Source organism: Arachis stenosperma, chromosome 8, assembly GCF_014773155.1.
Source record: "Arachis stenosperma cultivar V10309 chromosome 8, arast.V10309.gnm1.PFL2, whole genome shotgun sequence".
Taxonomy (NCBI): Eukaryota; Viridiplantae; Streptophyta; class Magnoliopsida; order Fabales; family Fabaceae; genus Arachis; species Arachis stenosperma.
The window spans coordinates 25,157,612-25,285,670 of NC_080384.1; the positions used below are offsets into that span (position 1 = coordinate 25,157,612).

Sequence of the window (128,059 nt, forward strand, 5' to 3'; positions counted from 1 at the left end):
ATTTAATATGTTCCAAATCCGAATCGTACGTACTAGTCAAATTGGCAATCACTGTTGCCTGTTGGTCCAAGTTGACAAAATATTCATGCCACGTCAGCATAGGTGTTTGATCTATGACCATTTGTACTATTAATTAGACCCAAAAATGAGTAATTGTTCATTGAACCTTATTAAAGGATAATTAATTTAATAATATGTATATCATTTTGGGATTTATTTCCTATAGATATTTCTACTTTATAGAACCTGGCTGCTGCAACTTGCTTGATATATGAATATATGAATATGATAGATATATTACTATATTAGATAGATACCCTTCCATTTTTGCGGCAGAAAATGGCTGCTATTTGCAATTCATGGAATGAACTAATAATTCGATTTCCACGTGCATAAATAACCCATACCATATAATATAGTATTAATATTACCATATAACAGATTGATTTAATTAGATTGACGATGTTATAGTTTTACTAAATTTTTAATTAAATTTTTAATTGTTTTTAATTAAATTCTTATATCATATCAAATTTTATAATTAAATTCTTATCGTAACAAAAATATTAAAATTAATAGAATATTTTATTAAATTATATAAAATATTTAATCAAATATTAGGTATATTCATTCTATTTAACAGAATATTCTGTTAATTTTAATATTTTTGTTACGATAAGAATTTAATTACAATATTTGATATGGTATATGAATTTAATTAAAAATTCAAAAAAATTATAAAGACCGATAAAATAATTAAACCTAACCGATTTCACACCTACTACTAGATTATATGCTTATTATCACAAAAAAAAGGGGTGAAAAATCATTATATATTTGTGCAATTCTATTTAGGTAATGCATAGAAATTAACTTATATATATAATATGAATTCAACTAGAAAATCAACTATTTTTCAACTAATATCAATAAACTTTTTTTAAATTATTCTTTTACTCTAAATTCTAATTCCTTCTGCCTTTTCCAGGTGTCAAAGGGTGTGTGTGCTCCTTTACAAACTTTGTGACAACCCATTTACCGGAACTAACTTTCCTCACCAAAATCATTGCCCTGCAACCGACCCTTGTCTCTGCCCTTTGCCTTACAATTTTTTCACGCTTATCGGGCATTCTGTAACCCTCTTTGTTGCAAACAAGAGCACGTCCAATTGCAGAACCATCACGCCTTGACCGTGAGAGCTTACTTACACGTATGACAAATCCAACACGCGTGGCATATGCATTATAAAATGCATGCGCTGTTGCTTCCGAATCAAACTCCTGACCCACGTATGGCTCATCAGCTGACACAACCGATACAGCAGGAATTGCTGAGGGGATTGTGTCCCCTCCAGAAGAATCTTGTGTTATATTACCATCTTGATCTTGTTTGTAAGCTGGATCAAAGGAACAGCTAGCAATTTTATCTTCATCAGCAAAGCTACTGCTAACTTCTCCTATGGTAGCATGTGCTATTGTCTCACCATTAATGGAGCCATCAAGCCCGAGCTCCACTGCAGCACAAACAAATAAATTGTAGTTCATCAAAACAGCCATTAATAAAGCTTTGTACCAGAAAACAGTATTGTCCTCAAAACAATGTAGTTCATGCAAAGGGGTTCTAACATATTCTCAGCTCAGGCCACAATCAAGCAAAGCCCAATATCACTAAACACAAGTTAGGCCATTGCGTTAATAATAATTAAATAGTAATTAAAAAATAATCATTACTCGTTCAGCAAAAAATATCACTAACCAGTAACCACAAGTTCAAACGGAATCCAAAACTCTCAGCTTAAGTCAAACGACTCATTAATTGCGTAAAACTCAAATGAGAAAAGTATATCGATCACAAATTCATAGATGTACATACTGCAATTCAACACAAAAAAGAAACAAGGATCCAGGTTTCATGCTACTCACTCTTCCTTTCACTGTCATTGTGATAAACGGTTGGATTTCATCAACGGCCGTTTGCTTAATTGCTCTGCTTGCCTTCTTCCACGTGGCATCACTCTTTTGTTGTTTGTCTCTTCAATCACAATAACTTCTCGAAAAGTCTAGTAATTTTTGTGTTTTCTGGCCAGCACTTAGGGTTTGTTTGGGTGAGCTTCTAAGAAAAGATCTTTTTTCGAGTTATCTTTTTTTAAAAGATCTTATAGAGAAGTAAAAGTAATTTTATGTTTGGATATCTCATGTAAAAGGTCTTTTTATCTATCAATTATGTTTGGGTATAACAATATAAAAGTACTTTTTGTTTATTTATTACATAAAAAACATCTTTTTTTTAAGAAAAAAAGATCTTTTAAAAAAAGATGTAAATTACAGCTTCTCAAAAAAGATCTTTTTTTTTTATTTTACTAGTGCTTTTACTTTTACTACTAGAAATTTGCCAAACACGTTAAAAAATAAAAAAAATCTTTTTTCATTGAAAAAAGATCTTTTTTAACAAAATAATGGCGCCAAAACATGCACTTAACCATCAAAATAAAAGTGAGTTTCACCATTAGATGTAATCTCATACCATTAAAAACACTATTGATGGCTAATTGATGGTTACAAAACACCAAAATTGCTGCCCCTTATCATTCCTCATAAGTTCTTCCCACTCTTATATATGTTGTCCCTTCTAAATTCTAATATCTCATAGGAAAAATTTTGTTAACTATTATTACTTGATTTAGTGTAACATTTTTTTAAATACATTGTTTTTAAATATAGGCTTATACAATATAAATAATAAAAATATTATATACACAGTAAAAATTAATTATCAAATTAGTTACTTCTATACGTATTATTAAAAATAATATATGATAAACTTGTTTATGTATATCCTTAGGAAGTTATTAAAAATACTATAGCACTTTCGGCTGGTGTAAGTTGAAATTATATTAAAGAATGAATAGGAGAGAGTATATATGATAATATGTGTTACGGCCTGGCCCAAGGTCCGCACGGGTCGACCCGACCCAAGTTCTACCCGACCCGGACACGCGCCCTCCAACCGACCCGGACACGCGTCCTGTACGGTCGGCACGCGGCTGCAGGACAATGTCCTTGGGGATATGGGCCTGTCCTCTCAAGGGGCCCACTACTGACATGTATATAAGGGGAAGATTGGCTCTTCCCCCGAGGTACGTCATATCCTTTCACCTCGTTATTCTGCCCGCCTGCACACCGCTGACTTGCGCGTCGGAGTGTCTTTGCAGGTGGCACCCCCCCCATCTTCTCTCCAGGACAAGTGCTCGTCTGCTCAACTTACCCGCGACCAGTGCGACCCAGACCAAGGCGTCCTCGCCCACTCACTTGTACACCCGACCTGTCCGGAACCCGACCACCGAACATTGGCACCGTCTGTGGGGACCTGCCTAAATGGAAGTCGCACTAGGCCCCGGCGACCGAGCTCGAGCCGCCGGAGCGGAGGGGGCAGCCTCCGTCGCCTCGCAGAGGGGGGCGCGGAGATCTCCCCAACAACACACGAGAACACGACCATTCGGGGGAACGGGCGGCGACAGCGCCATAATAATGCAGGAGCTACGCCACAGAGTCCAAAACCTAGAACGACAGCTGGCTGACCGGGAACGGGACGGACAGTTTACCGACCTAAGCTATACCCCGTCTCCCGGGAGCGAGGAGGAGGACTCTCACAGAAGCCGCCCGCGGCGTACATCCGCATCCCGGACGGAAGCGGAGAGCACGCGGGAGGAATCACCCGTAAGAAGAAGACGAAATGACACGATCATCTATTCCCGCGGCAGAACAACCCGCCGAGCGGCAAGAGGTCGCGAAGACGGGGAAGGGAGACCTGACAGAACAAGACAACCTGTGATAATGGGCGTCACCCCGTTCCACCGATCCATCCTCGAAGTCCGGTTGCCGAAACACTTCGACAAACCAACGGACATGAGGTATGACGGAACTCAGGACCCTCTGGAACACCTCACGGCCTTTGAGGCCAGGATGAACCTAGAGGGAGTAGGGGACGAAGTAAGATGCCGCGCCTTCCCGGTTACCCTAGCAGGACCAGCGATCAGGTGGTTTAACGGCCTCCCTCAAAGTTCCATCTACAACTTCTCAGACATCAGCCGTGCATTCCTTGCCCAATTTACAACGCGGATAGCAAAGGCCAAGCACCCCATCAACCTTTTAGGCGTAACCCAGAGACAAGGAGAGCCGACCAGGAGGTACTTAGATCGGTTCAACGACGAATGCTTGGAAATCGACGGCTTAACCGACTCGGTGGCCAGTCTCTGCCTGACAAACGGCCTCCTCAATGAGAACTTCCGAAAACACCTTACCACGAAACCGGTTTGGACAATGCATGAAATCCAGACGGTGGCCAAGGAGTACATAAACGACGAGGAAGTCAGCTGAGTCGTGGCTGCCAATAAGCGGCAGTCCGGCTACAGCCAAGCTCGTCAGTCCGGTGGGGACGGTGAAAGAACAAAAGATAAGGCCAGGGAGGAGGCATCAAACAAAGCACCTAGGCCGTTTTCTCGAGTCGGAAAGTTCACTAACTACACCCCACTCACTCTCCCCATCGTGGAAGTTTATCAGCAAATAGCTGAGAAGGGAATCCTTCCGAAGCCCCGACCACTTAAGGACCGTACGGGAGGAAACAAGAACCTTTACTGTGATTACCACAAGGGTTATGGCCATCAAACACAGGACTGTTTTGACCTGAAGGATGCACTGGAACAAGCGATAAGGGAGGGAAAGTTAGCAGCGTTCTCCCATCTCATCAGGGAGCCGAGAAGACGTTATCGTGATCAAGACGAGGAAGGCAAGACCCGTTCGGCCAAACGGCGACAAGACCCCGAGGACAGAGACCACGGCCTCACCGTGATAAACGTGGTAACGGCAAAAAACGCTGCACCAAAATCCCGGTCGGCACACAAGAAAGACGCTAAGGTTCTGGCGATCTCATCCCCGCCGGTGCAAAGCTCTAAAAAACCTCCATCCATTTCTTTCGGCCCGGAAGACCAGTGGTTCAGCGACGCCCCGGAAAACCCCCCCATGGTCATAACGGCCAGAGTGGGAACCGGCCTCGTCAAACGGATCCTTGTCGACACAGGAGCTGATTCAAATATCATGTTCCGCAACGTGTTCGACGCACTAGGGCTAAAGGATGCCGACCTGACGACTCACCAGCATGGGGTTATCAGGTTAGGCGACCACTTCATCAAACCGGACGGAGTCATATCCCTACCAATCTCGGTAGGGCAAATCCAAGGCCGAAGATCGGCGATGGCCGAATTCGTAATCCTCCGAGATTCCACAGCCTACAATATCATCTTGGGGAGAAAGACAATCAACGATTTTGAAGCCATAATCAACACCAAGCTGCTAGTTATGAAGTTCGTTACCGACGACGGATCCATAGGCACCATAAGGGGAGACCTCGAGACGGCGGTCGCTTGTGACAACGCCAGCCTTTCCCTTCGAAAGAAGTCCAAGGAAGCATCCGGCGTGTTCCTAGCCGACCTTGATGCCAGGGTAGAGGACAAACCGAGGCCAGAACCAGAAGGGGACCTGGAGAAGTTTAGAATCGGTGACGAAGAGGAAAAGTTCACATTCGTCAACAAGAACCTCCCACATGAGCTGAAGGAACCTTTGATCGAAATGATAAGGGCCAACAGGGACTTGTTCGCCTGGACACCAGCCGACATGCCGGGCATAGATCCAAAAATCATCTCACATCATCTAGCCGTCAAGGCGGAAGTACGCCCAGTGGCTCAACGGAGGAGAAAGATGTCGGCGGAAAGAGCGGAGGAGGTAGCCAAGCAAACGGCCAGCCTCCTAGAAGCAGGCTTCATACGGGAAGTGGACTACTCGACATGGCTCTCGAATGTGGTATTGGTGAGAAAACACAACGGCAGGTGGAGAATGTGCGTGGACTACTCCGATCTTAATAAGGCATGCCCCAAAGATTGCTTCCCCCTCCCCAACATAGATGCACTCGTCGACGCCGCGGCGGGATATCGGTATCTAAGTTTCATGGACGCCTACTCCGGTTACAATCAGATACCGATGCACCGTCCCGACGAGGACAAGACGGCGTTCATAACGCCAGGAGGAACTTTCTGTTATAAGGTAATGCCATTCGGCTTGAAAAATGCGGGAGCAACATATCAAAGGCTGATGAACAGGATATTCCACGACCTCATAGGAAAAACAGTTGAAGTGTACGTGGATGACATCCTGGCAAAAACAACACGACCTGACGACCTCTTGAATGACCTGGCAAGTGTATTCGCGTCCCTCCGTCAACACGGTATGAGGCTGAATCCCCTCAAGTGCGCTTTCGCCATGGAAGCCGGCAAGTTCCTGGGATTTATGATAACTCAGAGAGGGGTAGAAGCTAACCCGGAGAAATGTCAGGCAATACTCCAGATGAAGAGCCCGGGTTGCATCAAGGACGTCCAGAGGTTGGCAGGACGGTTGACCTCATTATCCCGGTTTCTCGGAGCTTCGGCGATAAAGGCCCTGCCATTCTTTAACCTCATGAAGAAAGGGATGGCGTTTGAGTGGACGCCCGCATGTGAAGAGGCCTTTCGGCACTTCAAGGAAATCCTGGCGGCACCTCCCGTTCTCGGGAAGCCAAAGGACGGGGAACCACTATACCTGTACCTCGCTGTAACAAGCGAAGCCCTGGCCGCAGTTCTGGTACGGGAGGACGGGAAAGCTTAACAGCAGTCTACTTCATAAGCAGGGCCCTACAAGGGGCAGAATTAAGGTATAGCAAGTTGGAAAAGCTAGCCTTGGCACTCCTAACTTCCTCAAGAAGGTTGAAACAGTACTTCCAGAGTCACCAAGTTGTCGTCAGAACGGACCAAGGGATCCGGCAAATTCTCCAAAAACCCGATCTGGCGGGAAGAATGATGACTTGGTCCATCGAGCTCTCCCAATATGACATACGGTACGAGCCCCGGCAGGCCATCAAGGCGCAGGCTATGGCGGATTTCCTAGTCGAAGTGACGGGAGACCCAAGCGAAGAGGTGGGTACACGGTGGAAGCTCCATGTGGACGGAGCCTCCAACCAGACCTTTGGAGGTGCCGGGATCATCCTGGAAAGCCCGATTGGGGTTGTATACGAACAGTCGGTCAGATTCGAGTTTCCCATCTCGAACAACCAGGCAGAATACGAAGCCCTCATAGGAGGCTTAACCCTAGCGGCGGAAGTCGGTGCAAGAAGACTGGAAATATGCAGCGATTCCCAAGTCGTCACTTCCCAGGTAAACGGTAGCTACCAAGCCAAAGACCCCTTGCTACAGAAGTACTTGGAAAAGGTGAAAAGCTTGAGCCAAAAGTTCGAAGAGGTCACGGTCCACCACGTACCTAGAGAAAGGAACACACGGGCGGACCTCCTATCAAAGCTGGCCAGCACAAAGCCAGGGGAAGGGAACCGGTCTCTCATCCAAGGCATGGCAAGAGAACCGGCAATCACGTTGCACGTGACAACCCTAGGTCTTTCCTGGCTAGACCTCATCACCAACTTCCTAGAACACGGCAAACTCCCTAGTAATGAAAAGGACGCGGCGAAATTAAGGAGGGAAGCGGCAAAATACGCCGTCATCCAAGGACAGCTGTTCAGAAAAGGGCTCAACCAACCCCTGCTGAAGTGCCTACACCCCGACCAGACGGACTACGTCCTCAGGGAAGTCTATGAAGGCTGCTGTGGACACCACATCGGAGGCAAGGCCCTAGCGAGGAAATTAATTCGAGCCGGGTACTATTGGCCATCGATGATGGCGGACTCCAAAGAATTTGTCAAAAAATGCATAAAGTGCCAACAGAACGCCAACTTTGCCAGGGCGCCAGCCTCCGAGTTAAGCTTACTAACAACCTCCCGGCCATTCTCTCAGTGGGGAATCGACCTCTTAGGCCCCTTCCCTATCGGCCCTGGGCAAGTCAAATACCTCATAGTCGCAATTGACTACTACACCAAATGGATAGAAGCCGAACCACTAGCTAGCATATCCTCGTCCAATTGCAGGAAGTTCATGTGGAGGCAGGTGATAACACGATTCGGGATACCAGAAGTCGTCATCTCGGACAACGGCACGCAATTTACTGACAAAAAGTTCACGGAATTCCTCAATGGCCTGGGTATAAGGCAAATGTTCTCTTCGGTAGAGCACCCTCAGACGAACGGACAAGTGGAGTCCGCCAACAAGGTTATCCTCTCAGGGCTAAAAAAGAGGTTGGACAACAAAAAGGGTGCTTGGGCCGACGAGCTAGCATCGGTCCTCTGGTCTTACCGAACAACCGAGCAATCCTCCACCAAGGAAACTCCTTTCCGACTAACGTACGGGGTGGATGCGGTAATACCCGTAGAGATCGGTGAACCGAGTCCGCGGTTGCTCTTGAAAGGAGTAGAGGAAACCGTAGAAAAGGACCTGATAGATGAAGCCCGGGAAATGGCCCATTTGACAGAAACGGCGCTAAAACAAAGAATGGCTCTGCGCTACAACACCAAAGTGCTCAAGAGGGAATTCGAGCCAAACGACCTCGTCCTGAGACGGAATGATATCGGCCTGCCGACCCCCGGAGAGGGCAAGCTAGCGGCAAACTGGGAAGGCCCCTACAGAGTCAAAAAGGTGATGGGGAAAGGAGCCTTTAAGTTAGAAAAGCTTGATGGCAAGGACGTCCCGAGGACATGGAACGCGGACAACCTTAGAAGATTCTACTCCTAGAGGACGGAACGACACGCCGACTAATCTAGCTAAGTAGTTAATTTGTCGTTTGAACTTTATAATAGCTTTCAAGTCCTTTATGTGGTTACCGAATAAGATATACTTGTGCAAATTCTCCACCCTATTTTATCTCCACTTTTCAGATAAACCATCTTGTCATGACTAACGACGACGTGCGACCCGGGACTGATCACCCCGGGAGACCATCAACTACCGCTGTAACAAATAACTACACGAAAGGCCACGGGCCACCGGTATAAACGACTACAAACCAAAAACGGTTAAAAGGAACAATAACACGATCCGACGAATAAACGACAACTATAAACCAAAACGGTTAGAAACGATAACGCGATCAGACGAGTAAGGAAAGGTTTATCGCGATAACACGAGCAAGCGACCAAAAAAGGTCATTGTTCACGAGCCAAAATAAAAACGGCAAAGATCAAATTGTTCACAAGCCAAAACGGCTAAAATCAAGATTATTTACAAGCCAAAACAAGACGGCTAAACAAGAACTTTAAAACGAAGGATTCATTTCTTGGGAACATCGACAACTTGGCCATCCTTAATAATTTTGCGAACGCCGATTGCCGATGTGTCGAACTCGGGAGCAATGACTTTGACCTGAGCCTTAAGAGCCTCTTCGGTCGCCAGAATCGCACCCTTTCCCTGCTTAACGACGTCTTTATACTTCGCCTTCCATGTTGCCAGCTCGGCTTCCGCGGCCTGCTTCTCTTTCTCGACCTCGGCCACACGCTTCTGCGCCGCGCCGACCTGCTTCTCCAAAGCCATTTCACGCTCGACCAAACGTTCAACCGTCGCGTCCGACTCTTTCTGTTTTTTCTCAGCAGTTGTGGCCTTCTGTTCGGCGGCAGTAGCTTTCTGCTCGGCAGCGGTGGCTTTCTTCTCGGCGGCGTCCAGTTTTTCCGAAGATTGAGTCAATTGCTCCCGAAGGGTCTCAACTTCACTTTTTAGCTCGTTATTAGCCTTCCCGGCAGAATCCAACCTCCTGCGGAGGGACTCCATCCCGGACAGTTCGAACTCGGCCTTCCGAGCTATGACTGCACCGCGCAGGAGAGTGCGATACATCCACCTCGCCTGCCCGGCAAGGGATGACTCGTGGAAATACTCCTCGGTACCGGGGATCAGCTGGGAGTCTATGAAGTGCCCGGCGTCAAAATTCCTTTCCATGACGGTGAGGACGCCCTCAGGGCTAGACGACGCCGTAGAGGCCTTCTTTCTTTTCTTCGGGTTGGGGACCTCTTCCACCTCAACATCCGCTTTAGGCACGGAACCCCCAGTTCCAATCACCTCGCGGATAGGAGAGGCATGGACGGCCTTGCCACTGTCAACCACCGTACCTTGAGCCGAGGTGCCGATCTCGTCAGTCGCGGCCCTTTGCTCGGGAGCATCCTTGTCCTCCAGAGTAGCATCAGGCCCCTCGGGGACGGGTTGCTCGTCACCCTCCTCGTCGTCACCATCGCCTAAAAAGGTCTGAAACAAGTCGGGAAGACCCGTCACCGACGCAGACATATCCACTGCAGGAAAACAAAGAAGGTCGGTTAATCGCCACATAATATCAACAGAAGGAAAAAAGGTAAAGGGTAAAGTAAAAAACTTCTCACAAATATAATTACGACCGGACTCCCGGTCACCCATGAGAAGGTGGGGATTTACTTGGTTCTTCCCAAAAACTGCCATCAACACCTCGGCAATCTGCTTATCCACCTTCGACATACTCCTATAAGTTACCTTAATAAAAGTATTGGACCCTGCCCCGAAACTCCAATAAGTCGGGATGAGCCGTACCCCTTCCAAAGACAACCAAAAGGGATGACGACCTTTGACAGGGCGGACCTTAAAATATTTGTCCTTAAACCCATGGTAAGAATCTTCGAACAAACCGAAAATCTTCCGACCCTGGGCAGACCGGAAGGACATGAACCCTTTTTTGTGTTTTTCCTCCTTGGAAGGGTTTGTGAGGGTGAAGAAGATGAGGTAAACATCCACGGACACCGGCAGTTCGAGATATTCACAGACCATCTCGAAACAGCGGATCGAGGCCCAACTGTTCGGATGCAACTGCGACGGTGACACGGAAATTCGATTCAAAAGCGCCATTTGAAAGGCTGAAAACGGAATACGAACTCCGACTTGAGTGAACATGGCTTTGTAGAACCAAATCCAGTCGGCGACATGGCGGGGCTGGAAGTTGATTTCGTACAATCGCTCGTGAGGAGCCGGGACGAAAACATCGTAATTGGCCTCCTCGTCAGTCCCTCCACACAAGTATCCGGCTTGTCGGAACTCGGTGAGCTCCTCCTCGCCCATTTGGTTGGGCGAATCCTTCACATCGGAAACGACCCAAGCATAGGGATCGTACGCCGCGGGGTTAACGGATGTCCGGGAAACCGTGCGAACCATACCTACATGGGGGACCATCCAGTCAGTCTAAGAGATCGGTTGCTCAGGCCGAATACAGACACTACCCCCCACGACTCCCCGACTAAGGCCAATCAAGACTAAAAATGGCGAAAAGAACAAGAAAAAACCTACCCTGGAATGGTACTTTCCCCCCTAACACATCTACTCGCAACTAAAAGGCTACGCAGTAACATCAAAAAGCCAAACAGCAAACATGCAAGAATAATGCATAAAAGAGAGTGGGATTCGAAAGTTACCTGAACTAATGGAAGAACGACGGAGTAGTTGTTAAAGAAAGATGCGAAGGAAAAATCACACAGCAGCACCGCAAAGAGGTGTTGAGATTTGGGGGCAACAAGAGAGCAGAGAAGAGGAAGGCACAAAAGAAAGAGAAAAGTGCTCAAACTGCCCCGTTTAAAAACTACCCCAGGAAGCGCGAAACGACTGGGGGCAAAATGGTCTTTTCAAACAGGGTTTTCCACCCCATTATGAGCATTCAATGCTCGGCACAAGGAACGAAGCGATGAAACGGTTGCTTACGCAACCCAGGGGACACGCGCGTTGGGGACATATCCCTCCCACGAGCGGCCGACCAGACGAGATACGAGACGACACGCCACTGGTAGCTCCCACGACTACCATTGGCGCGTGGGGGCACTGTTACGGCCTGGCCCAAGGTCCGCACGGGTCGACCCGACCCAAGTTCTACCCGACCCGGACACGCGCCCTCCAACCGACCCGGACACGCGTCCTGTACGGTCGGCACGCGGCTGCAGGACAATGTCCTTGGGGATATGGGCCTGTCCTCTCAAGGGGCCCACTACTGACATGTATATAAGGGGAAGATTGGCTTTTCCCCCGAGGTACGTCATATCCTTTCACCTCGTTATTCTGCCCGCCTGCACACCGCTGACTTGCGCGTCGGAGTGTCTTTGCAGGTGGCACCTCCCCCATCTTCTCTCCAGGACAAGTGCTCATCTGCTCAACTTACCCGCGACCAGTGCGACCCAGACCAAGGCGTCCTCGCCCACTCACTTGTACACCCGACCTGTCCGGAACCCGACCACCGAACAATATGATTCGTGAAGATCATAATCTAGCTAATTTCCAATAACCGAGTCAATTTTAATGAGTCAATTTTAAGGAGTCAAATTTCACTATGAAAAAACTTCCATACGTCATCTACTTTTATTTCCTTGTTCATTGACATTTTTTCGGTCCAATTATTACAATAAGTTAGTAAGTTACCACAAGTCCTTTGAACTGGTATTTTCTTTTAAACATTCAACTTAAGAAATTGTCTTTTGTTCACTTAATGTTTGAAGCCTTCTCGATTAACTATGAATAATTGAATATATACTTAATTAAAAACTGTCATTTTGTCTCATTTAAAAAAGAACATTGCATAGACTATACCGCAGAGTAATTACTAATTAAGGAGTTGTTGGTGGAGGTAAATTATTCGTGATATTAATTTGACAAGAGAATGGTTGTTTAAGATGTAAGACTAGGTTTATTTATAAGTACAGAATATTGAGACACTATATTTAATAGATAACATATAAATAAAGATATTGTGTCAAGAGATACTGAATTAATATATTTTGTATTTATCTTGACAAGAAATACATAGAGAGTTAAAAACATTAAAAAAAAACACAACTTATTTTTTATTTTTTTATTATTCTTGTAATTTTTCATAATTATATTTTTTTATTATTATATTTTTTTTCTAAATTTTTTGAATAAAAACAAATTAAAATAAAATGGACTTTTATAATTTGTTTTAATTTATCACTAAACAAAATACAAAAATACTAATTTTTATATTTTTATATCTTATCCTGTTCTTAGAACCAAACACAATCTAAAAGACAATAATGAACATTTGTAAGTTGTAATAAAGGTAACTAAATTATAAAAAATATATAATAACAAAAAAAATATAAAATAATTTAAATTTATCTTATTTAATATTTATTAATTATTACTAAAATTAATAAATATTAAATAAAATAAATTTAAATAATTTTTGTTGTCTCTCTAACCGTTAAATTATAATAAGAGACGCGTCCAGGGAAGATAACATTATATTGATATGTCATAGTGAGTTGCCAGTTCTGTATGTGTAACTGTATATGTGTATCCCATGATGGTTAATAGTTAATACACGTGCATGCAGAATCTTTTATTGTGTTTAACAGTATTATTATCATTATCAGTGTATAGAAAGACATTATTATAAAGAAAATGCATAATGTATTTTAGTTGCATGCATAATGAGATTGAAAATATATGTATAATGTGCCAACTATGAAGGGAACTATCAACTATCAAATATATAACTATGAAAAGTGCTCATTTGTTAAGAGTTATTGTGGCAGCTTTGAGTTACAGTGAAAATGAAAAAGTGGGACAAAGTCACATGCATGCTCCTTTGTTTATGATTGTTGACTTTTCTATCTGAAGAAATCTTTGGTCCTTGTAATAATTTTGTCTTGAAAAAGGAAAAGATTAGCAGGCACACGCCTTAACCACTCGGCCAAAGCGACATCTTGATAGTGTTGATTACAATTTAATTATTGGATAAATTAAAAAAAAAAGAAGAAGAAAAGTTGGGCTCATAAGGTCCAAATATTGTTTATGGATTTGTCCTTAAGGCCCACAGGCTCTGAAACAAAATTCTTTAATTCTATCTTTTGGGTTTTGACATAATTCTATTGTATTGAAATTGAAGGTTCATGAACCAATTTGGATTGGTGGAGTGATCAGCTTACTCATTCGCTTAAGCAAGCGTGGATAACATGGAAGTAAATTGCTTACCTTCCATTTACATTACACCTGCCACATTGGTTGATTTTTTTTATTTTTAACAAGTGTAATTACCCGTGCCATGCACGTGATAAGATTGAAATTATAATTTTAAATTATTTTTTTAAAATTAATTTAAATTATAATAATTTGATTAATCAAAGAGTAATATGTTATGTATTGTTTATTTTTTTAATCTAGTGTTAATTGGATTAACTCTAAAATAGTTATTAATCGGTTTTAATAAATTACTTTCTTCAATAAATCAGACATATATACTGAATGTGATCATAAATAATATATATGGTAATAATCAAATCCACTACCAAATATATTATCTATTATCACACTATAAAATAAATTAAATATAAAGGCTATTAGCACTTATAAATCTATAAAATTGCACTGTCTTTGATTCGTGCAAAGATTTTTACTTATCAAATAAACTTAAAATATGAACAAAAAATATTTGTAAAATGGACCAAACATCACTTGAAAGAATCATAGAAAATAATTAACTTACCTTATCAACCATGAGAATCATGTGTAATTTCCAAAAATTATAATAATTTTTTTATTTATGTATACGTATATATTAATTTTGTTAAATAATTATATATATATAATTATACAGATATACATAAATAAAAAATATATATAAATTATATTTTATTAAAATCCATATTACTGGTTATTAAAAATATTTAAATCATATATATTAATTATTTTTTTTATTATAATTTTATATATATGATTATTTTTTATTCAACAATCATGCAATAATGTTGTTTGTGGACTGAAACCAAATGGGTCTCATACTGTGACCTGTAATGGAACAAACTCAGCCATAATTCATGAAACACCTGCAATAATGTTGTTTGTTTTCATGATATGAATGCAACTCTTAACTTGAGTATTGACATTTTTTTTTCTATTTATGGATAGTTGTGGTTCAGAATTTTAGTAGGGATATCATTTTCTTTTCATGCAACTATAGTTGGGATCATTTTCACCTAAACTTCCCCTATTTTCAGAACTAGCAGTTCTGTCTCATTTAATGCTTACCTTTAACTCCTCCTTCTCCTTTTTTATTTCCCCTCTCTCTCTCTCTCTCTCTCTTTCTGTTCTAGCTTGCACTGTAACAACACCACTACCTTGCTGACACCTTCAACAATTCATATTTCTCTCTCTTAATTCTTTCTTTTTGAAAATTTTCAAACAGTTCACACTTTAAAGCTCTATATCATCATCAAATCAATGACTTTGTTGCTCCTTATCGAAGCCTTGAAGGCCAATATCTAGTTAAGAACTAGTGTTGTTCAAATAAGTATTCCTAATGATGAGAAATGAGGCATTTGCCATGTTATGAGTTATTACAACAATAAAAGAATGATGTAAAGAGATGGAGATCCGAAACACGTGCCATGAGCCGTCTTTCATGGTCATGGAGGGCGTGAGGTGTTCAGTTTCAAGTATACGTATGTTGACAAATGTGTAAATACTAAATATTTACAATTATTATCATTACAAAGAAAGTCTCAGCATTCTGTCTATGGCCAATAACAGAGGCCCCTCCTTCTTCCCCACTCTTCTCTTCCATCTACTAACCATTTCAGCTTCATTTGTGCAAATAAGTTCCCTTGGTTTTGGAATCAACTATGGCCAGATAGCCAACAATCTTCCATCTCCATCAAGAGTTGCTTCTTATCAAATCAATGAACGTGACTAGGATCAAGCTCTATGATGCTGATCCGAATGTGCTACTCGCATTCTCCAATTCCAATGTCCAATTTGTTGTAGGCCTTGGAAACGAGTACCTTGCCAATATGACAAACCCTTCCAAGGCTCAATCATGGATTCAGCAGCACCTTCAACCTTACCTTTCACAAACCAAGATCACCTACATCACCGTTGGAAATGAAGTCTTCAACACCAATGATACCCAGTTAATCATGAATCTCCTGCCAGCAATGGAGAGTGTTCATGGCGCCCATGTTAATCTTGGATTAGACCAACAAGTTACTGTCACAACAGCACATTCTTTCAACATATTAAGCAATTCATACCCTCCTTCGTCTGGTTCGTTTAGCCAAGATCTGCTTCAATATATCCAACCTCTTCTTGCTTTTCACTCTCAATTCAATTCACCTTTTCTCATCAATGCATACCCTTTTTTTGCATACAAAGGACAACCCAAGTGAGGTTTCTTTGAGCTATGTACTATTCGAGCCCAATCCCGGTTCCATCGATCCCAACACCAATCTCAACTATGACAACATGTTGTATGCTCAAATTGATGCTGTGGATGCTGCCATCAAGATGCTGGGCCATACAGATATTGAGGTCCGGATTTCAGAGACAGGTTGGCCTTCTAAGGGTGATACTAATGAAATTGGAGCTACACCAGAGAATGCAGCAACTTATAATGGTAATCTGCTGAAAAGGATAGAGCAGAAGCAAGGAACTCCTGCAAATCCATCAGTTCCAATTGATATTTATGTGTTTGCTTTGTTCAATGAAAATTTGAAGCCTGGACCCGCATCAGAGAGGAACTATGGCCTTTACTATCCTGATGGCACCCCAGTTTATAACATTGGATTACAGGGTTTTCTCCCTGAGATGGTTATTGCATCCAGTTCCAATGTAAGTAGATACTACTCCAAATCTTTGATCTTAAGCTTCTCACTTAATTTGTTAATTTAGATTTCCTTTGTTATACCTACATACCTACCTGTCAAAATTCTCACATACACTTTGTTTTGTGCATCTATATCTGATAATTCCATTGCTCTTAATTTGCAGGGTTCTGCTGTAAATTTTCTTGCCTGTATAATTACATGCTTTATCTCGGCTTGGAAGCTTTTGAGACTGTGACATTCAGAAGGGAAGGGTCAATGTAAACAGGATTCCCGAATTCATATACATGATTCTTTTTTTGAGACAAAAAGTTATTCAAAAGTAATGCTGTTTTGAGTAAGGGTTGAGTTTCAAAGAGAACAACAAAGACAAAATATAATTCCAAAAGTTGAGTTTCACTTGTGATGTATAGTGCATATTTTGTTCAGTTAGATCGTATGTATATAACAGATACAAAGAAAAGCCTTAATACTTGAATGATTCTCTAACGATTCACCTTATTTCCAAGGCTGTTTTGGTGCCGGCGAGTGAGCTTTTTTCTTCTTGGGACGTGGTGAAACTGGGGGGTGGTGGTGGTGGTGGACATTTCATTTTTTTGGAACCGGAGGCGGCTCGCGCATTTTTTGCGGCCGCTGCTGCTTCCTCTTCGGCTTTTCTTGCGGCCGCTGCTGCTGCTTCCTCTTCGGCATTTCTTGCGGCCGCTGCTGGATTACCATATTGCTAGGGATCTTAATCGGTGCGCTTCTCATGCTCTTGTTTCCGCGGTTAAGGTCACGGTTGGAGCCAATTTTACCCACTTGGTCGGTGCCCGGCGGTTCACCCGTGAATGAAGCATCGGCCGCGAGAAATTGGCTCCAAGAGGGTAAAATTGGCTCCAACCGCGACCTTAACCGCGGAAACAAGAGCATGAGAAGCGCACGGATTAAGATCCCTAATAAAGCTGGTAATTCGTCACTAAACAATGGAACTGTAAAAACGATGTTAAAGAAGCGGAGAGGAATAAAAATTCCTCCCCTCATCTTCTTCTAAATGATATCTAGAGAACAGAGAGAGAAGAAAGAATCAGAGTATTGAGAGTATTGAGAGAGAAGTGATAGAGTAAAACAAGATATTGAAAATGAACAAAAGGGCCAGTTAATTAATCACGTTTTTGTAACTGATAAGTTTGTTAGGAGGTTAGATAAATCAAATCTGCTGAGTTGGCACAAGTATCTAGCCGTTAAGTCTGCTATTTTTCAGAAAATCCCCTCTTCAGAAAATCAACTATTTTTCAACTAGAAAATCAACTATTTTTCAACTAATATCAATCAACTTTTTTTAAATTATTCTTTTACTCTAAATTATAATTCCTAAATATTAAATTTAAATAATAAATTCTAAATTCTAAATCCTAACCCTAAATTCTAAAGTTTAAAAAAAATGAGGATTTAAAAAAATATCTACCCACATATTAATTCCACTAGCTAGTTTGTTTCCTTGACCAGAAAGTCAAGCCCTTTGTCATCATTTGACTTTAAGAGGTGCAAAAATGAAGAAAATTTATGGTTTTGTTTGTGAATTATACCAGATGCACCACCTTAAAAAAAGTAGGACCTTACACACATAGGATTTTTTAAATTAAATGACATTTTTTTTACTTCTTTGTAGTTGTTATGTATCCGATCAGAAGTGGTTTAGGTTGAAAATTTGGACACTGAGAAATGAGAACATAACCCTCTGACTAGAGTGTTTGACACGGTTTTGTATGTTATTTTATTATCACTAATATTATTTCATTGACACTTTGTTTTTGGAGTCTTATTTTTTCAGTAAAGTTACTATACAAGTTTTGAAACCTTACCTATCACTTTAGGTAGCAATTTTTTTCTTCTTCTTAATCACCAATTAAAGTTTAAAGCAGTAAAATTCAATTTTGCTGACAAGGGGTTGACTATAAATTAAAAAAGTTGTGCCAAAACTATGCAAAATCTAATCTTGATTAATATTTAATTAACCAACTAACCCATCAAGGTCTTTTAGTTGATAAGAAATGACGATTTAGAGCATCAGAAAAATCTTAAAAGTGTTCTAGTTGAGGTTGGATTTGGATTCTTGTACTTTTTATTAAACAATTTGGCACTTGAATAGTAGTCTTGATGAGTTTCCAGGTGTTTTCATATGTTATATATACATATATATATACACTTTTTAAGCATCCTATTGAGTTTTGAAAGATCAGAGTGTGAAAGGTTTCTATAACACTATTACTTATTGGTTTTGGAGAATATTGAGAAGGGAAAAAAGCTACATGGGTGTTTTCACATCACATGCAAACTCTGCAGACTAAAAGAGGGTTTTTGAGTGTCTTATGGTTCATTTAAGCCACAAGCCAAGTTTTTTCTCCAAAGAGAAAACTTTAGGCAGAGATTCTTGCAGGTTTTTGGGAACAGTTTAATAATTTTCCAGTAACTTTCGGTTTTCTCTCTCTCAGTTTCTTTCTGAGGTAAGTTACTTTCATGCACTAAACAACAGTCACAAATGTTCTTTCCTTGTAACCAACTTATTCTATGTAAAAAGGAAAGCCTTCAAATGTTTTTTTTGTCTTTTTCCTAAGCCCTTACTCCTTCTACCTAATGGTTCTAACATGATTGTATAGACATATCAAATTCTCTAATGGATATGAAAACATTGATTGGCAGATTAATCTTAAAAGAGATGGTTGTAGCCAATGCAATCAAAGGCCTAGTTTCTGTTTTAGTGATTATGGTGTTGATTTTACCACAAATTGCTGCTCAAGTTCTTCCACCAGCTGATTCTCCATCAGGTAATATATGGTTTCTTTCAGATTTTCTTCTATACCTTTGTGTTTGTTCACATTGAAAGCTGTATTACTTGAAGGACTAATAATAATTAATGTTGCATATTCTCCATGTCTTTCAAAATTGGCTAAAAATGAGGAACATTATGTCTATATTTGTTGCAGATAATGCACCAGAACAGATTTGGCAGCTTGATAATACTGTTAGAGTGGATCCTTTTGATCATTTCGGAAAGTACAAAGGAGGATTTGACATCACCAACAAGCACTATTGGAGTGTATAAATCTTTCTCAACTCTCAGAAGTGTGGAAGTGATTGTTTAGAGGAGCTCGTGAAGTTCACTCTCTCTAACTCTCAGAATTACCATATTGCCCTTTCTACTGAATTCTGCTCCACCCTTCTCAAAGATGATCCCACACAACCATCTTCTTCACTCGGTACAACTATTTATATTACTCTCCATTGAAAAAAAAAAAGAAGTTTCCATTTTTGTCCTCCTGCTTACACTACATGCTTGTGTTTGTGTGCAGATTTGTTGGAAGGAGTGCCACTGTATCCATTGTACAAGCGTCTAGCATTAGTTCTCTTGAAATGCATGGATTCTCAAACGTTTTTCTGGACAGGATCATGCAATTCATCGGTGACCAATGAAATTGATATTGCTTCCGTGCAGAAGAAGCATTCCGAGTGGCACAAATTGATTTTGGATAAGATATCTGAGATACTAATGTAAAATGAACTTAAACATTTGATGCCTCTATTTGCTTCTTTCTATTTGTCTTTTGATTGAAGCTAGTTGCAACAGATCTTAAATAGTGTATGAACTTTTGTTTCAACAGATTTTGAAGAGTCTCTCTTTTGAAATCCATGTTCAAGAACCATTTTTCTCACAGCTCAAAGGTAGAAAGTTCTATCACTCTGTAATCACTGCTAAAGCATTTGTTTTTCGCTCAAGCCATGTTGATAGGTAGAAAAATTCTCTATTGCTTAGAATGAATTGCTTTGAAGTAATGCGGTAGAGTCCTATTTCTTTTATGAAGTCTTAGGAATTATGATGTAGTTATTGACTGCAGATGGCCTGAAAACAGTTGAAGGGAGGTGCGCCGGCGGCAAATACAGCAGGTTTCAATGTTTTACAATTTTAAAGATATGTGATATGCCAATGAGGTTCTATGCAGATTTATATTCCAATAAGTCTTAGAAACTTAGGTGTTATGCTTGCTTCCAATGTAACAAAAAAGTTGTCTTACCAGTTACCATGGATGCATAGTATCTTGTTACTTGATTCGTGGATTGTATTTTCTCTTAATAGTTGGCTATTGGATTACTATGAGCTACATGTTGCCCATTTCACTTCTATTCATATTTGGTTTTCCCTTTCCAGGATTGGACTAGGAAACCTGATTCTGGTAAACAAATCTGTCGTGTTTGAAGTTCAGGTAATGACTAGTTTTGTTATTAGTGGGGGATCTTTCTGTAATGCGGTTGCTCTGCTTCTTAACATAATCAATATGTAGGGAATACGTTGGTATCCTACCTTTGCTGACATGTTGGAGACAGAAAACCTCGGGAAAGTTCTTCCAGGTGTTGACAGTGTCGAAAAAGGTAGTGGAGATATTGTATTAGTATCTATAGCAGGATGACTAATTGATTCAAAATGAAGAATCAAAATGAACTAAGCTAGTTTGAGTTGCTAATTTCTTGCCTCAGTTACATTGATTTCTAAGTCATTTCCAGATTTTATACTGATAACCCCAGAATAAAGCTTGCATAGCATTGCAGGAGTAGAAATCTACCGGAGGTTTTACACAGAAGAGAAGGAAAAGTCAAATGGTGTTCTTGCAATTGGTGTTTCAAAACATACCCTTCAACCATACATTCCTTTGGCCAATTTATTCTCTGTGAGTTCACTCTCCTGTAAAACCACTGCAACTGATCTGCAATCTTAGAATCATCATCTAAGAACCCTCTACAATTATGTTCCTGTGCATGTTCTGCCTTTTATTTGATAATAATGTACTGCAATGAAAGTGGAGTTAGACCTTAAGAATTAAGAACTATGTTATTTCCTATTGGAATTAAAATCACATATATATTTTTTGCTTTACCCCATATTCTCCCTCTTAAGCATCCTGCATTTTCTTTCCTTGAAGTTATCATATGCAGTCATAAATGTTTGCTTGGTAAATGGCTATTTACTTACATAAGTGCCCTGACCCTTGTGCTGTTTTGGTCTTATATAGGAATTAAGTTATGAAGGTGTTCAAGGCCTTCTAGGGTTGATGCATACAGCAGGGACAATTCCAGATGCGCTTCCACCACCAAGATCAACTCTATTAGCATCTTTTAGTTTGCTATGCAATCCAGATGTAAGAAAGTGACTTTATTCATACTTTTTTTATTCGAGGTTTCATTTAGTATACAACTCATATTATGGTGTACCACGCAAACCTCTTTGGTGTATTTGCAAACACTTGTGTGAGGAAAACAAGTGGAAATGTCCTTTTTTCCCTTAAAATTAAGCATGCAAAGAATGAGATTCTTTGGCTTTATATATGTTGGTGGGTCCCCAACTAAGTGGGGCCCACATCTCATTAAAAAAAAAAAAAAAGAAAAACAAATAAATAAAGAAAGAAAGGCTTTAAGCCACGGTGAGAGAGAAGAGTTTTCATTCAGTTTTGAATGAAAGGAAATTCGGCGTCGAAGAGGGGGACGGATTCGGTGTGCCAAGATTCTTTGGCACACCAGTGCACATGATGTTTATGTTTGGCTGATCGGTGCGCCATTTGAGGGTGGCCGTCGGATCTCTCTGTTTTTTCAATCCAATGGTAGAGATTACTCTTTCTCTCTCCTCTTATGATTGGTTAGTGGTGTAGGTGTGTCAGAGGGGTTAGTGTGCAAATTTCACTTTGTAGCTGGTTTTTTTTGTTACAATTAAAAATTAGTTGGGTTTATGTGGAATTATTTTATCATGTTTTAAGAGCTAAATTAATGACTGTTAGTGATTCTGTTTAACGCCAAATCGGACATGATAGAGGAGGGCTGAGAGGGAAGGAAAAGCGCCGTGGACGTCGTTTGACGCATACAAGATAAGCTGCGCTGGATACGTATCCGTCACTGACCCATCAATGGAGTAACGGAGTTGCAGGAAGCTTTCTCCCGCGGAGTCACACTGCAAAGCTGCCTGCTTTCCGAAATGCCGCCTCTGTCGCCACTCGTTGATTCGGAGGATGAAGATCTGCATAGCGTCCTTGCCGGAGCTGGATACGGTGTCCGTCCGATAACAAGGAGTGATGTTTCGGCTAGATGCATGGCTTTGCCGGAGACGCCCAACAAGGAACGATCGAAGCGGCGTGGGGATGGTGGGCGACAGGATGACGAAGGAGAAACCCATCGTGTTACGGGTCGGGCGGGTTAGGTTAGAACACAGTTGGTTGAACTTGGGTCAGTCGTGATGGGCCTATGGATTTTTTTTCCCTGAGATGCACCTTTTTTCTGAAACCAATGCTGGGCTGAAGTGTTGGGCTAAGAGGGTGCATCATACTTTAGTGGTGAGGGCGTCGGTGAAACTTGCAGAAGGGAGGACTCGTCTGCGGAGGATGAGGTAAGACTTTGCCAACAAATTTGTTTAGTCGTCTTTTTCAATTTTGTGTATTGCTGTTCATCGATTCCGAGTTAATGGCTAACTGAAAGTATCGTCGTAGCTGGCATGGGACGATGCATCGGACGTTGCCTTGGACGATGGTTATGATTCACAGGGCACAATTTGGTAACCATTCATTATTTTTAGTGCGCTCACAGCTTAATCCAGTGGGAACGTGGGTCTTCAAACTAGGCAAAGGTTTGGTGATGCAGCAGGTGTTTTAGCTTCTTAGAAGATCATGCGTGATGTTCTATGTTTGGACAAAGAATAGGTAGCTATAGTAAACTGTTTTGGAGTGTTATACTTCCAATTTGACCATATCCAGGCCGCTATATGACTTTATTTTGTAACGCCTTATATTTAAACATGGAAATTATTTTAGAGCATCCATGGTGCTGTATGGATTGAAATTGCAAATTAGTGTAGAGAGCATCCATGCTGCTGTGTGAATTGGAATTGTAAAGTAATTTAAGGAACACTGATATTTTGAAAAGTTCTTAGTTACACCGGTCATAAGATTATATCATGTACAAAAAGAGTGAAGTCTAGCAGTTGCAACACATCGACAATCAGAACACAAATAGTTGTTGCCAAATCAGAAAAGGCAATCCAAAATAACATGGTCAGCTAGGTCATCAACCCAGTTGGATTCATTCAAAATCAAGAAATTTGACCAACAGCTCCACTTTTGGGTGGGTACTGGAGATCTCAAAGACGGCCAGCTTGGGGACACTTATGTTACACTTGCGCAAGAAACCCACCCACCCTTTGCTAATGGCCCCACAATTGCGCCTTCTCTTGCCCCCGTATTTGTTGTAGACGGCCCGGACGGAGATCTCCCCCGATCTGAGAGTCACCATGACACAATCGTTGACGTCGTCTCCAAAGTGCGGCACATTTGGCTGGGCAAACCAAAATGGAGCAAGGAGATGTAGTTAATGAGATGCGTAACATGTGCATGCAGTCAAACAGAATGAAACGACAACTACTGACGATGGCATGATGAACAATTAGCATGCAGAGGAACAACACTTTATGTAGAAGGGCACACATGCCTACAAAGTAAGGACCATCGAAAGATCAACACTTTATGTAGACCAGGTATTGGCCGCCACATTACTTTTAATAGAGGGCACAGCAGGGGAACAAAACAGATAATGCGGTTCCCCAAAGTTAAACAACGTAACACGTGTATATACAGTGGAGAGGGAAAGCCATTACCAGGAAGTGGGTGCCCAAGAGCCTTTTCGTGATGTGCATGATGAAGAAGGGGTGCTCGGACCGAAATGTCTGCTCCACCTCAGCTGCAGCTGCGGTCCTGGGGACATTGATGCACCCCCTTCGACGCCGGGGCGCTTCAGTATCGTGTGTACGGATCCGTCGAACCTTCCGGGGTGTGACGTCGACGACTTCATCACCGGACGTAGCATACGTCCTCTCGAAACCCGGTGACTGAAAGATGCGAACGCTGAAGTCGTCTCTGCCCTTGTGCTTGAAGAGCAGAATGTTAGATGGTTGGAGCTTGTATTCACGATAGAACCTTTGCCATCCCGTGCCGAGAGCGATCTCTTTCCACCCGTTGGGTCTGCATTCAATCTTGTAGGTATGGTTTGACCCATCGGCGACCGTGACGTAGAGATGGTTGCTACCTTTCGGCAGGAGCCGATTCGGAAACGGTAGACGCTGCATATAAGGGCACATGAGGAGTCGGCGTCAGAGATAGAACACAATGCGGATAGGAGAGTCAGAAATAATGGAAAGAACAGAAGAGCAAGCTTTAACCTACCATCGGTCGCGACGGATCTCCTGCCGCTTTGATAACCCTAAGGACGTCACCTTTCGCGTGTTCTCGTACCATTTTCTCGTTCAGGCACGAACAGAGAAGAAGGGGATATTCTTAGTTAGGAGAACACCAAGAGAGTGGACAGCGTGTGAATCGAGCGGATATGAAGGCTGAATCCTATCTAATTAAATAATTTAGTCAAAGTTCCACCCCCTTAGCACTGTGCGCCATCACCCTTCCATGAAGTCTTCCTGTAGAAGCCAAAAAGTTTCGTACCTGAAGAGGATAGGAGCTTCGAGTGGGGTCGGTTATTAGGGGTTGGGTTTCTGGCGAGTTCGGGTTTTCGTTTTTGGGTCGACTCTATTTCTCTGGCCCAAATACCAGATAAAAAAAATGTTATTTTTCAGGATGACCAAAGACGAAACCCACAAAAAAAAATTTAAAAACCGTAAATATAGAAAATAATAAGTGTAATTATGAACAACTTACCTGCTTCCAAGGACTACATCAATCCGTGCATCCATCAACGGGCAAAGGCTGACAACACGAACGGATTTTTCGCTGACTCACTGAAGTGGAATGATTGATAAGATTTGGTTAAGGCTATAATTTAAATTTTGAATACATTCGGTGGTGATAGCTTTTGTTAGAAATCCGTTTATTGCCCTTGGTAATTGCACCCACATTAATTTCCAATTAATGACCAGTCTAATCAGGTTTAAGGGTTATTTATTAAAAAGATAAAAAAATTTTAAAAGGCGGGAGGTGTTTCGCCAGATTAACGCGCGTACGTTTACGTTTTTCACAACCCCCAAAAAAAAAAGCGCGTACTTTTCAAAGAAGGGAATCACACTGAGGTACGTACTTGTATAAACCAGTCCCTTCGTAATCTTTGTTGATCCAAGCATCTTAGTTGGAATCATGAGTTGTAAATAGTTGCCGAAATGTTCTGGAATCATGCGTGGTAAACGTTAAATGATAACGGCTCGAGACAATTCCGTAATTTTGTCTAAATCGCTCAAACGACTTGTTTCACTTGGGTGAATTACAGGCATAGGGGCTGAGTTATTGGTAACAACAAACAATTCACGATAAGCAGAGAACGAACCGATGAAAGTAGATATAATAATCGCTACAAAGGTTTAATTAGCTTTTCATAAGGTCAACAGGACGACGAAACAAACAAACCAGATAGATCATTCAAGGCTTTGGTCAACGACAAAAAACGAAAACAACATAAAGATGTCACCCATGTGAACTAGTTGAAATACCTCCGTCACTGTCTTCACCCTGCTCCGGTGGAACGCCTGCCTGGCGGGACAAAGATTTCTCTTTGGCTGTCAAAACATCCACGACACTGTTTGCCAGGAGTCGCCAATTTGAGCTTTCCGCCATCATTTCGGTTGCTTTGTCATACAGTCGTTGACCGGCCACGTCATAGTGTCGCAAGGTCCTGCGAAGCAACTTTTCATCCCGTCGCCGTGCCTTCTTCTCTTCCTCCAGTTGATCCTCCATTTGCTTCAATTTGACCATTAAGTCAACGTTCTTGGCATGGAGCTGGAAGAGTTCCTCTGCCGCCTTTTCACTCCTAGCCTCCCATAACCCCTCCTTCCTGAGAAGTTCGGCCTCTAGGAGGTCAAAATCCGCGGACTGTTCATTTGTACGGAAGATGTTGATCAGATTAGACATCGGTTCTTCCGAGAGGTCGACGGGACTAAGTGTGGGGTCGGTGACGGTCTCCTTCGACATTTTCTCAGAAGTACACAGTGGAGAGAGCAGTGGACGGTGGCAGAAATAAGGAAGAGGATAAGGATAGACGCAGAGGTGATAGAAGGAGTTACGGCAGAGAAGAACTGGGAAAGAAGCATTGGGAGGTAGGGTTTGTCGTTAAGGGGCACGTATACATATACCGTGTAAATTGGGAAGCTTCGTCGAATAAAGAAGTAATTGATGTACTTGGTTTATTTTTGGGAAAATAAACGATTTATATTTACTTAAAATCGTAATTTACGATGTCTAATAACCTTTTTTAATTTTTCTGACTTACTTAAAAATCGTTATTCAGGATTTTTTCAATTTTTTTTTAATATTGTATTATTAGAGGTGAAATCCTTTATCCTGTGTGTTAAACACAACTATGGCCATTTACAAAACGTCAGTGACGTTTTGTGTTTCTTCGATTAAGATAATATATTTTTACAAAACGTCAGTGACGTTTTGTGTATTAATAATTAAAATAATATTTTTTATTATAAAACGTCAAGAACGTTTCGTTTTTTTATAATTAAAAAATTATTGTCGTTTTGTGCTACCACTACAACTATGTAAAACATTAAAATAATAAAATATTTTTGTATTTCACATTAAAATTATTCATATATAAATTTTTTAGCCCGATTTCTTCTTATCCCATGACACAGTATTACAGCAAAATGTTATAATATTAATGAAAAACACCAGTAAGCAGTAACAATCGAATATAAAAAAAGTTTGCCCTTTTTTTGGATATTGGAAAAAAAAGTTGGTGTAATCCTTGAATCGATACAGAACAGCCCAAAAATCGTTAACTCAATGGCGATTCGCCGAAGGGCGTGTTTTGCGTATTTATGGGAAATTATTTCAATTTAAATATACTCAAAATATTACTAACAATACAGGAGATGAGAAGATGTTGATAGTTAACCGCATCTGGATTAAACGGAATTATAATGACTACAAGCACAGAATATTAATCTACCGAAAACAAGGGCGACCTAAGAAACAAACTAAATAGAAAGTTCAGGGCTTCAGGGTTCGACAGAAACCAACACAACATAGATATGTCACACATGTGCACCAGGTCAAATTCCTCCGTCCCTGTGTTCACTCTGCTCCGGTTGAACGGGTAATGGAGGGGACAAAGATTTGTCCTCGACCTCCAAAACATCGACGACCCTTTGTGCCAGGTCATGCCACTTTGAGCTTTCGGCCATCATTTCGTTTGCTCTGTCATACATTCGGCGAACGGTCGCATCACACTGTCTCTGCTCCATGCGCAGAAACTTTTCCTCAAGACGCCTTGCCTTCTCGTCTTGAGCCAGTTGATCCTCCATGTTGTTCAACTTTACCATTAACTTCAAGTTCTCGGACCTGACACGGAAGAGTTGCTGTGATATTGTCTCGACGCTAGCCTCCCAAATTTCCTCCCTCCTGAGAAGTTCGGCTTGAACGAAGTCACATACGCTGGACTTTTCATCTGTACGGACGACGTCGATCATTCTGGACATGGGCCGTTCCTTGAGTTTGACGGGACTGGCGCCGTTGTCGTTGACGGTTCCCTTCGACATTCTCTCGGTAGTGCACAATGGAGAGAGCAGTGGAGGGTCGCAGAATTAAGGATGTGGAGAAGGATAGACGGAGAGGTGAGAGAAGGAGAAACGGCAGAGAAGAACTGGGAAAGAAGCACTGAGAGGGATAGGGTTTGTCATTAAGGTGCACGTATACCTATATAGCGTAGGGCTTATAGTGTATACTGAGAAGCTGCTTCGAATACTTTTTTTTTAATTAGAAAATGTGTTATTAATTGATGTAAGTCGTTTGTTTTTTGAAAAAATAAGATATTTATATTTAACGAAAATCAAGGGATAACAAATTTAATGTAGTTTTAAATTTAAATTTAAAGTTATTTTTCAGCGTTCAGGTTCTAAACCGACGTTTAAGATGTCTTCGATTCCCGTGCCAACCCTAAAAACGAAGCATCGGTTACAGACTTACAGCTGGCGTAAATGAAGGCGTGCGTGGCACGGTTCCTGACTTATCTGGTGAGCCGTTTTGCAGTTTATAAGTTCAGTACCCAGTTTTCCTTCCCCTCATCTTGTGATCCATACTAACGACGGTCCTCCTGTAAACTTCCCCTTCCACCACCTACTCATTAAATTTAGGTCAAACAGGATGAGATCTAGTGCAACCACCGAGAAAGGCAGAATAGGAGAGAAGGCCGGATATGGGAGAAGGAAAGGGAAAGGGAAAGGGAAAGGGAAAGGGGTCCCACCGCGCGTCTGTCCGCAGACCCTTCTCCCTCGCGAGATATGGGAGAGAATTGCATTAAGGGTTGCGTCGTCGTCCATCCAGGATCTGTTTAACATGCAGGCGACCTGCAAGGTATTTCTGGACATCTGCCGCTCATCTGCGGTGTTGAAGGTGGCCTCGATGGCCGAGATACCCGTCGTGTTCGGTTTCGACTTGGAGGACCGTCCTGAGGATGGGTTCCTTAGTGTCAGCGCGCGCGCAGGAAATCCGGGCGCTATATTCCGTATAGGGATGAGAGAATTCTGCTGGATGGGCCGACTTGTTGGTGGGGTCGACACTCTGCTTGAGGCCGCCGATGCGGGTGATGTCCCAGCCCGCTACATTTGTGCGATGCTGCTGCTGACGCCAGGTGTTGGGGACGCGACGGACGCTGGTAGGGGGGTTGAAATGTTTGAGAACGTGCTGGCTGCTGGAAAAATCGAAATGTGCAGAGAAATCTTCGGGCAGTTGTTCGCAAATCCGCTGTTTGGGGTGCACCCGTCGGATCCAGGGAAGCCCGTCGTCTGTCGGTCAACCGTCTGCCCGACCCGAGGAACCATGGGTGCCACCAACGATTCCTCTACTGTGTCCTGCGTCCACTGCCTTGCCGAGTTGGAGGTGTTGCATTTCTTTAGTCTATTTACTTTCAGATGAAGTTTCGCTGTAACCGAAGCTGAACGTATTTCATTGTTAATGAGTCGGGTGTTTAGGGTTGGGTGGCCTTGTAAATCCCCGCTGTCGTGGACCGTATAAGTGACATATTCGAAACGATGCATATCACAGTTTTCAAACATTTAAACGGTCACACGCATAACCTACGATAGAAGCACTATTTCATTACTTCATTCGCTAATAGGGCAAGCCGAATAAATTAAAAAAGAAAAATTAAAAAAAAAACGGGCCGTCAAAATTTCAATATTAGCGTTGCGGCTAAACAGTGCAACAGTAATTCCTAAACATACATTGCCGGGGAGGGGAGGCGTCGGTCTATGGTGTCTCCATCCCGTTGTTGCATTGACCCGTAAGACCTTGGACTAAAACGTCGGGCATCTGCCGTATGATTTAATTACGATAAATGCTTCTATAATCAATATAATTATTATAATATATGAATGCATCGGTAAACGAAAACATCTAGAAAAACGTATGCGGTACTGAACCACGGGCAACCCCCCTCCCCGTACCCCCCGAACGGCAGTATATTATATTAAAAGCAAAATGCCACAAGGGCATCTACAAATTCGTCCATCCTCCTTTTGTAATCTCCAATAATCCGTCCTCGAAGTCCCTCCAAATGGCCGGAAGTTCCCAAGAGGACAAAACAAAACTGGAGGCATCCATTCAGCACGAGCGTCTGCCCAATTTTCTTCCTGTCGAATTATGGTCGAGTATTGCCAGGATGGTTGCATCGAATTCGATTGAGGATCTGTTCAACATGCAGGCGAGTTGCAGGTTATTTGCATCTGCATGCAATTCCGACGCCGTGTACAGGCACGCGTTGGTGTCGGTGTTGCCTATCGCTTGCTTCCTCGAATACTCCGGTACGCCTGCAATGACATTTCTGCGTCGATGCGCCATAGCACGGAATCCGGCCGCTATGCTCCGCGTTGGGATGTCTCATTTATTCTGGTGTGGCCACCGCAGAGGTGGTATGCGGACCCTGACCGAGGCAGCAGAGCTGGGCGATGTGGAGGCCTGCTACATCGCTGCGATGCTGCTTCTGTCGCTCGGCGACAAAACAGATGATGAGGTCAGCCGTGGATTCGAACTTTTTTCCGTCGTTCGTGACTCCGGCGAAGTCGACAGGTGCAGGGAGGTCTTCACGCAGGTGTTCGCCGGTCCGTGGTCCGATATACCCCCGGCGACCCAGAAGATCCCGTGTCATGCCGTTCCGGTAGTTGCCGTACTCGTGGGACCATTGGTGACGACAGCGATCTGTCCACTGTGGCGTGTGTGCAATGCCTGGCCGAATACGAGGTGCGGAAGTTCTTGGGACTTACTGCGTTTAAGTAGTTTTGTAAACCCCAGCGATGGATATGCCGATCATGCTAATTGCTATGCGTGCTGATGGTGTATTTTACCTTATTCTTGTAATCGCATAATATAACAGGGCTAGTAAATGTATACAACAATGATTAATCTTGATTAATAGTCGAATATAATGATTAATCTTTATCTGATATCTCTTCACTCGTTACTTCGGGTTGGGGACAATGTTAGTGTAAAGTTCTAAAATTTATAGACTTAATAACTATAGTATTGTTTAACTTCGATTGTTTTAAATAACATATATTTTATTAATTATGTAAATACACTAAATTGTTGTTTAGGGTTTTTAAAAGACGTATTTCGTATGATTTAAAAAAAAGGACACAGAGAAAAGTATGCATAATTGTGTTATCCGTGTTTAAGTTCCATTGCAGAATATCGAAAGGGCGACAGAACAAACATAGGAAATAATGGGATCACACTGGCCTCGGCGGAAAACTTGACATCCAGACATGTTGCATGTGCAACCCATCAACTACCTCCGGCGCCGTCTTCATTCTGCCCGGCCGGAGGACGACTAGGACGACGACGGAGCAAGAACCTTTGCCTTTCCTCCACAACGTCCAGCCGGCGTTCCAGCTCAGACCACGGAAGAGACTCAACCTGTTGTCGTTCATGGCGCTGGGCAATTTCAGCTTGTAATTCCTTCTCAGTGAGAACCAACTGTTGAAGGAGCGCGTCATTTTTTCGCTTCTCTGTGCTCAATTCTTTTTCAAGCCGTCGCTTTTCCTGCACCTCTTTCTCCAGTTCATCCTTCCTTGCCTCGAAGACGAACTTGGAGGCCATCAGCTCGACCTTTGCCTGCCTCAGTTCTGCGTTGGTGGTTACAAGTGTCGCCTTTAAGTTCTCCTCCCTCCTAACCAGTGCCGCCGCAACGAGATCACAATCTGCGGACCTATCATCTACGCGGATGATGTCGATAAGTGCGTCGATGGAGAGTTCCACGAGGTCCTCTGGACTAATGGCGTGTTCTGTGATTGATTGCTCCGACATTTTGTCGGGATAAGACGACGACGACATTGTGGCAGTTATGGAGAAGGGTAGACTGAGAGTTGAGAGAAGGAGTTCCGGCAAAGAAGACGTGAATAAGGGTTAGTCGTTACTAGGGTTTGGGGTTGTGAATAACGGGCACGTATACACATATATAGTATAAAGTTGCTTGGATGGGTTTTTAACGCAAATCACGTGTCAGTAGTGGGGTTTATTCACGAAAATAGGAGATTAATTTAAGCTATTTCGGTTGAAAAAAAAAAGTTAAAGATAACATTAAACATTTCTTCAATTAGCAATTAAGGAACGCAATTAAGCTTGTCATGAATATAACACAAGAATCGAATAGTCAACATTTAATTTGTGCCTCGATAAAACCCTATCAGTTGAATTGGAAAGCACATTAGTATTTCGTTCGTCCCATATTAATTAATTACCTTATCCTTTCCAGAACCATCCGTAGAGAATTGGAAAAGCACATTAGTATTTCTGTCGCGCGGACCCCACGCTCAGGAGTTAACGTGTACTTCAAGCCGAATGAGGTTCATAAGCAGGTGTGCAGGGATGCCAGGGTCAGGTGTAGGGGTGTGGTGTACAGAGATATGAAGAAAAGAGCTTTCTTTTGTCAAATCAACCATAGAAAAATTATTATTGCAATTTACCGAAAAAAAAATGACCATATTATTCGATAACTTAATCAGATGTGATCACTGACGATTTTTATTCGGTTTAATATTCCATAATGTACAGCATACGACATGTATTTAATATGGGTGTAATTACCTAAATTAATTGTACTAAATATCCGGTATTAACCATAATTTTGTGCAACGAAACGAGTTACGCGCTAAGCGGTAAAAATTAACTAATGTCGGTGTATATTCTACTGTTGGGCAGCGAAACGATTTACGTGTTATACCCTTATTGTCCTTTTTATTTTTCTTTGACCGGCCGGATAGTATCGGTCGCCGTGTTGAAGCAGGCATTAAAGATCCTATGCTCCGACAGGGGTCGACGGAGTGTTTCCGGTTTGCCCGCCTGTGTAGATGGCTTCATCCGATGATTGAAAGAAAGAAAGAAAAATAACTCAAACGATGCTGAATTTATATATTATATATAATTAAGAAAACCCAGTTTTACTCGGGGGTTACAGAACATGCGAAGAACAGCTAACGAAATAAAGACTCGGACGGTAGATGCCGTGGTTCATATAGCCCCGACATCGTCTCCATTCTGGCCGGTGGGATCCTGATAGTCAGAGCCGTCTGCCGTTGCCGCAGGATGACCATACAGTTGGCGGGCCAATAAACCTACCTTGATCTCCACAACCTCAAGCCTGCCTTCCATTTCACGCCACGGTGCCATCTGTTGCTGTTCCCGTCGACGAAGATCGGCATTTTCCGCCTTCAAAGCGTTTGCTTTGTCTTCGAGTTCGCGAACGGTGGTTTGGTGGTGTTCCAACTCCGTCCGCAACTTCTTCTCCAACCGGCGGCCTTGTTCCAGTTGATGCTTCCTGATACTAGCCCTGACTTTGGCAGTGATTGCCTCGATCCTGGCCGTCCTTGCTTCGTCCTGTGTCCTACGAAGACTATCACTCAGAAACCTCATCCTCTGTTGGAGGGTGTTGATTAGGTCTGCGGTCGGTTGTTCCTGGAGGTCGCCCGGACTAATGGCGTGGTCGTCGAGGGATTCGTGCGACATTTTGCGGGATGAAGATCGGGAGGTTTGGTAGACGACAACGGCCCTTGAAGCTATGACTTTTCTCCCGGATGTGGTTATGGATAAATATAAGGAATGGTTATGAATTGTGACGGACGTGTGGATTGATATACATTAATGAAAAACAAAATTGATGTTAACAATAGATAAATTAATACATTTTGTTGTGGTTAATTAATGTGCGTATGGTATTCCATGAGAAAACGAAGATATTAATGCACCTGGTGGTTTTATCGATAAACGAAGAAAAAGCCTGTCACAACTTCTGCTGCATCGATAACGCGCAATCCGATATCATTGCAAATCTTTGCAATGTGACGTTAGAGTAGACATGAAGGGCTGAAGGTCTATGGACTGCTATTAAAAACGTCGCAGGCAGGAGTTGCGTTGATCTCGAAAAAAATAACTTCGTTACTTGGCTATGCAACCAAGTGTAACCGAATGAGAGGTCAGTGAGTGGAAACAATTGTATTTTCAATAACTTAACTTTTTAATACTACGCAGAAAACACAAAAAAAAATGGCAAAACGAGGCAAACAGTACGAAAACGGCAGAACAAGTCAAATAGTTGGAAAAATTATTACATAATAGTGATAATAGATATATTACATTGGATGACCAAAAAAAATATTGAGAACCCATTCCTATCCAATCAGTCAAAGAGGTGGGCAAACAGGATCAATTCATAATCAGCCCTACAATGCACGCACGGAATATGAGCAGCACCTCCGTCACCGTCGTTTACGTCCCAGCCTCTTCCATAGCGTTGATGGCGGTAAATGGCACCCATGTTCCCACGGCTTGGACATGCATGCGAAGAACAGAGTTGATTCTCTTCGTTTAGCATCGGCACGCGACGCAGGTGTCTCCACGTCCCCTGTACAACGCCGCGGAACACCAATTTGCAGTTTGTCAGGGCACCGGCCGCCTCAAGCCCACGAAATGTTTGTAAGCCGTTGTTCTTAGAATCGGTGTCGTCGCGTAGCATCAGCATCATCGCCACTACGTACTGGGCTGCGGCATGGCCATGGGCTGCGACAACGTGCATGGTTTCCATTCCCGCAAAAGGACACCCGCCTAGGAAAAGGTCAGACACCGCAGACCGAAACAGAACTTCCACGTGGCCACTCTGCCTGCATCGCGCTAAGAAGTTTCTTCCCGGATGGTGGATGGGACTCACACTCCACCATCGCTGGTCCCAAATTGGAATGTTGGCGCATCTGTAAACGGAATCCTCATCCCCTGCATTACGTGCATCGGTGCACGACATCCTGAGACTGCACAAGTCCCTGACGGACTGTGCTGCGGTCCTTCCAGCAATTAAGGTCCATACATCGTGGGGAAGGTTGGCCGGGCCTGTCGGACGATACATCTCCTCCCCTTGTATTGAGTGCCCTCACACGATAGATAACCTGTCGTTTATGTGTAAATAGTGGATAACTGAAAGGCTCCAATCAGGTATCACAATGGCTGTTGTTTACAGTGTATATATAGTCACCCGGTGCCGTTTGCGATGGTATCCCATCGGCCATCGGTTGTGTACCGTACATCTACACCTAATCAGCTACAATCACGTCGTTTCGGGAGCATGCCGATTGAGTTTCCCGTCGGCTCACGAAGGGGTTCCTTAGCCAACACGTTCCTTAATTTTCTCTTATTGTTTTCTTATATCAGAATTTAATATTATTATTTAAGTCTAATATTTTAATAATATTAAATAACATTATTCAGACATTGTTCCAAATTCATGTTGTTTAATTTTAATTATAGTATATTTATATGTAATAAGTATCCGTTTACCTAAATAACATTTACATGATAATAAAGAAGATAACCGTTAATATTATACGTCCACACTAAGCCGAAACATAAAATGTCAATAATAAACCTAATCTGCATAACAATCCTAAACCCTAGCTATGTCAACAAACCGTTCCACCTCGTAGTCGGCGCGACAACCAATGCACCCAATATGGTTGGCGCCTCCGACACCGTGGATGGAGCCCCGCTCTGCAGCCCTTCGGCGGTACTCATAGAGAAGACCCATGTGGCCTCGGGTCATGCATCTGCTCGAGTAACATACTGTATGTTCCTCTCCCTTATCCGGCATTTGGACTTCATCTGGCCAAGAAATTGTGAGGACTGCGAAGCAACTCGAGTAACATGCCGGGAGTAAGTTACATGCTTCGAGCGTACGAAATAGTTCCAGACCTTCTTTTTGTGCGTCTATGTCGTCCCTTCGGAGGAGCAACTCCATTGAAAGTGCGTACTTGGCTGCGTCCAGCCCATCTCTTGCAGCCTTTTGCAGCATTTCCCATCCGACAGGGTGGTTACGTCTTATGTAGAGCTCCCGCAGTGCCTCCCGAAACAGAAGTTCCGGGTGACCAACCTCAATGCACCTCTCGAAAAAACTTCGTCCAATAGGGTCCCGTATCCACACCCAATTCAGTTCATGCGGAGGTGGTATGGCAACCATCCTGAGGACGTTATCGTCGTGGCCTACATCGCGCGCAACGCAACACGTCATACGGAACCTGCACAGGTCCTCAATCGATGTCGTCGCCACTTTAATGGCTATGGCTACCCAAACGTCGCGGGGCAGTTCAGATGCGTTACAGTACCGCTCCATTGACACTCTCCTTGGACTGGGGCCTACTAGTGTATATACTTCACAGGATGTAATCCACTGACCAGTGGTTTTGGCAGCAGGAATGGTAGTATATTTATGGATAAGGGTCGCCCTTTGGAATCCGATTCGCTCGGATAGTGGACTTAACCGACGCATCATTTCGTTGGCGAAAATCCACATAAGTTTTCGAAAAAAATAAGAAGGAAAATGGATTCTACGAACTTGCATTGTAAATAGAAATAACATTGTTAATTGATGGCATTAATTGGATTCCTCTTTACGCGCTCGTGCGTATTTAGTAGCCGGCTAGGAGCGTTAAAATTAAAACTAAGTAAAATATACGCTAACTAATCATCATCGCATTCATATGTATACATATAGTTAAAGAAAATCATTCCTTGAAGTTTCAATAGGTGTTCATGCACGACAGACGAAACATGAAACGAACGGCCGTAAACACAAAAGTTCTTAATTTGCGACTAACATAACCTTGAATCGCCACACCTGGTCGCAGCGTTCCCTAATACAAGACTAAAGAAGAAGGCAACGTAATACTACCTCTACCATGGGGGCATAAGCGTCACAGCTGGTTGATCCATGTAGACAATGCAGTACCAGCCGGTACACTTAACTGCTCTTCTTTGTTTTCATCCTCCATAACTCTGCCTTGCCCAATACACGGTCCCGGAGTTTGTTGAATGGTGTGCTGGTCAGGTTCACCGCAGTTGTTGCCCTGATCTCGTTCTCTCGTAACTGCAAAATGGTTACCGATTGGTTTTATTGTGATCCTATAATTTAATATCCATAAGCAGCCATTTTTATTTGAGCGTACTTACAATCCCGTCCATGATCGGGTTGAATTTGTCCCCCATGTTGAGCCACCCTATGACCCATATCCCTGAGTTCATGCTGAATGTTGATCCGACGAATAGGCAGTAACCGTCAGTACGTATTATCGAAAACATGTGAAAATCGTCACTGTGATACATGAATGTTTTATTGGCTGTTAACCTACCTCTGCCCACAATTAGGTATCCCTATGGGGCTCCTTATCGGGAAATCTCCGAAGTTGCTTGGTATGGGCATAAATTGCTTCTCGTAAACAGCTTGTGTCACGTTGTACAACACCCTTGCCTGCACGGACCGCGGAATATAAATGAGAAGGCTTTTATGCACGCCGTGTTGCATGCTATGCCAGTATGGCAAATTAAAAGTAAATACTACAATCAAAGTTGTAGTTAACCGTTTTCCGAATCCGGTCTTCCCGGTGAGGCGTCTCGAACTGGTTCGGCGATGAATCTAGGTTGTAAATTGCCTTGTCTTTCAGAGACACGAGCATCAAAAACCAGTGGCCCAGCGCGTCCTGCATGGGGACATAAATCTGCACAGGATAAACACGTATAGTTAATTCACTGAAGACACTTGTTCCTGGTTTAGTTTACGATGAACCAAAATTTGTCCTTTAACAGACAAGTTCAAGGAATCTGGATGGCCGCATCCAGATCTCCATGTAACGGTTGAGCATCAATTCTGTCGTCTCCCCGTGCAATATATCATCCTGCACAGACAACGCTGGCGAGTTAAATAAGTTATGTGCTATACGTGTACGAACGCCAGATCAGGACAAACTTACCGAGACAGACGGTGGTAAGCACCAGTACGCGGGCGACGTGTCAAGTATCTCAGCACCGGTCATAGTCATGGCAACCAGATGGATGATCTGGCAACGAAGAATAGCCAAAGATATAAAATAAACAAAAAACCCCGACGATTTCTCGCAACACCATATATGTGTTTTTCCTACTCAAAACAAGCATAAACAGGTGCCATACCTTGTCTTCAACGTCATTTCCCGGTAGTAAGCTGTGTAAATCAACCCTGTCCGCGGTCTTGACTCCAATACGGACAAGTTCCTCGCTATAGTCAGAGAAAAGTGTTAACGATTTAACATAACCGCGATAAGCACGTTTAAAGGTAACATAACTCGAGTTTTACCATGGATCAAGGTTCCCGTCGAAGACGTACGAGAATAAGGCCGACTGTCGGTTGTTAAAGTCCATTGCAGGTGTGATCTTGAACCTCGTCTACGACACATGTTTGTCAAACGTTAGTAGGTTAGCGCAGATTTCGATAAACAAACTTACCGATTAGTTACCTTCTTGGTCGTTGAATGGCCAGACTTTTCCCTGCTGGAACCAGATCGCATAGAACTGTCATTTCCATCACCGGAACGTCGCCGTTTGGCGTTCCTTGTTGCCGATGGTGGTGTGCGAAACAGCTTTCTCATGATGCTGTCCGTTCCTGAAAGGGGTGGAGTATTGTTCTCAGGCGGATCTGGGACAGTAGGCGTTCCACTAGCGATGCCAGATGCAACTTTCATGGACTGCGGGGTTGACTGTTCATCCGTCTCCCCGTCGGAATCCAACAACACGATGGTTTTCTCGGAGATTGCCGCAGCTGCGTTGTCGGTCTCCTTCTCGAGATCCCTCTGTCGTAGAATAACCAAAACCGGTTTAGTATCAGGGACATCTACATGACACGTTACATACATGGGCTATGAGTGAAACCTAACCAGAACCTTTTCCACGAAGCCCCTCATCAAGTCTTTGACGATGAGACCGATCTTCGGAAACGACCACTCATCTTCCGACTGGATCTGGTTACCTTTGACCGCATTAACATCATCCGGCTGGGGAGCCTCGGCTAGGTTTTCCAAGTCAGCTTTGGGTCCACCGGGGACCTACGGATAAAAAAAAAATAAAACAATATCAAATCAGTTATCTGTTTAAAGAATGTGTGAAGTACACCTGATCAGAAGATTTACCTCAGACGCTTGCCGGGGCTGCGACTGCTCAAGTGTATCTGCGTTGTGGACCTCGTCGCATACGTCCCTGCATGTACTCCGTACGTGGCTGTTAATGCGAATATTCGTCTACCATGCATATGCAACGTCGTGCGTTTTGTTCTATTCTAAAAGTCATAAATGAAACATGTCTAACCTGCTGTGTGTGTCACCGTCGGAGCGTGCTTCACCGTCGCCCATTGTGTTTGTTCTTTTGGTTTTTTTTTTTTCGGGGTTTCGAATATTGATCGTTTAGCACGGTAGGTGGGTTTATTTTAAATGCGAAGGAACTTGCAAATGCCTACGGCTTTATCCTCCGTTTACGGAATGAGATGCGCCTATGTTAACGGTACTCGGGTGTTGTGGATGGAGTCACGGCTATCTGTTGTAATAGTCAAACTCGCGACAAATCTTTCACTCCAATGGTACGTTGTTATTTGGGCTCGTTTTATGGTGTGTTCCGTATCCAAAAGTGAAAGTTCTGAGTGACACTATACTATAAAACTTCCTTATGCAATCACTCATGCTGTGACCTCTGCGGTCAAATCAATCCAAAATTATCGACTTGCCTCCAATCAGGCGCTAAGTCACACCATGCCATCCCCACACCCCTCGCCATCATTATTTTAATTCACTATTTCGTAGAGGCATGGGACTGCGCGCTGTATAAGCGATGGGCGTAATGCTGAATTTCCTACAAAAGTAAACCGTCAAAAGGCATTCGTTGGGAGATGGGACAAAGCCAAAATGGCTAATACATTCGCTTCCTTCCGGTTCCCTTCCCAGCGATCGTATTAACCTTTTGTCCAAAGTTGTACCATTGTTGTTTAAAGCATAAATATCTACATAAAGCGTATTGTCCCATACCCCGGATTGACATATACACCTGCTCCTCTGCAGCTACCCATGCTCTAGGTCAGCGCGTCATAAAAAGTTTCGCCTCGGGGGCATGACGACGAAATGAGTGGCGGAGGTTGCTTTCCACTATCGTGCGCGGATTAGTTGCATCTAGTTCTCTCCCGGTTATGACCACCATTGCCAACCAATCTGGTTACGTTTTTTTTTATGCATGATGCACAGGGTTTACGTTTAGGTGGACTTTCCAGCGAAGTCGTGGAAAAACGACCGTTGGATAAAATTTCATATTGAAGATTCGATGAATACGTGTCATTTTTAGTAGACCAAAAAATTAAAGTAGGTGTAACAAAAACCCCTAAACCCTAAACCCTAAACCCTAAACCCTAAACCCTAAACCCAAAACCCAAAACCCTGCACCCTGAACCCTGAACCCTAAACCCTAAACCCTAAACCCTAAACCCTAAACCCTAAACCTTAAACCCTAAATCCTGAACCCTAAACCCTAAACCCTAAACCCTAAACCCTAAACCCTAAACCCTGAATCCTAAACCGTAAACCCTAAACCCTAAACACTAAACCCTAAACCCTAAACCATAAACACTAAAACCTAAACCCTCAACCATGAACCATAAATCCTAAACCCTGAATCCTGAACCCTAAACACTAATCCCCAAACCCTAAGCCCTAAACCCTAAACCATAAACCCATTAACCCTAAACCCCAAACCTAAACACTACACCCTCAATACTAAACCCTAAACCCTAAACCATGAATCCTAAACCCTAAACCCTAAACCCTAAACCCTAAACCCTAAACCCTAAACCATAAACACTAAAACCTAAACCCTCAACCATGAACCATAAATCCTAAACCCTGAATCCTGAACCCTAAACCCTAATCCCCAAACCCTAAGCCCTAAACCCTAAACCATAAACCCATTAACCCTAAACCCCAAACCTAAACACTACACCCTCAATACTAAACCCTAAACCCTAAACCCTAAACCCATAAACCATAAACCCTAAACCCTAAACCCTAAACCCTAAACCCATAAACCATAAACCCTAAATCCTAAACCATAAACCATGAACCCTAAACCCTAAACCCCAAACCCTAAACCCATTAACCCTAAACCCCAAACCTAAACACTACACCCTCAATACTAAACCCTAAACCATAAACCCTAAACCCTAAACCCATAAACCCTAAACCCTAAACCATAAACCATAAACCATGAACCCTAAACCATAAACCCCAAACCCTAAACCCATTAACCCTAAACCCCAAACCTAAACACTACACCCTCAATACTAAACCCTAAACCCTAAACCCTAAACCCTAAACCCTAACCCAACTAAAGTCTAAACCGTAAACCCTAAACCATAAACCCTAAAACCTAAACAATACACCGTAAACCCTAAACCCTAAATAATAAACCCTAATCCATAAATCCTAAACCCCATAACCTAAACCCTCAGCCCTGAACCCTGAACCCTAAACCCTGATCCCTGCACCATGCACCTTAAACCCTAAATCCTGAACAATAAACCATAAACCATAAACACTAAAACCTAAACCCTCAACCATGAACCATAAATCCTAAACCCTGAATCCTGAACCCTAAACCCTAATCCCCAAACCCTAAACCCTAAACCCTAAACCATAAACCATATACCCTAAACCCTAAACCATAAACCCTAAACCCTAAACCCTAAACCCTAAACCTATTAACCCTAAACCCTAAACCCTAAACCATAAACCATATACCCGAAACCCTAAACCATAAACCCTAAACCCTAAACCCTAAACCCAAACCCAACCCTAAACCCTAAACCCTAAACCCTAAACCCATTAACCCTAAACCCTAAACCCAAAACCATAAACCCTAAACCCATTAACCCTAAACCCTAAACCATAAACCATATACCCGAAACCCTAAACCATAAACCCTAAACCATAAACCATAAACCCTGAACCCTAAACCCTAATCCCCAAACCCTACACCCTGAACCCTAAACCCTAAACCCTAAACCCTAAACCCTAAACCATATACCCTAAACCCTAAACCATAAACCCTAAACCCTAAACCCTAAACCCTAAACCCATTAACCCTAAACCCTAAACCCTAAACCATAAACCATATACCCGAAACCCTAAACCATAAACCCTAAACCCTAAACCCTAAACCCTAAACCCATTAACCCTAAACCCTAAACCCTAAACCCTAAACCCTAAACCCATTAACCCTAAACCCTAAACCCAAAACCATAAACCCTAAACCCATTAACCCTAAACCCTAAACCCTAAACCCTAAACCCTAAACCATAAACCATATACCCAAAACCCTAAACCATAAACCATAAACCCTGAACCCTAAACCCTAATCCCCAAACCCTACACCCTGAACCCTAAATACTAAACCCTAATCCATAAATCCTAAACCCGTAACACTAAACCCTCAGCCCTGAACCCTGAACCCTAAACCATAGTCAATTATTTAGATTTGTTAATTAAAGACAGTAAATTTAAACTGAAAAAATTTTAAAAAAATATATTTAATGAGAAGACCTTAATCCTGTATAAAATTTGTAAATTATATATAAATATGCTTGTTGTATATAAATTTAAGTTTGTCGTTATTGTCAAATTATTATTTAGAGTCAATATTTCTTTAAAAAATAAATTAAGATAAATACAATACAAACATAATCTAATCCAAAAGTATAACCGCTTCTAATGTACATTAACAAGCCCACGTTTCTGAAATAATAACTCACACATTAGACTTTAATTACATACTTTAATTACACCCTCCTAATCTTTGCATTAAAAGCTGCAAGAAGTGTCGCTTCGATTGAAGACATGGAACTATAACAACAAAACCAACAAAATTCCTGCACGTGTAGAAAAAATTGATGTTCTTCACCGTTGCATTGCCCTGTCTTCACTATTTCGTTCATTGGATAAGCCTTTTACAGTATCCACATCATACAGCCCCAGCCATCAAATCCCAAATCATCCTCTTATAATGCAGCAAACCAAGGTCACCCAAAGGAGCGACTGTAATGGGATAACACAGTCTGTAGGACGACGAAGAGCAAACATATGGTTGACAGTCGGGCATCATCTGGAGCCGGTGCGGGAACCTTGTTGGAATCGGGCGGATCACTGATATAGAGCTGGTTCGGGCCGGTCCGCTGACCCTTAACCGGGGACAAAAAATTTAAAAAAGCTTTCGTCGGTATTGTGGCAACACTCTTCCGTTTCGTCTTCTTTGAATTAAGAATAAATCGAATTTATTGTCGCCTAATATCGGGATATTTCTTGAAAAAGGATGTTTAATATTGCATATTATTTGACGGGAATTGACGTCTGTTGATTGTGATGTGAGTGACTGCTCCAATGGCCCGCGGAACAAGATAGGCAGATTAACCACGTTGCCCAATGCTATGCGCTCAACAACTATATAATACAGCAAATGTGGAAACTGTATGATATACGCTTCCATCTACTCGATTGCCACTGTAGTCGTTAGTCTAAAACACGGTATTGAAAGGAAAAAAAATTAATAGAAAAAGAAAAGCAACTTGGGTATGGAAAATCAATTTCCGGATTCGTTGGCTGCTATGGGGGAGCAGATCCTTCCAGACGATCTTTTGATGGAGATTTTCACTCGCACTGACCCGAAGACGGCGGCGAGATGCAGAACCGCAAGCACAACCTGGCGTGTCCGACTGTCTTCCGAGAGATTTAGGATGGACAACACGCTGACAACATTGGAAAATACCGTAATGTGTTGCTCCAGATTGGTGACCCGGAGAGGTACGGTTCAACCCAGGCTTTTGCTTGTCGACTGTGAAGGCGGAGAAAGAGTAGCGCCAATGCCAGAGCAACTGGGTCCAGGCGGATGGTGGAATGTTATCGGCTCCGATTGCGGTGTGATCTGCGTCCAGTATAGCACGAATGGTCCTGATTTGAGGCTACTGTTATGGAACCCGCTGCTGCGAACCGCTCGTCAGCTAGAGGATCCGGCCGACAAACTTCTAAAACAAGCAGTATCGGATACGCCTTTGGATACCGGGCGGGAACTGACAATTACTGCGTCGTCCATATGTCAAAGAGGCACGTCCTAGACAGGTTTTTGCACTGCAATGTTTTCAATTCGGCAGAAGGAAGCTGGAAGCACGCGTACATCAACGATCAACGACTCACTCACCTCGACGAGGGCTCAGCTTTCACCTTGGTAAGGCCGTGTGGGTAAACTGGGGAGGACGTTTGACGATTGCAACGCATGTGTGTTGTGTTGGATGCAGACACATTTATTCTGAGCAAGATAAGGATAAACCGTAAACTTAATTCAGCACGTGCAGGCACTGCGTGTGCTCGACGGCATCCCACACTGGTCGGGTATGAACGATCGCCGCACGAGGACTATCGACCATATGGTGCAAGATTGACTTGGAATCCATGTGCCTCGTCCCGTTCATCAGGCGAAGAGTTGCCGGTCAGTACGGCGTTCCATGGAATCCTGTGACGATCATGGGTGATCGTATGATAACAGTGCGCGAAAAACAACCACAGGCGGGCAAGAGATGCTAACGGTGGTTTTCTGGGAGATTTCGTTGGTTCAGATTAATTTACTTAACCGACACAGAGTCACCGCATTCAATGGTGAGTGGCCGAGTGACATGAACCTTCAGCGCGTTATAACTGTGGGAGTGGGTTGTCTAGTTCCCTAATAGAGCGACCGAGATTGTGATTCGATCAGTTGTATCGTTGTTTGTATTCCGGGCATGCTTAAAATATGTTTTTCAAATGGATTGATGTGTATCGTGTTTTATTATACTCGGTAGAATGAATATGCGAAATGAAATTTATCTTATTGGATTGAGAACATATAGTACGGGTGCAATCAATCCACACAGGAATTAGATTTGATGAAATCCATTAAACTAGTCATGTTTTCCACTCGTGAATACCGAATAAAAAATAAATTACAAATAAAAAACCTCATCAAGCGATCTTCACCGGTAAAAAAAAACAACAAAATGATCGCGGATATCAGCACGGTGATCAGAACACCTAGCCTCCTCGTAGTCGCGACACTCGCAAGCATGTTGTCTTCCAAGGCCGTAGATGCAGAAATCGCGGCCTCCAGATCTGCCCTTGTTTCAGACAAACTCTGTTGCAAAGAACGCAGCTCGTCCAGGAGTTCCTGCCTTGTCTTCTTCAACTCCGTGTTCTCGCTTCTAATGCCCTCGTTCGTTTCTAGCAACCTGCGAATGACGTCGGAGTAACGGGGCGGGGGCTCTGGATGTACCACTGAAAGAATGAGCATTTCCTGCTGGTTCCGTACCCAGAACATCCATAATCTTCTGCCCGGATAGTCACATTTCCAAGCGGTTCTGATTGGCGACCTCACCACAGTGACATCGAGGCGTCGGTGCGTCGACGGAGGACGAGCTTATGGAAGAGGATCCCTGCATTATGTGTTCAGTAGTCCACGAGGGGAGTAAAACACTGGCTTTTGAAATAGCCGTGCCCAAGGAGGTTTCATATTCACCTCTCTGCTAATGCCGTCATGTGTTCGCATCCCAACGGCCTTCTTCTTGACTGACACATGTGACGCCAACTTGGCACGTAACGGTCGATTATAGGCCCCACCCGCGGGCCGGACGCATGTTACACCATGTAGTTGTTAGCCGACGATCCAAACCGTCAACGTTAAATATGTGACCCGTTTCTGCGTGTTATAATCTTTCCCATGAAAAATTTCGAAGATACTAATTCATATGTAATTATCTTACTGTCAAATAATCTCTTGTTATTCCTTGTTGTTAAGGGATATTGATTAATTAGTTGTTTATATGTTTCTGTATTTAAGGGGCAATTACGTTTTTGATATGACGTGATTGACATACCCATCACGATTCACAACTGCGCGTCTGAGCGCTACATTGTAGCAAAACTAAAGAAGTGTATAGGAAAACTGACCTCATGCCCCCTCATGCTACGGCAGGTCACCTTTTACTATCTTAGGAAGCACATTGCAAGGCCTTGAATATTGGACGGCCCCGTGGTTGCCTAACCGGTGCAATTCTAAACGCATGTGATGCATCTGCCTGGATGGACCTGACCGTCTACAGACTCCAAGAAAGGTGTTTGCAGACCCAACTTATGACGGCCAACAGCTAGCCTAGTCAAATATCTTCACAAATCAAACCAACTCAAAACAACCATATCCACGCACGACCAACACGGACCAACTCATCGGACGCCGACGACCGATACTGCAACCAACAATGGCAGAGAATGGGACCGCGCATCCAACAACGTCAACCGCGAGACGTCCCAGGTACGGTTGCGGTGCATCAGTCGTTTTTTGTTTATGTATTTTTATTTCTGGTAGTTATGATTACTCTACTACCGATTCTTCTGAGTTAGTACTATACCCGAACGAACTAACAAGCACCCAATGCTAGGGAGCAGAAAACACCGGGCCCCAACGACACCACTCCAAACGACGCGTTGCTGGAAATAATGAGAGAGGTGCTCCAGAACACAAAGGTTGGTAACTTGTCTCATATCTGCTCTAACTGAATCGGTTAATCCAACCATCTGACAGATCTGTTACGATTTCTATTGAAGAGCGCGCAACGCCGAATGGACAGGGTCGAAGCGGAATTGGTGACGATTCGGTTGTTGGTGGGCGGTCTCAGAGAGCCTGTGACCCAGGGGCTACAGGAACATGCGGATCAAGTCAACGCAACGTCCGATGGAAACCGGATCGAGAAGCAGAGACAACCTATTCCGAAAGGGTACACATGCACAACCGATGTCACGCACCCCATTACCAACCGTAGACAGTTGATGCATCCAGGAACGACGAAGAAGAGACATCATCAATCGTCGATAATAAGCGGCGGCGGAGACGTCGAAATGTCTGTTTACGATGAAGAAGACGATCCGAACGGGCCATGTACCCAAAGATGTGCAGGTCAAATACGCTCGTCAACGAACAAAACTCGAAGGGTGGCTTGGCTACAAACTTCTTCAATCGATTCAAGGAAAAGGTATACGGGGTAACCGAGGGACTGTATCCGCCGAACGCACGAACAATGCAGCCAACCCGACAGGACGCAATGGATGCAGCCAACGCAAACAGAAAATGCAGTTTTCCCTTTAACACAATGACGTCATCCGACGAGAGCTCATCGAAGCCTGAAAGCAGCACGGACGGACATCCGACACCTACAAGCATATTCCGCGACGACCCCCCTCAAACTGACCAAGAATGGAACAACACCCACCAACATGGCCCATCTCTCAGCACGCGATGGACATCTGTAGCTACGTCTACGACCATGATTTGACCCAACGTGGGTATTGTATCCGAATATCAACGCTGAATATGCCGTGCGGCGTCATTTGTGCCGGAAGGCAGTTAAAATTGCCCTCACAGTGTAACATTCCATTTATTGACCGAGGGAGATCGTTGTACGCATCGGGTCGCAACATGCAACTCGTTCTGACATGGGATGCCTGTTAGACGGTCGGCAACCAACCAGAAGGCACGTAGCAATCGATCGGACCTTTTCGAATAAATGGATTCCGCTGACCCGGGTTGATTACTTCCATGTGAAGTCTGAAATTTTTTTTTTGTCGGATTTCAATTGCAGATAATGGAGATGATCACGATAATGGTTGCATCGGAGGGAGAGACCGATGGAGATCACCGTGGATCCGTGTGGTGCTTGCACCCGAATTTTGCGGTAGGACCAAAACAAACTTCCCTACTTCATTTTAATGCATAACTATGATTTAACCGTATCTGTTATAACACGAACCTTGTACCGTTGACATATGCCGGTCACTTGTTTCAACCTCTGAAAACTCCCTGAGTAACCAGTCCGATGTAATGGATGGCGTCCACCCTGAAATTTTGGCACAGCGATACGGGAAAGAACACATGCACCCGACTGAAGACCTGCGCATCGTAAGCTACCGACCAATAAGATTCTTGTACGCATGTTCTGGTCATGGTCAGACTGAATTTTGAGTGTCTTCTGGTTTTTGGCTTTTTCTATCGATCGCAGGTCTATATGCCAGTACTAGAAGAAGACTATGAGAAGCACTGGTTCTTGGCCGTGGTTGACCTGTCGGACAAGCAAGTCTATCAATTTGACACGAATGCGACTAAAGAATCAAAGGCAAGAAGGAGACGTGTCATACAATGCATGGTACGCGACGAACATAAGTAAGATCATCGTCCTATCCAAACACGCTAATCTTTTTTGGTTTTGAATATGTGCCAGCTTACTGCCCTGGATGGAATTGTTGCAACTGACGGGTATAAAAACTTACGCTCTAAGGCCGCTCCCGAGTTTGCCAGTATGGAAATCATGTCCGCACCGGAAGTGCCAAAACGCAGCAGTACAGACGCTGGCATTTGGGTCATGCAGTGGATGGCAATGGGACGCAGGTTCACGTACGCGGTGTTGCCAATTGTAAGTTAACGCATGCAACAGGTAAAATGCATGCAATTGCAATAAGTGTCTCTAATAAACGCGGTATTGACCATTGTAGCTGGACGAAGAGAAGATCAGGATAAAAATGGCAATTGCGCTGCTAACGGGAAGATGCAACGAGGAAAGTGGTGCATTGCTGCTAAGTCGGCCGCGAAGAAGGGAAAGCGCGAGTAACATCTGAAGATGCGGAATTCAACGTCTTTTTTTTTTGGGTTAACTCATGCACTACAGTTTTTTTCGTGGACTGATTGATCATGGGCCATAATTTATTACGGTTATGGGCCCTACTTTTACTCTATACTTATCTTGGGCCCCTTTACGTTATTCGATGTTGGGCGGTGGACGATTACGGAATCTGGGTTTTGACTCGACTCGGTTTTTCCGGACCATCACCAACACGGAAGAAAATGTTAACTTCCAGCACGTGCAAACAATTTAAAAAGGTTTTTTTCAAGGAAAAAAAATTAAAAACGGGTAAATGTACAAAAAGTAAAAATAACGTCATATCTGCGTCGTTCGAAAATCAATCTCCATCCATCAACAGTCGTGGCTGACACTACGAACTCATTACTCAGACCCACGCAATGGAATAATGATAACTAGATTAGGCCTAAATTTAAATCCTGTGCTCATGCGGTGGTAATCGAATTTTTTTTAAACCCGGTAGTTGCCATTGGTAAGTGCAACTATATTAATGCCACATTAATGTCCACTCTAATCAGGTTTAAGTGTTACTTATAAAAAGGATAACTTGAACGGCGGGAGTGTTGTTCGCCTGTTTAACGCGCGTAGGTTCGTACGTTACCCAAAAAATAAAAATCACATACTTTTGGAAGAAGGAAGCCATTGTTGGATACTCAACAGCTTCCGGCAGTAAAGAACCCAAAACCGTCAAAGAAATCGCACACGAGGTATCACCATGCCGCAGCTCGCTGATTTTCGCTTCTTCAGATTCATAAACCAACATGGAGAATCAAATTGTAAGTTTTAACTTTTATGTTTCTCACATAACCCCAAGGCCAGCATGCAAGCCCACATCATTATCGATTTTGCTCCTGCAGAGATTGCGGTGCCTTCTCCACGTTGTACGGGATAACATGAGGAACCCCGTCGAGGTAATCACCACAAACGCAGTCGTGGAGCATCTCGTGGGATGTGGACGAGGAGCATCCGCATCAAATCGTATTCCCGGCTGGCGAGCCTTTTACGAACACTACCACCTGCGAATCGGTGACTCAATGATGCTATCGTATCACCAACCCAAGTTTTTTCTATGCGGCCATCCACGACACTACATACTTCGAGATCAACTACGGAAGGTAACAATATCATTCTAGCGGGTAATTGGTATGCAATCGGCTAACTCGTTTGTTTTATGCTGTTTTCCACCAGAAACTTGAGAAAACGGAAGTCTTCCGGCAATACCCGCACATGGCAACTATACAGTCCAGTTTCTTCACGATAATCCCGGTGAACGCCCCTGATACACTGGTATGGAACCCAATTTCAATTCCTTTAACTCCTGCAATCATCAATCCATCCATCTGTGGCACATTGTAACCCTTTTGTTTTTCCACCATCCACTACAGAGGATGGGTCCGTGTCCGGGCATCTCCTAAGGGATGAGTGGCTTGTGCTGTTCCGTTATCACGCCGTTCAGAACACAATGTACGTCATGTTCTTCAACGGTCAAACAATGGAAATCAACTACTTCGCCCATGCCGGCCCCGGGACGGACTCCACTTGTATAACCGAACCGTCGGCCCCCAGGTCAAGGCACATAGTCGATGGGTTCAGATCGACCAATCCGTTCTTTGTAAGTCCAATCGTGCACCGCGTGGCAAACCGTTTTCTCGTAAGTGTGCCGACAATTGTTTTTAAGGGCAACTATTTCATATCCTATTGTTCTAGTCAACTATTTTATTGATCTAACCAAACAGATGTCTTCACTTCCAGCCGAATGTCCCCCCTCTGCCGGGAGTATGCGAGGATAGCCCAATTACGATTACCAACGACAGGGGCGCGTGGACCGTTCGGTACACGCACTATGTCGGGAGGACGAACGGATGCTTTGGAATTGGCTGGTCTGCCTTAGCAACTGCATGCCAACTAAGACACGGCCATGTTTGTGTCTTCGAACGGCTTGCGCCGCAAGAATACCGGCTGCATATATATTGACAACTCCGGTCCCCTAAACCCGAAGCCACCGTCCCCAACCCCATCCGAGTCACTCGGTCAAGTACGGTGGTGCAACCTGCATGTCCAGACATCTGTATCTTGAATCTATATATTATTAGGGCCCAGGAATACAATTCTACCTTCCCGTCATTAGCTTATTTTTTGGATGATAAACATTGTAATCGTTTCTGTCGTTAACGTGCACGTTGCATTGCAAATGGACTGATGTGCCAATATTAGAAATGTATGTCAATTTGTGCCTTTGAACTTTGAATGTTAATTTAAGCTGTGAACCTTGAATGTAATCCGATTCACTTCACCTGCATTTTGTATCTTTGCATTTTTAATTTTGAATATTCACACTGAGGTGTTAATAACCCCAAAATGCTAATCAGTGGTGGTTGTTTATTGAGTCGAAGTTGTTGCCGTGCTTCATTTAGTGCATTTTACTCCTCACTTCAGGTGGTTTAAGCGTGTGTTTTAAATTACATCAACAAGCAACGATCCCTTACAAAGAACTTCAAGGTCGCGATTGAACCACATGCATTTTCCAACGAGATTTTTTTATGAGACTGAACCACATGCATTTTCCAACGAGATTTTTTATGATACGTGCATCTGAATATCCACTGAACGTTACTACCAACTACATACAAAATATCTACTTACCATACATACAAAATATCCACTGAACATAGAATGGCTGTAAAAATGCCCATAACGACCGAATAATAATACATCAGGTTTGACAGTCGATTTGCAGCTACTCGCATGACACCACTTAAACCCTACACATCCTGAATCCCGGTTAAAAACGGTGATATCTATAGAACACTTACATACCAACGACAGCCAACATACCAACAACTTGTTTTTACGTGGACGACATGAAGACGGTTCTGTACCTATTTGACATGCAGACACCGAACGGTGTGCGGCTACAACCTACCGGAGAACGTCAAAGGGTTCGACCAACCTGCCGTTGCAAAACACAGTGGTGACGACTGTAGGCCCCCTTTGCTCAATCGGCGAGAGACATGACTGGCCCGGACGTCCTGGGCCCAGCGAAGTCGCTGTTAGCAAACCCGGCCTGCGTGTCACTATCGGAGAATTGGAACGAAGGAATCTCCGCGGTCGCATACAGATCGCCGGATAGGTTATCATAGACCTAACACCAATGTAAAAAACAAACGATTAGATCCATTTAACAGACCAGAAAACTTAACTACATCGTCTATAGAGCGACCAACCCACCATGTCAGTGTCCATCGAATCCATGTCCTCTGCAACTGAGCTGGATGGTTCCATTGTGCGACGCTCCGGACACGTCGTCCTGTTGTGTCCCACCTCCCGGCACAAACGACATCGCTGGGTCTTCTTTCCACCGTGACCACCGTTACCCTTTGTACTGCGCCTGGGTGGATTTCGCTCCGGGGGTCTCCCGCCCTCAGTAGGTGGCCCCTCGTGTTGAAAACTGCTGTTCCCTGCATCTTCGTCCTCGAAGTGCTTCAGCATCAGCACAGCTATGTCTCTTGCAAACTGGAACTTCTCGGTGCTGTGACATGCAATATTGCACACTTTCCGGTACCAATCCATCAGGCACCAGTGTTGCGTCAGTTGTACAGAATCCCAAATCACGCCCATCGACTCCACCGCCACAAGTTTTGCATCCTTGGTCCATCTCGGTAATATCAGAGACCTCGGGATTTCATGAACATTGTTAAGAACAAGCACCGCAATTATATGTTCGCAGGGGACCCCGAAACATTCCATTCTCATGCACGTGCATCGGACCTCCCTCGTATCAGACGTTGCAACAACACGCCACTCCTTCCCCGGAGTGTCGTATCGAGAGACGGTGTGAATAAAATAGGAACCGTTGTCTTCAGAATCAACCACCCTCATTGCACAGGCTCTGTCAAGAATGGGAACAAACAAATAGAATATCGCACGAGTGTAGTTGTCGGCCGCACTCCGCTCCAGCTGTTTCAGGTTGGTGGTCATAACAGGGTCACCCTTTGCGCACTCGAAATCAGCCTCCACCTCCTTTGCGCGGACGAACATCAAGCATCGATGGAAATGACGTAAAAACTCAGTGTAGCTGTATCGAGACTTAACATACCGTGATATCACAGCGTGCAAGCCCTCGCACCTTGATGTTGTTCGAAATCCGGCAAAGAACTTTCCCCGTATGTGTGCTGTGGCCCAGCTGTGCCTTCTCTCGTACATGTCCTGTACCCATCTTTTATCGGCCACTCCAAATTTCTCAACCATCTCAAACCACTTTCTCTGAAATGTTCGGACCTCGTAGTCGCCGAGCATGCAATCCCTAAACATCCTGGTGAATTTGGGCTTTCCAATGTTGCTCGTGGCGTTTCGGAGTAGATGCCAAGCGCAGAGCCGATGGTGAGCCTCCGGAAAAACTTGCTCGATCGCAGACTTCATTTGCCTGTCACCGTCGGTTATTATGGACACGGGAGCTTCCCTTTCATTGAAGTTTGCAACTGCTGAAGCAGCCAGACATATGTCTCTTCTTTCTCGTCTGCCACCAATGCAGCGGCAAAGACAACGGTTTGGTTGTGGTGATTCACACCGGAGAATACTACGAGAGGTGAAAGGTAAACGTTTTTCTTGTAAGTTGCATCAAACGCAACCACGTCTCCAAACACCTGGTAATCAATTTGGCTGGTGCCGTCACACCAAAACAAGTGTTGCAGCACGCCCTCACCGTCAACGACTTCCTTGTAGTACAGTGCGGGATCATTTGCCTTGCACTCTCGGAGATACCTCAAGCACGATTCCGCATCTACGCCACCCTCCCTTCGTTGCTTCGCATTTACATTGTGCATGTCCCTTGTTGTGTACGGGACATTATGATACCCGCCGGCCAGGCTCGCCATAAAACCGTGGATTCGGGAGACGCCAATGCCCCCTTTGCGCATGTCGTTCATCTGCTGGATGTCCGCTTCGCTCATCCTCCGATGGCCCGGGAGCATGGAAGAAAATCGCAACTCAAGAACGTGGTGGTTATGCGCGTCTGAAAAGAACGCAACGTGCCAACGTCCTGATTCATCGTCCATGCGGAGTAACATCCTTGCAGGGCATCCACACCGTGTCTCGGCCTTCGGCCTCTTTTGCCGGTTAGGCATCGAGTAGAACTTCGGGGATCGGAACCCTTGTCGGTGGCACACGAACTCCTGTCGTATCCTTACTTCGCCGCGTTTTTCGCTCCTGGAACGTCTCGCGCCGAATCCATGGTGCTTTGCATATTTCTGATAGAACTCAAATGCAATGTCAACATCTGCGAAATTAAACCGGAGAACATCCTCCGCGCTCAAGTTCAAAAAATCAATCCAACCTATGGACTCGCCGGAATCAACGGAGTAAAACTCGTCTTCCGCATAATTCTCAGACATTCCTCCGGCGCCGTCCAAACCGTGTTCCAATTCGACCGCATCCCCATTGTCGACATCGGCCTCTGCATGACGGTCGTGTTCTGTATCGTCTTCCTGAAAGTCGTTCTCGTCCGACTCCATCCCTTCAGAGCGTTCGCCCTCAACCGGATGGTCGTTTTCTGTTTCATCTTCCTGTAAATCGTACTCGTACGATTCCAACCCCGCAAAGCCTTCGCCCTCAACCAATCCAACTCCATGGTCTGCTTCGCCCCCAGTGGTATCTTCATCACCGGCAACCCTGTGCCAAATAGCAACAACGCGGTAATTTAGCGAAACACGCAAAATTGGGGATTGTACTTCAAAGACAATTTCAGACCTATGACGGACAAAAAGGGGGATATTTGTAAATCAAGTGAAGGGTGATAATACAACGGGTACCTTCTTTCCATTGATGGAGACGGCGAAGCCATCTACTGCCGAAGACAACCCACAATGCAGATCAGGTACCGTCGTCGTCAGAGGTGGTGAGGCTGATTCTGTGGGGGGGGGGAGAAGAAGTTAGATGAGTTGGGATCTTTCAGTCGTTCTGGGTGGTGGAGATAGGAAGGGACGGTGCGATTGCGACAGATGGGAAAGGGGATGAAGAGGCGACAAAGCGAACGGAGAGGAAGAGGCGACGGAGGGGAAGGGGAGGAAGAGGGTGCGATTGCGACGGAGGAGAAGGGGAGTGGAAGGGAAGGAAGAGGACCACAGTAATAGTTGATTAATTCTAACAATTAAGTTAACTGTATTTATTTTAAAAAATAACAATGTAACCCCTCTATTTTGTGCGAAATTGTCGAAAAGACCCAACAAAAACATGCATTTTTATTCCTGCCTTCCATAGCTTATCGGTGCGCCAAACAATAAAATTGCGTTTCAGTGCGCTAATGTGAGCCGCGTACCGAATCCGTCCCCGTCGAAGAGAAGAGAAATTGGGGGAAAAGGGCAAGCTAATCTTGATCACATTGACTTGGTAAACTTGCTCCATTTCTTATGAAATTTTAGTATGTTATTCCTGGTGTAGAGATGAACATTAGGATATAACTTATTTGTTGTACTGCCTTCTCTTTTGCTTGATTTGAGATACCCACTTTTGTGGAGGGTTTATGTTGATTCCATCAGTTTTGATGATGTATTTTGTTGATTGTTGAGATGCCCTAGTGTTACTAGGAAGACTGTTTGTGTACCCATTATTCTAATAGTGGAAGATTTTTCTGGACTAGGTCCCGTGGGTTTTTTGTCCCTCTTTTGGGGGTTTTCCCACGTTAAAATTCTGGTGTCTGATTATTTAATTTCTGCCATTATATTTGCTGTTTGGAGTATCTTTGGTGTTGCCCCTTTTAATTGCACAAGTTGTGGCAAAATTATTTTTGGTGCTTCCGCTGTTAGACAGGTTCTTGGTTTAAACCTGTGTTGAGTTTTCCCAACAAAGTGGTATCCGAGCTTTGGTTGTTTATCTCTGTGCTGATTAAATGGAGGAAAATACTCATGGACCGAATATGGTCAAATTGAATTCCCAAAATTATTCAATTTGGAAGACCCTCATGGAAGATATGCTGTATAGCAAGGACTTGTATGATCCTGTGGAAGGGGATAAATCCAAAGGTACTAAATCCGATGCTGAATGGAAGAAGTTGAATCGGAAGGCAGTTGCTTTGATGAGGCAATGGCTTGATCTTAGTGTGTATCCACATGTTGACACCGAAACGAATGCTGAGAAGATGTGGAACAAATTGAAGGAGTTATATGAGAGAAAGAATGTGCAAAACAAAGCATTCTTGATTAGGAAGCTTGTCAATATGAAGTATGTTGAAGGTAAATCAATGCCGGAGCACTTGAGCATTTTTCAAGAGACAGTGAACCAACTGACAAATAATGAAATCACTTTGAATGATGAGTTGCAAGCCTTGTTGTTGTTGAGCTCTTTGCCTGATAGTTGGGAAGTTCTGGTTGTGACACTAACTAACTCAGCTCCAAAAGGAAAGTTGACGTTAGCAATGGTTAAAGAGAGTATGTTGAATGAAGAAGCCAGAAGAAGAGAGCGAGGTTTGACTAATGCCTCCTCACAATCAGAAGCACTTGTTTCAGAGTCACGGGGGAGAAGTCAAAGTAGAAAACCTCACAGTTCTGACAGGTCAGAGAGTCGAAGCAAGTCAAGAGGAAAGTACAAGCCAAGAAAGGAGTTCATTTGTCACCATTGTGGCAAGCCGGGGCATATCAAGAGGTATTGTAGGTTCTTGAAAAGAGAACAATCAAGGGGAAGAAACGAAGACAAAGGTAAAGATAGTGATAAAGAAACTGCTGCTATTATTTATGAAGATGTTCTTATCACATATGATGAAAATTATGTGAATCTTGTCTGTGATGATTCCACTTGGATTATGGACTCTGGTGCCTCATGTCATGTCACTCCGAAGCGTGAATTTTTCACTTCCTATACTGCTGGAAATTTTGGCAAGATCAAATTGGGAGATAAAGGAGTGTGTGATATCATTGGTATGGGTGATATGTGGCTTGAAACTAATATGGGATGCAAGTTGCAGTTGAAGAATGTTAGGCATGCGCCAGATATGCGGTTCAATCTCATTTCAGTGAAGGCATTGGATCAAGAGGGGTATTGCACTTCCTTTGGAAGTGCAAAATGTAAGATTACCAAAGGGGCTCTCATTGTTGCTAGAGAAGACAATAGTCTCACTACTCTCTACCGGTTGCAAGCAAAGTTGTGCAAAGAAGATGTGAATGTAGCTGATGATTCCTCTTCTGATTTGTGGCATATACGTCTTGGTCACTTGAGCGAGAAAGGACTAAGTGTCTTGGCCAAGAAGCACTCACTTCCAGTGAAAGGTACAACTTTAAATACTTGCACTCATTGTTTTGTTGGAAAGCATGCTAGAGTATCATTTCATAATTCTGGACCTCATAGGAGATCACATGTTCTAGATTTAGTTCACACTGATGTTTGCACTATGGATGCTAAGACACTAGGTGGTGCATCATATTTTGTTACTTTTATTGATGATTATTCTCGAAAAGTGTGGGCTTTTGTTTTGAAATCTAAAGACCAGGTGCTCGGTATCTTCAAACACTTTCATGCAAGTGTTGAAAGAGAAACAGGAAGGAAATTGAAATGTGTTCGAGCAGATAATGGTGGTGAATACAGGGGTCCGTTTGAAGAGTATTGTAAAGGACATGGAATCAAGCTTGAGAAGACGGTTCCTAAGACTCCTCAACATAATGGAGTTGCAGAGAGAATGAATCGCACTATCAATGATAGAGTCAGGTGTATGCTCTCTCATGCAAAGTTGCCTAAATCCTTTTGGGGTGAAGCGATGAGGACTGCAGTAGATTTGATCAACCTTTCTCCTTCTGTTCCACTTAATGGTGATGTTCCAGAGAAAGTTTGGAGAGGAAAAGATGTCTCCTATAGTCACTTGAGAGTGTTTGGCTGCAGAGCTTTTGTTCACATTCCAAGAGATGAAAGGTCTAAACTTGATGGGAAGTCAAAGCAGTGTATCTTCATGGGTTATGGTCACGAAGACTTTGGTTACAGATTATGGGATCCGGTGAGCAAGAAGATAATTAGAAGCCGAGATGTGATTTTTCTTGAAGACCAAACTATTGAAGATCTTGAGAAGACAGATAAGCCAACAGTAACTGTTAGACGTTCTGTTGATGATGAACCTGGTCCTTCCACTAGACCTCCTATTGATGGGGGAGATGTACAAGTTGATAATGATGGTGATAATTTGCATGATGAACCTGCACCTCAACCTGAGGTGCCAGATGTTGAAGTTCCACCTGAACCACCAGTTGAGCCTGAATTGAGAAGATCTACTAGAGAGCGTCATCCTTCTCAAAAATACTCTCCTCATGAGTATGTGATGAACACTGAGACTGGGGAGCCAGAGAGCTACCAGGAAGCTATGTCTGATGAGCATAAGGAAGATTGGTTGAAGGCCATGCAAGAAGAAATGAAATCCTTGCATGAGAATCATACTTTTGAATTGGTGAAGTTGCCGAAGGGTAAGAGCATTCAAGAATAAATGGGTGTTCAAATTGAAAGCGGATGAAAGTGTCTCACGGCCAAGGTACAAAGCTCGATTGGTTGTGAAAGGCTTTGAGCAAAAGAAAGGTATTGATTTTGAGGAGATTTTCTCTCCAGTTGTGAAGATGTCCTCTATTCGAGTTGTGCTTGGATTGGTGGCTAGCTTGAATTTAGAGGTTGAGCAGCTTGATGTGAAGACTGCATTCCTTCACGGTGACATAGATAAAGAAATTTATATGGAGCAACCAGAGGGTTTCGAGGTTAAAGGAAAGGAGCACCTTGTATGCAAGTTGAAGAAGAGCTTATATGGGTTGAAGCAAGCACCAAGGCAGTGGTACACAAAGTTTGATTCCTTCATGGAAGCTCATGGGTACAGTAAGACTTCTTCTGATCATTGTGTATATGTTAAGAAATTCTCTGATGGTGATTTTATAATTCTCTTGCTTTATGTTGATGACATGTTGATTGTTGGTCATGACACTAAGAAGATTGAAAGTCTTAAGAAAGATTTGAACAGATCCTTTGCTATGAAGGATTTGGGTCCTGCAAAGAAAATCCTTGGCATGAGTATCACTCGTGACAGGAAGAATGGGAAACTGTGGTTGTCACAACAGAAGTACATTGAGAAGGTTTTAGAGAGGTTTAGCATGAGTAATTCCAAACCTGTTAGTACTCCACTTGCTAGTCATTTCAAGCTGAGTTCGCAGCAATGTCCTACAAGTGAGAAAGATAAAGCAGAAATGAAGAAGATTCCATATGCATCTGCAGTTGGTAGTTTGATGTATGCTATGGTTTGCACCAGGCCAGATATTGCTCATGCAGTTGGAGTTGTTAGTCGGTTTCTCTCTAATCCTGGCAAGGAACACTGGCAAGCAGTGAAGTGGATTCTCAGATACCTTAATGGTACTTCCAGAGTTTGTTTATGCTTTGGGAGTGGCCAACCTGTGTTGGATGGTTACACAGATGCGGATATGGCTGGGGATCTTGATTCAAGGAAGTCTACTTCTGGTTATATGATGAATTTTGCAGGGGGAGCTGTGTCGTGGCAATCTCGACTTCAGAAATGTGTTGCTTTGTCTACTACAGAGGCAGAATACATTGCTGTTGTTGAAGCTTCTAAGGAACTCTTGTGGATGAAGAAATTTCTACAAGAGTTAGGCATCAATCAAGAGAAGTTTGTGTTATTTTGTGACAGTCAGAGTGCTATCCATCTCAGCAAGAATCCAAAGTTTCATTCTAGATCGAAGCATATAGAGGTGAGGTATCATTGGATACGTCAAGCGCTTGAGATGAAGTCATATGCACTTGAGAAGATCCATACTGATGATAATAGTTCAGATATGATGACTAAGAGTTTACCTGCAGTGAAGCTTGATTCCTGCAAAGAGAAGGCGGGCTTGGTGGAGCAGCCTATCCCCACTTGAGTTGGTGAGGGGGAGATTTGTTGGTGGGTCCCCAACTAAGTGGGGCCCACATCTCATTAAAAAAAAAAAGAAAAACAAATAAATAAAGAAAGAAAGGCTTTAAGCCACGGTGAGAGAGAAGAGTTTTCATTCAGTTTTGAATGAAAGGAAATTCGGCGTCGAAGAGAAGAGAAATTGGGGGAAAAGGGCAAGCTAATCTTGATCACATTGACTTGGTAAACTTGCTCCATTTCTTATGAAATTTTAGTATGTTATTCCTGGTGTAGAGATGAACATTAGGATATAACTTATTTGTTGTATTGCCTTCTCTTTTGCTTGATTTGAGATACCCACTTTTGTGGAGGGTTTATGTTGATTCCATCAGTTTTGATGATGTATTTTGTTGATTGTTGAGATGCCCTAGTGTTACTAGGAAGACTGTTTGTGTACCCATTATTCTAATAGTGGAAGATTTTTCTGGACTAGGTCCCGTGGGTTTTTTGTCCCTCTTTTGGGGGTTTTCCCACGTTAAAATTCTGGTGTCTGATTATTTAATTTCTGCCATTATATTTGCTGTTTGGAGTATCTTTGGTGTTGCCCCTTTTAATTGCACAAGTTGTGGCAAAATTATTTTTGGTGCTTCCGCTGTTAGACAGGTTCTTGGTTTAAACCTGTGTTGAGTTTTCCCAACAATATATAAGTTCTAACATCTTCCTCCTCTCTTTCCTTTTCCCTATAATTTGTCCTTATAATATTTTTAAAGTGAATGAATCTTGATAGAGGGCACAGCCGACAGTGGTATATATCATTTGTTTTCTTTAATATATAACTAAAGGAGGCGATAGTCTCAATGCAGTCCATCACCATATGTTGTAATGCATTTACATTTACAAATAATAATGTTTTCTTGGATTTATATAGTAGTATAATCTAGCTAGCTAGCTATTTTGGTGCAAGCTGTTGTGGTTGAGGATGATGATAGCATGCATGCATGTGTGCCAGCACCACCACAGCTTAGCTTGAACCTTGGCCTGCCGCTGCAATGAGTAGTGTTCTATTGGGTTGAACGGTTTGTATTCTGATCTGGAGGCAACTTGGGAGAATACTAAACCTTGTTCTGATTAATTCTCATATTCTTTAAAGATTGCAGAGTTGTTTGCTATATATATATATTCTATTTCAACATGTTGAAATTGTAGATTCCTAGGAGTGAACAAAAAACAGAGATACCAAATATAAAATCTGAGAGAAAACAACAACAAAGTCTTTTTATTTATTAGTACATGATGATGTCAGTTAACTATATACATTTATTAAATCCTGCTATTATTCTAGGAATTCTTGAATGAATACATAGGTACACCACTACCAGTGATCTTGGAAAGAGAATTACTACATAGGAAGCTTAGAATGGTAAGAATTATTTTAATGTGTGTGTGCTACTAAGATAAAGAGCAGAAAAGAACCTCAATTTAATTCTTAAAATTTTTTGATATTTCAATTTTAAATGACTAAATCAATTTTATAAAACTTTAGTAAATTATAGAGTTTTATTAAGATTTAAATTTTGCTACAATTTTATATTTTATTTATTTTACAAAAATTCTCAATTTTCTATACTTGGCAGAGACAGTTAGTGGTGGCAGGTAGTGTCAGCCTGAGAGTGCTACTTGGTGGTTGTTTCTATTCTATTATCATTTACCAATTAATATCTGTGAAACAAGGCATGTGCCTCCAAATTTCTTGTCCCATTTTCTCAGTTTAAGAAACTTCATGTCTCGGTATCTGCATTTCTGTGCACATTTCATTTTCTACAACGTTATATTCAACCACCAGTGGATATATCTAAATACAAATAAATGAATAATAGTATAAAACTACAGTATCAAATTACAAAAAAAAAATAGAATCAACTTAATTTGATCGAGTGGTCAGTTTACTCATCTATTTAAGCAAATGTTGGGGTTTCGAAGTACAAAAAATATTGACACAACGCGTTTTGGTTTCAGTATGCATATATCTCTCTTCTCTCGGAATATTTTAAAAAACAACTATATTCCGCGTATACTAAAATCAATCACTAATATAAAATACATGTTGGAATACAAAATATGCATTGAAAATAAGTTAAACACCACATGTATTTATACATTTTAGTGGTTGATTTTGATATAAAAATAGCATTTTTGTTCAAGAAATTATATTCTTTGAAATTATATGAATATTGATATTTAATTTTTAAAATTCTATTAATTATAAATCATTGTTTGAATTAATTAGTCAAATATCTATTAAAAAATAAAATCTACAAATAATATCATTTTAGAATTGTTACGGCCTGGCCCAACCCAAGTATCACCCGACCCAAACGGTCAGGAGTGGGGCGCCCCGCAGCCGACCCGGACACGCGTCCCTGACAGCTTTGTTATAGCTGTGAGGAGCACGCCTCGGGGAAAGTGGGCCTGTCCTTGTCGGGCCCACCTCTGACACAATATATAAGGGGAAGGTCTTACCCTTCCCCCAAGGTACGTCACACATCACTCTACCCCCTTTTCGCCTGCACATCTACTGACTAGAGCGTCGGAGTGTCTTTGCAGGTGACACCCTCCCTTTTTTCACAAGAAGTGCTCAGGACCCCGCCTACACCGGACCGGCAGTCCACGACCAAACGAGACCCCCATCACCAACCAGGATATCAACCCGAACCGTCCGGTACCCGACCTACCGAACATTGGTGCCGTCTATGGGGACCGTCCATGGACTTTGTACTGGTCCAAGATGCAGCAGGCCGCGAGGCCGAGCCCGTAGGGGAGCCCGCCGCGACTGCTTTCCGGCAGCACGCAAGATCCCCTCAAAGACACACAACACAATCTCACGAGAGACGCCCCTTCGAGGGAATTGGCGACAACAACACCAGAATAATGCAAGAACTGCGCCACACGATGCAGGACTTGGAGCGCCGACTAGCAGACCAGGAGCACCGTCAGCAAACCTCAGAATCAAGCCATTCCCATTCACTCTCGAGAAGCCGTTCCTGACAAGCAACTAGCCCGCGATCCGATCCTGAGAACGCCAGTGAGGGAGGACACGAGAGAAGACGCCATGATCCCATCATTTACAGCAGGCGCAGGAGGCGGCGTTCCACAGATAGAAGCCGCGAGAATAGAAACCGTGAAGACGCTCGTCGGGAGGAGAACGACGCCAGAACGACGAAAACCGGGGGACCAGTGATAATGGGTGCAACCCCATTCCATCGTTCCATCTTCGAGGTCCGGCTGCCAAAACACTTTGACAAGCCAACGGACATGAGGTACGACAGAACTCAGGACCCACAAGAGCATCTCACGGCTTTCGAAGCCAGAATGAACCTCGAGGGAGTAGGAGACGAGGTGATATGCTAAGCTTTCCCGGTCATCTTGGCGGGGTCTGCAATACGGTGGTTCAATAACCTCTCACAGGGCTCGGTAACCCGCTTCTCGGACATCAGCCATGCCTTCCTGGCCCAGTTTACGACCGGATCACAAAAGCTAAGCACCCGATCAACCTGCTCGGGGTGACTCAGAGATCCGGCGAGCCGACCAGGAAATACCTAGATCGATTCAACGATAAATGCTTGGAGATCGACGGACTGACGAACTCGGTAGCAAGTTTGTGCTTGACGAACGGACTCCTGAACGAGGACTTCAGAAAGCATCTTACTACGAAGCCAGTATGGACAATGCAGGAGATCCAATGTGTGGCTAAGGAGTATATTAATGACGAAGAAGTCAGCCGGGTCGTGGCTGCCAATAAACGGCAACCCCCTACAACCAAACCCGGCACCACGAGAGCGGAGAAAGACAAAAGGAACACACCAGGGATGGCAGTCCAAGTAAGACACCAAGGCCATTTCCCCGAGTCGGGAAGTTCACCAACTACACCCCCCTCACAGCACCGATCATGGAAGTTTACCAACAGATAACCGAGAAGGGAATACTGTCGAAACCCTGACCTCTGAAGGACCAAACAGGGGGAAACAAAAGCTTTTATTGCGAATATCACAAGGGATACGGGCATAAGACCCAAGACTGTTTCGACCTGAAGGATGCGCTAGAGCAAGCAATCAGGGACGGGAAGCTTGCCAAATTCTCCCACCTCATTAGAAAGCCATGGAGACGGAATCGCGACCACGAGGGCGAGGACAGGTCCCGGGCGACAAGGCGACTCCAAGAACCAGAGGGAGACGACCACGGTCTCACGGTGGTGAACGTAGTAACGGCGAGGAATTCGGCCCCGAGGTAGAGATCGGCACAAAAGAAAGACGCCAAAGTCTTGGCCGTCTCCTCTTCATCTGCGAGAAGTTCCCAGAGGCTCCCATCCATCTCCTTTGGTCCCAAAGACCAATGGTTTGACGAGGCACTGGAAAGTCCCCCCATGGTCATTACGGCCAGAGTCAGAACCGGCCTCGTCAAACGGATCCTTGTGGATATAGGGGCGGACTCAAACATCATGTTCCGCAACGTATTTGATGCCTTGGGATTGCGTGACGCCGACCTAGCGACCCACCAGCACGGTGTGGTAGGGTTGGGCGACCACTTCATCAAGCCGGATGGGATTATCTCCCTCTCGACCTCCGTGGGACAAGGGCAGAGGCGAAGGACAGTAATGGCCGATTTCGTAGTCTTGCAAGATTCCACAGCCTACAACATCATCCTGGGGAGAAAAACCATCAACGACCTTGGAGCAGCGATCAGTACGAAGCTGCTCGTAATGAAGTTTGTTACTGATGACGGATCCGTAGGATCCAACAGAGGAGACTTAGAAACGGCAGTCACCTGCGACCACGCCAGCCTCTCCTTGAGGAAAAAATCCAAAGAAGCATAAGGGGTTTTCCTTGCCGACTTGGATGCCAGAATAGACGACAAGCCCAGGCCCGAGCCAGAAGGGGACCTCGAAAACTTTAGGGTCGGGACGCGGAGGAGAAGTTCACATTCATAAACAGAAATCTCCCCCATGAATTAAAGGAACCTTTGATGGAGATTATCAGAGCCAATGCCGACCTGTTTGCTTGGATGCCAGCCGACATGCCGGGGATAGATCCCCAACTTATGTCACACTGTCTAGCCGTCAAGCCGGAAGCCCAACCAGTGGCTGCAAAGGAGGAGGAAGATGTCACAGGAAAGGGCAGAGGAGGTGGCCAGGCAGACGGCCAGCTTCCTCAAAGCAGGGTTCATCCGAGAACTGGACTACTCGACTTGGCTATCGAATGTGGTCTTGGTGAAAAAGCACAATGGGAGATGGAGAATGTGTGTAGACTATTCCGCCCTCAACAAGGCGTGCCCCAAGGACTGCTATCCCCTTCCCAACATTGACGCACTTGTCGACGCAGCGGTAGGATACCGGTATCTGAGCTTCATGGACGCTTACTCTGGGTATAATCAGATACCGATGCACCAGCCCGACGTGGATAAAACGGCGTTCATAACGCCAGGGGGGATCTATTGCTACAAGGTGATGCCATTTGGCCTGAAAAACGCTGGCGCCACGTACCAGAGGCTGATGAACAAGATATTCAGCGAGCTCATAGGCAAGACAGTGGAAGTCTACGTGGACGACATCCTCGCAAAAATCACACGGCTCGACGATCTCCTAAGTGACCTGGGGGGCGTGTTCGCGTCCCTCCGACAACACGGCATGAGGCTCAACCCGCTCAAATGCGCCTTTTCCATGGAGGCCGGGAAGTTCCTAGGATTCATGATAACCCAAAGAGGGGTAGAAGCCAACCCTGAGAAATGCCAAGCGATTCTCCAGATGAAGAGCCCGGGTTGTATCAAAGACGTCAGCGATTGGCAGGAAGGCTGACTGCGTTTTCCCGTTTTCTCGGCGCATCGGCAGCAAAAGCCCTGCCCTTCTTCAATCTGATGAAAAAGGGGATAGCGTTTGAATGGACTCCTGCATGTGAGGAAGCATTCAACCACTTCAAAGAGATCCTAGCAACACCTCCGGTGCTCGGGAAGCCTAAGGCCGGAGAGTCACTCTACCTCTACCTAGCTGTAACGGAGGAAGCGCTTGCAGCAGTGCTGGTACGAGAAGAAGGGAAGGCTCAGCAACCAATCTACTTCGTAAGCAGGGCGCTACAAGGAGCAGAGCTGAGGTATAGCAAACTGGAGAAACTGGCGCTGGCACTCCTAACCTCCTCCCGAAGGCTGAGGCAGTACTTCCAGGGCCACCGTGTCGTCGTGAGAACGGACCAAGCAATTCGCCAAGTGCTCCAAAAGCCTGATTTGGCAGGAAGGATGATGACTTGGGCCATCGAGCTCTCCCAATATGACTTGCAGTATGAGCCCCGACATGCAATCAAGGCGCAGGCGATGGCAGATTTCCTAGTAGAGGTAACAGGTGATCCCCCCGAGGAAACGGGCACACGGTGGAGGCTCCATGTAGACGGGGCCTCCAACCAAACGTCCGGGGGTGCCGGGGTCATCTTAGAGAGCCCGGCTGGGGTCATATACGAGCAATCGACCAAGTTCGAATTCCCCGTATCGAACAACCAAGCGGAATACGAAGCCCTCTTGGGTGGACTAACCCTAGCCTGGGAAGTCGGGGCAACAAGGCTGGAAGTGTGCAGCGACTCACAGGTCGTCACCTCACAAGTGAACGGAAGCTATCAAGCCAGAGACCCGTTGCTGCAAAAGTATTTGGAAAAGGTTAGAGAATTGACCAGGCAGTTCCAGGAGGTCACGGTCCAACACGTTCCGAGGGAGAGAAACACACGGGCAGACCTCCTATCTAAACTAGCAAGCACGAAGCCGGGAGCGGGCAACCGGTCTCTCATCCAGGGTATGGTGAAGGAGCCAACGGTTGCCCTCCATTTGACAAAATCAAGCCCCTCCTGGTTGGACCCCATCACAAACTTCCTGGAACATGGTAAACTACCTGATGATGAGAAAGCAGCCAAAACGCTGAGGAGGGAGGCAGCCAAATATGCAATCATACATGGACAAGTGTTCAGAAAGGGACTCAGCCAACCCCTATTGAAGTGCCTGCATCTCGATTAGACGGACTACGTACTTAGAGAAGTCCATGAGGGATGCTGCGGGGGCAAAGCCCTAGCAAGGAAGCTCATCCGAGCTAGGTATTACTGGCCATCAATGATGAAAGACTCCAGGGAATTTGTGAGAAAATGTGTCAAGTGTCAAGAGAACGCCAACTTCCACAGAGCACCGGCTTCCGAGCTGAGTCTACTAACATCCTCCTGACCTTTCGCACAATAGGGGGTCGACCTACTAGGACCCTTCCCAGTTGGCTCCGGGCAAGTCAAATACCTCATAGTTGTCGTTGACTACTACACAAAATAGATAGAGGCCGAACCGCTGGTCAGTATATCGTCAGCCAACTGTAGAAAGTTCATGTGGAGGCAAGTGATAACACGGTTCGGCATCCCGGAAGTCGTCATCTCAGACAACGGAACGCAATTCACCGACAAGAAATTCACATAATTCCTCACCGGCCTGGGCGTAAAACAGATGTTCTCCTCGGTAGAGCACCCCCAGACGAATAGGCAGGTAGAGTCCGCAAACAAAGTCATCTTGCTAGGCCTCAAGAAACGGCTAGACAGCAAAAAGGGGACATGGGCCGACGAACTTGCCTCCGTTCTATGGTCCTACCACACAACCGAGCAAAGCTCCACGGGCGAAACCCCCTTTCGCCTGACATACGGGATCGATGCGATGATACCAGTGGAGATCGGCGAGCCGAGCCCGCGGTTACTTATAAAAGGAGTGGAAGAGGTGGTTGAGAAGGACCTAGTGGATGAGGCCAGGGAAATTGCTCACTTGTCAGAAGCAGCACTGAAACAAAGAATGGCGCTACGCTACAACACCAAAGTGCTCAGAAGGGAGTTTGAAGAGAATGACCTCATCTTGCGACGCAACAACATAGGGCTATTGACACCAGGAGAAGGAAAGCTAGCGACAAATTGGGAAGGTCCTTACAGAATCAAAGAGGTGCTTGGCAAAGGCGCCTACAAATTGGAGAGGCTCGACGGCAAGGATATCCTCAGAACATGGAATGCAGGTAACCTGAGAAGATTTTATTCGTAGCTCAGGCACACCGGCCAAGCGGCCTGACGAGCTAGATAGCCCACTGTTAATCCCCAATGATTTATTTTTATCAAATACCTACCATGTTCATAAATTTGTTTAGCTAACAACTAATGTTTACTTGTCTGAATTCTCCCATCTACTATCTCCCAATACGTATCCCACACCATCGCGCTCTTAAACGGCAACCCGGGGCTGATCACCCCGGGAGCCAACTGAACCATAGCCATAACAAACGGCCACGATAATAAGACCATAACGGTTTCAATCGAGTTACCAACATGAACGGCAAAACGGACACAAACAATAAGTCCACCCCGGAAAGACTGTAACAAAAACAAAAATGCTACCAAGCAAGACAAGATAAAGGCAATAACAATAAGCCGACCAGGCGACCACTAAAGTATAAAAGTTAATGGTTGCAACAAAGTATTCAACAAATCCATACAAAAGCTGAAGTTACAAGAGTTCATTTTCAGGGCATGTCAACAATCTTGCCGTCCTGGATCGTTTTTAAGACCCCAATAGCCGACGTGTCGAAGTCTGGAACCACAATCTTCACCTGAGCCTTCAGAGCCTCCTCAGTCATGAAGATCGCATTCTTTCCTTGCTCCTTGGTCGCCTTGTGCTTCCTCTTAAGCTCTTCGACCTCGGCTTGAGCAGCTTTAGCCGACGAAACGGCCTGGTCGCGTTCCTTCTCCAAGGCCGCCACCCGACCCTGCGCGGCGCTCAACTGGCTCTCTAGAGTCATCTCCCTCTCAGTTAAATGGGACACCGCCTCATCTGAGGCTTTCAACTTCTCCTTAGAAGACGCAACTTCCTCCTCGGCAGCCTTTAGCTTCTTCCCTGACTTGGACAACTAACCTTGAAGCGACTCGACTTGCACTTTGAAATCGTTGTTCGCTTTAACAGAAGACTCAAGTCTCCTCCAAAGCGACTGCATTTTCGACAACTCGAACTCAGCCTTTCGAGCTATCACAGCCCCTCGGAGCAGCGTACGGTACATCCACCTCGCCTGCCCTGCCAATTCGGTACCATAGAAGTGGTCCTCCATGCCGGGGATCAGCTGGGTGTCAATGAAAGTGGCAGCGTCAAAATTCCTCTCCATTATGGTGAGGGTTCCTTCCGGGCTGGAGGAGGCCCTCTGCCTCTTGGGAGTAGGGATAAGCTTCAGATCGTCATCCTCCCGGTGGGTAGAGGACGACTGCCCAATGCTGGCCGCCTCCTCGGGAATAGGCGAGGCCCGCATCCCGGCAGAATTCCTGTCGGACATCTCAGTGTCCTGAGGCGAAGGCATAGCTTGGTCCTTCTTTTCTTCGGTAGGATCTTCCGGCTTCCCGGTAACCTTCTCATCAGCCTTCTCCTTGTCACTATCCTCCAAGAAGGTCTTGACCAAATCCTTAAGCCCGGTCACTGAAGCAGACATCTCCACTGCAACAAGCAAACAAATACGTCAGTCGTAAGGTCGGCAAATAAAGTGAAAAACAATGCAAAAAGCACAAGGCAAAACAACTCACAAATATAACTCCTGGCGACCTCCCGTTTACCCATAAGGAGGTGGGGGTTCACATGGTTCTTTCCAAAAATCGTAAACAACACGTCGGCAATTCTCTTATTTTCAGGGGACATCCCCTTGTAGGTCACCTTAATGAAGGTGTTAGACCCCGCCCCGAAGCTCCAATAAGTCGGGATGAGGCGTTCTCCCTCCAACGACAACCAAAAGGGATGGCGACCTTTGACGGGACGAACCTTGAAATATTTATCCTTAAACCCATGGTACGAGTCCTCGAATAAGCCAAATATCCTTCGACCTTGGGCAGATCGGAAAGACAAGAATCCCTTCCTCGCCTTCCCCTCCTTGGAAGGGTTAGTAAGGTTGAAGAAGAAGAGAAAGACATCCACCGACACCGGCAGCTCGAGATATTCACACACCATCTCGAAACAGCGGATGGAAGCCCAACTGTTCGAATGCAGCTGCGACGGCGACACGGATATCCGGCTAAGAAGAGCCATTTGGAAGTCGAAAAAAGGGATGCGAACGCCCACCTGAGTGAACATGGCCTTGTAAAACCAAATCCAGTCGGGAACCCGGGGGGAGTGGAAATTAATCTCATACAGCCGCTCGTGGGGGAGGGGAACGAAGACGTCATAGTTCGCTTCCTCGTCTGTCCCCCTGTACAGGTATTCAGCTTGCTAGAATTTTGTCAACTCCCCCTCGTCCATCTGATTTGGCGAGTCCTTAACATCGGAGGTCACCTAGGCATAGGGGTCGTAATGCGCGGAAGAAGAAGCCCGGGAAACAATGCGAGGCATACCTACAGTGGGGGGTACCACTCCGTTAGTCTATGAGGTCGGGAGTCCAGAAAAAGCTCAGAAACTATGTTCATCCTACTCAACAGTTAAAATCAAATATGGCTAGAAATTATCCATCATACAAGTCACCTAAGAGCCTACCCTGGAATGGTACCCCTCCCCTAGCGCACCTACTTGGCACTAAAAAGCTATGCATCAACGAAAACCAAGCAAAGCAGCGAGAGCATGCAGCAAACACAAGCAACAAACATACAGCAATAAAGCACAAGAAAGCAGGGATTGAGAGTTACCTGAATTGGTTGCAGGAACTTGGGAGAGAAGGAAGAGGCACAGGAATGCTCGAACGAAGTTTTGGATATCAGGGAGAGAAGAAAATGAGAGTAGCAAGAATGGGAGAGAGAGAAAGAAGAAACTGTTTAAAAACCGCTACACAAAGCGCGAAAGGGCCAGGGGCAAAATGGTCTTTGCGCGTGGGGTTTTGCAACCCATTATGAGCATTTAATGCTCAGCGCGAAAAACGAAGCGACGAACGGTCGCCTCAACAACCAAGAGACACGCGCGCAGAAGGCACGTCCCTCCCACGGGCGGCCGACCTGACGACGACACATGGAACAAGAAACAACATGCCACTAATAGCTCTCACGACTATTACTGGCGCGTGGGGGCACTGTTACGGCCTGGCCCGACCCAAGTATCACTCGACCCAAACGGTCAGGAGTGGGGCGCCCCGCAGCCGACCCGGACACGCGTCCCTGACAGCTTTGTTACAGCTGTGAGGAGCACGCCTCGGGGAAAGTGGGCCTGTCCTTGTCGAGCCCACCTCTGACACAATATATATATAAGGGGAAGGTCTTACCCTTCCCCCAAGGTACGTCACACATCACTCTACCCCCTTTTCGCCTGCACATCTACTGCTAGAGCGTCGGAGTGTCTTTACAGGTGACACCCCCATTTTTTCACAAGAAGTGCTCGGGACCCCGCCTACACCGGACCGGCAGTCCACGACCAGACGAGACCCCATCACCAACCAGGATATCAACCCGAACCGTCCGATACCTACCGAACAAGAATAATAAAATATGAATAATAATTAAAAAACTTAATTTATTTTTTTAATTATCTTCCTAATACTTAAATGAATAAAAATTTAAATATATTTATTTTTTTTAAACATTAAAAAGATACAAAAATATAAATTTTTATCTCTTTAAAAAATAAAAAAATAATTAAAAAGATAAGTTAAAATTTCTAATAATTTTTATATAAATTAATAAAAAATAAAAAAGATACTAATACAAACATGAATTAAATAGACATTTAATATGTTCCAAATCCGATTCGTACGTACTAGTCAAATTGGCAATCACTGTTGCCTGTTGGTCCAAGTTGACAAAATACTCATGCCACGTCAGCATAGGTGTTTGATCCATGACCATATGTACTATTAATTAGACCCAAAACTGAGTAATTGTTCATTGAACCTTATTAAAGGATAACTAATTTAATAATTTGTATATCATTTTGGGATTTATTTGTCTGCCTTTTTTAGTTTCTACTTTATAGAACCTGGCTGCTGCAACTTGCTTGATATATGAATATATGAATATGATAGATATATTACTATATTAGATAGATACCCTTCCACTTTTGCGGCAGAAAATGGCTGCTATTTGCAATTCATGGAATGAACTAATTCGATTTCCTCGTGCATAAATAACCCATGCCATATAATATAGTCTTAATATTATCATATAACAGATTCATTTAATTATATTGCTGATGCTTATAGTTTTATCGAATTTTGAATTAGGTTCTTATATTTTTTTTAATTGAATTATTATATCATATTAGATTTTATAATTAAATTCCTACCGTAACAAAAATGTTTGAATTAACAGAATATTCTATTAAACTATACAAAATATTCAGTCAAGTATTAGATATATTCATTATGTTAATTTTAATATTTTTGTCACGGTAAGAACTTAATTACAATATTTGATATGATATATGGACTCAATTGAAAAAAATATAAAAATCTAATTAAAAAAAAACTATAAGGACCGATAGAATCATAGTTGTAAAAATCGGACCGGATCGGCCGATTCGATCGAAAAACCGAAAAACTGGACCCTACACCGGTCCGAGGTTAGGACCATTTAAGGCAGGAAACCGGAACGAACCGATTGAACCCATAACAAACAAGCTAAAACCGGTGAAAACTGGACCGAACCGTTCGGTCCCAACTGAAGGCGAAGCTACGGTGCATCTAGGTTCTGCAAGTCCACCATGCTCTCCATAAGCTCCAGCGTGCCAAGTGTCAAAGCTATGTGGTTTTTGAAAAATTTTCCAAAATGGCTCAAACTGCTCACTCCAGGGTTGCAAGAAAAACAATTTAACCACTAAGCTACATTGCTTCTTACTAGAACATATCCAAATTATAATACATATAACAATTTTCTATTTACTTATATTCAATTAATTTTAATTTTAAAGTCACTAATTTTTAAATCAATTATATTTTATTTAACTATAAATTTTATTAATATATATATATATATATATATATATATAAGATAAAAAAATTATTAATCATAATTTATTTTTTCTTTTCATGATTATATGATATCTATTAATATTATTTTTTCAATAAATACTTGTAGTATATAATAATAGGTAAAGACTCACATGCAGTTGTCTTCATATGAAGTTGATAGTTAAAAATCATTAGATGATATTTAATTAGTTAAACTTGTCAAATTATCTAACTGTTTTTAAATATCAACTTCACATGAAAATTAATTGTATGTAAGTTTTTACTTATAATAATATAATAATACAATAAATATAAATTAATTAATAAAGTATTAAAATTTGAAAATGATAATTATTTAATTATATCGGGTTAACCGGTTCGACCAGTGATCCACCAGTTGAACCAGAAACCCAGTGACCTAGTAACCTCACCGGTTCGATTACTAGTTCAGTTCTGACAACTATGCTTCTAAGATCCTGTATCAAAGACTCTTAACAGGCTTCTAAACTTAAGGAAGGCTGCTGCTGAGAGAGGTTCGGTTAAGGTGTCGGCTAGTTGATTATGAGCTGGAATGTGTTTAACGAAAATTTCCTTCCTTGAGACATAGTCCCGAACAAAAGATTGGTTAAGTGCAAAGTGTTTTAACTTGTTATGCAGAATTGGATTGGCAGATAGGAGAACTGCGCTCTGGTTGTCACAGTACACCACAGGCTTGGTGGAGCAAGGAATTTTGATCTCAGTAAGCAGGTTTTGCAACCAGACGATTTCAGTTACAGCATCTGCTATTCCTTTGAATTCGGCCTCTGTGCTGCTTTTAGAGACTGCTGTTTGCTTCCTGCTAGCCCATGAAACTAAATTTGACCCAAGATAGATACCATAACCATTTGTTGATTTGCGATCGTCAATGTCACTAGCCCCATCGGAGTCACAGAATCCATAGATTCTGAGACTTGTAGACCTGCTGAATCTTAGACCATACTACGCTGTGCCTGCTAGGTAGCGAAGAATTCTTTTGACTGCCTTCCAATGAGATTCAAGAGGGTTATGGAGAAATTATGCCACCTTATTCACTAAGAAGGAGATTTCAGGTCTTTTGATTGTGGCATACTGCAAGCCACCTACAATGGACCTGTATAAGGATGGATTGTTGACTGCACCATCTCCAAAGGCAGATAGCTTCAGTGAAGAAGTCATGGAGGTGGGCACAGGTTTTGCATTACCCATTTCAGCTCGTCTCAGGAGATCCCTGATGTACTTTGTCTGCTTCAGGGTGATTGAGGCATTTGGGGTCTTGGCTACTTCAATGCCAAGGAAGTAGTGCATCTCACCCAGCTCTTTTAGGGAGAAGGTGCTGTGAAGTTGAAGAACAAGTTCCTTGATTTCCTTTTCTGAATTGCCGGTGACCAGGATATCGTCGACATACACCAGGATGTAAGTGGAGGAAGAGGAGGTGAATCTTGTTAATAAGAAGACATCGGACTGAGTGCTTGTGAAGCCGAATTTTTGGAGAGCAGAGCTTAGTTTTGTAAACCAGGCTCGAGGAGCCTGCTTGAGGCCATAGAGGGACCTTTGAAGCTTGCAGACTTGATGAGGGTTTGAGGATATGAAGCCTTCTGGTTGCTACATATACACGGTTTCATGGAGAGCTCCATTAAGGAAGGCATTGTTGAAGTCAAACTGGAGAATTTTCTAGCCTTTGGTGAGAGCCACACTGAGCATAACCCTGATCGAGGCCGGTCTGACCACAGGATTAAAGATCTGATCGTAATCAACACCTTGTTTTTTATGGAAGCCCTTGGCTACAAGGCGTGCCTTGTACTTCTGAACTGTCCCATCAGGGTTCTTCTTCACCCTAAAGACCCATCTGCAGCCAATAGGCTTTGATTGCAGAAGGGGGTCAACTAGCTGCCATGTGCAGTTATTTATCAAGGCCGAGTATTCCTCTTCCATGGCCTTCTTCCAGTCAGGGGTTACTAGAGCCTCAGCAACTGACGATGGTGTGCTGTAGGTAGAGCCTGGATCAGTGTTTACTTCGGCACTGAAGGCTTTTGGTTTGAATATGCCACACTTGCTTCTAGTCATCATGGGATGCCTATTTTGGGGAGCTGCAAGTAGAGCAGCATTGGAAGGTTGAATGCTGGGACTGATGACAACGGTTCCAGCAGAGTGTAGAAGTTCAGCTGGTCTAGCAGATGCTGTATTGGAGAGCTGAGGTGTAGCAGTAGGCAGGGCAGCACTCGAAGGCTGTACACTTAAACTAGGTGCAACCTGCAGGGAAATTCTTTCAACAGAATCTACATGTACAACAGTGTCAGGAACAGGTAAAGAATTTAATGGCATAGATATAGCATTGCTATTAGTGGAAGATGAATCATGAGTGTCTATGCAGCAGGGGTTAAAGATATATGTGGTTGGAGGGATGGTGGCAGGCTGGTAAGGCAGGTTTGACTGTTTTTGATTGTTGAAAAGTGTTGGATAAGGAAATTCATGTTCGCAAAAGACAACATTCCTTGTGATGTAAACTTTGCCTGAGGGAGACAAGCATTTGTAGCCCTTGTGGTCACAGGAATACCCTAGAAAAATGCATTTTGTAGAGTGGTAGTTGAATTTATGCTTGTTGTAAGGTCTGAGCCAAGGGTAACAAAGGCAGCCAAAAGATTTTAGGATAGCATAGTTAGGTGTGATGTTGAAGAGCACTTCCAGTGGTGTTCTGAGGTTTAGGACTGGTGTAGGAAGTCTGTTGATTAGATAGGTTGAGGTGAGGACTGCCTCATCCCAAAAAGAAAGGGGGTAGGGAAGCTTGTGAGAGAAGGGTGAGAGAGGTTTCTACTAGGTGTATGTGTTTTCTCTCAACGCACCTGTTATGCTGATGAGTGTGAGGACAGGTAAGTCTATGAGTTATTCCTTGGTCGGTAAGGTATTTTTTGAAGGATCTGGATAGGTATTCGCCTCCATTATCTATTTGGAGAGCTTTCAGTTTTTGGCCGGTTTTGGTTTCAATCATTGCTTTGTACTGAAGAAAGGCTTGAAAGGTTTGGCTTTTGGTTTTGAGAAGGTAAGCACAGGTATACCTGCTGTATGCATCAATGAAGCATGCATAATATCTGAAGCCAGATCTGTTGGGTTGAGGAGAGGGGCCCCAGAGGTCAGTGAAGACTAATTCTAGTGGCTGGGAGTATTTGGTTTGAAAGGGAGGAAAAGGTAGCTGGTGTAGTTTGCTGGTGAGGTAGGGGTTACAGGGGTTGTTGGTGGTTTGGGTGAAGGGTATGTTTAGGCTTTTGAGTATGGCTTTGGTGTTATGGTGAGAGGGGTGGCCAAGTCTTTGGTGCCAAAGGTTAAAAGATACTGTGAGGTTAGATTTAAGGGCTGATTCTGTTGGGGAGGTGTTGTTGATTTTGGAAGGTCTTGTTGTGGCTGGTTGTTTGTTAAGAGGGTGTTTTGAATCAGGATTAGTATGCTCTTTGGTGGCAAAGTTGGTTGTGGCATTTATAAGGAAGGATGGAGGTTTGTTTTGAGTGGCTAAATGAGGAAGAGAAGGCAAAGTGGCAGCAACGGGGTTAGAATTGTGTAGCAGATTTTTGTAAGGATAATTAACAAAGGAATGCTCATGATTAGCAGCTGTAGTTTGGAAATTACTACAGGAATCATCAATTGCACAATAGGGATCATGAAGTGTATTGAAGGAATTATTAATTGCACAACAAGAATCAGTAGATGCAAAATTATCAACTTTATTGACATTGTCAATTGCATTATGCTTATTGTTGACAGGTTTGGTATTCGAAATTACACAAGAATTACTAGCTATAGAATCAATGCTACCAATTTTGGAGTCAATAGTTGCAAATTGACCAAGGGGTCTGCATAAGCTATTGCTCTCATTGCTATTTTTCTATTCTTTATTATTACTACCTATGGCTCTTTTATTTTTTGCTTTGTTTTCTATTCTTACAATGTTTGCACATGCTTTCTTTTTCTGCTCAGCATCAAGTAGTTGAGCTTTATTACAATTCCACAGTGATCTTGGTATTTGTATATCATCAAACTTACACAGATCATTGCTAAGCATGCCCTGGAGCAGAGTTTTCCTGGTTTCCTGACATTTCACAGCACATAAATGAGGCCAGAATTCAAAGAACACTTTGTTGTCTAATGCATGATTGATCTCCCAATATTAGCAATACTCATACCTTTGCCATTACCTCCAAACACTTGCTCACGACCTGTGTACTCAGATCTGTTGATAAGATTTATCTGATCGAATGTAATGTGGTGGGAAGCTCCCGAGTCGGGGTACCACCCTTGGTTAGCACAGGTGTTGGTGGCCAGTAGGGCTTGAGGAGGGTTCTGATTGGTGTTGTTTGAGGGTTGAGCTTGCTGGTGAAAACCAAGGTTTGGTGGTGGGGGACCAGTGTTGAAGGTCTGCAGCTGTGAATTCTGGTAGTTCTGGTTGAACCGGTGAAAGCACTCCCAGACAGTGTGTCCAACTTTGCCACATAGCTGGCATTGAGGTCTGTTTCCTTGCCACCATGACCTTCCTCCTCGAGAGCCTCTTCCCCTGCTTCTTCTGCCAGATTGGCCTTTGCTGTAATTATTGTAGTTCTGATAGGATTCCTGTGGTGAAGACTCGTTTCCAGCTCTGCTTGTGCTGGACTCCTTGTGAGCCAGATTCGCGTGCACCAGTGTCAGATCTGTCTTTCGAAATCTCTCATTTACCTCTTCTTGGGAGAGAAGTTGAGATTCAAACTCGCTAACAGTCATGTGATAAATTTTGGAGTTCACCATAGTTATGAAAGTGCTGAAATCCTCATCCAAACCTTGCAGCGCTGCTTCAATGTGTTCCTCATTTGACAATGGTGCTCCAAGAGCAGATAGAGAGTTTGCAATCTTGTTGATCTTGGAGACGTATTCAATTGCAGAGGCACCTTGTTTCTTGATCATCTTCAGCTGCGCTTTTAACATTCGAATCTTTGATTTTTGCCTGGCAGCAAAGTACTCCTCCAACGCTTCCCAGATCTCGTGTGCGTATCCAAATTCTACAACCTTGTTGACGAAGGGTTCGTTCATGGCAGAGAGGATCCAAGCTACCAAACATTCATCACGTTGTTCCCAATCTTCAAACTCAGGTGACACTTTTTCGGCAATTTTGTCTTGATCTGAATTGAACCTTCTTGGAATTGATAGAGCAGTGATGTGACTTTGAAGTTTGTTGGTCTTAACGCACGCTAGTGCTTGTCGCTTCCAAGCCTTGAAGTTATCTTCATCCAACTTAATCTTTGCTGAAAAATTTGCTATGGACGCCATTGAAGTTGCTGGTTGCAGCTGTGAAGCTCCAGTCTCCTGATTCTGCGAAGCGGAAGATGTTGAGTTTTCCATGAATCTAAATCAGTAGCGTGTTGAAGAAAGAATCAGAATGCAGCAAAGACAATGAGCAGTATTGAGAGAGAGAAGAATAAAGAGAATGGTGAAGAGTACATTGTTGATTCAGAAGAAAAAAACAGAATTACAAAAAGTGTTTGTGGCTGCTGCGCTGAAGTGCATATATACAGGGACTGAAGGGGTGTGTGTATTGTATTGCAGCTCAAGCCAGTTAGGGAGGTTATAACTAATTTGGGGATGAGCTAGTACAACTGCCTAAAGCATAACTAATTTACAGTTACTAGAAGATTCCAGGGGTGCATACTACACTAACAATTGAATCTCAAGAACTCGCGCTATACTCAACAACTAACTAACCGAAACTGTAACCTTGCTTTTTGAAATTCCCATTTTGTTTTTTTGTTAATTTTTCTGCCCCCAATTTCACTTCTATGACCTGGCCCAAATGTATTGGCCCAATATTCAATTTGTTAAAAATGTGTGATATATATCATTTATATCTGTACCATATATTTAAGAGTATTTGTTGTTTTTAACAAGTATTTTTAGTTATCAATTTAATTTTAGTATAATAATTTAAACATATTTTTAATTCATATTTTTAATATTATTAACTAATTATTAACAAAAAATAATAAATTTTATTAGTCCTCTAACATATATATATTTCATATAATAGAAGTTATAAATATAGGAGGTGTAAATTCAATATTAATTATTTTTTATTTTAAATTTTTATCAATTTATTAATTTTAGAAAATTTGTTCTATATTATTCATATCATTATTAATATGGTTCCAACTTCTAACCTAACATTATATTGTGAGTTAATACTATGCGTATAGATTTAAATATCGAAATCAGCATGTTGAAAAAAAATAATAAAGGCATTTTTATTAGACAACTACTTTAACGAAGATACTAAAAATATATTTTTATGATAATTCTTGTTTAAAATATGTGACTTATTTGTTTAGCAATATTTTAAATAAAGATAACTTTTTTATATCAAATAAAATCAAGTCTTATAACTTATCATCCAATTATCAAAATAAAATATTTTCACATAATGATAATCATAAAATTTTCATTCGATGTGGTGAAATAGGCATGCAGTAGTAATGGGCCAACCGTGGAGAGCTCTCGACCAATAGGGAGATTTTTGGGGAAGAATCAAGTGAGATAACATAAGATGAAAAGACACCACATCCAACTCAAAACCATAAGGTAGTAAGTTAATAGGTCTCACATCTTATAAACTCCTCACTCTTCCATGCTTTCTTTGATGTGGGACTAATTTCAACACTTTCTTTGATGTGGGACTAACTTCAACACTTCTCACACTTGCAACATTAACAATCTCCCCCTCAAGTGTGAGTCTCCACATCAAGCATCAACTCTCCCTTTTTCTAGCTCCTCCACCATGGGTATTCGTCCATCACACCGCCGCAAAACACCGCGGGACACGCTGCCCGGACCACCTTTGCTGGGAAGACTTTCGATGCTTCACCTTGAATACCCCTTAAAACCAAACCGATTAAACCATCGGCTCTGATACCACTTATTGGGCCAACCGTGGAGAGCTCTCAACCAATGGGGAGATTTTTGGGGAGGAATCAAGTGAAATAACATAACATGAAAAGACACCACATCCAACTCAAAACCTTAAGGTAGTAAGTTAATGGATCTCTCATCTTATAAACTCCTCACTCTTCTATGCTTTCTTTAATGTGGGACTAACTTTAACACTTCTCACACTTGCAACATTAACATCATCACAAAGAAGGAAGCCATGTCTAGCACTAGAGCTGGTCAAAGTCATCAAGTGCAGAGGTACTGCTACTTAGCCATGTTACATTTCTTTCTCAGCTTACTAGTAATAACACCCATGTGTTAATGTTGCAAGTTTAAGAGTATGAAATTAGTTCTATATTGAAAAAAACATAGAAGAGTGAGAAGTTTAAAAAATGAGAGACCTATTAACTTACTCCTTTAAGATTTTGAGTTAGTTCTGGTATTTTCTCATCTTGTGTTCTTTCACTTGATTCCTCATGAAATTAACAAGAAGAGACTCAATACCTTGAGGAACACGCAACAGACATTCCACATGCCTCGTCCTCTAGGAAGACCATGCAAGAAGCGCCAAGAGTCACAATTTCAATACGTGCGTGTTTACAAATGTAGTCAATGTGATCAAAATGGTCATAATCGTATTAATTTTAGTTGTATTTGTGAAATTATATGCATAAATTTTGCCATTTTATTTTGATTTTAATTATATTTGTATAATCTTGTGCTTGAATTTTGCAATTTTATTTTTATTTTAATTCTGTTTATTTTTATTTTAATTGTGTTTATGCAAAGCTGCACCTAAATTATGCACATAGTAAATTAAATTCTGCATGTCTGCACTAATTCTGTGAAACTGTAGTATGAAATAGGAATGTCAACTAAATAACAGGGTTAATAGAGTTATTCAAATTATCTTTTCACTATGTATGTTTTATTTTTTGGTTTTCAATTATTTCATTGTAGACCATGATTACCAATAATCTATGGCGTTTTACTATTGTCATCATAAGCTCAGATCTTATGATGTCTAATAAATAATATTATAGTTCACTACATAAAGATCAGCTTTGCCAAAAGAAAAAAATAGATAAACAACTAAATGAAATCCAAATTTTAACTCTTGGCTCCAAGGTCTTAAGCTTTCCAACACCTTCGATTAACAAAAAAGATTTTATTTGGAATATCAAAGAAAATGTTAGAAATAAATTAAGTTAGTTATTGTTAGTTGCGAAAATAAACCTCAAAAAATACAATACAATAGATTATGTACATAACTAAAACAAAACAAAATATCTTAGAAAAATATACACCTTCTATTAAATTTTAATTGATATCATTTCATTACAAGTCAAAAATCTAATTAATAATTCAGTCATGTTACACATACAAGTCTTTTTAGTTTATAAGTCTTATAAGTTGGGCCAAACCCAACAGAAGCTACACTCACCATAAAAGCGTGTTAACACGTGCATCACGTTTCCAAAGCGCTCCCTCACCATTAAGAACGACTCTTCTTCTTCTTCCTCGATAAAAATCATAACTGTCATTTTTTCTTCGCGTTTCTCATCCTCCTCCTCCTCTTCTTCCTTCTTCTCCTTTTTTTTGTGTGTTTCTCCTCCTTTTTCTTTGCGTGTTTCATCTTCATCATCGTGTTTCTCCTTCTTCTTCTTTTGATTTTGCAACATTATATATTTTTTTTCTTTGTTTGATTTTTTTCTCTAAAAAAGAATTATGAGAATATGAAATAAGAAGATGAAGAAGAACAGCAGAAGATGAGGAGGGGGAAGATGAAGAATTTTGAATTATGCAGAACTTATCAGAATAAAAATACACTTAAATATCTTCGTTTTACACCCAAATTTGCTGCAAATACAGAAATGAGTTATGTTACATGTACACTAAAATCAACTACCAAAGTCAGCCACCAGTATAAAATACATAATGGAATACAAATAATGCATTGAAAATAAATTAAAGCACACATATATTTATACACAAATACATTGGTGATTGATTTTAGTGGCTAATTTTAGTGTACAAATAGCATTTTTGTACATAAAAATATTTCCTCTAATACTGTATTTTTTTCTTCTTCTTCTTTTACTTATTTCTTTCTTTCTTTTAGTTAAATGAATGTAAGTTCATCCTCTTTCAAGTAATTTTGTAGTATTATGTGTTTCTTCTTCTTCTTCTTTGTTTGAACAAGAAGAAACTTGAGAAGGTAAAACAAAAAGAAAAAGATGAATAAGAAAAAAAAGAAGAAGAAAATGGTGATAATGATGAAAAAAAAAGAACCAGCAGAAGATGAGGAGGAGGAAGAAGAAGAGTTCTGAATTACGCAGAACTTATCAGAATAAAAATACACCCGAAATTCCTTAAAATATACCCAAATATCTTCGTGTTACACCAAAATATCTTCGTTTTACACCCAAATTTGCTGAAAACACAGAAATAAATTATGCTACGTGTACACTAAAATCAGCAACCAAAATCAGCCATCAGTATAAAATACATATTGGAATACAAATATACATTGAAAATAAATTAAACCACACATGTATTTATATATAAATACATTGGTGGCTGATTTTAATGGTTGATTTTAGGGTACAAATAACATTTTTGTACAGAAAAATGTTGCCTCTAATGCTGTATTTTTTTCTTCTTTTTTTCTTATTTCTTTCTTTCTTTTAGTTAAATGAATGCAAGTTCATCCTTTTCCAAGTAATTTTGGAGCATTATGTGTTTCTTCTTTTTCTTTGTTTGATTTTTTATTTTTATTCTTTTTAAGAGAGTAAAACAAGAAGAAACTTGAGAAGGTAAAACAAAAAAAAGATGAATAAGAAATAAAGAAGAAGAAAATGGTGATGATGATGAAAAAAAAAAAGAAGCAGCAGAAGATGAGGAGGAGGAAGAGAAAGAGTTCTAAATTATGCAGAACTTATCAGAATAAAACTATACCCAAAATTCCTTAAAATACACCCAAACATCTTCGTGTTACACCCAAATTTGGTGCAAATACAGAAATGAGTTATGCTACGTGTACACTAAAATTAGCCACCAAAGTCAGCCACCAGTATAAAATATATACTGGAATACAAATATACATTGAAAATAAATTAAACCACACATGTATTTATACACAAATACAATGGTGGCTGATTTTAGTAGCTGATTTTAGTGTACAAATAGCATTTTTGTACAGAAAAATATTTTCTCTAATGCTACATTTTTTTCTTCTGAATTGAACCACACCTCAACCACTTGATTGGATTCAAAACAAGGAGGAAAAGACTTGTAAAAACTTGTATGAGAAAAATGCTTGTATGTGGAGAACAAACTGCTCATCAATACCATAGAGGGGCTGCAAAATACACCAAAAATACACCATATTAAAACAAGCATAAACTATAGAATGCAAATAGAACTATAAAACCATCATAAAAAATAACAAAAATCAGATTTATTAATCATCATTAAATAGAAACTAAAACAATTCAACTAAAAGAATAAGAAGTGAGATGAAAAGTCATAAACTGTAAATACACCCAAATTTTTCTAAAATACACCCAAATATTCCTAATTTACACCCAAATATCTGATATAAAATGTAGAAAATTCATGAGAACTAGTACATTAGATTCAATTCAAACAAGGAATAATAAACAGTAAATTTCACAGACAAGGTTCACGCATTATGCAACTACACAATTATAAATTACTAACTGGATTCACATTTAAATTCTTAACTGGAATTAAACCACACCTCAAGAACTTCATTGGATTCAAATTCAAAATATACTTCGCTCTGGTTCAGCTGATAATTTAAAGTTAAATCATCCATTATCTTCAAAACGATTTCAGAGCTTAATTCCAAAAACAATGGAAAACAAAAAAAATGAAGAAAGAGAACAGAGAGAGAAACTTACGTAAACGGCGAAGGAAAAGAGAGAGAGAAACGAACGAAAGAGATCGAAGAGAGAAGACAAAAAAACGCAGAAAGAATTCAAAAAAGGAAACGAAATCCTTTCGAAAAAGGAAGTTATATATTTGCGCGTTAATTGATTGAAAAATCTGTTAAGGAGGCGCGTAAAATATACATGTCATAAGAGACGCGTTTTTAGGAATTAAAGATTTTCAGGACTTGTATAACTTGTATAGTGAAAAGGCTTGTATGTGGAGATTAATCCTTAATAATTATATATTAGTTAAAGTTAGACAACTCTAATATTTCTATACCGCTATTCTTTGTGTGTTTATAAAAGTAGATGATATAATGTTATTAGTATATGAGGTTCATTTGAATGAAGTTGTTGCTGAAGTTGAATAGGTTTTAGTTCAAATTTTTCATGTTCGATATTATTCTTTTTTTAGCTTGGCATCACCTTGTTTAGACTCAGTTACTTGAAAAACTTTAGAGTTTACTAGAGAAAGTATGACAAATAAAAATGATCTTTTAATAGTATATCTAGTGTATGAAAATATCTATTAGACTACATAAAGTGATTTGAAAATTTTCTTATGTTAAAATATTAGACTATGCTACGTGTATACTAAAATTAGCCACTAAAGTTAGTTACTAATATAAAATACATGTTCGAATACAAATACATATTGAAAATAAATTAAATCACACATGTATTTATCAGGGGCGGAGCTAGACTAACTATTTAGAGGGGGCGGTGTTTAATAATTTACTAAAATATTTTATATTATTATTTCTATTGATAAAATAAAAAAATTAAAATGTATCAATGGTTCTCTTGATCTTTTCTATGCAGTTTTCTTGATCTTTTTTTTTTAAATGTATCCATGGTTTTGAACTTACTCATAATTCAAATGACCAAATAAATTTCTATAATTAAAAATATATTTAGCAAAAAGTGTAAATTACAATCTAGATCTTTATAAAATATAAAAATTATATTTTAATTTAAAATAAGATATTAAAATTCAGAACAATAATACTAATATTATAGTATAAATAATATAACCTTGTAATTAAATAGTTAACTAATAAAAAAAACTAAATATACAAACTAACATATAATAACAAAAACTTATTTAACAAATAATAATATATTAAGTAAATAACTAAATATATAAAAAATATAAAAAAATTAGACAAGACTAACAGAAAAATAATAATAGAAAAGTTAATAGTTCAATAATTTTCTTAAAATAAAAAAGAATAAAAATAGAACTTTTTTTGAGAAACAAGAGTGAATAATCACTTGTTGAATTATTATCTTTTTTCTTAATCTGCAAAAAAAAAAAAAAACAAGAGTCAAAGAGATAAAAAATAAAAAGATTAAAGAGATAACGAAAAAAAAGAATAAAAAAAGTCAAAGATTGTTATATGCAAAGTGAAATAAAAAAATGTAAGAACAAAAAAAGGAATTGAAAAACTATGCGAACAAAGAGGAAGGGGGCTGGGAGGCTGGCAAATAAAAAAAGGGGTGGGAATTGGGAATTGGGAATTGGGGAATGGACTATTAGGAAGGGGGCTGGGCGGCTGGCAAATAAAAAAAGGGTGAGAATTGGAAAATGGGCTATTAGGCTATTTTTGTATGAATTAAGGGGGGCTAGGAAAGTAATACGAAAAAAATGTAGAGCTGAATCATTTTGGATATGTAGCAACGATTTTTTAATTTTCTTTATCTATAAAAAGCTAGAAACTATATCTCAAATTCTAAATACTAAATAAAATAAAAATTTAATTTTAATACATTTATATTCAATTACATAATATTACATCAATAAAAATAATTATTTTTTAGATTAATTGTTTAAATAATCATTTGCACAATTATATAAAACGTTTAATACCGACAATACATCAAAATTAAACTCATAAAATAATCATAAAAATAGCCTACGTTGAGAGGTTATAGTAATTCCAAAATAAAATTTGTAAGGTTTAAATAAAATTCTAAAACTATTGTCACGAATTCACGATCTTTTGGAATTATTTATTATATTGTTTAATTTTATATTATTGAATAGTACCGCGCTGGTCAAAGTCTTCCACAAACTTAACTTACAAATATTGATTTACAGTCTTATTTTAACGTTACTTTGTATATTCAATGTTTAATTAGGGAAAACACTATTTATACAGCAAATAAGAAGGCAGAGGAAACCACGGCCATTATTGGAATCATCATCAGTAGAGATGATAACTTTCAGCAGGTGAATGAAGCCGATGCTGCGGATTATGAATAATTTGACTGTTGGAATAACCAAAAAGTTTAATGAAAAATGTAAGCAACTACTACTAGTCTGTACTGTATAATAATTAAATTGTTTTCTAATAAAAAAGATAATTAAATTGTTTTAATTTATATAATTTCCATAACCGTAATAAGACTTTCTTAATTAAGGCTTCTCTATATGTCATGAAGAATTCTAAAATGTTGTTATCTGAAGCTTGAAGAAAAACAATAATGTGTTACTGAATTACTGTTTTTTACTAGTGGATTATATTGCTGTATCTGTTATATGATTGAAGGGAACACTATATATATGGTAGTAGTTAATGAATGAATATTGGAGTTTTACTTATTAGGGTTAGGGTGCAAGGATTTGAAACTGAACCTGATGGAATTAATTTATTTTAGTATATTTGTTAGAAATAAATTTAAATTATTTAACATATAACATTATTTTTTATATCCAATTTATCAAACTATTTCTTCTTTTGAAAGATAAAATGAAATCATATTTTTTTATTGTTAGTCATATCTTATATCTCTTTTAAACTTAATCTTATCTCACATTATATATATATAAATATAACAAGAAGAAGAATCTAATTTTCATGTATTTGTTTTTAGTTATATGTCATCATATTATTAAAAATAATTCATTTTTTAAATTTATTGTTTAAAAAATTATATAAATGCATAAATTTAATTAAAAAATAATATAAAATTGTTTATATCAAAATTAAACTTAAAAAAAAAGGTATATGAGAGGTCGATGTGGAAATAGAAAAACCGATATCCGGTTTTGAAGGTCGGTTATTTGTATATCCAAAGAGTTTAATTCGACTAGCTATACGCTAAGATGAAAACTCAGGTGAAGTTGACTTCACGTGAAGTTGATACCTAATAATCGTTAGATGAATTAACCGATTTGACTAAATTTTCATCTAACGACTCTCAAGTATCAACTTCATATGAAGTCGACTTCACCTGAGTTTCCACCCAAAAAGAAGAAAAATAATTACAACCAAAACATACAAAAATGGAATGTTTGGTACATTCTCTTTTTAATATTTAAAATACAAATTCAAATATCTTTAAAATTATTTTGTTTAAAACTAAATTAAAAAATCAAAATTATAATTCCGAAATAATCTAAACGGATTCAATCATAATTTAAAGGTGAAAACTCACGTGCAGTTAATTTCACGTGAAGTTGATAGTTGAGAGCTATTAGATGAAAATTTAGTCAAATCAGTCAAATTATCTAACAACTCACAGTTATCAACTTCACGTGACTTAATTTAAATTAGATGAAATTTGAAAATAATATATATATTTAAACCATTCCAATTCCTCTATAAATCTCCCTCTCGAATTAGAAAACTTGAAGAGCGTAGTATTCAAAACTAACCTTTCATCTTTTGCGTAGAAAAAACCAAAGCAACCCTTGTTGTGATTCTAACCTTGTGCAGAGAAAGAAGAAGCAGGGGAAGAGAATCGAGAGGTCTTCATCTTCTGCCAAGATGCCAAGAACCCAATCACCTAAAATTGGTCAGTTTCATCTTTTTGTTTTATTTGTGAGAAATATTCATATATGAACGAGGAAATAAATTTTTTTTACCATTTCAATTTTTAAAAGAATTAGATATAGATGATGAATGAAAATTTTCTTGAGTGTGTAGGAATTTTTGTATGGGATAATGTCTATCTTTTATTTTTTATTTTTTTTCTTGTTCGGTTCTTGCTACTCATTACATTATTGATTCAATATGGTTTGCATTTATTATTGTGAGTTCAAAATAATTTCTTTTTATTTGCTTTATAATGTCAAATTTTTCTTTTTACATATTCTGAAGACGGCCTTAAAGAATTAGAAGGTTTGGGAAGACCTGTCACTCTTGAGCTGATAGTGTATCCCGGAGAGGTACCATCATACACACTTTTAAGGTTTTCTATTATATTTTACCAGTTAATTATGAACCAAGAATTAGTTCTTCTTTAAATTTGGTGCAGGATGTGGTCACAAAGCTATTGAAGGTTTGGAAAGCAAGCAATTACTCTAGCTATGTAGTTTCAGCCTTTGGTCATATATCAAAAGCTGCAATTGGCAAACCAAGCTCAGATATGTTTCATATATATGATGTACAAACAAACAATCACTTATGTGCACTTATTCATTTGTGTCATTCTTTTACGTTCTTCTCATATTCCATTTATTTACATGTTTTTCTGTCATCTGCATGCAGGGACACTTTGAGATTCTGTCTTTGTCTGGAAGTTGTTGTGTGAATCAAGAAGATGGTTATGCAGATTGGAGTCTGGGCATCACTTTGGCTGATTCTGATAGTGATAGAGAGGCTTTTGGTGGCACCTTCATCAATACATTAATAGCTTCTGGCACTGTATCTGTAAGAAAACTTGATTTATTCCTTAATTTACTTAATTTGATTTATTCCTTAATTTACTTCCTTGAATTGTAATGTGATTATACATTCTACTAACTTTGTAACTTCCCTTTTAGGTTGGTATATTGAACTTTGTGAAAGAAGAGGAAAAGAGCACCGAGAAAAACTGCGATGAAACTGGAATGTTTTTTGGTACATTCTTTTTTTAATATTTAAAATACAAATTCAAATATCTTTAAAATCTGTTTAAAACTAAATTAAAAACTCAAAATTGTAATCTGAATAAAATCCGAAATAATCTAAACGGATTCAATCATAATTTAAATTAGATGGAATTTGAAAATAATATATATATGTATGTATAAAAGCCATTCCAATTCCTCTCTATAAATCTCCCTCTATTCAAAACTAACCTTTCATCTTTTGCGAAGCAAAAACCAAAGCAACCCTTGTTGTGATTCTAACCTTGTGCAGAGAAGAAGAAGCAGGGGAAGAGAATCAAGAGGTCTTCATCTTCTGCCAAGGATAAAAAAATTGGTGAGTTTCATCTTTTTGTTTTATTTGTGAGAAATATTCATACATGAACGAGGATAAAAAAATTTTTTACCATTTCAATTTTCAAAAGAATTAGATGTAGATGATGAATGAAAATTTTCTTGAGTGTGTAGGAATTTTTGTATGGGATACTGTCCATCTTTTATGTTTTTTTTTTCTTTTTCAGTTCTTGCTACTTATTACATTATGATTCAATTTTATGGTGAACTAATATGGTTTGCATTCATTATTGTGAGTTCAAAACAATTTCTTTTTATTTGCTTTATAATGTCAATCCTCATTTTTATATTGTGTATTTTATATTCTGAAGATGGCCTTAAAGAAGTAAAAGTTTCTGGAAGCAGGCCTATCCTTTTTGAGTTGACTGTGTATCCCGGACAGGTACTTTCATACACACTTTTAAGGTTTCTATCATATTTTTAGTTAATTATGAACCAAGAATTAGTTCCTTCAAATTTGGCGTAGGATGTGGTCGCAAAGCTATGGAAGCTTTGGGAAGCAAGCAATCGATCTAGCTATATAATTTCACCTTCAGGTCATATATCAAAAGCTGCAATTGGCAAACCAAGTATGTTTCATATATATGATGTACAAACAAACAATCACTTATATGCACCTGTTTATGTTTGTTATTCTTTTATGTTCTTCTCATATTATTTACATGCCATCTGCATGCAGGGACATTTTGAGATTCTGACTCTCTCTGGAAGATGTGTGAATGAAGACAGTGACATAGAGGCATTTGGTGGCAGCTCCATCAATACATTGATAGCTTTTGACACTGTATCTGTAAGAAAATTTTGACCTATTTCTTAACTTACTTTCTTAAATTGTAATGTGATTGTACATTCTACTAACTTTGGAATTTCTCCTTTAGCTTCTTATGCTGAACTTTGTGAAAGAAGAGGAAAAGGGCACCGAGAAAAACTGCGATGAAACTGGAACTTCTGCTAAGTCTTCCTCTACAACTGGTGGTGTTGGTGGTGTGCTGATGTCCCTGCTCCTTGCCCTTGGGAAGAAAATAATGGGATTCTTTTCGAATCCGATGGTCAACGAGAGTGATAAGGAAAAACTAATTTGAGAACAATGTGATTAGTTTGATTTCCAAAAGGATTACCTTTTTCGCTTGAGGATAGCATATGATTGTATGTTTCAGGTTTGGTTAAATAAATAAAGTAGACTATAAAACATTTCAGTACGATACTTGATCGCCACTCAAGAATTGTATTCATCATCAGTCATTTCACTGCATTAAGCTAGCAATTACTAGCTACTTCTCTGAAATTACGTATGATGTCTTGCTCAGTTTCAGAGGCACACACTCACTTTGGTTGTCCAAATCAAAGATATTGAACTAGACATCTTACATTTGGAAGAGAGTTAGAGAAAATAAATACAAAGCTTATGTATATGAATTCAATTTGGTAAAAATAAAGGGGTAGGTGAGAATGATAGCAATTCCAATGAAGGGGATGATGCCAATCCTTTTCATTATTCTCCTGAAATTAAAGAGAGACTCCAACCCAATGATTTTATGGATGGAAGCCATTCAGATAAAGACGCCTAAAACGTCTTTTTTTAAAGATGTTTTCATGTTGTATTTTAATTGGTTTCTGTATAATTTATTCGATGTTCCTCATCACATATTATTAAATTTCTCAAAAGATTTTCTTTCCAAAAAAATAAAAAATATTTAATTTAGACTAAAACAAAAAAGGTAATAGATTAACTATTAAATTTTTTTAAAAGATTATTTACATAAAAAAAATATATCACATTTATCAATATATATAAAAAAGCAAAAGCAAGTTGAGACATATATAAGAAGTAATTGATGCAATTTCCATCAAGACGAGTTCATTCTCATTCACATCATCCACAACACCTAGTTTGAACATATCGGAGGCACTGTTTTATGTCCCTTCTGTCTCTAATTACACCATTAATGGAGAACTGAAATGAAACCTTCGAGTTACACACATTTTCTTTCATTTCCCTCACTATATCAAGGCAGCATTTCCCCTCATACCACAAAAACACACTTCTTATAACATTATTGGGCTCCAGCAGCTGCTAAGACGAAACCCAAAAACCTGTCACTCGAAGTTCAATAGTCATCGTGGTTTCTGGCATTCTACTTCTGTGAATGAAGCCGATGCTGCGGATTATGAATAATTTGAATGTTGGAATAGCCAAAAAGCTGAACGAAAAATGTAAGCAACTACTACTAGCCTATACTGTATAATAATTAAATTGTTTTCTAATAAAAAAGATAATTAAATTGTTTTAATTTATATAATTTCCATAACCGTAATAAGACTTTCTTAATTAAGGCTTCTCTATATGTCATGAAGAATTTTAAAATGTTGTTATCTGAAGAAGCTTGAAGAAAAACAATAATGTGTTACTGAATTAGTGTCTTTTACTAGTGGATTATGTTGTTGTATCTGTTATATGATTGAGGGGAACACTATATATATGGTAGTAGTTAATGAATGAATATTGGAGTTTTACTTATTAGGGTTAGGGTGCAAGGATTTGAAACTGAACTTGATGGAATTAATTTATTTTAGTATATTTGTTAGTAATCAATTTATTTTTATCCCTTCTTATGTTGATTATTATAAAATTATTCAACATATAACATTATTTTTCATATCCAAATTTATCTTTTGAAAGCTAAAATGAAATCATATTTTTGTTATTGTTAGTCATATCTTATATCTCTTTTAAATTTAATCTTTTTTGACCTCTTAAGTGAGTATGGAGAGAGTATGTCATTTGAGCTATAACTCATTGGCCTCTTTTAAACTTAATCTTATCTCACATTATATAATATTAGCGGCTCAACAGGCAATCGTGCCTGTTCAGCCGCTTTTCTATTATTTTTAAGAAATTAATTTTCATATTTTTATTTTAAAATTATAAATTTAATAAAATAAAATATTAAAAAATTTAATTATGTTATTATTATGTGAAAAAAAATCAAAATAAGGATTTAGAAATATTATTTACAAAATAAATATTTATAAATGTTATTATGTTTATTTATTTATTTTTAACCGTATTTAAGTTGAATTAGAGATAAAAAATTATATTCAAAGTATTCTTTATTTTTATGCATAATTATAATTGATAAAAAATATTTTTTAAAATTTATTATTCATTTTTTAAAATTATCTTTAATTTTATTATTTTTTTAAATTATTAATTTATATTTTTATTATTGTCTCAACGCCACTGTGATATTGCATTGTTCTCCTTTCTCGTCTTCTTCTCCTTCCACCTTCTCTTCACTCGATAGTTATTAATTATCACCAAATATCATTATCACAACTTTTAATTTTGTCTATCAGTTTGATTTATAACCAACTATTTTGTTAAATTTTATGAGTTGTTTAAGTTTTGCTAAAAGAATTTTTTTTGTATCTTTTCAATATCTAAATGTATAAAAATTATAATTTTTTTCTTCACGTGCATGTTAGTTTGTTGAGTTAAAAAATTAACTAAATTAATTAATGATGACAAATATTATTTTATTAGACAAATTATCTAATAAATGTTAATTATTTGTGATTAAGAGTTGCAGCTAAAATGAATTGTTGCAACAGTCCAATATAAAAGCAAGCAGCCCAGGTGGATAAAACTAGAAACAAGGCTGGTGGGCTATACTATAAATAGAAGCCCAAAGAAAAACAAAGCAAGAGATCAGGCGGGCCAAGCAAATCAAGACCCGATCCAAACCCGATTTGATTTCAGCAAATCCCTCCATCTTGCTTCCAAAGCAACGTTCATCTTTCTCTGTCTCAGTCAAATCACAGAAGTAAGAGAAAGTGCTTAGTTCCTAAGCTATTGACAGAAGAAGAAAGAAAGAGAAGGATAGGCAAGAAAAGTTGAGGTCAAATTAGCAAGTTCAAACCAAATCAAGTTTAGGCAAAGGTTAAAGGTAAACCATTTCCTATTGCATGAATACTGTGTTCCTCTCTTCTTTCTAACTCTCTACCATTCCGAAAATGGGTTACAAGAGAAAGTTGATTTCTACTCTAATCTGCTGTGTATCTACGGTCACAAGTAAGTCTTGGGGACCAAGTAACTTCTCAATGACCAAGATTTGGGTTTACTATTGAGGATATATATTTTCTGCTTTTCTATGGTTTTTGGTCAACAAGAGAATGTCAAAGCACAATTTTCTTTCTGAGAATTAATGGGAAAAAGGTGAGATGGTGGGTTGGTGAAGCACACTGCTCAAAGTTTGGCCTAGGAAGAAGAACCCAGCAACATGCAAGGAGATAAAAGAGGTTTGCAGTTCATTCAGAAGCTAAGGAGAGAAAACTAGAGTTGGTGAGTTGCGTTCAGTGAAGAGTTCCCTGAAGAAGTTCCTCTACTTGGATAATGCTTTCTTTCAAAGAAGCATCCGGCCAATATTGAAGAACTAAATCAGAGGCTTGCAAATCTGGTTTATCACATAGCAAATAGGCTGTTGATGAAGTCAATCTCCTTCGTGTTTTACACATTGTAATTTACTTTTCAATATTTATCTCTCTGTAATTTCTTGAGTGAAAAGGCATAATGAGAGAGCTCAAGTAAAAGCCATGAGTGGAAAGAGGCTGAGTGATACACTTGAGAGAAAAGCCTAGTGTTATTTTCAGATTTCTTTAGGTATGTATGTGTCTTGTATCTTGTACTTGTGAGGTATCCCTTTCTTAGTTGGGTTAGTACTAAGAGTGAAGAGTTAGGTATTAGCATAGCTAATGTCAAGTTAGGTTAGAACTTGAGTGTGAAAGGATTGCGTCAATCCTGTGGAATTGGTGTATGTAATACTGTTAACTATAGTGAAAATTTCTCCATTGTTGTGGAGGAGACTGGACGTAGGTTGCATAGCACAAGGCAACCGAACCAGGATACATGCTGGTGTTAGCTTCTCTTTTCTCTGTTTTGTTCTGTTTTCTGATATTCAAGAGACAAAAATAAATTGTCTCATAAATTTTCCACTGCTGAGTTCAAACAGAATCAGAATTAAAAGTTTGCTTTAAAGGGTTATTTCAGTAACTTAAAAGAAAGGCATAGATTCAACCCCCCATTCTTTAAGCCTACCACAACCTTCAATTGGTATCAGGAGTTAAGGTCTCAAGAATCAAGCTTCACCGCTTTAAGTAAAGATCCAATGGCGAACAACCTAGGCACAACCACAGTTGCCTACACCCTCATTGAAGGCCAGTCAAACAACCGGCCACCTTTCTTCAACGTGAAGATCTATGCCTACTGGAAAGAGAGGATGATGATCTTCATCTAATCTATTAACTACAACATATGGAAGATTGTTGTGAGCGGTTCCAAGATTGCAACAAAAACAAGTGCTGATAGAGTGGTGACTCCAAAAGAAGAAGCTGAATGGAATGAAGACGATAAGAAGAAGATGGAGCTGAATGCTAAAGCCATCAACCTTTTTCACTGTGCTATCAGCTTTGAAGAGTACTGAAAGGTGTCTACATGCAAGACAGCTAAAGAAATATGGGAAATACTCCAGGTTACACACGAAGGCACTAAACAAGTCAAAGAAACGAGGATTGATATGCTGCGAAAAGAGTACGAGATGTTTAACATAAAGGATGGAGAAAGCATTGATAAAGTATTTGAGAGATTCTCAATCATAATCAACAACCTTGATGCTATGGGTACAAACTACTCAGAACAAACCTTAGTGAGAAAACTCCTTAGAAGCCTCACAAAAGAATGGGAAACCACTGCCACTGTCCTAGCTGAGAGCAATAACCTAAGCCCTATAACCTATGATGAGCTGAGAGGAAAACTCCTTGCCTATGAAACCACGCACAAAAACCCAGACTCAAAGAAAAAGGGAATAACCCTCAAGTCAAAAATAAAACCAAAAGAGAGTGAGTCTAGTGATGGTATTTCAGATGATGAGCTCATGTTTTTTGTTAGGAGATTTAGAAGGATGATGAATAACAAGGGCAGGTACAAGGGTTCAAGCTCAAAGGAACACAAGATGGACTTAAGCAATGTGACGTGTCATCATTGCAAGGAGGCTGGACACTTCAAGCTAAACTGTCCAAAACTCAAGAAGGAGGACAAAGGAAAGAAAGAAAGGAAAAGAGTGCTCATGGCAGCTTGGGAGGATCTTGAGAACGATTCAAATGAAGAAGAAGAATCTGAAGGTGAAGATAAAGACTGCTTCATGACTGGAAACAATAATCTTGATGAGATAAATTACTATGATTTGACCATAGATGATTTACATGCTATTATTGATGATCTCACTCTAAACACATCAAAATTGCTAGATAAATACAATAAGTGCATATCTGAAAAAGATGTATTGAAAGCTGAAAATAATTTTTTAAAAGAAAAAGTGAAGAAAACTGAATGTGCCTTGGACATTATTGAAGAAAACAGATTTCTAAAATCTGAACTTGAAAAATTAAAAGGAAAGCACATTGTGGATCCTTCCCAAGAGCTAATTGCTAAAAATGAAAGATTAAATGATATGATTAAAAGATTGAATGGTGACTTAGCAAAATTTGCTCAAAGTTTTAGTAACTTGGACAAATTACTTGCAAGCCAAAGACCATTGTTTGAAAAATCTGGTTTAGGTTATATAACCAAGGAAAGTGCAGTTTTTAATGATTCTTCTATAAAATTTGTGGCTTCTTCATCAAATACTAAATTTCCATCCAACCAATCTGGTATTGGATATGTTCTCACACTTGAGGAGAAATTTGATGAAGTTCACACAAGTGAAACCGAGCCTTCACCAAGAGCCGAACCTACTTCAAATAGGCCAGGTTTGGGATTCAACTCGAAAAATGAGGTAGCTTTCAAGAAACCACTTTTTTACAACAAAACCTCATTTTCGAAAAATCCAAAAGTTTTCAAAAATTCTGGTGAAAATGTATTTGCAAAGAGGAATAATTATAACAAAAATCAGTATGTCAAAAGAAATGCACCTTTTCCGAAAACCAGAAAATTTCAATTCTTTAATCATTTCCAGCATGGTAGCTCATCTCAATTTCAGCAACATGCATAAGGAAATCATTGTTTTAATTGTAAAAAATTTGGTCATTCATATTCACAATGCTTCATTGAAAAGAGAATTGTTGGAAACAAAATTTACAATGTTGTGTGTGATTTCAATGCACTTGGGCAACCAAGATGGATTCACTTCAAATGATCCAAATTAATTTGGATACCTAAAGCTACTTAAAATTCTTAAAAAAATTTTCAATAAAACAATGTCTCTCCTTTAATTCTTCTCAAAATCTCTCTTATTCTTTTCTATTCTAAAATTTTTTTTCTTACGTTATTACATTTTGCTGAAATATATATATACTCAAAATTGAAATGTATGTATTTGTTAACCTAAACAAAGTTATATGCTCAAAATCAAAATTTAAAAAAAAAATTATATAATCTATCTCAAACATATGAAACACACAAAAATTTATTATGATCTTTGCATGTAATACGTTTAAGAAGCAATTCGTTTAGCATATATAATAATAATAATAATAATAATTAAGCAACAACACTTCAAAATTTTGTAAAGTTTGAAATTGAAACAAAATTTGTGGATCTTCTTGAATTTTGACTTTTAATATCACTACTATTACATCCTATATGTAAGTAATACCGTAATAGAAAAAAAATGTAGTAGAAGAAAAATAGTGGTATAACTTTGTTTAGGTTAACATACATAAATTTTGATTTTGAGCATATAATTTTGTTTAGATTAACAAATACATACATTTTAATTTTGAGTATATATATATATTCCAGCAAAATGTGATAATGTAAGAAAAAGGTTTTAGAATAGAAAAGAATAAGAAAAATTTTGAGAAGAATTAAAGGAGAGAGATAATTTTATTGAAAAAATTTTTAAGAAGAAAAGTTACAATTACTAATTTTTTGTTTGTCAATTACATTTCTATTAAAATTAGTAGTATAAAAAAATATTTCTAATTTAATATTATAAAAAAAATTAAAAAAAAGTTATATAAGGACTAATTTGATTAATTTTTAAAATTTTAGAGATGAAAATGACTTACGTCTGAACTTTCAAGGACTATTTTGATTATAAATAACATTTTTACATGTCAAGTGACACGCCACGTGTCACTGATCTAACACGTGGCGTACCACGTGTCACTGATCTGACACGTCAACCAATCATCTTGTGACATGTGGCATTAACCCACCACGTCATCATCCAATTGACAGAAGGACTAACGTGACCAAGTCGTGTATCTTTCGGAGACGATTTCGATTAACTTTATCTTTCAAGGACCAAAATGGAGATCGGGGTATCTTTCAGGGACGATTTTGACTATTAACTCATAATTAAAAATGCACGTCTCAATTTTTTGTTAAAGTAGAATAAAATAAAATACAAAAATTGAGTAGATATAAATCTAAAAATTATAAAATTTTATTAACAAATCAAATAAATTATTACCATAAAACTAAATTTAATGTCTATTTTAAAAATAATTACTGATCTTTTATTCTTTTAATTATTAATAATTTAAATAAAGTAATACCCTAAAACTTATTTTGTTATCTATTTTAAGTAATTATTAACACTCTATTTTTCTAATTATTTACTTGTCTTATTTATCATTTATGCTTTCAATCAATTATACTAAAACACAAATAAACTAAATTAACTCCGGTTATACTTGGACTATTCAACAATTCAACATAATCTTTTTAATTTGGGATTAACTACTAACGATAAAAAATAAAAAAATTTAGAGCAATTCAATATTATGAATATTAATTATTATTGTGAAATAACCTAAAATCATAATGCAATTTATTTTTAAAGAAATAATCAAGTATTATTGTTAATTATGAAATAACTTAAAATTATAATACATTTTATTTTTAAAGAAATAATCATTCATTAACGAATATCACATGGATCACAATATACACTTTAAATTGTCACGATATTTCAAATAAAAAGAGTATCAATACAGAGAAATTAATGAATATAACTAAAATAAAGAGTAACAAAGAGACACACAAAAAAATAGTAATAAAGAGAATCAATAATAACATTAACATATAAATCACATACACGAACAATGTATTATTAATTGTGAGTCACAAAAAAAGACTATATATATATATATATATATATATATATATATATATATATATATATATATTATAGTAAAATTATTTAAAAACAACATAAAAATGACATCTTTATTATTAATCAGAAGCTAAAAGAAAAAAAAATATGCGCCTAATAATAAGCAATTAAAATAAACAAAAATTAAAAAAAAGTATAAAAAAATGAAATGTATAAATAAAGATAAAAAATAAAAAATAAATAAATTACAAAAATTGTACCCTAAACACGAGAAAGATAGCGGGAGGGAAGGAGGAAGAGAGAGAGAAAAAAGAGCGAATAAGTAAAAAATATTTGATTTTGTATAAATAGATGGTATTGAGAAAAATAAACTAATTAAATTAATTCATATATTTTATTATCATATTTAATTTTTATTAAATAATTTGATATTTATTCTAATCAAATCATATAAATATATTAAATGTTGAGATTTGAATATCTAATCAAATTAATTAATTGATATAATTAATTAATTATAATTGATTTGCTTTAGGAAACACCTCAAGAGTATGCCATGTCAATTTCATCATTAAGCGCAAAACCCCAATTTTTATATAATAGAATAGATAGAATAGATAGATATATAGATAGATAGATAATAAAGATATTTTTTTAAATTAGTATAATTATGCATTATTCATTAAATATTAATTTTAATATTATAATATAATTATAATAAAGATATTTTTCTAAAATAAATTTATTTAGATAAATATAAATTAGTTATTAATAATCGGTGTCATTATCATATAATTATCATATTATACTATTTATATTATTATTATTATAATTAAAATGATTAAAAATATTTTTGATTGGTAATTGATAAGTAGTTTAATAATGCATTAAATACTGATTTTATATAATTATAATAAAAATATTTTCCTAAATTAGTATAATTATGCATTATTACTTAAATACTAATTATAATATAATTATAATAAAGATGTTTTTATAAAATAAATTTAGGAGAGAAAATAGTACATTCATTTTGGCGGAAAAATGAATTTATGAGGAATCGACACGTCACTTCTATTAGTCGGAAGAAAATCCAGTTTTAGTATATATATATATATATGGAAAAGTCTAGGGGGACAACAGCTCTTCCAAATTCCACCAAGAAAAAGTGAGCCATCGGATAAAATCTCACACCAATCTCACACCATTAAAATCATCATTGATGGCTATTTGATGACTACAAAACATAAAAGTTGTTGCCCCTAACGCTCCTCTAAAAATATATATATATATATATATATATATATATATATATATATATATATATATATATATATATATATACCATTCCAATTCCTCTATAAATCTCCCTCTCGAATTAGAAAACTTGAATAATCTTTTGCTAAGAAAAAACCAAAGCAACCTTTGTTGTGATTCTGCCAAGATGCCAAGAACCCAGTCACCTAAAATTGGTCAGTTTTATCTTTTTGTTTTATTTGTGAGAAATATTCATACAAGAAGAGGAAATAATTTTTTTTACCATTTCAATTTTCCAAAGAATTAGATATAGATGATAAATGAAATTTTTCTTGAGTGTGTAGGAATTTTTGTATGGGATAATGTTTATCTTTTATTTTTTTTTTCTTTTTCAGTTCTTGCTACTTATTACATTAATGATTCAATTTTATGGTGAACTAATATGGTTTGCATTCATTGTTGTGAGTTCAAAACAATTTCTTTTTATTTGCTTTATAATATCAATCTTCACTTTTATACTGTGTATTTTGATAAATCTCTTCTTTTTGTAATTTGATATTCTGAAGATGGCCTTAAAGAAGTAGAAGGTTTGGGAAGGCCTGTCCCTCTCGTGTTGACTGTCTATCCCAGAGAGGTACCATCATACACTTAAGGTTTCTATTGTATTTTACCAGTTAAGTATGAAACAAGAATTAGTTCCTCTCTAAATTTGGTGTAGGATGTCGTCGCAAAGCTATTGAAGGTTTGGGAAGCAAACAATCACTCTAGCTATGTAGTTTCAGGTTCAGGTCATATATCAAAAGCCGCCATTGGCAAACCAAGCTCAGATGTTTTATATATATGAGGTATAAACCAACAATCACTTATGTGCGCTTATTTATGTGTGTTATTCTTTGATGTTTTTCTCTTATTCCATTTATTTACATGCTTTTCTGCCATCTGCATGCAGGGACACTTTAAGATTCTGTCTCTGTCTGGAAATTAAGTGAATCAAGAGAATGGTTCTGCAGATTGGTGTCTGGCCATCACATTGGCTGATTCTGATAGTGATAGAGAGGCTTTTGGTGGCAGCTCCATCAATACATTGATAGCTTCTGACACTGTATCTGTAAGAAAATTTGTCTTATTTTTTAACTTACCTTCTTGAATTGTAACGTGATTATACATTCTACTAATTTTGTAACTTCTCTCTTAGCTTCTTATAATGAACTTTGTGAAAGAAGAGGAAAGGAGCACCAAGAAAAACTGCGATGAAACTGGAACTTCTTCTAAGTCTTCTTCTACAACTGGTGGTGTGTTGATGTCTTTGCTCCTTGCCCTTGAGAAATACTGGGATTCTTTTCGGATCCGATGGTCAACGAGAGTGATAAGGAAAAACTAATCTGAGAACAATGTGCTTAGTTTGATTTCTAAAAGGATTACCTTTTCCATTTGAGGATAGCATACGATTGTATGTTTTGGGTTTGGTTAAATAAATAAAGTAGATTATAAAACATTTCAGTACGATACTTGATCGCCACTCAAGAATTGTATTCATCATCAGTCATTTCACTGCATTAAGCTAGCAATTAACTAGCTACTTCTCTGAAATTACGTATGATGTCTTCCTCAGTTTCAGAGGCACACACTCACTTCGGTTGTCCAAATCAAAGATATTGAACTAGACATCTTACTTTTTGAAGAGAGCTAGAGAAAATAAATACAAAGCTTATGTATATGAATTCAATTTGGTAAAAATAAAGGGGTAGGGGAGAATGATAGCAATTCCAATGAAGGGGATGGTGCCAATCATTTTCATTATTCTCCTGAATTTAAAGAGTGACTCCAACCCAATGATTTTATGGATTGGGTAAGTCTTTAAACCCAATCATTTTCATTATTCTCCTGAATTTAAAGAGTGACTCTAACCCCTGCTACATTCTTTTATCTCTATGGCAAATTGGGATTACTTGATCTCTAAAATATCAATTTGAAGGAGGGTGTCACCTGATATAAGTGCTTAAGTTTGTATATAACATTTACTTAATTCAACGGAATAATTATTTTAAAGGACTGTTAGAAAAATTTAATTATTAAAAAGGGCGGGTAATATCAAAATTATTAAAAAGAATTAATTTTTATAATATTTAAAGAAAAAACCAAATTCTTTTTAGAGAGACAAATATATTCTTAGGTGATTTTCTCATTTATTACATGATAATATCTATACCTATGTGAAAGAGTGCTATCTAAAAAGCTTGTAAAAAAATTTTTTTCTATGTTTATATTAGTATTATTTACTTTGTTGGTTGGAGTAATAGGAATCTCTTTTAGCCAAAAAGAAAAAGTGAATCGTATTCCATGAATATGATATCTAGCTAGTGTTATGTATGGAATATATGACAAAGGTGGAGTGTTATTCCAATTGAAATTTATGACATGCCTGTCACAACTTATCTCTAACAGATTAGGAGAATAATATTTTTCTCATGTCGCCTACAACAACTCGTCCTCTAGGAAGACCATGCAAGAAGCGCCAAGAGTCACAATTTCAATACGTGCGTGTTTACAAATGTAGTCGATGTAATCAAAATGGTCATAATCGTGTTAAATATAAAAATCCTAATCCATAAAGAATATAAGTTTTTTTAGATAATTCTGACTTTATGAAGTGATTCTCTTTTAATTTTAGTTGTATTTGTGAAATTATACGCATAAATTTTGCCATTTTATTTTGATTTTAATTATATTTGTATAATCTTGTGCTTGAATTTTGTAATTTTATTTTTATTTTAATTCTGTTTATTTTTATTTTAATTGTGTTTATGCAAAGCTGCACCTAAATTATGCACATAGTAAATTAAATTCTGCATGTCTGCACTAATTCTGTGAAACTACCGTATGAAATAGGAATGTCAACTAAATAACAGAGTTAGTAGAGTTATTCAAATTATCTTTTCACTATGTATGTTTAAGTCTTGAATTTTCAATTATTTCATTGTAGACCATGATTACCAATAATCTATGACGTTTTACTATTGTCATCATAAGCTCAGATCTTAAGATGTGTAATGAATAATATTATAATTCATTACATAAGGACCAGCTTTGCCAAAAGAAAAAAACAGATAAACAACTAAATGGAATCCAAATTTTAACTGACTGTAAGAGTGTAAGGTCTTAAGCTTTTCCAACACCTTTGACTAAAAAAAAAAAAAGATTCTATTTGGAATATCAAAGAAAATGTTAAAAATGAATTAGGTTATTGTTAATTGTGAAAATAAACCTTCTCAGAAATTACAATGCAGCAAATTATATACATTAGTAAAACAAAACCAAATATCTTAGAAAAATAAACACCTTCTATTAAATTTTTAATTGATATAATTTCATTACAAGTCAAAGATCTCATTAATAATTGTACATTAGCTAATATTTCATCTGTTGGATTTTTTCCTCTCCTTTGTGAGGCTCAAGTCCAACATTTTGAGGGTGTCTTTTTGTACCCATTGTTCCACAATCCTATTTAGATTTTTGGGGTCAATTTTGAGAGAAAGAGAGTAGCCACCAAGTGAGAGAGAAGAGGAAAAAACAGAATTCTTGTTTTTGCCCAAAACAGTAAATTTCAAATGGCATTTTCTTATTTGTTCACCGTTGGATCGGCTTGAAATTTTAACTGCGTGTTCCTATCATCTTGTTCTTCATTCTGGTCGGTGAAGATGTGGATTGAAGGTTTGCAGTGAGAGAAATTGGCTTCGCAAGAGAGAAATTAGGTTTTCCGTTTTTACATAGAGCAGCAATCTTTGAATGGCGATTTCTTATTCTTTCACCGTTGGATCGACATGAAATTTGGACTGTATATTCTTCACATTTTTTTATTCATTTTGAACGGTGAAGATTTTAATTGGAGGTCTGCAGATGGAGAAATTGGCTTCGACAGCAGCTCTGTTTTTTTTGGGTATATTTTATCTTCTTGCTTCTCATTTGTAAGCTTTGGTGATTTGATGCTTTGGTTGGTTATATGCACATTTTTGTGCTTTGTTTGAGACTCTCTTGTACCTCATTTGATTATAGTGGAGCTATTTCATTGGTCTGGACGACCCGTGGTTTTTACCTCTCACATTGAGAGGGTTTTCCACATTAAAATCTCGGTATGTTCTTGTTATTGCTTTACTTGCTATATTTGTTTGTTATAGTTACTGCCATATTGTGTTGTGAGTGCTTTCATATTGTTCTTGTGTTGGATATTTGTATTATTTCAGCTGCTAGGCTCTTTCAACTAGTGGTTTGTGAGGTTGGTTGACGAGTGTTGAATGCTTAAGACGTGTAATCATCACACTACGTTGTCTCACCATGCGTGCAAATAATTAAAAATCTCTGCATGTTAGTTGCAGTGGCTGCATGACACTAGCTTGCACATAATAATGGAGTATTACGTTCAAAACGTAAACACGCAGCTTATAAATACCGTACACATTACCTTGCTTATTGGCAAAACAAACTACTTAATTAGTTAATGTTTACTTAGCCAAATTGTGAAGATGTTTTTGGGGGTGACAAGTCTGATGAACAGGGGACGCAATGCAAGATTAAGGGCACGGTGGTGCTGATGCGCAAGAACGTCCTAGACATCAACTCCCTTACCAGCGCTCAGGGACTCATCGGCCAAGGCCTCGGCCTTGTCGGCTCAACCATCGATAATCTCACTGCCTTCTTGGCCGTCTCCCTCCACCTCATTAGTGCCACCAAACCAGATAGTTATATTGCTCTCTTTTATTTCTTTTAGTTTCAGCATAAGCTTTTCACAAAGAGAAAGTGTTATGCCAATTTTTTTATTAAAATTTGATCGCTCTTTAATTATTAAAAAAATATATAATTTCATACCATTAAATATAATTTTATATTATTAAAAATATTAATAATAATTAATTAATAATTATAAATCATAAAATATATTGACCCTAATACTAAAGAAATGAAAAAAAAGTTAAAGTTATATAAAATTTTATGTGTTGCGAATGGGTCGGAAGCTGAAATGTCGAGTTGCGGTGAAGGATAGGTTGCTGGGACCTGGATGCGAGCGGATTCCGAGGGCTGAACTCCTATGGCCGCGAGGAACGGATGTGGTGGGGTCACCTGCAAGGACTCCAACATTCAAGTCAGTGTCCGTACAAAAAGCAGCTATTAGGGTTAAGTGACGTACCTCTAGAGAGGGGTAGGTCCCTCTCCTTTTATAGTATGTACTTGGTCCTTACTCTGGGTAAATTCTTGATGGTCAGGCCCACACGTTTGGAAGTTTCTGCCAGCTGTCCAGGTTCACATTGAAGGGGAGGTGACGTTTGGGTTATCTCCCGGTTCAGGATCAAGTCGAATCCTCGGGTAGAGTTGGTGGAGAAATTTTAAAAAAATTTTCAAGTAGACCGGTTTAGTTAGACCAATTTGCATCGGTTTTCGTCGGTTTTGACCAATTCTTATCGGTTCAAACTGATTTTTTTCTTAAACGGTCTAAAGAGTAAATTGAATCGGATTAAGATCCGATTCACCGATTTTTTAGTCAAACCGACCAGTCCGGTTCGATTTTTACAACTATGTTTATTACTATATCTGACAAATATTAATTATATAGTATACTTAAATATCTAATTTAATTTAATTTTTGTTTTTTCTATTTTTCAAATTAATTATATTTTAATTATATACCATTATTAATATAAATATAACTACAAAAATTTTATACTTAACATAGTGATGGTGATGATGATGCGTAGTAGTACGGCGAGTTTCACAGAACAGATGTATTTGTGTGTGGCGATCTCAGCAATGGCGATTTTGTATGTGTCTCTCATAGCACTTGAATCTCAATGGACAAACCATGGTGGCGCTTGGTTGTACCAAGATAACTACAACTTCCCGCTTCAAACAACTGTCTTAACAACATTTGAGACTTGAGACCCTTAGCTTCCATTCACATCATAAATCTTTCTTTATCTTTTTCTTTTTTATTTATTTTCTTTTCTTTTCTTTTTTTTTTTGTGTACGTTGATTGTGTATACTCTGTATCCAATTTTGAATTGTGCTTCGGAACAGAACATTGATCATTGTATGTAAAGATTTTGAGCTTTGACCTCCGTTGATATCACTATTGATTCTGAAAACTTACTCTAGAGGTTATTTGATTGCATACATAAACTTCACCCGTGCCGTAAATAATGAATCTTTGTATTGTATTATATTTTTTAGGGAAAAAGACAGATAGGTCCCTAACTTTTCAAACTTTTGACAAATACATTCCTGATAAAATTTAAATACAAAAAAGTCCCTGACTTTAACAAACGGAGGACAATTTAGTCCTTCCGTCTATTTGCCTCTCATACACCTAACGGAACTGGCTGACGTGGCTGAAACGGTGTACAGGTGTCCGTTACGGTGCCACGTTGGAAGGGGAAAAAAGTTCGAAGGACAAATAAGTCCTTAACGTCATTTTACAAATAAAGTTCGAAAGACAAATAGGTTCTTGAGAATTTTTTTTTCATTATACTTCTATTATGCTTCTATTATGAGAATTTAGTTTATAAAATTAGGCTCATTTTTTTGTATGGAAAAAATATTGGTGTTTTTGTTGAAAATGGGAGAATGTGGTGTAATTATAGATGGGTGGATTTTTTTTGTGGGAAGTCAACACGTGGGGGGCGTGGTGAACACGTGGCATCATTCTGGCCAACACGTGGGGGGCGTGTTGAACACGTGGCAGCATCTTAGCCAACACGTGGGGGCGTGTTGAATAATTTCCACAATACTGTAATACACTTCAAATGTCAATATTCAACCAAAACACCAATTTTCTTTCCATATTAAAAATAATTTCTAATAAAATTATGCTTGTATTTTGAAATCTAGTTAACTTGTTTTATTCTACACTTTAAATTATTTGTATTAAAATTGTAGAAATTGGGCTTGTTATGTTTCTACTCTTTTTCTTAAATTGCATTAGTTTAGTTTTAGTGCATTTGTGTATTATATTAGAATTTGTTAAATTACATTAGTTCAGTTTTCATCATACCAGTGGCATTAGTTAGCATCAGTTCATTTATGCATCAAGTTAGCATTAGTTCATTTGTGCATCATTCATGTATTAAGTTAGTATTAGTGCATTTGTGTATTATATTAGAACTAGTATTTTTATGCATAATAACATTACGAGAATATTTTTTTTTTAAAATTATAGTTCACTTTGTTCTAACAGTATAAATTATGCATGACACAAAAGATTTATGAAATCAAACTACTTTTACAAAAAAATCGTAAGTTGACAAAAGTTTCTGACTAAGAAGACCAAGATACCTGCAGATAAAAATTAAATAATAAGATTTTTAGTTATTATTTTTATATGAAAAAGTCTAATTTTTTATTAGTAATTAATTTTAACATTCGTTATCTAAAATTTAAAATAATTTAATGTGTATAATTTTACATTTAAAATATTTTAATTGTAAAAAAATATCGAATGACATATTTTGATTTGTCAAATTACTAATATAAAATATAATTATATATAGAGTAAAAATAGTAGAGAGAAATATAAAAATGGAGAGAGGTAGATGAGAGAATTTAGGAAATGAGTTTATTAATTTTGAAAAAAAAAATTCTCAATGACCTATTTGTCCTTCGAACTTTATTTGTAAAATGACGTCAAGGGCTTATTTGTCCTTCGAACTTTTTTCCCCTTCCAACGTGGCACCGTAACGGACACCTGGACACCGTTTCAGCCACGTCAGCCAGTTCCGTTAGGTGTATGAGAGGCAAATAGACGGAATGACTAAATTGTCCTCCGTTTGTTAAAGTCAGGGACTTTTTTGTATTTAAATTTTGTCAGGAATGTATTTGTCAAAAGTTTGAAAAGTCAAGGACTTATTTGTCTTTTTCCTTATTTTTTATGTATTTGATTTTGTGGAGTTACCTAAGAATGGGAGTGGACATAGAGACTTGGTCCACTTTAAGACTTTTCGGAATCCAGACATGCTGTTAAACATAACGTATAATGATGAATGTTAATTAAATAAGGTTGAGCCCAACTGAGCAAGAATCTTGTTTGTTTGCAGTGAATATTAGTGCCTTGAAACTTTTAGTATCATAGAATTTAATGCGCACATCACAAAGTGCAACAGAACTGTGCCAAATTCTCAATGCAACCATACAAGTTCACAGGTGATATAAATGTAAGGTTATGTTGGTATGATGTTCCTTTCAAAATGGTCCTTTATTCGTCATGATTTCTTAAAAAACAACCAACCCTGAATTTTTACATAACTGAATGTATCTTATAGAAGCAATATCAGATGATTTGCTTTAAAAAAAAAAAAAGGAAATCGGGACAAAAACAAGCACATTTGTGTTTATCATGTGTTGTATATGATATTCAGTTACATAAGCCTGTAGCATAAACGCCACAAGGCCATACGTGAATTTTAGGATAAAGACACTATATACATCAAATTGGTAGGTATTCAAATTAGGAGTGAATGGAGGAATCTTTTTTTGTGTGACACCCCCCAACATCCTGTTCACATTAAATAGACTTGCAAAATGCATCCACCATATGATAACTAGAAGAAGTAAATTGGTGCCTTGGCCTTGTCTACAAGATGTACAGGGGTTTCTAAAGGCTGGCCGGAATTTTCATCGGCGCTGTTGGTTGCAGATCTGGCACGTGGTGGCAGATTTCGCATTTCCATAGGTACATTGCTCACAGGACCAATGATTATCATCGGTCATTCTACTACTAGCCATGCTCGCCCGAAGAGTTCCCTTTCCTCTTCCACCTCTCCCCTTGCTGCTCCCTGCGGCATTTTTAGAGCTTGTCGCTTTGCTTGAAGCAGCTCCATTACTATCCACATCAGATAAACCATTCTCTAAAGCCCTAACCAAATTCTCAAAGTAGTTTCTAGTTACACTGCCAAAACAAACTAGGTTAGATGATCATAACCTGAAAAGACTCGTTAATAAAAACAGGCAACGAAGCAAATGATCAACAAAAACACAAGCAATATCTACCTGGTCAATCCAGCTAGTTTTGTGCGGAAGTCATTGAATTCTTTAGATGGGCCATCAGTATTAAGGAACAACTGTAGTTCCTTTTCAGCACATTGAAGTCTCTCCAAACCAGATTCCGCCTCACCTGGTGAAAAAAATGGACTAGAAAATTAAACTTGCAGGAACCACTTCAAATGCAAGACGTTCCTAATTAAATTCAAGTTGAGAATAAAACCTTGCAAGTACTCAAAAAACTGTTTTTTAGCATGTTCATGCTCAGGCAAGTAATATCCATATGCATACGTCCACTTCAGCACCCTTCGGCATTCAACTATCTGTAAACATGAAATAGGGATTAGGAAACTGCCTATTTCACAACAGTCAAAAATTGTAAACTATAACACTTGTTTACCTGTAGCCAGGCCTCAGTTATGAACTTAAGCTGTGACTCAGGCTGGCATTGTGTGTCACTAAGCTTTTCAATCTGCCACACACAAGGATTACATGGTGATTTTACGATCACCGCAACCTCATATTAGGCTCTACTTAGAAGAAAGAAGATTCTAGAGCAGCAGTTTAAGAGCTTCAATTTTAAACATACTCTTGACACTGAAATAATCAATGGACTACAAAAGCAGCAACATGTAATACTAAAAAGAAAAATGTGCAATCTTCTATACCATTTTTTCTGAAAGAGTTGCAAAAGCCAGGTACAAGGTAATGCAAAATATGGCAAATGTTATAAAACATACATGAACAGTTTGCATCTGGTGTAGATCTGCAAGAGCTTTTTGCCTCGACTGCCATAGAAAGAAAATTAATCATAAAGCATATAACATAGTAAGAATACTATCCAAATATAAAACTAATCAATGAATTTAGATATGTGAAGAAAACATTTTCCTACAATACTGATAAGTATAAAGTAGTGCACATTTTCCTACAATACTGATAAGTATAAAGTAGTGCGTACTGATTGATTGCTGGCCCATCGCTCATAATAATGCGTGTACCCCTCCAATGAATTCTTTGCCATTTCTCTTCTTCTTTCAGTTTCATCATACTACATGGAACAAAATTTAGATCATAAGCAGATATTATTTGAAATATAATTGAGGGGAAGAATGTGCAAACAATAGTCATTCTTCGCCCCTTACCACTCACTCTTGTTTTGCTGCCTCATATTGATTGCCAGCATAAAAACCCCCAGTCCTTTCACCATGATCTGACCATGCACCAAAGCATAGCCTAAGATAATATATATCATAAGACTCAGTGAGCACTCACATCAGCTTGAAACATTTGAAAATAGAGACACATAAAAGATGAAAATTAATATAATTCATTATTAATCCCCAGAGAATATAATTTTTTTCTATAAAAAAAAAACCACACACCCCCACACAACAATGACAACTGATAATTGATAATGGAATATACTAAAAACAGAACATACCAGCAAAATTCAAATTTACAAGGTGGAGTACACGTCATGTGCATGCACCCTTGATTTTTTTCAATTGGTCACTTGCACTTCGGACATGGCTTTGAGTTAGCAAGTATCCTGAATGTCATTAAATGAATAGCTAGCTCAAGATCTCAAATGGTAAACTGGTAACTTATCCCAAAGCAATCTAGGCAGGAAAACTATATCTAGGGATATCAAAATATGATGTTTCTATACCAGTTCATGTTTTCAGATTCTGCACTATTTTTCAGAATCCACTTTGACACAGTGCCACAATCAACTGGACGATGAGCCTCCTCTGTGCACTGTATATCCAAAAACACATCTTATTGATCAGTAGAAAACGAGTGTTCTGAAATGCAAAGCCAAAAAAACCTGAAGAAATCCATAGACTACTTACATTCCAGCAAAAGCTATATGAACAGAAGCAAGATACATCATAATTTCCACTGCCAGCGTCAAAATTGACAGCATATTCACAGCCTGGAGCAGGACACCACTTGGTCTAGACGAAGCAAAGACAAGTAATGGGATTATTTTGGCAGTAAGACAAATGAGACAGAAACAACAACTAAGTCTATCATTACCAACAATAATGATTAAAATACAACGAGCACGGTATCATCATATGTAATATGCTGATAACTAATGAAGATTCATTCATATCCATATCTAGTCGGGTAAAAATACTTTGAGTACCATAATAACTAATGCCATTTGTTTACTATCAGTCAATGTCAAAATACAATAACTACCACATACCTTCTTGTTGTCTTCAATATAAGACCTAAGAAGGTAACTGATGAGCGGATAATTTGTACGCTTTTTGACATTGTTTTTAGTATGTTTTTAGTATATTTGGTTTAGTTTTTAGTATATTTTTATTAGTTTTTAGTTAAAATTCACTTTTCTGGACTTTACTACGAGTTTGTGTGTTTTTCTGTGATTTCAGGTATTTTCTGGCTGAAATTGAGGGACCTGAGCAAAAATCTGATTCAGAGACTGAAAAGGACTGTAGATGCTGTTGGATTCTGACCTCCCTGCACTCGAAGTGGATTTTCTGGAGTTACAGAAGCCCAATTGGCGCGCTCTCAACGGCGTTGGAAAGTAGACATCCTGGGCTTTCCAGCAATATATGATAGTCCATACTTTGCCCAAGATTTGATGGCCCAAACCGGCGTTCAAAGTCACCCTCAGAAATTCCAGCGTTAAACGCCGGAACTGGCACCTAAATGGGAGTTAAACGCCCAAACTGGCATAAAAGCTGGCGTTTAACTCCAAGAAGAGTCTCTACACGAAATTGCTTCATTGCTCAGCCCAAGCACACACCAAGTGGGCCCGGAAGTGGATTTTTATGTCATTTACTCATCTCTGTACACCCTAGGCTACTAGTTTTCTATAAGTAAGACATTTTACTATTGTAGAGAGATATATCGGGGTAGCTATCTTCATTTTATGCTATCTTAGATCATTGGGAGGCTGGCCATTCGGCCATGCCTAGACCTTGTTCTTATGTATTTTCAACGGTGGAGTTTCTACACACCATAGATTAAGGTGTGGAGCTCTGCTGTACCTCGAGTATTAATGCAATTACTATTGTTCTTCTATTCAATTCCGCTTGTTCTTTGTCCAAGATATTCATTTGCACCCAAGAACATGATGAATGTGATGATTATGTGACGCTCATCATCATTCTCACTTATGAACAAAGTGACTGACAACCACTCTTGTTCTACAAGCAGACGAGGCTCTAGTGTTTATCTCTTGGATTTCTTAACCGGAATCTTCGTGGTATAGGCAAGAACTGATGGCGGCATTCAAGAGAATCCGGAAGGTCTAACCTTGTCTGTGGTATTCTGAGTAGGATTCAATGATTGAATGACTGTGACGTGCTTCAAACTCCTGAAGGCGGGGCGTTAGTGACAGACACAAAAGAATCACTGGATTCTATTCCGGCCTGATTGAGAACCGACAGATGGATAGCCGTGCCGTGACAGGGTGCGTTGAACATTTCCACTGAGAGGATGGGAGGTAGCCACTGACAACGGTGAAACCCTTGCATAAGCTTGCCATGGAAAGGAGTAAGAAGGATTGGATGAAGACAGTAGGAAAGCAGAGAGACGGAAGGGAAGGCATCTTCATACGCTTATCTGAAGTTCCTACCAATGAATTACATAAGTACCTCTATCTTTATCTTTATGTCTCATTCGTATATCACTATATCCATTTGAGTCTGCCTGACTAAGATTTACAAGGTGACCATAGCTTGCTTCATACCAACAATCTCCGTGGGATCGACCCTTACTCGCGTAAGGTTTATTACTTGGACGACCCAGTGCACTTGCTGGTTAGTTGTGCAAAGTTGTGTTTATGCCATGGTATTGAGCACCAAGTTTTTGGGGCCATTACTAGGGATTATTTGAGTTGTGAAAAGTAGTGATCACAATTTCGCACACCAAGTTTTTGGCGCCGTTGCCCGGGATTGTTTCGTGTATGGACAACTGACGGTTCATCTTGTTGCTTAGATTAGGTATTTTTCTTCAGAGTTCTTAAGAATGAATTCTAGTGTTTCATGATGATCTGTTGAAGTCTGGCTGGCTGAGAAGCCATGTCTAATCTTATTGGACCGAGGTTTCAACTGATCATCACAAGAGCTTGTTGATCTCTATCAATCTTGCTATTGGAGCAATGATCTGCTAAGGCTTGGCTGGCCATTGGCCATGTCTAGTGTTTTGGACCGAAGCTTTCTTTGAAAGCTTGGCTGGCTGTGAAGCCATGTCTAATTCCTGGACCGGAGTCTTAGACTAGCATTGCAATGATTCCTGGAATCCAAATTAAGAATTCTGAAACTTTTATTTTCTATTTCCATATAATTTTCGAAAAAAAAACACAAAAAAAATTTCAAAATCATAAAAACCAAAAATATTTTATGTTTCTTGTTTGAGTCTAGTGTCTAATTTTAAGTTTGGTGTCTTGCAATGCATTGTTTATTTGATCTTGGTTCTATTTTCAAGTCAATAGTACAGGGAACTGAAGATTCAGAACATGCAGCAGAGGAATTACACAGAAAAAGCTGGGCGTTCAAAATGCCCAGTGAAGAAGGACAGACTGGCGTTTAAACGCCAGCCAGGGTGCCTGGGTGGGCGTTTAACGCCCAAAAAGGTAGTGCATTGGGCGTTAAACGCCAGAATGTGCACCATTCTGGGCGTTTAACGCCAGGATGGCACAAGGGGGAGGATTTTGTTTTCAAATCAATTTTTTTTCAAGTTTTCAAAGTTTTTCAAAATCAAATCTTTTTCAAATCATATCTTTTCAATCAAATGTTTTCAAAATCAATTTCTTTCCTTTTTCAAAGATACTTGCTATCAATTAATGATTTGATTCAACATTTCAAGTCTGTTGCCTTTTCTGTTGAGAAAGGTTTAATGTTTGAATCATATCTTTTCTTGATAGCCAAGTTATTAATTTTTAAAATCAAATTTTTTTAAAATGTTTTTCAAATCATATCTTCTCAATCACATCTTTTTAAAACCAATCATATCTTTTTAATCACATCTTTTTCAAAATAGTTTTCAATCAAATCTTTTTGATTTCTAATTTCAAAATCTTTTTCAAAAATCACTTGATTTCTTTCCCACTCTTATTTTCGAAAATTAATTAGTGTTTTTCAAAATGTTTTCAAATTCTTTAACTTAATTTTCGAAAAAGCTCCTCCTCTCTTCTCACATCCTTCTATTTATGGAGTACCACTCCTTCTCAATGCACAATTCGAACTCTATCTGATTAAGTTCGAATTCTTCTACCTCTTTCTTCTATTTTTCTGTTCTTCTGACACCTCAAGGAATCTCTATACTGTGACATAGAGGATTCCATATTTTCTTGTTCTCTTCTCTTTCATATGAGCAGGAGCAGAGACAAAGGCATTCTTGTTGAAGCTGACTCTGAACCTGAAAGGACCTTGAAGCGAAAGCTAAGAGAAGCTAAGGCACAATTCTCTATAGAGGACCTAACAGAAATCTTCAAAGAAGAAGAAGACATGGCAGCCGAAAACAACAACAATGCAAACAATGCAAGGAAGGTGCTGGGTGACTTTACTGCACCTACTCCCGAATTCTATGGGAGAAGCATATCTATCCCTGCCATTGGAGCAAACAACTTTGAGCTTAAGCCTCAATTAGTTTCTCTAATGCAACAGAATTGCAAGTTCCATGGACTTCCATTGGAAGATCCTCATCAGTTTTTAGCTGAATTCTTGCAAATCTGTGACACTGTCAAGACTAATGGGGTTGACCCTGAGGTCTACAGACTTATGCTATTCCCTTTTGCTGTAAGAGACAGAGCTAGGACATGGTTGGATTCACAACCTAAAGAAAGCCTGGACTCATGGGAAAAGCTAGTCAATGCCTTCTTGGCAAAGTTCTTTCCACCTCAAAAATTGAGTAAGCTTAGAGTGGAAGTCCAAACCTTCAGACAGAAGGATGGAGAATCCCTCTATGAAGCTTGGGAAAGATACAAACAATTGATCAGAAAATGTCCGTCTGACATGCTTTCTGAATGGAGCATTATAGGTATTTTCTATGATGGTCTCTCTGAACTATCCAAGATGTCTTTGGATAGCTCTGCTGGAGGATCTCTTCATTTGAAGAAGACGCCTGCAGAAGCTCAAGAACTAATTGAAATGGTTGCAAACAACCAATTCATGTACACTTCTGAAAGGAATCCTGTGAACAATGGGACAAATCAGAAGAAAGGAGTTCTTGAGATTGATACTCTGAATGCCATTCTGGCTCAGAACAAGATATTGACTCAACAAGTCAATTTGATTTCTCAAAGTCTGTCTGGAATGCAAAATGCACCAAGCAGTACTAAGGATGCTTCATCTGAAGAAGAAGCCTATGATCCTGAGAACCCTTCAATGGAAGAGGTGAATTACCTAGGAGAACCCTATGGAAACACCTATAATTCTTCATGGAGAAATCACCCAAATTTCTCATGGAAGAATCAAGAAAGACCTCAACAAGGTTTTAACAACAATAATGGTGGAAGAAACATGTTTAGCAATGGCAAGCCTTTTCCATCATCTTCTCAGCAACAGACAGAGAGTTCTAAGCAGAACACCTCTGACTTGGCAACCATGGTCTCTGATCTAATCAAAACCACTCAAAGTTTCATGACTGAAACAAGGTCCTCCATTAGGAATTTGGAGGCACAAGTGGGACAGCTGAGCAAGAAAATTCCTGAACTCCCTCCTAGTACTCTTCCAAGCAATACAGAAGAAAATCCAAAAGGAGAGTGCAAGGCCATCAATATGGCCGAATTTGGAGAGGAGGAAGAGGAAGTGGACGCCACAGAGGAAGACCTCAATGGGCGTGCACTAGCCTCCAATGAGTTCCACAATGAGGAACCATGGGAATCTGAGGTTCAAAATGAGACCATAGAGATTCCATTGGACTTACTTCTGCCTTTCATGAGCTCTGATGAGTATTCTTCCTCTGAAGAGGACGAGTATGTCACTAAAGAGCAAGTTGCTAAATACCTTGGAGCAATCATGAAGCTAAATGACAAGTTATTTGGAAATGAGACTTGGGAGAATGAACCTCCTTTCCTCACCAAAGAACTGGATGACTTGTCTAGGCAGAAATTACCTCAAAAGAGACAAGATCCTGGGAAGTTTTCAATACCTTGTACCATAGGCACCATGACCTTCAAGAAGGCTCTGTGTGACTTAGGGTCAAGTGTAAACCTCATGCCTCTCTCTGTAATGGAGAAGCTAGGGATCTTTGAGGTGCAAGCTGCAAGAATCTCATTAGAGATGGCAGACAACTCAAGAAAACAAGCTCATGGACTTGTAGAGGATGTTTTGGTGAAGATTGAAGACCATTACATCCCTGCTGATTTCATAGTCCTAGAGACTGGGAAGTGCATGGATGAAACCATCATCCTTGGCAGACCCTTCCTAGCCACAGCAAAGGCTGTGATTGATGTTGATAGAGGCGAACTGATCATTCAAGTGAATGAAGAATTCTTTGTGTTTAAGGCTCAAAGATATCCCTCTGTCACCATGGAGAGGAAGCATGAAGAGCTTCTCTCAAATCAGAGTCAAACAGAGCCCCCACAGTCAAACTCTAAGTTTGGTGTTGGGAGGTTCCAACATTGCTCTGAGAAAATGTGAGGCTCCATGAGAGCCCTCTGTCAAGCTACTGACATTAAAGAAGCGCTTGTTGGGAGGCAACCCAATGCTATATTTTATCTATTTTCTTTTGTTATTTTATGTTTTTTGTAGGTTGATGATCATGAGAAGTCACGAAATCAATTGAAAAAGCAAAAACAGAATGAAAAACAGGAAGAAAAACAGCACACCCTGGAGGAAGAACTTACTGGCGTTTAAACGCCAGTAAGGCTAGCAGGTGGGCGTTTAACGCCCAGTCTGGCACCATTCTGGGCGTTTAACGCCAGAAAGGGGCACCAGACTGGCGTTAAACGCCAGAAAAGGGCAAGAACCTGGCGTTAAACGCCATAAATGGGCACCAGCCCGGCGTTTAACGCCAGAATTGGCTCAAAACGTGATTTTACATGCCATTTGGTGCAGGGATGACTTTTCCTTGACACCACAGGATCTGTGGACCCCACAGGATCCCCACCAACCCCACCACCCTCTCTCTTCTTCACTCATTTACCAATCACCTCAACACCTCTTCCCCAAAAACCCTTCACCTATCAAATCCCATCTTCTCTTCACTATTCACATCCATCCTTCATAAAACCCTACCTACCTCACCATTCAAATTCAAACCACTTTCCCTCCCAAACCCACCCTCACTTGACCGAACCTTACCCTTCCCCCTCCCCTATATATACCCTTCTTCACCCCTTCATTTTCACACAACCTAAACACCACTTCTCCCCCCCTTTGGCCGAACACAAAAGCCATTCCCTTCTTCCTCATTTCTTCTTCTTCTACTCTCTTCTTTCTTCTTTTGCTCGAGGACGAGCAAACCTCTTAAGTTTGGTGTGGTAAAAGCGTTGCTTTTTCGTTTTTCCATAACCATTTATGGCATCCAAGGCCGGAGAAACCTCTAGAAAGAGGAAAGAGAAGGCAAAAGCTTCTACCTCCGAGTCATGGGAGATGGAGAGATTCATCTCAAGGGTGCATCAAGACCACTTCTATGAAGTTGTGGCCTTGAAGAAGGTGATCCCCGAGGTCCCTTTTTCACTCAAAAAGAGTGAATATCCGGAGATCCGACATGAGATCCGAAGAAGAGGTTGGGAAGTCCTTACCAACCCCATTCAACAAGTCGGAATCTTGATGGTTCAAGAGTTCTATGCCAATGCATGGATCACCAAGAACCATGATCAAAGTGTGAACCCGAATCCAAAGAATTATCTTACTATGGTTCGGGAGAAATACTTGGATTTTAGTCCGGAAAGTGTAAGGTTGGCATTCAATTTGCCCATGATGCAAGGAGATGAACACCCTTACACTAGAAGGGTCAACTTTGATCAAAGGTTGGACCAAGTCCTCACAGTCATATGTGAAGAGGGCGCCCAATGGAAGAGAGATTCAAGAGGGAAGCCGGTTCAATTGAGAAGGCATGACCTCAAACCTGTGGCTAGAGGATGGTTGGAGTTTATCCAACGCTCAATCATTCCCACTAGCAACCGGTCCGAAGTTACTCTAGACCGGGCCATCATGATTCATAGCATCATGATTGGAGAAGAAGTGGAAGTTCATGAGGTTATAGCCCAAGAACTCTATAAGGTGGCGGACAAGTCCTCCACCTTGGCAAGGTTAGCCTTCCCTCATCTCATTTGTCACCTCTGTTATTCAGTTGGAGTTGACATAGAGGGAGACACCCCCATTGATGAGGATAAGCCCATCACCAAGAAAAGGATGGAGCAAACAAGAGACCCCTCTCATCATGAGATCCCTGAGATGCCTCAAGGGATACACTTTCCTCCACAAGACTATTGGGAGCAACTAAACACCTCCCTAGGAGAATTGAGTTCCAACATGGGACAACTAAGGGTGGAGCATCAAGAACACTCCATCATCCTCCATGAAATTAGAGAAGATCAAAGAATCATGAGAGAGGAACAACAAAGACAAGGAAGAGACATTGAGGAGCTCAAACACTCCATAGGATCTTCAAGAGGAAGAAAGAGCCGCCATCACTAAGGTGGACCCGTTCTTTAATCTCCTTGTTCTTTATTTTCTGTTTTTCGAATTTTAGTGCTTATGTTTATCTATGTTTGTGTCTTGTGATCATTAGTGTCTTAGTGTCTATGCCTTAAAGTTATGAATGTCCTATGAATCCATCACCTTTCAAAAAAAAAAACGTGCTTAATTGAAAAGAAAAAGAATTGCATGAATTTTAAATTTTATAACAGTTTAATTATTTTGATGTGGTGGCAATATTTTTGTCTTCTGAATGTATGCTTAAACAGTGCATATGTCTTTTGAATTTGTGGTTCATGAATGTTGGCTCTTGAAAGAATGATGAAAAAGGAGACATGTTACTGAGGATCTGAAAAATCATTAAAAATGATTCTTGAAGCAAGAAAAAGCAGTGAATATAAAAAAAACGAAAAAGAAAGAGAAAAAGAAAGAAAAAGAAAGAAATAAAGTTGTGATCCAAGGCAAAAAGAGTGTGCTTAAGAACCCTGGACACCTCTAATTGGGGACTTTAGCAAAGCTGAGTCACAATCTGAAAAGGTTCACCCAATTATGTGTCTGTGGCATGTATGTATCCGGTGGTAATACTGGAAGACAGAGTGCTTTGGGCCACGGCCAAGACTCATAAAGTAGTTGTGTTCAAGAATCATCATACTTAACTAGGAAAATCAATAACACTATCTGGATTCTGAGTTCCTAAAGAAGCCAATCATTCTGAGTTGCAAAGGATAGAGTGAGATGCCAAAACTGTTCAGAGGCAAAAAGCTAAAAGCCCCGCTCATCTAATAAATACTGATCTTCATAGATGTTTTTGGAATTCATTGCATATTCTCTTCTTTTTATCTTATTTGATTTTTAGTTGCTTGGGGACAAGCAACAATTTAAGTTTGGTGTTGTGATGAGCGGATAATTTGTACGCTTTTTGGCATTGTTTTTAGTATGTTTTTAGTATATTTGGTTTAGTTTTTAGTATATTTTTATTAGTTTTTAGTTAAAATTCACTTTTCTGGACTTTATTATGAGTTTGTGTATTTTTCTGTGATTTCAGGTATTTTCTGGCTGAAATTGAGGGACCTGAGCAAAAATCTGATTCAGAGACTGAAAAGGACTGTAGATGCTGTTGGATTCTGACCTCCCTGCACTCGAAGTGGATTTTCTGGAGCTACAGAAGCCCAATTGGCGCGCTCTCAACGGCGTTGGAAAGTAGACATCCTGGGCTTTCCAGCAATATATGATAGTCCATACTTTGCCCAAGATTTGATGGCCCAAACCGGCGTTCAAAGTCACCCTCAGAAATTCCAGCGTTAAACGCCGGAACTGGCACCTAAATGGGAGTTAAACGCCCAAACTGGCATAAAAGCTGGCGTTTAACTCCAAGAAGAGTCTCTACACAAAATTGCTTCATTGCTCAGCCCAAGCACACACCAAGTGGGCCCGGAAGTGGATTTTTATGTCATTTACTCATCTCTGTACACCCTAGGCTACTAGTTTTCTATAAGTAGGACCTTTTACTATTGTAGAGAGATATATCGGGGTAGCTATCTTCATTTTATGCTATCTTAGATCATTGGGAGGCTGGCCATTCGGCCATGCCTAGACCTTGTTCTTATGTATTTTCAACGGTGGAGTTTCTACACACCATAGATTAAGGTGTGGAGCTCTGCTGTACCTCGAGTATTAATGCAATTACTATTGTTCTTCTATTCAATTCCGCTTGTTCTTTGTCCAAGATATTCATTTGCACCCAAGAACATGATGAATGTGATGATTATGTGACGCTCATCATCATTCTCACTTATGAACAAAGTGACTGACAACCACTCTTGTTCTACAAGCAGACGAGGCTCTAGTGTTTATCTCTTGGATTTCTTAACCGGAATCTTCGTGGTATAGGCAAGAACTGATGGCGGCATTCAAGAGAATCCGGAAGGTCTAACCTTGTCTGTGGTATTCTGAGTAGGATTCAATGATTGAATGACTGTGACGTGCTTCAAACTCCTGAAGGCGGGGCGTTAGTGACAGACGCAAAAGAATCACTGGATTCTATTCCGGCCTGATTGAGAACCGACAGATGGATAGCCGTGCCGTGACAGGGTGCGTTGAACATTTCCACTGAGAGGATGGGAGGTAGCCACTGACAACGGTGAAACCCTTGCATAAGCTTGCCATGGAAAGGAGTAAGAAGGATTGGATGAAGACAGTAGGAAAGCAGAGAGACGGAAGGGAAGGCATCTTCATACGCTTATCTGAAGTTCCTACCAATGAATTACATAAGTACCTCTATCTTTATCTTTATGTCTCATTCGTATATCACTATATCCATTTGAGTCTGCCTGACTAAGATTTACAAGGTGACCATAGCTTGCTTCATACCAACAATCTCCGTGGGATCGACCCTTACTCGCGTAAGGTTTATTACTTGGACGACCCAGTGCACTTGCTGGTTAGTTGTGCAAAGTTGTGTTTATGCCATGGTATTGAGCACCAAGTTTTTGGGGCCATTACTAGGGATTATTTGAGTTGTGAAAAGTAGTGATCACAATTTCGCACACCAGTAACGGGCATACTTTTCTTTATCTTCATCAAGTACTAAGAGATTAATCATGTCTTGATCAATAGCAGAGCCACAAGTGGGATCGGGACATCATCAAACATTCAGAAAGAACAGAAGAATGTGGTTTAACAAAAATAAAAAAACAAAGAAGGAAAGGGGAGGATACATCCGGAAGGGAAAAAAAAGAGAGGGCGGGGGATGGGGGGTTTTGACATACTGGCATTTGCATATAACCAACCAATAATAACATCCCAAATGTATAATTTCATTATCTTATACAGACTGTATCTAATCACAACAACAGAAGGATAGCAATCATAGCACATAAGCAATACCTGCCCAGCAAGAAAAACAATAAGGATTGGCCACAAGTAGCAGTTTGAATCTTAGTACGAGGATACGTTTCAAAACAGATGCCACAAGTTAGCTGAGCAGAGGAGAAACAACAATAAGTAACGTAAGTAAAATATAAATCAAGATCAAGCAGCAGAAAAAATGAAAAATAAACGAAAAGAAAAACCAGCTACATTAATGACATATTTTGGAATCATACACTATCTCACCTCTCTAGGATTAGGATGCTGGACAACTGGCTTCTCCAACAAACCAACTGTTTTACGGACTCGATCTTCGTCAGCAAACCAGGCATCGTGCACTTTACTAACACTCCTGCAACACCAGCACATCTCTTGTTTAGTACATGATAGAGTCATCAAACTAGATTGCACATAACCAATAGGAAAAGATATTTACCAATTGTAATGACGAAGCAGGATACTCGCAGCAACTCGTGATATTGAAAGAACGGTTGCCACTCTAGTGATGTCATCTTCCTGCCTTTGTTGAATATCCGATTCCTTCAATATGGTAAAATTTTGCTGGAATGGGAACCGTAAATTAGAGAAGGGAACAAAGAAACCATCTTCACCATTTACACCAACTTCCTTTCAACATATCAACTTGTTTCACTTTCAGTAGACGATTACTTACTACTCTGTACTATCAAGATCAAGTGAGAACAAAAACTTCTGACCAACCAACCCTTCCACTGATATAATTCCAATATTTTTCCAACTAAAGTAAACCAAATTAGCACTACTAATAATAATAATTGTTTAAAGCTTCAAAATCAGTCCTTTATCTCTTTCTTCTACATCCACACTTGAGTGCAGTCAAGTCATCCTACTCACAAGTCCAATTAACTCAATCGAGCTCATAGTGAAAACAAAAGAGCAACATTCCCAGCTCAACAACACAATGAAGAGTACAAAAATCACAAAATTGAGAAGTAAAGAATAGAGTTATACCTCATGGCGGCGAGACTCAATCCTATCAGAATCATCAGCATCGTCGAAGTAGTCATCGGCATCGTCATCGTAGTCATTGTAATCCATGGGAGCTTCTTCGATCTCGCCACTGTAGAAATCTTCGTCGAGTGACTCCACATCGTTGGCGTCGTGCATATCGTCCTCGGAATCCATGGAAACCCTAGATACGTGCAAAGGAATTCGAAGGCAATCGATGAAGGATTACGATGGCGGAGAAAATTTAGGGCAAAGCCGAGGGGGTTAGTAATGTAGAGGAAGAAGAAGGAAGAAGGAAGAAGGAAGAAGGAAGAAGGAAGAGAAGAACGAACAAAAATAAGTGTTGCTTTTTTTTTTTCACTTCGATCCTTCTTCAGAGGTTTATAATCTTCCAATTTCTAATATATATGAGATAAAATAAAGAGTTTAATTTGGATGAGATCGTCTGGAAATTGCAACGAATAAAGAAACCTACTATAAAGAGTAAATAGCCGAATTGGTCCCCAAAAGATAGCCCATTCTTTAAACGAGTTTCCGTAAGAAAAAGATAATAAAACTTGTCCTTGAAAAATTTAAAATTGGTAATGTTAGTCCTTCCATCAAATGTTTCATTAACGGCGTGAAGATATGCTGACCTGGCCGTTAGTGTGACACGTAGGCTAAGGATGAAACGGCGTCGTTTTCTTAGGGGCTCATTTACAATGCTTGGTTTTCATCCCTGTTTCGTATTCTCTTTCAAGTTGCATCCTTCTCCTGAAAAGAAAGAACCCCTGCAATCCCTTCATCTCTCAAGTTGTTTCCTCCAGGAAGACGAAGCATTGAACGACGATGACCAGGCTTGACCGACGACGACAGTGTGCTGGAGTTGTTGGTGAGCAGTTTGCGACGACGTTGGTCAACCGAAAAGGGCACTCCATCGCCTTGCGTGAGAGGTAGGTTAGCTAGCTTTTCTTATTTTGTGAGAGTGATTCTGGTTTTATAGCCTGATCAATGTGGTTGTGTTATTGTTGGACTTCCGTTGTTACTGTTTGCAATGTTAGGGTTTAGGAGAATGTGTTCAGGTTTAGGGCTTTGGTGATTAGCCATGATATGACCCTGTTTTTAGATTGTTGATAACGTTGTTTGTGCTATGTGTATGTGCATGTGTGTGTGTTAGATATATTTTGGGAGTTGATGTTGAATATGATTTGCCTCTCCATGAAATAAATTTGCATCAGTTGTTGCTGTTTTGGTTTCAGATGGAAGGTCCCCCAATGACCTTTGTATTTCACCATGGCGGAAAGTTCCAAACAGATGAGTCAGGCTATCTGTGTTATGAACCAGATAATACTGAAGTATTAATGGGTGTAGATGCAGACACTCTAGACGTTTTCTTTGTGAAGGGATACTACAAGGAGTTGGGATATGCTGAGATGAACAACTGCTTGTGGAAAGTTCCTGGAACGCTGCTGGAAAATGGGTTGAGGAAGCTAGAAAATGACACGGATCTGTTGGAATTGGTTAAGGATTGCAGGAGGAATCATCACCTCATCAACATCTATTTTGAGCATGTTGTGTCTAAGCCACACGTGGTTGACTGCATGAGTGAGGATGATGATGAAACACTTTGTGATTCCCATAACTGATAATCCACCACAGTTCGAGAGATTTTATGTATGTCTAGATGCTTGTAAGAAGGGTTTCAAAGCAGGCTGTAGGCCATTGATAGGTCTAAATGGGGCATTCCTAAAAACATTACACGGAGGATAGCTTCTCACTGCATGCGGACAGGATGCAAACAATCACATTTTTGTGATTGCATACGCAATTGTTGATGTTGAGAACAAAGAGAACTGGAAATGATTCTTGGAGCTGCTCCTATCAGACCTGGGAGAATATGAGGCAAAAAACTTGTGTTTCATATCAGACATGCAGAAGGTGAGGACTAATTTGAATCACGATTTGATTTTTAAGGACTCTTTTGATTTAATGATGCTTCTTTGAGGACTGTTATGACTGTATATCTTGTCAGGCTTGACTTTTTTTGCAGGGGTTAATACCAGCAGTCAAGGAACTCGTCCCAGCTATTCCACACAGATTTTGTGTGTGGCATTTGTGGAGGAACTTCTCCAAACAGTGGAGCAGCGTCGAACTTAAGGACTTGGTCTGGGAGTGTGCAAGATCGAGGACCCCGGTTGAGTTCGAGAGGAATATGAATAGAGTCAAAAGGATCAATCAAAAAGCTTGGGAGTACTTAGCCAAGTGGCCGAAGGAAGCTTGGACCAAAGCCCATTTCAGTGAAGGGCCAAAGGTGGACAACATTTGCAACAACGCTTGTGAATCCTTCAATGCAAAGACGAAGCATGACAGAGGTAAGCCTATTCTGAGTCTGGCAGAGGAGGTACGAAGAATGGTTATGAAAAGCATGTCTGATAATAGACTGAAGCTTCTGAGTTATCAAGGAAAACTTGCTCCAATTCAGCAGAGTAGGCTGGAATCTCTTATTAAGTTATCCAGAAACTGGGCTCCCTACTGGTCGGGTGATGCGAAAGAGGAAGTATATGAAGTCCAAGGATGGCCTACTAATATGGTGGTAGATCTGGGGAAGCATACTTGCTCCTGCAGGTTTTGGCAGTTGACAGGTTGAATTCATAACTTATTTCATCTTTCATATGCATACCTTGATTCATACTTAACTGAATGCCTTTTTTTCTGAAAAATATAGGCATGCCTTGTATGCACGCAATATCAACCATCCAAGAAAAAAATGATAAGAGTCCTGAGGAGTATTGCCATGAATGGTTGAGCATGGATGCTTACAGAAGAACATACCAATTCAATGTTAATCCTGTCAAGGGACAAGATCTATGGGAGAAAACTGCTTCTCCTGCACCTGTTCCACCTCCTATCAAACCCAAACCAGGCAGACCAACAACAAATAGAAGGAAGGACAAGGATGAAGGACCCACTGGCACGAATACAAAAATGAAAAGGAAGTATGCTCCAATTCGGTGCATGTACTGTGGAGAGGTGGGCCACAACAAGAGAACTTGCAGCAAGAAAAAGCAGGACGATGCTCAGGAGAAAGCAAGGATGATGCAATTGCAGCTTGCAGCTGTTCAACAACCACAACCTGCACCTGGTCCAGAAGCAGAAAAGGAAGATCACACTCAGCCTATACAGACACCACCTGCAGTTGCAGTAGCTGCTCCAGATGAACAAACTGAAATTTCTGTTACTCAGCAGCCTCAGCTTCCACTGACACAACAGTCCCAAACCTCAAGCAATGTCACTCAGGTAATGTTGTAAAAGGTTTTAATTTTAGCATGTTTACTGTAGCTATTTTTGATTTCAAAAAATGATGAAAACTGTTTGATGCAGACTAGAAAAAGATGAAGGCCTCCAAAACTCCATGTAACCAGGGCCAGGGCAAAGGGAAATGCCTCTCCAGGAGCAGATGTTGTATCTGCTGAAACCATCAAGGGTAGCAGCTCCGCAACAGCCAAGAAACTTGCCAGCTTCATGACATTTGTTCCAACTCCGGGTTTCAAACCTCCCAGAAAGAAAGACATGGAATGATTTCAAGACTTGAAGACATAAGATATAGGGCATCTAGTATCTGTTATTTTGTCAGGGCTAAATTTTAGTTTTTATAAACAATGTGGGAGTTGTGGTATTTTCAATAGCCCTGTTTTTTGTATAGCCCTTTATGGTGTACTGCTTTGAACTGTCAGCTACAACCTTTTGGATTATTATCATGTTAAAACAATGTTCTTATTTGAATCTGAGACAATGGAAACTAGTTCACCATTGGTGATGTTGTCATGTTTTTCTATTCCTACTTCACTTAATTTTTATTCTGCTATGACTGATTTGCTTATATTATGTTATGATCAACAACAAAATTGCATGTAAATAACCTTTTTACTAGTAAATAAACATCAACATACAGGGTTTTCACAACAACAGAAAACTGTCAAGGTTCACAGCATCATCCTTTTCACCTTTTGACAGTAACTGCTTCACTTCCCACTAAAGAACATACACATAATCATAAAAACCAAAATCACAACTATTAATCCAAAATACAGCTGCATCCTAAGTGCTTTTACTTCAGCTTGTACGGTCATCATTCTCCAAGATATGTTATGGTTTAACAAAGCAGCATCATTCTCCATTTGTGCATCAGTTTTAACTTCTCCTAAGTTCTCTAATCCTTCATAGTCGTCGTCCTCAGCCCACCTAAAGTAATTGCAGTGGCTGCCCTTCTGCACAACCTCAGGGAACCAAATTGTCAAAATCCAACTAAAAACATTTGAAGCTTCAAGAACACTACACTGATAACTCACCCGGTATCTTGGACAAGCATGGAACAATCTATCAGGATTTTCTCTTGTCCCAGACTTCTTGATCACTGTCTTCAGCCCACAAAAGCAAACTTGGTCGGAGTTCTTCCTCCGCCATCGCAGCGAAGAGCTCGAGGCATGGCTTCCGTGTGATTGCGACACATGTCCACTGCGACCCCCACCTACGCTACCCATCGTGCAACCGCTCATGAATTTTCGGCCTCTGCAGAATCAAGCTCAAGCTGCAGCAACAATGGCAATTTAAAACGAAGAGGGGATTAGGGTTTAGGGACCTAGGACTAATTTGACATACATATGGAAACATATCTTGTCACCAGCCACTCTGCGCCAAGCTGGCATGCTCATATGCCACACTGACAGCTAACTAAGCAACAGTTATCGGCGTCACTGACGAAATTGACGGACATTTGACGGAAGGACTAACGTTACCAATTTTAAATTTTTCGGGGACAAATTTTATTATCTTTTTCTTACGGGGACTCGTTTAAAGAATGGGCTATCTTTCGGGGACCAATTTGGCTATTTACTCCTACTATAAATAATAGAATCTTTTAATAATAGATTTGAAAATATTTGCTATTGTTGATGTCATAATATATAATTAGTTATTTTGACAAGGTTTTTTTTTTGTAAATCATTATTGTTAACCATAAAAATATATTTAAAATAAAAAATTATTAAATTTAATTTGAAATGAATTGAATTTGATTACATTTTGTAGTTTTGAGATTCACAACTTTTATTATTTTAGTCTTTTATATTCAAAAATTATTATATTGATTTTTGAGATTCTGCTACAAGTACTATATTAGTCCGTGTACTTTTTTTAACGTTGAGTCAACGAACGAAATGTTGAGCTAATTCTAAATTGTCACGCTAAATATGAGGATAAATGACATCATTTTATTTTGGCGCTTAAACAAAGTAAAAACAAGGTCGTTTTAGATAACAAAAAAGATAAAATTATTTGCATATCATATAAATTCTTCTTCATTTTATCAATTTTTTCCTTGTTTAAGAGCTAAAATAAAACGAACCGTTTAGCCTTTGTCCAGCGTGGTAAGTCAAAGCATTTTGTTCACCAACTCAATGCTATAAGGGAGTTGGATCTCGAGGATTAATATAGTGAATTTTATATTTGAGGGACTAAAACAGTAAAATCTTAGAATCTAAGATACCACTTTAAAAATTTAGTCGAATTGAATTCGAAATAAATTATTGTATTCAAAATTAGTATAATCAATTTATTTATTTTAGAGTAAACAATTTAACGAAACTCCTTTTCACCCCTTAACGAAAGTATAATCCCACGCAACCCCTATCCATCGCAAATTATTTTTGATATTGGGGTAGAAATGATATTTTTTAGGATTATGGATAATAAGAGTTTTATTCTCAAATGTTGAACTTTTTTATTTAAAATGTGGAAATCGAACCCTCCGGTTTGTTTGAGAATAAAAATCGGACCATCTGATTTATAAAGAACAAAAAGTCGGACCCTCCGATTTATAATTTTTTTTTAAATATCATCTTTATCTTTATCTTTATCTTTATCTTTATCTTTATCTTTATCTTTATAGTATACAAATGGGAAGCTTATATGCTGACGTGGCACTCATACGTTGAGTCTGAAAGTTTATTTGCTTAGGTGTCGTCACTAGAAATTTTTAGAATTATATTTATAAATTATAAATGATTATTTGCTTAGGTTGTTATTTTCAAATTCAAAATTATTTGTTTGGGTTGTTTCACTTAGGTTGTTATTTTTTAAATTTTAAATTATTTTACTGAGGTTGTTATTTTTTAAATTTTAAATTATTTTACTTTATCTGCAAATTTAATTCAAATTTAAATTAAAATCAATTAAATTTAAAAAATTTTAGTTATAACTCAACTATAAAAGTATAAGTTATGAGATATGTGTAGCACCACAATTTAAAGTACATCAAACTCTTTCTTTATATACATCCAAAATCTAAAATTTCTCTACTTATTCCAATGGCTGGTATTCACAAAATCGCATAAATCAAACCTACAATTGATAGTTTGTGTGTATGTATACGAGTGATACGGTTATAGACACTACCAAGTTACGAAAAATTTTCATTGCCATACTCAATTGAGATGGTTTGGTTCGATGAAGACGTGAGTTTTCTACTAATATTTTTTTATTTTATTTTAAATTTATATTATTTATATTTTAAATTTGTTTGTTTATCCCCATCTAATTGTTCTTTGATTTTTGTTTATCAATTCTAGGG

At 39.7% G+C, this 128,059-nt stretch overlaps 7 protein-coding genes, 1 non-coding gene and 3 pseudogenes across 8 annotated transcripts; 5 read left to right on the forward strand and 6 right to left on the reverse strand.

Annotated features, from left to right (window-relative positions):
• Positions 1 to 963: 963 nt before the first annotated feature.
• On the reverse strand, positions 964 to 1,600 carry LOC130946691 (protein FAR1-RELATED SEQUENCE 5-like). The gene has a single exon (XM_057875529.1). It carries the CDS (start codon positions 1,554 to 1,556, stop codon positions 966 to 968), a length of 591 nt encoding a protein of 196 aa, XP_057731512.1. The 5' UTR covers positions 1,557 to 1,600; the 3' UTR covers positions 964 to 965.
• A 13,888-nt stretch (positions 1,601 to 15,488) lies between these two features.
• On the forward strand, positions 15,489 to 17,297 carry LOC130945634 (glucan endo-1,3-beta-glucosidase 14-like; annotated as a pseudogene).
• Positions 17,298 to 18,795: 1,498 nt separating this feature from the next.
• LOC130946736 (uncharacterized) lies at positions 18,796 to 31,992 on the forward strand. The gene is made up of 11 exons (XM_057875577.1): positions 18,796 to 19,055; positions 19,252 to 19,376; positions 19,536 to 19,808; positions 19,902 to 20,100; positions 20,211 to 20,271; positions 20,432 to 20,493; positions 20,756 to 20,810; positions 20,889 to 20,976; positions 21,154 to 21,272; positions 21,615 to 21,740; positions 31,257 to 31,992. The coding sequence occupies exons 5-11, from the start codon at positions 20,239 to 20,241 to the stop codon at positions 31,302 to 31,304; spliced, it is 531 nt and encodes a 176-aa protein (XP_057731560.1). The 5' UTR covers positions 18,796 to 19,055; positions 19,252 to 19,376; positions 19,536 to 19,808; positions 19,902 to 20,100; positions 20,211 to 20,238; the 3' UTR covers positions 31,305 to 31,992.
• Positions 31,993 to 34,254: 2,262 nt separating this feature from the next.
• On the reverse strand, positions 34,255 to 34,974 carry LOC130945635 (uncharacterized). Its single transcript, XM_057874340.1, has one exon. The coding sequence runs from the start codon at positions 34,972 to 34,974 to the stop codon at positions 34,255 to 34,257; it is 720 nt and encodes a 239-aa protein (XP_057730323.1).
• A 534-nt stretch (positions 34,975 to 35,508) lies between these two features.
• LOC130945636 (uncharacterized) lies at positions 35,509 to 36,387 on the reverse strand. The gene has a single exon (XM_057874341.1). It carries the CDS (start codon positions 36,385 to 36,387, stop codon positions 35,509 to 35,511), a length of 879 nt encoding a protein of 292 aa, XP_057730324.1.
• A 15,271-nt stretch (positions 36,388 to 51,658) lies between these two features.
• Positions 51,659 to 53,612, reverse strand: LOC130945637 (protein FAR1-RELATED SEQUENCE 5-like; annotated as a pseudogene).
• Positions 53,613 to 65,422: 11,810 nt separating this feature from the next.
• On the forward strand, positions 65,423 to 66,559 carry LOC130945639 (uncharacterized). The gene has a single exon (XM_057874342.1). It carries the CDS (start codon positions 65,423 to 65,425, stop codon positions 66,557 to 66,559), a length of 1,137 nt encoding a protein of 378 aa, XP_057730325.1.
• Positions 66,560 to 87,016: 20,457 nt separating this feature from the next.
• Positions 87,017 to 89,722, forward strand: LOC130943496 (AT-hook motif nuclear-localized protein 4-like). The gene is made up of 10 exons (XM_057871395.1): positions 87,017 to 87,163; positions 87,469 to 87,536; positions 87,626 to 87,754; positions 87,859 to 88,020; positions 88,134 to 88,209; positions 88,492 to 88,554; positions 88,883 to 88,953; positions 89,038 to 89,140; positions 89,251 to 89,361; positions 89,450 to 89,722. The coding sequence occupies exons 1-9, from the start codon at positions 87,136 to 87,138 to the stop codon at positions 89,259 to 89,261; spliced, it is 711 nt and encodes a 236-aa protein (XP_057727378.1). The 5' UTR covers positions 87,017 to 87,135; the 3' UTR covers positions 89,262 to 89,361; positions 89,450 to 89,722.
• A 12,751-nt stretch (positions 89,723 to 102,473) lies between these two features.
• LOC130945640 (seed linoleate 9S-lipoxygenase-3-like) lies at positions 102,474 to 103,709 on the forward strand. The gene is made up of 3 exons (XM_057874343.1): positions 102,474 to 102,881; positions 102,998 to 103,074; positions 103,497 to 103,709. The coding sequence occupies exons 1-3, from the start codon at positions 102,842 to 102,844 to the stop codon at positions 103,707 to 103,709; spliced, it is 330 nt and encodes a 109-aa protein (XP_057730326.1). The 5' UTR covers positions 102,474 to 102,841.
• Positions 103,710 to 107,551: 3,842 nt separating this feature from the next.
• Positions 107,552 to 121,690, reverse strand: LOC130946644 (probable E3 ubiquitin-protein ligase ARI7; annotated as a pseudogene).
• LOC130947051 (small nucleolar RNA R71) lies at positions 113,863 to 113,970 on the reverse strand. The gene has a single exon (XR_009072464.1). It is a non-coding gene; the product is annotated as a small nucleolar RNA R71 (small nucleolar RNA).
• Positions 121,691 to 128,059: the final 6,369 nt, after the last annotated feature.

Coding starts and splice junctions, on each gene's coding strand:
- LOC130945636 (XM_057874341.1), bottom strand. CDS start 36,387: ATGCGTCGGTTAAGTCCACTATCCGAGCGAATCGGATTCCAAAGGGCG.
- LOC130945639 (XM_057874342.1), top strand. CDS start 65,423: ATGAAAAAGGGGATAGCGTTTGAATGGACTCCTGCATGTGAGGAAGCA.
- LOC130946691 (XM_057875529.1), bottom strand. CDS start 1,556: ATGGCTGTTTTGATGAACTACAATTTATTTGTTTGTGCTGCAGTGGAG.
- LOC130943496 (XM_057871395.1), top strand. CDS start 87,136: ATGCCAAGAACCCAATCACCTAAAATTG. Junction 87,537..87,625: donor TGATAGTGTATCCCGGAGAG/GTACCATCATAC, acceptor AATTTGGTGCAG/GATGTGGTCACAAAGCTATT. Junction 88,555..88,882: donor TGCCAAGGATAAAAAAATTG/GTGAGTTTCATC, acceptor TATATTCTGAAG/ATGGCCTTAAAGAAGTAAAA.
- LOC130945635 (XM_057874340.1), bottom strand. CDS start 34,974: ATGTATCGTCCGACAGGCCCGGCCAACCTTCCCCACGATGTATGGACC.
- LOC130945640 (XM_057874343.1), top strand. CDS start 102,842: ATGGAGAAATTGGCTTCGACAGCAGCTCTGTTTTTTTTGG. Junction 102,882..102,997: donor AGCAGCTCTGTTTTTTTTGG/GTATATTTTATC, acceptor ATTTGATTATAG/TGGAGCTATTTCATTGGTCT. Junction 103,075..103,496: donor TTTTCCACATTAAAATCTCG/GTATGTTCTTGT, acceptor TCTGATGAACAG/GGGACGCAATGCAAGATTAA.
- LOC130946736 (XM_057875577.1), top strand. CDS start 20,239: ATGTTCAAGAACCATTTTTCTCACAGCTCAAAG. Junction 20,272..20,431: donor ATTTTTCTCACAGCTCAAAG/GTAGAAAGTTCT, acceptor ATTATGATGTAG/TTATTGACTGCAGATGGCCT. Junction 20,494..20,755: donor GCCGGCGGCAAATACAGCAG/GTTTCAATGTTT, acceptor TTCCCTTTCCAG/GATTGGACTAGGAAACCTGA.